Here is a 144,179-nt window from a genome sequence, read left to right on the forward strand (position 1 = left end):
GGGAGGATCTTTTTTTTTTTTTTTTCTTTTTTTTTTTTTTTAATCATTACTGACCTCAGTGGGCAGTACTCACGGATGACATGTTTGTATTATTGGTGCATGGACGAGAAGTGTTGTAGAAAAAGGGGGCTAGGTTGCCGGCCCGCTCGGCCAATCTTGTACCGAGGTGTGGCTCACAGGGGGCGTGGCCACTGTTACAGAGGGGCGGTGCTAAAAGCGGAAGTGTGTCTCGGCTGATCTCTCGCTGTCATTCGGCCACGGTCGGTTCCAGGAGAGAGGGGCAGCCAAGAAGCACATACAGGAATAGGCTGGCTCTGTAGGAAAAAAAAAAGAAGAAAAAAAATTAGTTAGCGAGAAAATATACTGAAATCAAACGAACAATGAAACCAATCGAGTAAGGGTTTCTGGGAAAAGAACCGCGGCCGAATATATCTAACACACTGCCACGTTAACAAAGCTGTGTGATCATTTTTAGTCCAGATTAGAGGCAGCAGATAGAGGAGCTGTGTCATTGAGCAGGCAGGACACGTCAGGAGAAGAGAGAGAGAGAGAGAGAGAGAGAAAAAAAAAAGAGCTGACCGACTGCACTGTTCGAGTCAGATATCAGGAAAAAAAAAAGCTTTTTTTGCCCTGACTTTCTCAAGGACACTACCTTTTTCTCAACCCGAGGGACGGATCTCGACAAAGACTTCGCCGAGGGTCGAAGGTGGTGATCAGAAGGTGATTAGAAATTATTATTATTTTTTTTTTAATTCGCCGGGTTTTCCAGCCAAGCCAGCTAGCATCCGTGGGGCTAACGCTTAGCAGCTAACGTTAGCCCCACGGTTGGGAAAACGTTAGCTCGGTCAGCTAACACGTCGAGTTGATTTAAGAAAAAAAAAAAAACCCCAGCTTTGATTGTCGACTGTCGACACGGTGAAACAAATAAAAACGAAACAATTGCGTGTGGAATTATCCATTTAATGTATTTCAGCCTTAACAAAGCAGTGTTCGACTTTTATATGATCATTTTTTTTGAGGTTGTACTCTCGTTTGACTCCTGACAGCTGTCAAACAAGGTCGAGGTGTTTTCTCCTGAACGCTACGTCGCTTTATCTGTTAATTGTTTTCAACGTTCATTCAACATTTAACGCCACTTTTGTTTTCTTTACGATTATCCTGTTTGTGTTCAGTCGTCTTGTCACTTTGGTTTGCGCGAGGAAAAGCGTCAGTAAAATGTGCATAATGTGTCGGCTGGATGCAGCAGTATATCTGTGTCGGTGTCTGCCAGCAGCTCAGCTGTAGCTTTTACAAGCTGCCGACGTCACGGGGTTATAATTAGATAAAGATGTAACGTTAACTCTGTTGGCTTTTTTTTTTTTCTTTCTACAGCCCAGAGTAATGAGGATTGATAATTCAGTGCAAGAACAAGTTCATTCATATTGTGTAACAATTATATGTCCAGGAATTCTATGAGGCAGTTAAGAAGGGTTAGTTGAAAAAAAACCTCATTATGTCAGAAAAGCAATGCCCATCACCTAGTTGTTTCTAAATCCTTTGATCTGTAGTCTAAAAAGAGGGGCTGAATGCTAACTCAGTGCATGCCATCCTGTGCTCTTCTCTCAATAGGACCAAACGATCACGGGATAGCATTTGTGTGTGGGGGGAGAAAACAAATGGGGGATTACGGGTTTGGAGTCCTAGTTCAAAACAACACTGGCAACAAGTCTGCATTCCCGGTCCGAATCCACCCGCATCTGCAGCCCCCACACCACCACCAAAATGTGTCGCAGAGCCCCGCTGCTTTCATAAACAGCACCACAGCCGCGGGGAATGGCACGACGGGAGGCTCTCCCTGGCTCTTCCCTGCCTCGGCCACCCACAACAGCGCGCAAGACGAAATCCTGGGGGGCTCAGAGAAGCCTAAAGCGCAGCAACAGGAAATGCAAGAAACGCAAGAAAAGCAGCAGTTGTCCCCCGGGAGTCACCAGGAGGGTGGGAGTGGTGTTGGGATCATTTCAGAACTGGAAAAAGCCCGGTCAGAGGAAGTCAAGACAGACAGTGGCGTCTCTGAAGGAAGTAATGGAAAGGAGAAGCAGCTACGTCTTGAGTCTCCTGTCTTGACTGGCTTTGATTACCAGGAGACCTCTGGTCTTGGGGGATCTGGTCAGGTCCAGTCCAGTACAACCTCGTCATCACTTACTGGCTTCAACAACTGGTCAGCTGCCATCCCGCCGGCACCGTCAACTATCATCAATGAGGACGTCAGCTTCTTTAACCCCGCCTCTGCCAACAACGGGCCCCTGCTGTTCCAGAACTTCTCGCACCATGTCAGTCCAGGATTTGGTGGGAACTTCTCCCCCCAGATTGGACCCGCAGCAGCCTTGTCCCAACACCACCCTGCTCCCCCACCACACCCCCACTTCCAACACCCCCACAACCAACACCAGCAGCATCGTCGCTCCCCTGCCTCCCCACATCCTCCGCCGCCCTTCCCGCACAGGAATCCTGCTTTCAGCCAGTTGCCCCATTTGTCCAACAGCCTGAACAAGCCCCCGTCCCCCTGGGGTCCAGCCAGCTACCAGAGCCCCTCTCCCTCCCCTGGCTCCTCCACCTCCTGGAGTCCCGGAGGAGGCTATGGTAGTGGTGGTGGCGGCTGGGGAGGATCTCAGGGCAGAGATTATCGCCGTGGGCTGAACGGTGGGATGACTCCCATCAACTCTATCTCTCCGTTGAAGAAGACCTTCCCCAACAACCACGTGGCATCCCAGAAGTACCCTCGCAATAGTCCCGCGGGCTTCAACCCCAAATCCTGGATGGATGATGGAGTCGGCCGCAGTGATAACATCTTCCCCTTTCAGGTAGGTCTATTTTTGATAATTAATTGTATGATTTATCATTAATTCCAGCTCCCCATCCCTTTTATATAAACTTAACATACTATGTTTTTTTTCCCCTGTGTGCACTCAGTGTGTTCTTGCTTTTTTGAGATTGTCCCGCAGTGGCCGCTTGCTGCCTGAATAATTGAACGTCAGGGTGTCATTTATGTGAGCTGTTAATTTTATTACAGTATGTGGTATCGTTTCTATTTTTAGAAGTGGGGGAAGGGCAAGGATTTACATGTTGCATTTGTCACTACGTTAGCTTAGAAATCAGTCCGGCTCAGTACTTCCACAGCTGTATGTCCCCGATGATGACTAATGTGGCTCTGTCACTGCAACGGTGTGCCTCATATACAAGCTGGGTGGGGGGGGTTTTGGGGAGTGGGGAAGGCATCATGGATGGAGAGAAAAAATGGGAGAGGCTGGTTAGATACGAATGAATAGAAGAGAGGGTGCAATGAGTAAGATCGTGGGGAAGGTATTCAGATTGACAGAGGCTAAGATGTGAATAAAGTAAAAATCGAGATTCATCAATCACAGGCTTTATTTCATACTGGCCAGAAGCAAAGAAGAAAAAATTGAGTTAATACAGTGAATTTATGGCACAGGTCTAATGCCTAATGATTTTTAGGATTACTGATTTGTCACTCAGGTCGTGGCTGCCATAGCCTAGCAACTGGTTTTCTAAATGCCAGCCTATTCAAAGTGTAATTTTCATAGTCAAGACCACTCAAGATAAAGATGACTCAAATAATTGTGTTATCACATGTATAAAACAGCTGAGAGGATTGATTGACAAAGGTAAAGGGAGCACAGAGATAAATGAATTGTATTGATCTGTCTCGTGATTGATTGTTTCGGCTGTTCCAAGGAGGTGGGGGTTAAAAAGAGAAAGGTTGCTATTGACCCTCTTTGGCCAGATGACCGGATGAAAGGTTTCTTTAAATCCTGTACAGTACATATCCTCTGTCTTCTTCATTCGGACAAGGTTCAAAGATTAATTTATGGTCAATTCTGTATCTGTATGTATCTTACTTGGTTGCCACCAGCTATTATATGATCTTGGATGGAAAGTTTTACAATTTGTCTTAATGCTGCGTTAGTTGTTTCAGCTGTCTGTCAAAAGGTGAACAGCGTTAGTAATTGGGTTTAGAGACCACCATGCCCGTCCATGGGGAAAGCCTAAGATGTTTTGTTTACTAATGTATTAATTTCCTCCAGGCATCCAGATTAAATCAAATTTAAATTTAAAAGGTGATGCTTAGAATAACTTTTGAGGTTGTTTTCACATGTAATTGCTGAGTCACAGTGTGAAACTTGCCAAACTGTATGTTGTTCTGACAAGTCTGGACATGTCTTTGGGTAGTTTTGCTGTATAAGCAGTGAAGCTTCTCTCTGAACAGCTGTTTAAAATTAGCTAACAACATTATTATTGTTTGTGGTCATGGGGTCAGGTTTAAATCAGGCCAGTTGTTAATCACTAGGGTCTAATCCTCATCCTTTTTATTGTGGAATTGTAACATGGTAAAAGCAACTTTTCCAAGCAGCTTACTTACCGTAAATAAAAATCGATCACTTCCTGAGCAACACAAAATTATAGAATCTCTCTTTGAACTGCGATCTTACTGACTTCAATATTAAGCTTTAGATGGCATTAATGTAGCTGCAGTATGGTTCTCTTCTGTGTGGTTTAATCAGCTGAAGTAGAATGTCCTGCTTCCCTCTCGATACTGCAAAGGCAAATGGAGGATGGGCACCGAATGGCCTTAGCCCGGGTGTGTGATGTGTTCATATGTGAGTGTGACTGATAATGTAACTATAGTATAGACCATTAAATAGTTGTTGTTTTTTTAGGTCTAGATTGATTAATGTATGCTAATGACCACCCTAAAAAAAAAAGCTGAGCAGTGACTTCCCATGAATTTGTGTGTGAGGTGATCTAAAACAGCTCGATACTAAAAGAGACAGTGGATGAGTTCCCTAACACTCACAGGCATGCAATGCACTAGGATCTAGTGGATCTAGCTGTTACCTGTAACCACAAGCTGATACCTGTATGGCACAGACACGGTGAGATAAAAATGAGAAAAGTTGCATTTCTGCGGATCACGTTCGGCCCGAACCATGGGGGTCTGCTCCAAATGGAGCATCCAGCAGCAGCAGTATTTTGGGATGGGCCTCAGGCCAGGCACACTGCTATTAACTGCTAATACTGTGGTCAGCAAACTAACCTAAAACCCCAAATCTGTACTTTTTAAACCCAGAAAGCTGTAATTTTTCTTCACTCTACTTTTGTCCCCACATCAACCCATCTGAGAGCTATACCAGCTTTTCTATGAGGAGTTTTGGCAGGATCTAGTCAATCCCATCTTGAAATTGGTCAGAGGGGGACATTAGGTGGGAAAAATAACTAGTCATGCTCTCATTTACACGTACATGCAATATATAAATCTACCAGTAAACTCAAGTTTCATGTCTTTGGACTGTGAGATGAAATGGGAGCAGCTTGAGAAAACCCATGCAAATGTTTTTCCTCATTTCGACGTTCCTCACCTGCTGCTGTGTCAGGTGTACTGGGCTGTTTCGGATTGGTAAATTTGGCCAGCAGCCTGCAGGGCCTGAAGGCGAGCGAGCCAGGACAGGATATTGTCTCCGTAAGCTACTTGGGTAACTGTTGGTTACGACTAACCCCTCACTGTTTGTGTAGCTTACAAACACTGCAGCCTTTCAAGTGCTGTTATATGAAGGTGTGTTATTAAAGTTAGTCTTCTGCCTCTGTTCAGCTGTAAGTTGGAAAACTTAGAAGAAAGCATGCAGTGAGTGTCTTTTGTCGAGGCAGTGAGCTCCTAGCCAATAAGCCTGTGGTTTCAGCAATTACCCATGGTCCTTGTGACTTTGGTGTTAAATGAGAGAATTGTTTTTTAGACTAATGAGGGGACTGAGCAGTGCTGGCAAGCGCAAAATTCTGCTGCTCATACAGCCTCATTGTGCCCTTCTTACACCCTTGACAGAAGCTCTGAAAGAGCACTTGTGTGCATGTGTGTGCATGTGTGTGCATGTATGTGCATGTGCACATACCCATGTGTGCATGAGCCCTAATTAGTCCCTGGCCTATGTCTCCTGCACATGTGTCTTAACAAAGGAAGAAGACAAAGCAGAGTCTATGTGGAGGTGTCATATTGTATTTAGCCCAGTTCATTGCTCACAATAAGGGTCTAATCCTGAAGCGATACAAATACTGCCGGAACCCCCTAGCTCTGTCAGTCCTGTTACACCCCAAATTCACACATACACACACAAACTTCATTCAGCCAACTCTTGGTAATAAGCTGTTTTTGACAGTATGGGGTATTTAATGTCATAGCAAGCCTTTGAAATACATTGACCAGGAAGAAACATAATCACAACTATCAAAAGCTCAACCTGCTTCCCTTTCCTGCCCTCCTTTCTTCTCCTTTGACTCTGCCTTACATCACTACTTGCTTTCCCTCTCTCCATCATCTCCTTTTCTTTCATCTGCCATTTCTCTCTTCCCCTCTCTGCTGTGGGCTTCCTCTCTCCCTGTTGTCTCAAGCATGTGATTAGAAGCACAAATCAAATACGGGCGAAAACTGCAAATTTCCCACCATTTATAGCAAGGTGGATTAAGAAAATGATCTCTACCCTGTAAAAACCTGAAAGTTCATAGTGCATTCATGTTTGTGTTCTTTACCTTCACAAAAATCCTTCACCGTCCCCAACGACCATTTGACATGGAAGATTAATGTTTGAATTAATCACTCACAGCACACATGCTGTATTTAATCATTCTTTACTTCACTACACATCATCAGAATCTGATGGAGGCTGCCCTATCTGCTTTGTGGTGCATACGATTATAGCCTATTTAGGCTTTGATGCATATGGTGCAAGAAATATTGGACAGTTTTGCTATTTCAGATCTTTTTTTAACTTAACTACTATCCACAAGATGAAGCCTCTAAAGGGTTGATTTTGTGAATGCTTTTTAGGTTATTTAAATGCCCTATAACACTATTTATCAATCTTGTGCTATGGCTGAGTCGTATTGACTGGAGATATGTAATATAAGCAAGCTGTGCACAGCCTGGCCTTCAATAAAATCAATCTCAGACCTTCTAAACTGAACTCATTTTCTCTGAATGTTCTACTGGGTATTGACAGTGATTTTCGGTCAGGGTGCAGGTGATGTCAGACTTAACTGGAAGAAAGGTCTATCGTGAATGGCAACACACCCCTGTGACACGAGTGTCAACATTCCTGCACCCACTGTCTTCAATGTGAACCAGCATATTGGCACAACTCTTAAAAAAAAAAAAAAAAATCAGCTTGTTTATCACAACTCCCAACTGGTTTAGCACATCCTGGCCACTGTACCTTGACCACTTCTCTTTCAATACAACATGGACAGCGCATGGCATTCTGTGAAATAATGGGTGTATGCTTCACTTCACCTTAAGTCTATGTTATAACTAGAAACACCCACACTAATAATGTTATCATAAAAGTTATCTTGGAGTTTAGGTTTCTTTGGCTGAATCTGCAGGTTACTATCTTCTTTAATCTGACCCCAGGTAAGGCAGTGACTATGAATGAATAGCAGTATATAGATTTTTTCCCCACACATCTAATGTACCGGTATTCAGATTTTGGCTGAAATTTTGGTTTTGTGTACTGTCTCGTGTGCACACATGCTGCCTACTTTTAAAGTGAGTTTTTCATGTTTAGTATGAGTTCATTTCTAGCAAAGTTTGGTTCATGTAGGTCAGCTCTAAACTAATTGTTGAAATAGCAACGAGGCTGGGTAGAGCCCATGATGCTCAATGCAAATAAATCAATAATGCTGGCAATCGACAATCACAGTAAAAAGGGGTGTGTTTAATATTTTAGCTCTAACCACATAAATGTATAGTTTTTGTATTTTTGTCTTCATCCAGGTGCACTAGGCTGCATTTCACCTTGCCTGCAAATAATGGAGTGTGTCAAGCCCTGTGTGCTATCTTTATACCTATGGCCTTGGGTTAGGGTGGGCAAGCTAACAGATACACAGACATGGACTACACAGTAAATTGTGTGTGTCTTGCTTGCTGCGTGTGTGTGTGCGTGTGCGTGTGCACGTGCGCGTGTGTGTGTCCTGCAATCTGTCAGGGATGAGTACTTCTCTGGTCAGCTGGCCAGTTGTTGAGAGAGAGGAGGAAGCACGAATCTGATGATTAATAACCGTCTGCAACTCTCCAGGCTAACGCTTAGCAACAGCAGAGCACCGTCCATTCCTCGTGTCCGCAATAACAAAGTCCATCACAGCCACAAAATGAATCCCTATTCTCCTGAAACAATATGATTAGTTAACACTGTGAAAGTGACTAAAACATAATCGTAGCAAGGAAATGGTATGATAAGGAATTATGACACCCAATGAAAGTATGTCATTTCTGAGCTTCTGGTAAAGAATCATGGTATACTAAATAAATACTATAAACTTTCTTAATGTATCTTCAGAAATCATCAGAAATATCATCAGAAATATTGCACTTATCAATATCATCATCAGAAAGTATCATCATCATCAGTATCATCAGAAATATTGCACTTCTTCTCAACCAGGTCTGGGTACTTTCCTACACTCACTAGTGATGTATGCATCCTGCAGTAACCAGACTTACACTTATTTCTTGTTCACCTGTCTACGAATGTTTGGTTTATTCATCCTGAAGCAAAAGCCAAAGTCCACATAAGATACTGAGGCGGATATGAGAAAATAGTCCACATAGTCTGGCCTACATCCCTGTGTTGATATTTGTTTTGAAGCAGAGCGTGTGCCCTGGGTGTGTTCTTCTTACCATGTAATCTATGTTGTCGTATGTGCTACCCTTCAGTCAGTGTGGGAAATCTACACCAGCCAGAATGTTGGCAAAAATGTTGGCTACAACCGGGAAGTTTGGCTGTTTCATCAGCCAGTGTGGCAGACATCCAACCACACGCTTTGGCTGATCAGATAATAAAAGAAGGTATTGAGTTTTCAAAGCGACTGTAGACACCAGACAGTAGATGGAAAAGTGAGTCGCCAGCCTTTTTGACCCTTGATCATGTGGTTCACTGACTAGCGATGTTGTTCTGAACCCTTTAGCGTTTGACCCCTTTGGAGTTCATTGTATGATATGGCACGCTATTAGCTTTTCTTCCCTAGGAGGTTCTGCCTTCAGATGTCCCTTCATTGGCCATCAGTATTTTTTTGTGAGGGTGTAACCTGGTTTGTGGATGAATGAGAGGTAAGGCATATTTGCATTTGTTGGAAAGACAAAGAGTGACTACAATTTACTTGCAGACATGTTGGGTAATTCTTCTTGTGCAAGGCCTTTCCATTATCAGTCATGTGGAGGGCAGAGCTGATCATGTGTGTTGAAGTCAGGAATCTTTTCAGACTTTTGAGCAGAGTTGAATTGGAGATGAAACCGCTCATTCAATACTGTATTCTTCTAGCAGGACTGTCGATGTTTTTCTTTCTTTCATTTTAGGTCTACGGCTTACCAAGTGTTATGACTTTAACACATGAATAAATAATTCAATAATGTATCGTAAACATGTTTTTTAAAGTCAGCCACAATCAGGCCATTAATTCCCTCTGTCTTTACTGTCTGCCTTAAGTATTCTGTGTTAATGTTTCCTTATCCACGAGACTAGTAGATGTAACTTTAAGCAAGCCAGTTGTCAGAAGTTTGTCATATTTTTGTAATGTTCCTAGTGTGCCTTTTATATATTTTGGGGGTTTGTGTCACATACCAGAGAAATATTTAACCTAAATAATGAGCCTCTGAAATTAATAATTTACAAAAATTACCCATTGGAGTTGTCTGGTAGCATAAAAGGCTAATTTAATAGGCCTCAGCCTTGCTCATTCTGGTTCACCAGCTAACCAGTAGAGAATTGTTGTGAGATGTCGGGGTTATGGTCCATAAGCAGGTTCTTTACTCATTCACTGTAGTGAACACAACGTCCTTTTCACAACTACCATACCTGAACCTGAGCTCATGTAGATACTTTCTGCTGACTACCATATCTTTACCCAGTAAACAACAGCACATGCTTCACTACATCACATTGATAAGTAACCAAGAGGGCCAATTTCCTTAGGTAAATACTTACTGCTGGGCTAATTCCTGATATGTGGCTCTAATTTTGAAAGTTAAAAATGCAAGATGTTGAGTTTCTATTTCAAGATTAAGAACAAATAGGCAATGTCGTTGGGAAAAGAAGCTTTTAGCTTTAAACTTTGTTAATAGAATAAGTTGTGAGGCTGTGAGTCATCACATTGTCTGAAAACTTGGTCTGTCAGCATTCTGTCAAGCTCAATCAACTCTAAGATGATGATTTCAGGTCTAAATCTACGAGCCTCTGAGATGTATGCTGGCATTGATATTACAAGCCTATATTTCTCAGTGAGTTATAAGAGCATAGCTTTCACAGTACCTGTGCAAATACTTAGATTATTGTTTCTACTATTGATGCTTCGGTGTTTCAATGTGTTTTTTTTTTTTCCACTGCTGTACTTTAAAATGAACTAGTGGTTGGCATCAAAGATATGAAGCAGAAAGGAAGAAAAGTTTATTTCAGTCGTGACCAGACAGTTTAAAAAAATCGTGACTGAAAATTTTAGTCATCTTGTGCAGAGTCATTGGCACTGTGAGATCTCTGACACATGAAAGAGGAAAGGCAAACTTTTTGCTTTTAAGGAGGCATGCATTTGAAGAGACAGAGAAGAGGTTGGGGAAAAACCCAAGGAAGAAATGCGGCAGTGTCAAGCACATGATGTTGTGACCTTCATCAGCAACTGATATAATTTATACTCTGGTTCACTTCAGTAGCTTTTGTCTGCTTTAATGTTTATTTTGGATAGAAGGAAGCTTAAGGAGCTTATCAGTTTGTTACCAAGTTGTTGTCAGATGTTGCATATTTGGTTTGGCTGAGGTGGAGTCACAACATAAGCCTTATCAGCAAGGCACTTGGAATATGTGTGTGTTTGTGTATGTGCAAATGGTTTTGATGCCTGCACATATTTTGTGTACTTTGCATGGGTGTGTGTGTGTTAGTGCATACAGACATTTCCAGTATGGTTGGTATGCCAAAGATGCCCTTGTTTGTAGGTGACAAAGCTGTCTCTTAAGAATTGGCTCAGCTTCTGTTTGGTTCTGCTGCTCATCTAATTGTTGACATCCCTCAGCCTCACTGACTGAGGGAGGTTATCTTTATTAAAGGGTACTTCACCCGTGAAATGTGAAATACATTTTGAAGGTGGTGCCTTCTTGGCCGAGAAAAGGCAGAAAGTGTCTTTTTGGCTCATGTGGATGAAAGACACCAAATCGTAGTATGTAATATTTCAGAATCAGAAATACTTTCTTCATCCCAGAGGGAAATTCGATCGTTAAAGTTTCTCCAGAATATACAATATAGCAGAAGAAATATAGTAATAAAAACATTTACAGACATATTTACTTCAACACATAATTTCCATTGCCATTTCCTCAACTGATTCCGAGATTTCTTCCAGAATTGATCTTGTAAATTCCTGGCAGAAAACAGACTCTATGTCTGTGTCCATAGGCAAACAGTGAGAGCACCGACACTACCAGTCCGCCCCAGGGCCCCGGCTCCTCGTCCTCACCGCCAGCAATATAGCACTGAGACGGTTGGTGCCGACAGGCCGGTCTTGTGTCGCGGCGGTCACAAGGACAGCCAAAACACAAGACCGGCCTGTCAGCAGCCACCGTCTCACCGCTATATTTATATTTTTTCGCCATTATCAGCTTTCTCCATAGAGCCTGTTAGCATAGCTTCCAAGCAATATGACGGACGTTTAAGTTTCGATTCTGGGAGTGAGTTCCCACCCACTGATCTGTGATTGCTCTGTAGCTTCAGTGGTCGAAAATATGAGGAACTAGCGTTGTAGTTTCACCCTGCTAACCGCAACAGCTTCCAGTGATGCTGAAATCTTCATTTTGCATTGCTTTTCAGACAAGATTTACCATCTGAAGGGAAACTGAGTGATGCATGACCATTCAAAAATACTACCAGGTTTAAAATGCAGAACAGAAATATGTGCCCAAAAGGGAATACTTTTAAGAAATGGTAATGCAGAATCTGATTTTTTTTTTTTCTGCCACTACTGTTTTCAGAATATATTTGTTCATCACACGAAACTTCTAGGATCTATATGCAAACTTGGACCTATTTGTTGTGTTTGTGAATCCATCTGTTAGGGCAAATGCAAACAATGTCAGTATAAATTAAGGAGACCAATCATGCGTTTTAATCCTCACAATACCCTGGCATTGCATTTGGAAAGGCAAGTTGGAATGTGATATATTTTTTTCACAAAAAAGAAGTGACTTATCAAGTCTTTGAAATAGTATTTTTTCTTGCGTAATTATTAAGAATACAGTTTCCTCTTCAGTGTGTGCTCTTTTGTCAGCTTTGGTGTTGTTGAGATAGATAAATCTAAATTGCTCTTGCTGACTCCTTGGTCCTTCACTCACGTCAACTGCAATGACTTTGAAAGAATTCCAAGAAAGTAAATGTTGCTTCTTCTTTCTCTCCTTTCTCTTTAGGAACGCACCAGATCATTTGACAGCTTCAACATGAACACGCTGGAGAGCTCCCTGATCGACATCATGAGGGCCGAGCAGGACACCCTTAAAGGTGAAAACGCCAGCTGTCCATCGAGAACATGACATACGCAAAACTAGCTGTACAGTCCTTTTCATTGACAATCTGTTAACAGCAGGGATTCTCATCGTGTTTTTAAACACATGTGACAGGGCAGTCATTTCTTGGTCTATTTCCCTTCATAATCAGAAAATTATTAACAATGGTCGCACTTATTATTTGATGAGCGAACGTGGCTAACACAATATTTATTCATGGTTATTTTCAACTTATTTTAAGTTTCAAAATGTAAACTGAAAGCTCTAAATGAATGATTAAGCTTCCAATAAACTTCTGAAACATTCATAATAGATTACATAATGTTTGGCAACTAAGAAACTATTATTATTTAACTTTCTCATAAATTAACAACAAACACAAGTAAGTGATCATTATGTTCATGTTGCAATACCATAGCAAGAAGTAGCATAACTTCTCACACACTCTTCCTCAATTGAACGCCTGAGTTTTTAGCAGAGTTTCACTTCCCCCACAGGTCAGACAACCAGACACTGCGTCTTCTTTCGTTGTTTTGTTGTTAAAACTATGAGAAAGGTTTGCGAGTGTAGCACAGGCAGCGCACAGCTCCCTTCTTCCTCTTCCTTCTCTCTTCTTTCCACTTGTAAGTTGTGTGCCCAAGTGTGGTGCAGTAAGTCTGACCTCTTTTTCTAAGGCGTTTTGAGCAAGAGATGCGGAGAGAAGAATATGAGGCTGATGGAAGCTTAGGCTTTGTATTTAAGAAGAGATTTGTACGAGAGAGAGGGAAGGACTCCTACTGTTGGCGATCATTAGTTTATAATGATTGCAGCTGCAGTGTCCCATTTTGAAGGATGATTACCATTTTCTAAAAACAGTAACAACACAGAGTTCAATGTTCATTTTTTGTCAAACCTTTTGAGAGTGGCTTTGATTTTTGACCACTTTGGTGGATATCGACTGTGTTGCTGTTGAAAGGCATTGTGTTTACGATACAGGTTTTTCAGTTTGTTTGTTTTTTAGCTTCCTGTATTTGAATTAAACAGAGTGAGCATAAATAATAAGGATATAGTCATCTGATAGGTTTTGGTTAAAAAAGGAAAGATTCTGCATCTTAACTTGACGATGTAGAAGCTCATAATTGGCTAAAAAAAAAGAGTCATCAAATGGAAATGTGATTTCAACTGACACTTGTTGTTATCTATAGTGACAAGCAGATATCAGTTATTGGCTGGATGATGATTAGTCAGTGGTATCAGAGAAATGGGTGATTGAATATAACAGGTATCCAGTGTTGTTTACTGTTTAAGAGGTTGTAACTCTTAAGTTTTTATAGACATGGGTGCTAAGCTAACAAAAGGTCTGTGGCCATTATAAGACGTTGGTCTGAAGGGAATAAGTCGTAGAAGGATTCCTCTTAATGATCGTTGTTGAAACAAAATGCTGAAGCTTGATTGGTTTGCAGACTAGTTTAAGTCATCAGCTACATTTGTTATTACATTATAGAAGGCTTCATCTAGACCAGTGGTTCTCAACTGGTGGGTTCTTTAAGAACAAATGAGTGTTGGTGTTAAAATATGTTTAATTGTAATGAAAAATTCAGTATTTCGTTTTTATTTATTATATTTAATTGCGTGTTTTGGCAAACTTCTCTAACATTAGTTATCATTGAAATGTATGCCGTAATTTACCGTTTTTTTCTTGTTTGTTTTTTTATCCTTGGCTGGCGTTAAGCTGCAACATTTGGTTTTATGTTGGTGTGTTGGTGTCAATGTCGGCTGCCTGCAAGTTAGCGAGAAGTGTCCAAAATGTTTTTTCATGTTTTTAAGGATTATTTTTGCACCCTACTTCCAAAGAGAAAGTACATTTACTAACTCCTTTTTGTCAGTCTACGTCAAAGTGCCTTCTCTTACATTTTTTTTGTTTTGTTTAAACGATCCGACTCTACAGTTTGTCTGACCATTTCAGTGATTGTCAGGATCCCACAGTCATCCCAGCAACTGTCTGTCATAACCAAGCAGACATGAAGAGGAGGCACCTTCATGCAACACCAAGTCAAGAATTTGCCATGAATTGTTTAAGCCTGCTGTGTGGGTGGGACTTAATTGCGCTCTGTCTCTGTGGGCCTAGCATAAGAATTTGATAGACTTAGGTTTCTGTATGAGAGTAAATGTTAGTACAAAAGATTTCAAAATGGCAGTGACAACATTTGTCAAGCTTTCCTGCTCTGTATGTCCCCAGACCAAAAAATTCAAATGTTACCGTGGCAAAAATCGAAATCAAACTGCAATTAGGTGCAGCATGTTGAACACACACAACCCGTGGACAAACGTGCACACTCGTACACACACTAGTCTCAGTACTAGAATAACAAGAAGGGTGAAAAGTCTGAGCTCCAGACACTCTACTATCACCTCATATTTATTTCAGCCTCACACCCACTGGGCTCAGCCACATCCAGCTGTGATCTAATGTTCTGCTGTCAAGCTTTAGTAAATCTTCCCTCAATAATAAGAGAGGAGGACTGGAAGGTTACCTCATTAAGCACATTTTGGTGTCTTAGCTCCAGCCATGCTGGCACAGACTCCTGTGACTGTTGGATCCAAGAGCTGGGCACCAGACGAACAAACACGTTTTCTTCTAAATTGTAAATTGAAATCTTCTGCTTTATTACAATTCAAACCATGAAGGGTTTTGAATTTATAATGACATGATATTAAGCAGAAGTGATGTTAACCCCAACTTCCTAAATTATGTAGAAGCTCGGTCCATTTCAGTAACAGTACAGTTATCTTTGCCAAAGAAAGATAGGCATCTGGCGGTGATTCTATTTGCTAAACCATGTTAATCTGCTATCTTTTCAATTCATCTCACACCCCTAAAGATTTGTTCATATACACTTTTGACTGCTTTCACTTGATACATCATATCCTATCGCAAAATTCCTTCTTTTTTAACCTATAGCCGTTGGCCTGCTTTGAAATAATACTCTTATTTATTCTTAGTTGTCACTAATGATCTAGACTTGTGCAGTGCAGTGCCAAGTGTAGCAGTGACTAAAGTGACTCCTCTCTTTTTCCCTTAAAGCAAAGTAAAAATAGAGACATAATTACAGCACATTTTCTTCAAGTACTAACTCTTCTCCAGGCTCACTGCCTCTTGCCCTCTCCTGCTCCCTGTCACACATGTTGATGCATGTACACAAAAAATATAATTACCACAGACAGCTTGCATACACAGGCACGTTTAGATACACATAAGCAGAAAGCACAAATGTCTTACTCCAGCAGAACATATTGGACAAAGTGAGAGCAATGAAGCCGGGGAACAGGCGAGGCAAAATGTCTACTGTAGAAAGTGGCTTTGAATCGCTTCCAGCATTGTCCTGACTGACAGAAAGGATCTCTCTGTTCAGCCACCACACACACACACGCACACGCACACACACACACACACACACCACCACCAATGCCTTGTGTGTCCTTGTGCATGCTTGTGCCTTAACCATTAATGTTCTGTATATGTAGGCAGCCAGCAGCATGCAAATAAGGTTCACAGAGCGGGCACACACAAGCCTGCAGACACACAGGGATGTGGTGTGCTGACGTGCCTGCACACTTGCTCCACAGAGACCATTAAAGACTTTTAAAACCCAACGTGATGGCTTGTGCTCAGATGTACTTTGATTTTGGGTGGTGCACCTATGAGCACACACTGAATGATACCAAGCCAAATTACAGAGCGAGATAAGCTGAATTCTGCAAAGCAGTCCAAGAGTATCGAGCGTCTCTGTTAAGTAACCTGGTTTTGCTTGGAATCTCTGATTTTAGTTTAATTAAATTGAGTGTTTTACCTACAGTTTTAATGCATTTCTTTAAAGTATTAGAATCTACATTACAAAATGCTTTAGCATAGTGTAGTTTTGTAGATTCTGAAAGCCAGGAGTTTTTTTCCATCCTTGTTTCTGTGTTCAGGGAGTCCTAATTCTGTTTTATGCACCACATCAACTAAGAACTGTTGGGCTCAATAGGCGAGGTGTTGGGGAGGGGCTAGCACAATACCATGTGATCGAGGCATCGGAATGCACCAATCACAGGGCGGTCCTTACCCATACAACAATGGTTGTACTATTTCAACTCTTTCATCTCATTATCCTTCTGCAGCAAGCGGGTTTGCATAACTTTGAAGCTTGTTTGGCATCATAACATGCATTTGTGTGAGGGTGTGTTGTGCGTGCAAGGCGGGCTTGGCAAATGGCTCAATGTAAAATGTATGATACGAGGCTCAGAGAAAGACAGAGGGAGGCACACATACGGAAATGGAGGTCGATGAGAGGGGGAGAGATGGTTGGAGTCCCACAGATGTACTCTCTAATAAGATTGATGTGGCAGAAATACTCGGTATGCTCATATCTGTTTTTATCTATTTGTTCTGATACACCCTCTGTTTAGTATGATCTTCTGCCCAAAGCCCAGTACAGTTTCAAACCAAAGGCTGGTCCTTTTTGTCTGGAATGTGTCCGACATTAACCACAGAATTGTTGATATAAAGTGAATCTCTACACATGAAGTGATAATTAAGGATATCATGGTCACATCCTTTGACAGAATGACAAACTGATAGTGTTTGTACCATTCCTTTTAAAGTGTGTGTTTATCTAGACATCTGAATGTATTTGTGGTTTACATTTCTGTGCTTGTCTGAACGTTTTCTGTTAAATCTCAAAATGGGCGTCTAACACCAAAATGAAGATTAAACAGCGATCAGCAAGTTCATCTGAAACACCATGGGGGGGGCGGGGGAAGGATTTTTTCCAAGGGTGATTTCATTCCTACCAAAGCTTGGGATGTTATTTAAAATAATAAAGTAAACAAAATAACATTGGACACATTTTTTCATCCTTACTATATTTGTAATAAGACAGGTGTTACTTGCAATACATGTAAAACTTTTGGATTCTTGTTCATGTATGTGGTCAACATTTAGAAATATGCAGCCCTCATAATATAAAATGCTTATGTTCTGTGTCTCCCCTGTGCAGGTCGCTTGGGGTTCCCACATCAAGGTGGTGACAACCCTCTGCCCCTCAATGGTACGTATAGCAACCTACGCTTTGTGTCTATTTAATCTGTTTTTGACGAGCTGCCACGAAGTACTGCAGGTGGTCAAAGTTGGGCCACACAAGATAACCATGAGTGTTTAGTGACTTGAAATCCTTGTGCACCATTGCTTGTCAGGACTTGACTTCAACCAAAACATTTTGCATCCCTCAGTACCCCCCTCTGTTTTTGTAACTTAAAATATAGCTGCCATGTCAACTCTGCCCCTTTTTGAATGTAGTTTTCAACCAACAAGAAGTTCTGTTGACCACCATTCATCTAGTGTCTTAAACAAACAGGAATATAGAGAGGGGTGTTAAGGGGATGAGTGGATGTATAGAGGATATGGTGGTTTTTGACACCAGAAAGTTAGCGTAGTTCATATAAGCTAAACCTAGATCAACACAACTTTCTTGTGTTAAATTGTTCATTTTTTTTTGTTGATTTAGCTCCTTCCTTCCTCGATCCTCGTCAGTCTATGCGGGAAAACACGGCGCGAGGCGTCGCACTGCGTTGATCGCAGGCACTTAGGACACTCCAATAAGAAACAATAGAATCAAGCTGATTTTGTCGCTGACACTGTTAGGACAAGCTGTTAGCCTAATAGACAGCCATGGAAGTATCCTGAAATATACTCCTTTAATCATCCTTTTGTGGAAAATACCATGAATAAATACTGTAAATTTTCGCTGTATTTTCTGTGACTTACCGTATTTTCCGTACAATAAGGCGCACCGGATTATAAGGCGCACCTTCAATGAATGGCCTATTTTAGAACTGTTTTCATATATAGGGCGCTCCGGATTATAAGGCGCATAGAATAGAACGTGTTTACAACTGAACAAGGCTGGGAGATATTGTGAATATATAAATATAAATACGTATAAAACTATGTTTTAGTGCATTCACAATAACTCAACGTTGTTCAAACGTTAATGTGCATATTCACAATATCTCCCAGCCTTGTTCAGTTGTAAACACGTAAAAGAAACACAGTCTGATACCGCTAATTCAAACGTTAGTGCATAACTCAACATTGTTGAGTTACGTATAACACGTAAAGCTCACTTTTTCAGTTCATTCCCCGTCCACGAATCCCTCGAATTCTTCTTCTTCAGTGTCCGAATTGAACAGTTGGGCGAGTACGGCATCCAACATGCCCGGCTCCCTCTCGTCATTATCCGAGTCAGTGTCGCTGAGCGCCGTGTACAACCAGTATGGATCAACCAATTAACCAATTGATCCATATATAAGGCGCTCCGGATTATAAGGCGCACTGTCGTTTTTTGAGAAAATTAAAGGCTTTTAAGTGCGCCTTATAGTGCGGAAAATACGGTAATCGATAATGATATGAGAGATACTTTGGTACTTCACTGAAGAAAAGAGTGTTACGTAAATTGCAATGGATGAGTGAACCTGGCACATCCTTTTCACATGCTGCAGTTTTCACAACAGCAGTTTAATATTCAGCAACCTCTCCTTGGCTTCGCATACTGTCATTCTTGTTATCAGTGTGTAAGTGTTTTGTTGTGGTCTAGGACCAGGATGTAGAACAGGAGAGGCCAGCAGTTTATTTACAAGATCGCTAGGTCACATGGTTAGATCACATGGTCAGGATCTGTCATCAAGCCCTGAGACAGATGGTGCCAGCGGATAGGCAGGATTCAGAGGTTGCACACCACCTCTCTCTCTCTCTCTCTCTCTCTCTCTCTCTCCCACTCTCTCTCATAAGCGTACACAGATTGCATTCCTCATTCTCCTGATCTCTCTCGCTCACTCTCATTTTCTCTCACCCCCACACGGCTTTTTATCAGCTTGTTTCTCCGTCTCTTCCAATCTATTTTTCCCTCTCTCTCTCTCTCTCACACACACACACACACACACACACACACACACACACACACATCTTTTTATAGCACTCTGCTCTCTTCCAATCTGCTTTCCTGTTTTCCTCTCTCTCTTCTATCTTTCTAGCTCTCTCTGACCCCCCCCCCCCCCCCCCCCTCAGAGTTAATGTCCATCTGGGTTGGAAAGTCCACTGAGGGAGCTGAGGATTATTGCTTGTGTGTTCTGGCCGCTTCTTCATCCCCTCTCCGTGCTCTTACAATGTTAGATGGGTTGATGCTTCAATCTCTCCACTGTGCCGTTCTCATTTTTACCTCGCCTCTGAGCAAAGAAACGTTATTTCCCATAGAGCACATTCAACAAAATCAGTAAAAAGAGCTTTTTCTTATGTTCACATGTTCATGACAGTGAACTGCATTGAGGGCTGTTAGATAGACATTAGAAATATTTTAAGGCAGAAATTAGATTCTAATCATTCCCAACCTACAACTAGCCAATCTGCTCATGGGATGCATTCAAACTTTTTTAAATGAATGATTTAAATTGAATTAAATAAAAATGAATTGAACTAAAAAAAATTTAAGCAGCATCGAAACATACATAAGGTTAAATTTGTGCTCTTAGATTCTATGCTATCTGTTTTTAAGAACATGCTGAGGTGCTTTTATAAAGTGAATTGTAACCTCTATTAGTTCCTGGATATACTTTCTATGGTTGCCATGGTCACACGGGAAGAAGACGGAAGAAACCTAGAGAAGTTTGAAAGTTATCAACTTGTGAAACAGAACCAGAAAGCTTTGCACACATCCTCCTTATTGGTGGCAATGCTGCGTCTGTTGGCCACGGGACTGTTTCTGTGTTTACCCTGGCTAACAATGGAGGTTGCAACGGTAACAGCTCGCTGACATGGATACAACTTGTTTTTTTAGTCTAAAGCATGACTGGGGAGAGCAAAACGCATGTTGTGAAATGGCTGGCCGTTCCCAGAGACACTTACTGCTCTGTTATTGCTTCTGGCACTTTCATTTGGTTTATGATGTAAGGAGGATTTTTTTTCTCCCCTCCTTGTTGTCACACTGGTGCTTCCTCAACAACAAATGTAACACAACCACTGCCACTGGGAGTGCTTCGATTATAGTATTATTTAGGGTGAATTGAATTATTTCTCTGTCAGTGAGACCAAACTGAAAGGGCTATAAACAAGTTTGAGCGTTATAAGTAGACTATCTTATTATCTTATCATCCTTGATAAGCCATGGTGTGCCTCAAGGTTCAGTCCTTGGACACTTTGATATGATTCTGGGCCATAATCAGGCAATCGTATTCTCAGTCAAACTGATTAAGGTGGAGAAGTTGCGCAACTGTTTAGCCTATGCACAGAGCTTTGAAAAATAGATTATCCCGATAAAGGTATTTAGTGCGGAAAATCAGCATTTCATCAGAATGATTATAATACACAGTTGACAGATAAAGTAGAGGGTGGGGTAGAAGAAAATGGATCATCTCTCTATTGCCATAAACCACCTGGCACCTATAGTGTATTATGCTCCTTTTATAATCACTCTCTTCTTTGGTTTGTGCTTATTCCACATGCAGCCAGGAATTATAGCAGGAGACGAGGTAAAAATATAATCCCGGATATATGATGTCACTTTTCCAGCATAAAGTAAACTATGTAGGGCTGTTCATGTTTTGTGATGTAAAGCCATGCCGTCGTGATTTGGAGTTGTGAGGCGTTGGTTGTTTAATTGAATGCACACATACGTTTTTGAATGATTCTTCAGTTCGTGTCCGTACAGTGACATGTTTGTCTGCATGATCGTTTTGAGTGTTTAGCCTGGCTAAAAGCTCTTACAAGTGATGTAACGCATCTCTCATTTTTTTTTAAATTATTTGTTTCTCTTGTATTGCTTGACCCTCGCTTGTTTTTTTTCTTCTTCTCATTTTCACACACAGATTGTGACATTGTCAGGTCACACAATAGTTGTTGGTGTTACTTTTAGCTGAAAGTTAACAAGCAAAAAAAAAAAGAAAGTGTAGTTTGTGTTTTACACTCACTGCAACAGAAGAAAGGACACATGTCGAGGCACATGGCCGGAACGACACACACATGCTAACCCCCACACATAAAGACACACACACACACACACACACACACACACACACACACACACACACACACACACACACACACACGGAGCACATGCTGTAAGCTCAGGCTTACTCCCTTGCATAAATCTTTATAAAGCAGCTCAGGGCAGGTTTGTAAGGGAGCATGAGTAGGCCAGAGAAGGCTTAACCTCTACAACACACTTGCACAAAGATGTACAGTCCACTGTGAAACTATTTACCTGCATGCTTTTTCAGTCTTCCGTATACATTGTTGAGTCTGTTCTTATGTGTTTGTCCAAGTCCTTTATACATTACTGTGCTATCTTCTATCATCCTGCACCAACTCTTGGTTACATAACTAAAATTAACTCATAACCACTTAATTTTTTTATAATGTTATAATCTCTTCACCTTATTTAAAATAAACAGTAAAAGGTGCCTGCTAACATGGCTTTAAATTTTAATGCATTCAAAGTAATGTGCATGAGATGATAGTCACTCACCTGAAGGATGTGGAAAGTGTTTTTAGATGTTTTGGCTTCCGCCCATCACCGGGTGAATAATTCAATGCTGTGAAAAGTGCTAATGTGCAGTTTTTGTTACTGCACTGGTGCTGTAACTATGACAACGGTGACCCCAACTCAACCTTTACTGCTGGTTCTCTCCTCTTGAGATTAACCTTTCCTGCCGTCCTCCTCTTACCTTTGTCACAGGTCACTCCTCTCTCTTCCCCATGGAGGATGGTTTCCCTGACGATGAGCGCAGCGATCAGGGCCTCGCAGGCCTCGGCTCTCCACACTGCTTCCCACACCAGAACGGTGAGCGTGTCGAACGCTACTCACGCAAGGTCTTTGTGGGAGGCCTGCCCCCGGACATAGATGAAGGTAAAACCGTTTACTCACATCAAATGACTTAAATTGTGTTGCCTATTTAGCCCTTTAATTGATTGAAACTTTCAAGATGTGTGACCTTATTGAAAGGACGCATACCCTAGGACACATTAAGAGAGTTACACCTGCAACACAAGCCTAAGGACCGCCACTGAGTGTGTATTGTGTCTGCTTAATTTCAGACGAGATTACAGCCAGTTTCCGGCGGTTTGGACACCTGTTTGTGGACTGGCCTCACAAAGCAGAGAGCAAGTCCTATTTTCCACCCAAAGGTATGTCAAATCATGTTTTCTCATAATTGTTTGCTGGTCTGCTAAGGATAATGAATTGCCCTTTTAAAAATGTTATGTCATTACCAATTCCTGAACCAATTTATCACATCAAAAGATACGTTTCACTCTGATGTCTCTGTCTTTCTCAGAGAAATGTCAAATATGGTTTTAGTTGTTGCCTTGTATTGGTGCACTTTTAATGTAAGAGTGTCTGTGCAGTCTGCTTTACAGACTTTTTGTGGAGAATTTTAAAACCATGCCTGGCTTGTTTATGTGTTTCTCCATCTATTTGTAAAAGCGTGTGCCCTCCTGCTGTGAAATGCAGAATGTTGTAATGAAACATACAGTCACAGTGGTCATCACACTAAATTTCAACACGGCTCTTTTGTCAGCAGTATGTGTCCCCAGCAGCATGAATAACCCTTCTGTTTTTTATGTAGGCTACGCCTTCCTGCTGTTCCAGGATGAGAGCTCAGTGCAGGCTTTGATCGATGCCTGTATTGAGGAGGACGGCAAGCTGTACCTCTGCGTGTCCAGCCCCACCATCAAAGACAAGCCGGTCAGCAGGAACACTACACACACACACACACACACACACACACACACACACACACACACACACACACACACACACACACACACACCAATATGCTCCCACAAAAAAAGCTTGTTTTAAATTGTGCATGGTGCAATTTTATTTCTGAAACCTGTTGGTTTTTTTTTGTGGGTGACAGGTTCAGATCCGCCCATGGAACCTGAACGACAGCGATTTTGTGATGGACGGTTCTCAGCCTCTGGACCCGAGGAAAACCATCTTTGTTGGAGGAGTCCCTCGTCCGCTCCGTGCAGGTATATTTTATTTCTATGTTAAGCGGGAGGATTAACAACAGGGTCTTTTTAAATAACAGCACTAACATTTGAAATACATACTGTTTTCTGTCATTAATCCAAGGCCTTAAATTGTTTCTGTGCTCCTTTCATCGTATTTATTTTTACATATGGCGGTATTATAAATAACAAGAGACACTAAGCAGCCATCTTTTAGGTCTCATTTCTTCAAAATCTTTGAAGTGACAGCATTAAACAAAAAAAAAAAAAACGTATTTCTGGAAGACACAGCAATGTGATCTGCTCTAGCTTGCTAGTGTGATGAGCTCAAAGCTACACTGTGCTGGTGAAATCTGCTTTGACCTGCCCTGGCCTTGTCAGGAACAAGCCTCCATGGCGCTCTGTCTTCTTGTGTCCCATATTAAATTCCTTTTTATCTTGATCTCAGTGTTATGTTTACTGCATCTGTGGTGTCTGTGTTTAGTGCTCTTAATGTAATCAACAAGGTCACAAGTCCCTGTGGTGCATTAACTGTTTTATCAGCCTCTGTAACATTTGGATGTAAAATAACAGGTCTTGAACTTGTGTTTTAATTTGACATTTTTTATGTCTTGCTTTCAAAGCTGCATTGTAAATGTGCAGGGTTATCTCACCTTCATTTGCATCTTTGTTAATGCCTGTTAAGAAAACCACAATAAACCGTATATCAAGTTTTTGGTATAACGTCTGCTGACCCTACTCTCAGATTGACCCTATCAAACTCTGTGAACTTTAATTCATCAGTGAGTACAGCTTTAAGCTCCCAGATCAACAACCCTCATCATCTTGGTGTTCATTGGCTACATGGGCACAAGTTCATGTTTTAAGCTTGTTTCTTCTCTCATGCAATCAAATGTTTTCTTCCCTGTGTTCAGGTCTTTTACTTCTGTTCTTAAAACTTGTTATTTCTTAATATTTCCTTCACCTATGTGTTATTTTTTCCCCTTTTGCAGTGGAGCTGGCAATGATCATGGACCGCTTGTACGGCGGGGTTTGCTACGCTGGCATCGACACAGACCCTGAGCTGAAGTACCCCAAGGGAGCGGGGCGGGTCGCCTTCTCTAATCAGCAGAGCTACATTGCTGCTATCAGCGCTCGCTTTGTACAGCTGCAGCATGGAGAAATCGATAAACGGGTGAGTAGGGAGAGAAAGAGAACTCAGTGTTTTTTCGACCTCCCCTCTGGGTCCCCTTTTTTCTTCATTTGTCTCCACTTGCCTCACTTCCTGTTCTGTTTCCCTCACACTCTCCTCCCCTTTCCCCCCCATTTCGGAGTTGTGCTGAAATAAGGAGGTGTTATTAGGTTAAATTAATGAGTGCAAAATGTAGCACTGTATTCAGATATTTTGTGTTTAGAGGTTGAGGATGTGTGGGAGGGAAGCACAATTCAACTCTTTGTTCATCCACATAGAATATCAGTCATTATAGCAACATTTGTCCTCATCCAAGCTTCATTTGGAGGATTTCTTACTTATTAACATTGACTGTAACCACAATTTAGACTTAAAAACACTCGTATCAAAAAGACAGTAACGCTTAGATAAAAAGAAAAACAGCAAGCACTTCCATTTGTCATCTTTCGTTTATTGAATTCTTATTTGACCTTTAATTCTACAGAGCAGAGTACTTTGGAGGAGTCAATGGAAACAATAAAAGCAGACAGGGTCAGTTATGGACAACACGGTTAAGGTTACAGAGAGGTTTTTTTTGGATCAGTAGAAGTGATCCACTTTTTGGGGTTTTGTGCTATTCATCTATATAACATTAGCCCACAATGAATTCTAAATCTCTCTTGTTACCATAGTTTATATTCCTACAATCACTCTTGACACTTTTGTCGTTTGTCTACACTTTGTAGCTGAAGCTATCCATGATTTATTGACTGTTGTCAGCAGCTAAGGAATTACAGTTGAACTGCTAAAAGTGGCCTGTAATAGTCTCACTTGATTCATATTTGCAACTTAAAAACGAGTGAAAAAGTAAATCAAGTGAAGAGACACCATCATATTATAAATTGCTGTAATAATAGTACGCTACTTTCTCATTTGCATAATTGGGGTGCATATTTGTGGACTAAGAGTGCCTACGTGACATTCACTTGCTGATAGCACAATCCCTCATACTGAGCAGTTGGAAAAGCCAGTAAATGGAGTTCAGTACAATCAGAAAAGGGAGTTTGAAATCTACAAACTTGAAGTAACATGCAAATCTTCAGCTAACAGCTCATTGTGGCTGTCCCTTCCCCTTCCCCCACACCCTGCAGTGTGCAAAACTTAAAAGATATCTTTATGTATGCCGTGTCAATCATTTTCATGGTCAGTGCAAACTTCTGTGATAAATACATTGCATTTACTGTGGCTGCAATAGGAGCCATTCCATGTTTGACAAGTTGAATTATTAAATGTGAAACAAAAGCTCGACTGAATAAAGCTCTGATTTGGTGTTTGAGGAGTGAACAATAAAGAGAGGCTGATATCCTGGATAGAATGAAGAAACGGTAACATTAAACAAGATTAACAATCTCTGCCACTAAAAGAAGAAACTAAAGGTACAGCTTAATAACTGTAGACCATAAAGTGTATGAAAGAAGGATGTGATTCCTGCAACTTCACTAAATTATACTCGGTAGAAACTCAAAACTAGTAGGGAACAGCAGTGAACAGAATGAGAAATGATAAAGTAATGACCATACTAGATTAAAATCATCCCCCCCTCTGATTACAGGTGGAAGTGAAGCCATACGTGCTGGATGACCAGCTGTGCGATGAGTGCCAGGGAACTCGCTGCGGGGGGAAGTTTGCGCCGTTCTTCTGCGCCAACGTCACCTGTCTGCAGTACTACTGCGAGTACTGCTGGGCTGCCATCCACTCCCGCGCTGGACGAGAGTTCCACAAACCCCTGGTGAAGGAGGGCGGCGACAGACCCCGTCACATCTCTTTCCGCTGGAACTAAAAGGGCCTGTGGAGAGGGAGAGGCAACAGGGGAGCAGGAGGGGCAGGTAGTGCAGGAGTCGCAAATCATTGTACAAATAATTGCACTTTTCTGTTGCTGGTTCCTTTTTGCTCTAATTTCACTGAACCTTTTTCTTATTTTTTTTTAAGTTAATATATATCTATATTTTGAAGAAAGAAAAGAAAACTGGAATTATATCCAAATATGTCCAGCAAGGAAAAAAGACGTGTAACATAATTTAATGTGTTTTGATTTTTGAAATATTTTTATTAGTTCTCAAAAGATACATATATAGGAAAGTTTGAGGTGTGATGTGATACTCTGCTATTCAATTGGCATGTTCTAAAGTATGTATTTAATTTTATACAAGATGCCCCAGAAGACACACTTCATTTGATATTTGATTGGCTTCTTTTGTAGCAGAGCTATTGCTTTTTTTTTTTTTTTCTATCGAGTCTCCAGAGCCAATGCTGCTGAAACAGTATCTCGTTGGCTCTTTGTATTGAAGAGGTGTGATTACATTTTTATTATTTTAACAAGAGGCTCAAGAGCAAATGTGAATTGAAAAAGGTGTTGCTAAAGAAGAGTGCACTTATTTCCAGTCGAAAGAGTGCAGATCCAGTGTATGAGACCCTTAGTAGTTTACCAAAGCTGAATCTCCATTTACTCTGAGGAACAGAGAGGGCCCGCTGCAGAGAGAAACCAATCCTTTTCCTCCCCGATCAAAATGTTTGAACTTCTCTCTTTTATGATTTCCCAGATCATACAAATGTTTTGATATTACTTGAAAATCACAACAAATTTCTTTAGCAACACACATTTGGGTTTTGATCTCCATTTTGACATGCAAAAACTAATACCTCAAACTCAGCTGCTAATGTGCCGAATACAGTTTAAAAAAAGAGAGAGAGAGAAAGAAAGAAAGAAAGAAAGAAAACATTATCACCCGCTGGTGTTCTCCTTTCCTTAGAGCTCTAATCAAAGGGAAGTGATGCAACAAGCCGAGTGTGATGTGACTGGCACAGTTTTGTACTCACTTGCTTCATCACCTCCTTATTTTTGTAGTCAAACCCAGGGTTGTTCCAGGGTCAGAGAGAAGTGTACTAGGGGAATGTATCGCGTCAGGAGGCTATATGAGAGAGAGACAGGCTAACTGCTACAGAGATAAATCCAGCCCCCAGATCCCCCTCTCCTAATGTCTGCCTGCAACCTTCTGATGCTAAGCTAGCAGCTAACAGAGGGCAGGGCCTCATTCATGGATCAAAACCTGCCCGCAGTGGGTCTTTGATCCAGATCTTTCAGGACGGAGGTGAAGGTTAACTCCTCGAGAGAAGGCTGGTCAACGCCGCCTTTTTTATTGCAGTTTTTTTTTTTTTTTTTGGAACGGGAGCTATCACCAAACAGGAGATGCCTGTCTTTGATAGTTTGTTTTATTTTCCAATGCATTTGTGCAATTCTCCCAAGTCTTGAATGAAAAAAAAAAAAAAAAAAAAAGTTCTACTTCGCATCCGAGAGTCAGCTACATTTAACGAAAGGAGCAATTAAAGTTTGTCTGCTTTCTCGAATTGTCAGCACACATTTGAGTCATGCAGGGATCTGCCCTTTTGGCGAACCCCCTTCTATCTTTTTCTCCTGCCAAGCTTATCCAACTCAGCATCCAGTGTTTTTGAAGCATAAATGAAGATAGTCTCTGCAGTGTGCTCTACTACTACACACTTGTTACCCACATGCAGTTCGCTCTTTATAGCAGTCGGTTGTGCCCGGTGGTGTTTGGGAACCAAAGATGGCTGTGCAGTAGTGGGTCATACTGTAGCTCATTTCTTTTTTTCTTTTTCTTTTTTTTTTTAGGTTTTTACTCTTGTTTTCCTTTTCTCATTTCTTCAAGGACATTTTTTATATATATATTTTTTAAAATCTGTCACTTCTACCCAGTTTTGCTTAACTGTCAAGCCCAGCAAACCAAAGATTGGCCTTGAACACACTATTTATATAAACATATAGAGATTTGACAGTGCAGTCAAAACCCATTAGAAAAACCAGTGGAAGAACATCAGGGCCTGCAGGAATACACACACACACACACACACACACACACACTCACAAGCGCACACACACGCGCACACACACACACACACACACACACACACACTCACAAGCGCACACACACACCACACACACACAAGGCCTCACACTCTCCATAGCTCAAAAAGGAAGTGCGCTGGTAGCCACTAGTTCTTTATATCTCAGATAGGTCTGCGTGTTTAGGAAGAATTAAACATGAAGTGCACATTCACAGCAAAATTGAATCTAATCCTCACATTTGTTTGACATTTTCAGTCACTCAGTGGTAATCTACTAGCTGAGCATTTAAACATGTCAGGGAGTTAGTACAGAAACTTGATAATACACACTAGTGAGAAACGTATCCTCATATCGGCGGGTGTCGTTGCACCAGTTTTTGCACCCTGGTCATTAGTTTTGTGGGTGCGTTGGGTGAGCATTTTAGAAGTTAAAACACTTTGTGAAGAATTTGCTGTTAAATGAGATGATAAAAAAAAAAAGATTATTTTATACATGGCCTGCTGATTTTTTGGTACAGTGTTTTCTAGCTAAATTATTTTGTCATGCACATGTAAACATTTATTATGCACTACTTTTCTAAATATTTTTTCTTTTTCCAACAGTCATTTTAGGCACATTTTTCACAAATGGGGAAACTCCTTTTTGCAATACCTCAATTTTTCACATTGTGAAAGGTAGCTTTTGTACTTTTGTTACTGAGAGATCTGCATATATGGAAATGTTCATTTTAAGAAAAAAGTTGAGTGATTTCAATATATATTATTTTCAATTATGCTTTTTATACATTTCAGTGCTGAGGAAACTTTACAACTAAGTGTGCACTTGTGTTGATGCGACTTCAGATCTGCAGAGGAGAGGCCAAAGTGTATCGCTCTCTTGGTCTTGGCTTCTCGTACACTAGATGTTTCCAGTCAATCTGGTTAATAACAGCATGGCGAGAATAATAAATGAAAAAAAAAAAACAAGTTGTAATTTGAAATCGATGTTAATGTCTCTAAACATGGCTATACTAGTTGGGAAATGGTAACTTCTGTCTTGGTTTCCTCTCCATAGATGGAGTATAACTTATTATAAGGAGAATGCAAAATTTGGTTCACGCATACTGCTGAATCTCTTATCACAAGAATGGATGTTTGGTGTTTAGATATTTTAATATTTGAAAAAAAAAAAGTATATATATATTCTTGAACTTGCCAACTAGCACCTATTGTAATCCTTAGCATGCATGACATAAAAAGAGAAAATGACAAGTACATGAATTAGCTATTAAAAATTAATTGTTGTGGTGTGCACCAAATGTTTCTAAACTATTAACTTGTTAAGGACAAGCCTCCCCAAAACCCACTCTCACCTCAACCCCCCTCCCAACACCTCCCCCGTCCCCCACGTGTTGATGTCCTCGCTTCCCCCATTTGCAGACCTCTGCAGGATGCACATGACAGAGAGCTAAGACGAGAAACAAGACAGAACGTAACTTTAAATCGATTCGGCAGTGCAGGACTTTGAGCATCCTTCTAAACACTGTTTTTAAAAAGACTTGAGAACTCATCCCGCTGTCTGTCGAAGGTGATCTTATATAGACCTATCTGGAGGAAGGGGAGCTTAAAGACTTGAATGTGGTAAATGTTGCAAGTTAACTTCAAGTTGTTATGTGCAATACTTCTTTTGAACCTTTTTCCAGATAAAGACTCTTTGCAATGTAATTCTTTATTGCCATTTTTAATTGCAGACATTTAATTAAAGAAGATGTTAATATGTTTTTCACAGTCATTTTCTACTGTTATTGTAATCCTTTTCATGCTGGTGTTTGTAAAAAAGAAAAGAAATCAAACTATTTGTACTAATATAAATAATTGAAGTTATTTTTAAAACATTAAAGGTTTTGTGCTCATTTGCTTATTTTGTTTATTTTAAGCTACTGTGATTGATTGCATTGTAATTATTAGGTCAACAATGTATTTAGCTGTTTATTGGTATATTTTTAATTGGAATGTATAATTGATTTTTATAATTTTGATCAGATTTTTGTTATATTTTTGAGGTGAAGCTTTTAATATGTTAAAGTGTCTAGTTTTTACTAATTGCTATATTGTGCTCCACAATATATGGTTCACATTTTCTGAAGGAAAATAAATATTTAAATATTTGTCTGTTAATGATGTTACTTAATGGCAAGATTTCAATAGTTTTTAACTGTGTATGGGAAGGTTGTTGTATTTATTAATAGCATTTTTTACTTAAGATATCACCTTAATTTTTATTGTCATTTCACTTTATAAGTTCCTATTTTTGTATTTTCCTTTCTAATTAAGTTATGTAATACGGATATGTCCATATTTCTAGGAGTTGGTCTGTAGAAGTGCTAGTGAACGAAAAAGAAAAATCTAATGTTATTTAATTGTTTGCAGCCAACTATTTATAACAGTATGCATAATTTTTAAATATTTGTAATGTGAAATGTTGAATGAAATAAATCTTAACTGTGATGAACTTTTGTGCTCTGTGTGCTTATTATGTTTAATGTTTCGTCTTTAAAGCTCTTACAGGATAATCATAGTAACTTGTCACATCTCTGCCTTGTAGTTGAAGCATGTGTGAGTTGTTGTTTACCTTCCAAGACAACGGGTTAAACATAAATGTGTGGCTTTTTAACCGCTTTAATAGGTTACGAATGAATTCCTAACAGTTTGAAAAGTGGTGATTTGACATCTTGTGAAACCACTGAAGGTCATCACTACTAAAAAACTAAAAGCTGCAGATCTCAGGTTTGGAGCTCTCTGGTTTTGTGGCCGTTACTACGAAGCAGGTTCAACATACCCAGGGTATCTTTCAGTTATCTGGCTTCACTTACCCTGACATTAAGAGATCACACTAAACGATCACAAAGCTGGATATCAACTAAATCAACCCAGAGTTTCTACGAGCGTGTTCACATACAGTAAAGGTGGCTGTTTTAGCTTCACATAACCAATTATGAGCAAGTCTGCTGTCAGTAAGTTGTCATATTTCACAAACTTAGAATATACTTTAGCCCATTCAAAATATCATGAAGTCTAAAACAGGAAGTATACCCACCTGAAGGCAAACCTCTCCCATAACCTGGTAGCTACAGGTAAAACAAATGCTATTCTCTACTTATTTGGCTTATTCTTTAGTTTGAATTTTTTTGCTGTAAATAATGAAGTCTTTGATTTCCCAGAAGATCCTACCACGTGGAAGACAGAATGGCGAAGTGAAAAAGAGAAAAGGAAACTAATCTAACATTTTGTGTCCATACAAGAGAGGAAAGAAGCAGCAACGTTTTGGCTAAGAAGGTTCTTTGGATCATCTTCTCAGTTTGATCCCCTGCTCCTCCACTCCACATGCTGGAGAGTCCTTGTTCTTGGGCTCAATGATGAAGCTGAAGTGCTCCAACTATTTTGTTAGTGATTATTTATATGGTCAGAAATTTAAACCACTTCCCAGTTGCCCAACATGTTCGGGTCATATCGCTGTTTAAAAGGAGCCCGTGTAACCTATGAAAACACATCAAAACTCTTTCCCTTCTTGGTCCACTGACAGATTCCTACTAAACAAGTAATGATAAACTCTGAGTTTAATTTAGGCTCATGCCCAAATCACATGTTCATAATTTACTTTGGGGATCCACAAAAACTGGACATGCTATCTTAGAATCAAAACAAAGAGGGCTGACTCAGTCATGAGTTGTTTTCCAAAAGCTAATTATACTGGCTGATAGCTCAGATACACCACCAGCTGGTTGTATTTTGCCCTGTACAGATTAAAAGTCTGATCATTGCTCATTCAAATATCAGTCAGTTTTGTTGGTAAAGATGCATTCTATTAATCAGCCAAGCTTTTAATTCATGTATGTTCTTACCCACCTGATATAAAGCTCCGGGCTTATGACACATTTTGCAAATGGACAAATAAAGAAGATCAGTGCTGGACTAAGAGAGGACTGATCTTTCCTCTCAACACTTTTGCTTAGACAAATTACCACAAGGTAGAACGAGTTGCAACAGAACGCCACCTTCGGCTCAACCTATCTAAGCCTGAGCACCTTGTCATCCCTCCCAGTTCCTCTATGCAACCACAGATCGATATCCAGCTTGGACCAGCCACACTCATACCCACACAGTCTGCCTTGGAACCTAGGAGTCATGGTTGATGACCAGCTAACATTTAAGGTTTACAAGGTCGTCTCAATTTGCCCTATACAACATCAAGAGGAACAGAGCCTACCTGTCAGAGCATGCTCCACAGCTCCTGGTACAGCCTCTTGTCGTATCACTCATGGCACACAGTAATACACATGTGCCAGTACAACCTGAAACTGCAATGACTATTTGACCACTTATAACTTCCCAGAAACAACTGAGGCCAAATAAACAGATCTCTGTTTCCCCTCAAAAACAAATATCTCAACTTATTTCTGAGTTGTGTTCACGCTCAGATAGTCTGTGAATTGATGTGCTGTTTTTTTTCACAGACTTGCATACCCCTTTAAATATCAGCTGTTTTTTTTTTTTTTAACCTCAGACTGTGTGTTGGTCATCAAACCACCAGATGGCGATGTAGGACAAAACAAAACAAAACAGATTGGATTTGCCTAGGTTCATGCTGCTTTCAATGCTACCGGGAATATTGTTTGTTTAATCTATTATCCCAAAGTTATAGGCCTTTTCCTTTATATTTTCAGCTGGGAAAGTGTCAATTTTCCTTTTATTTCATTTGATTGCTACGCCTATTGCATTTAAGAAAAATAATTTTGTGTCATTAACTTTATTTTTTGGGGAATGACAAAAACATTCACTTCATTACTTTAGCTGGGCTATCATTCATATATCGAGATAAACAGGGATAAAAAAAAAGAAGTATTTTACAAATTGCCTGTACTTAAAAAAACCCCCAAAAAACAATAGGGTAGCCTATTATTAACATAATAAATAAACAACATATAGGCTACGTCCAACCTCCTTGCGTGAGTAAACGTGAAGCCCTTAAAAGCATCATTAATTCGGCTTCCACTTTGGCAAAACAAACGAGACTCCCAAAAAGAACAAAAAAAATAAAATATATCCCCCTAGCGGCAGCTCCAGCGGCTGGTTGAAGCAGCAGCAGCAGCAGAAGCAGTAGAAGCAGCAGCAGCAGAAGAAGAAGAAGAGGCTCTGTGTTTGTTTGGATTAGGGGGTTGGGCTGCCTGCTGGTAGGAAACCGCCGCCAGACATCCAGTTCGTCCCCGGCGGTGCAGCGTTGCTTTCCCGCAGCCTCAGCAGCATCGACTCCGCAGCGCAGCCTCCAGCCTCACCTGCTCCTCATCTGCGCCTTTCCTCCGCCTCAGTCCAGACACAAACACTGCAGCACGCAGGGAGACGGACGGACAAGGACGACCGGCTGTAAGTTACTGCTTTTTTGGGTTATATGTTAGTTATTACAGAGAGAGGTGGAGGTTTTGCTATTGGTGGATGTTAGATTTTCTCTGTGGTTTCCTGAAAAGAAATAGTCCGAGATACGTTTAGGTTGTAAAGAAAATGTGCCGTTTTGGAATTTTTGATTCTCTTCAATCGCATGCTCCCGATTTAATTATCATGGATCGAACAAAAATCCCAGTCATTTGCTTACGTTTATCCACATTCGTTGCGTAGGCTACTTTATTAAAGCTACATTTAAGTTAAATCACCATTCATATTACATTTTGAGTTAAATTAGAATCATCCTCATCAAAAAGCCATTTGCTGCCAGTTTTCTTTGACCTGAAAAGGCTGTGAGGTAAAAGTCATCTCCCCCCCCCCCCCCCCCCCAACACCTCCTCTTCCATTCAGGAGCAGTCTTCAGGGAAATAAGGGAATATATTGAAGGTCGGTGAAAGATGGTGAAACTGGGGAGTAATCTTCAGGACAAAGGGGCCAAACCTGTGAGCGTGGAGGACGGCTTTCAGAATGTGCCCCTCATCACTCCTCTGGATGTTGGCAGCCTGCAGGGCCAAGCACCTGAAAAGGTGAGCAGCCCCCACAGCCTCAGTGATGTGTGTTTGTGTGAGATTTCTTTTTTTCCAGCTTGTTTGTGCATCTGTCTGTTTTTCTTAATCTCCTTCTGTTTGTATTTACTCTGTGTTGTTGACCTACCATGTCCCCAAACCCTCTTATGCTGAACACCCCACCTCATACAACCCCCCCCTCCCCCACACACCCACACATTTGAATTCATTCACAATTCATTCATCTCAGCTGTCACCCGGCCATGTCCTTTGTTTTTCTATCTGAGATTAGGAGACAGATTTGGTGCCAGACAGACTGTCATTTATCATTTGAACATCCCAGAGTAACTGCACCGCAGCTTGTTAATCCAGTTACCATGGCGGCAGTGCATGGCGGTGTTTCCATGTAGGTTTGGACAGAGAGCTGCACTGATTACACATTATGAAAATCAATGGTATTAGACAATAGTTAGGCTCATTAATGCTCATTCTGAAAGCATCTTATTATGGATGTACTGTGTGACAGTGTTTTGTTCATTTCAAGGTTACTGTGTAATGATTTAATTCAGCGGCTTTATGTGTTTCATATTGCTGCTCTGCATTTACTTATTATAGATGAATGGATTTGATTCATCATCAAGTCCTCATCAGTGGGTTAGCTTGCATTATATTTAGTAACACAAGGGTTATAGCACTTTAGAATTCAAACCAGTGGAATGTCAGATATATAGAGCTTTAAACTAGAGTCTGTTTGGACAATCAAATCAGATTAGCAGGAACACAGTTTAATAGATACTTAATAGAAAAAACAAATAAGAACCAGGTTTCCTCTGGGGAATTTACACACTTACAAATCTCTCTCTATCCTCAGAAATTGAGTTCATTTTACTTCTGAGATTTGGTATCAGTAAAAAAAAAAAAAAAAAAGCCAAATCATTAAATCTTTATTTAAAAAGCACCAACACAACAACATGTCTCTAATGAAACTTCAGTTAAAGAGCAGGTCTAGATTGTACTGTGTGTTACATTCTTTACAGAGACCCAGAGCTAATCAACAATTAGCAAGCACTTGGCAACAGTGGCAGTGGCCAATTTGGGACAAGGAGGTGGAAGTTGAAATGGAGAATAAAAAAATGTTGCTGTCAGGAAAAACTTTGGACTTTAATCGGAAAATAGTCAGACCGAAGGGGTCGTGAACAAAGCCATTGTAAAATTGGTTTTGATTCGTCTTTGAATCAGTTACTGAATAGACAGAACTGATTTTTGATAAAAAGTCTGATACTGATTCAGCAATTTATGAAATGTTTCAAGCATGAATGTCAAACATCATTTGATTTCTCTGTTTGGTAAACATGAAGGTAAGGCTTGCCATATTGGAGAATTAGATTATTCAATGTCTTCCTCAGAAACAAAAGAGAAGGCAGACACAGCTTTTTTGTCTGTTTAGTAATTGAAGGTTACAACATGCTGCTGGGTAGCTTAGAGCCAAGAATGAATCAGTGAGCTCTCTATCAGTAACAAAATCCACCTACAAATGCCTTTAAAGCTCACTAATTAGCAGAATATTCTTTTTAAACGGACATCAGGAATCACTGGCTTCAGCCAAGAAAGAGCCCAGCAATTACACATCAATAAAACTGAAACTTGTCACTTTTACATTTAGGTTGATTTTAGATTGAAGCATAAAATCTAAAGAGTTTGCTTAAAATATGCTGAAGTGTAGATATCATAATCTTTAAATGTTTACAAGCTCCAGCTTTCAGTCTTTATGTTACTGTTAGTGAAACTTAGCTTTCCTTCTGGCTCCAGCAGAACATTTTACAGTAAAGTCATAAGTGGTAGTAGACGTGGTGGTCATAAACTGTAAGTGGTAGCAGTGGTTCAGAAAATAAGTCATAGTTTTACAAGTATGGAAACTATACCCAAAATATCTGTTCTTTAAATCTCTTTAAGTTTTAGACAGTTGCTGGCACCAAAAAAGCCCACCAGGCTCCAGAAGCTTGGGCTTTTTTTTTTCTTCAAATGTTTCCTTGACAAGTACTTTTCTGATTCAAAATAAGCATGAGTCAAAACTTCAATCCTTTTCAAAAACGCCACCAAAACAGCTTTTCTTCTTATAAAAAATAGTGAAATGATTCAGTGATAAACAGAAACAGCACACGTAAACAATGTGAAGATGATGGTCGATGGGGCCTTCATGTGACATATTTTTTTATACAGTAAATGAAGCAAAGGTGATAGAATTATGACCTAAGTCACATGTTGCGTACACTGTAAAAAATGTTCAACCTAACCCTCAGTATGTATTCTGCTGATGGAGGCACAATCTCTTTCCATTTCATATACCTGCTAACTGGGGAGGCTTGTCATTCACTTCATCCCCCCCCCCACACCCAGAAGGCTTATACTGTTGTACAGGCATGTGAACCTGTGTGTGTGTTTGATTGACGAGTCAGTTCTGTCAGCAGCCATCAGGTCATAACATGACTTTTATGGAGCTGTCAGTTATTTTACACTGATTAAATCACTCCCACGAGACTGGAGAACATGTCTACATTTACTGTGCTCAAAGCTGCCATCGTGTGAAGATTATGCCACACATCTACACACACCTCTACACACACCTCTACACATCACCATGGCAGTGTACTGTGTGATTGATGTCCAATGGGGATATAGCTTGATTACCTGAATAGGTATAGTAACAGAGACAGAGAATAACCTGGGTGAAGCATGATTTCCTGCGATATACTTTTAAAAAAAATATTTTTGTCTGTGACATTTAAAGAAAAAGAGGTCAGTCATCTCAGCAGGCTGTTTTGTTGACTATCAGTGAATTTTTAGATGCCTCAGGAGACGCAGGCAGAAAGATTGCTGTTTCTTGTTGCTTTCTGAATCACACCCTGACAGCCAATGAATGCAGATTCTGTATGCATGCTCGCTTTCTCCCAGGACTGACAAATTGTCGGTTCGGCTTGTGCATAATCCGGTTGAAGTTGTCCATTCTTAAAGGCATTAGTGGGGAAAATGTCTCTTTTAGAAATCGTTATGCAAATGCAGATGGATCCATTTGTTTTTACACGGGACAGAGTGGGAGTTGTAAAGGTCAATTTGCTGCTAAATCTTGAAACATGTCTCCTGCTGTGAGTGTGAGGATTTGTCTCTCTGGAAAGTGATGTGTGAACAACACAGAGGTCAACAGAAATAAGACTGAAATCTGTGACTAGATGTCAGAGTCAGCGAGGCGTTAATGAATGCTATCACACACAATCATTACATCTGTAGACGACAAGATCAGCAAAAAGGTAGGAGGCACCGCTTTGTCCACAGGGGGCACCAAAATCAACATTAACTGTAGGATCCTCACTTGGAGATGTTTTCATGGCCAACTTGTTAGAAACCAAATATAAAAAAAAAATTAATATAATATAATAACATAATCAGATAATAATTTTCTTTACAAAACCTTTAACATTAGTGAACATTAACCAACTTGAAGCAAGTTGCTAACTGGCTCCGTGCTCTAGCTGGTGTAGACCAAGTCGCCTCTGCTCTGCTACATCTGAAAACATCGCTTTGATGGCAAAGAATAAACACTGGATTATAAGGCCTGACAGAAGAAAACAACGAGTTTAACTTGGAGCTACATATTTTCTGTGTCTTTATATATGTACATTGTTTATATTTTAATATCATCCAAAGCAACTCTGGGGTCAAAGACACTGAAGGAAGCCAAACCCATGGAGTTCTGTCCCTAAACCTTTATACAGTGTACATCAGTGTTATCTTTTAGGATGAAAATCTTCTTTAATCTCTCTGAATTTAAGTTTGTTGTTTTCGTCAGCTCCGCATAGATGCTGTTCATTGATGATCAGCTTTGAACTGGCTTTGAGAATCTGATCTGAGACCAGTTCTGTCCTTTAGAGCTAAAGCGAGGTTTATAGGGTGATGTGACATGACTTGTACCCCAGATCAGCAGCTTTACAGACACACAACCCCGGCTGTTTTTCCCTGATCCCACCCAATGACTGAGTGACCTCCCCAGCTACAGGGTTACCAAGGAATATCTGCAGGGGCGGGATGAAGTTCACACACATAGAGACACACACGCACACACAAACACATAATAATGCTGCTGTGGGCTGCAGAGGCTGAGGCATTAGAGAGGGTATTAGATTTGATTCCATCTGGGCAGGGACGAGTCACAGCCACCACCAGGTCACCAATATCTTGATTGGATTGCTGCAAGTTTGAAAAAAAAAAACCCCAACAACAACAAGACGCCGAGGAGAGTGGAGAAACATAGAGATTGTTAGAGTGATAGATCATTTCTTTTAGTTCTTTCTCTCCCTGACATCAAAGCTCGGGTACAAAGACCTGCTTCAAAGGCTGTGACATTCCCTGTTTGACACATCTCCTTAAACACGCGTGTCCTTTTCTTGTTTCTCTCCAAGTGTTTCCTTTTGGAGCGGCTTTTAAGTCTCATTTAATCTTAATAACTGTGTGTTGTTCTTGTCCTCATGAATTTGAAAGGGCTTGCTTTGAGTAGGATGAAGAAGAAAGATTTTGTATGTGTTGTTGCGACAATGCAATGTAATTGCTCATTACAAGATGAAACATCATCTATGTTTAATTTGGCAAATGATCATAAATTATAGCAGACCTATTTGTAGATGTATCTGGCTGGTTTTGCTTTGAGCCAGTAAGAGTAACTGTGACTCCTGAAGTAAACAGCAGTTACCCAACTAATCATCCATACTTTATTCTACGTGTCAAACTGGGAAAAGTGCTCATTAGAGCTTCTGAAACCTAATGTCACTTCTTTACATTTCTTCTCTTGTACAACAGCTCAAAACCTGAAGATCCTTTATACACCTTTATAAATGACAAAGAAACACACCATATCTGCACAGTGGAAAGCTGGAATAGACAGATATTACAAACATTTGCTTGAAAAATGACTGAAATAATGAATCAGCTATGAAACAGTTAGCAATTATTGACTAATGGACTAATGGACTAATCCTTGTGGATCTAATTGGTACTATTTTAAGAGTCAGAGCTTTATCATATCTATAAATGTAAAAATAATAAATTAATAAAATGATATACATCAGTCAGTCAATTGTTTGGTCTGTAAAATGTCTTAAAATGATAAAGAATAAACATTTCAACAAACTCCAAGGGGACACTTCAATTTTCTGTCTTTGTTAGAACAACAGCTTCAAAACCCCAAATAATTCTGTCAACTATCACAAACAGACAGAAAATTATTGGCATTTTCACTGATTATTGGCCCCAAACTGATTATTAAAAAGAACTTTCTGAACTGTTGCTCCTGTAGTTTATATTATACGATTACTGTGCAATCCAACATCACTGCAGGCCTGACTCTTGTTCCTGCCTGCTGGTTGAACCATGTTTCAGTCCTGCTCCTCAGGACTTTGAATTCAGCTGGTTTATATTCTGTCTGTGTAGAAAGATATTGATTTACACCTCCAATGTGGAGGGAATGTTAATAACAGAGCTGTACTTACCTGAATCAAGAAAGAACCAGCCGTGCTTGTCCAGACAGACCGCAATTACTTTTCCTGGACCGAGCCGTGTGATTGATGTTTAGTTAATGGTAAAAAAAAAAGCTTTTTACTATAGTCAATATCCATACAATAATAATGAATCAAATTACCATTGCGTATTTGAAATATGTCCCTGGTTTTGACAAAATCCCATTCCGAATTATAACCCAACTCTTCTGTAGCTCTACTGTACCTTTAAGCACTTTAGCTCATTGTTTTTGTTGCCAATTTTACAGGCAACTTGTGTGCAATAATCAGCAAAGTTTTAAAAGTCTTCTGAACGCTAAAGGCTTGACCTGATGGCAGACGGAGAGAGAAGCTAAAGCAGCTTAAAAATCGAAAGAGTCAGATGTTTGCCTTTTATTTTGAGTTGGTGGAGACCAAAAACAGAGCTTAAAGGAGTATTGTGATTTGGACTTGTGTGGCCACAATCACGACTCAAAAATAAAGTAAATGGTGCTTTGTGGTGCTTATATAAAAACAAGTGTGCTCATGAGCATTCTGCTGTCCCAGAGGGGGGGAAAAACAATATATGATTAGGAGTGAATTATAACAATAATACTTGTGTTTAACTGAATATAATTTTAGAATCAGATATTTTAGTTTATGTCTTTTCAGCAGAGGTGTCTAATTTATAGCAACCAAATCCACATTCATGAGCTCAAGTTTCACCAACAGAGCTGCCACATTGATGGCTCCCCCCTGGTTTTTTATATGAATTTTATTCACAGTTTTATTCCACTGTGGAATCAAACATGTCAAATCTGTTGGCTTCTGCCTTACACGCTGAGTTTTTCACCAAAAACGGACTCTCCTGCTGCAGCTCAGTCTTTTAGCGTGAAGTATGAAACCACAATCTGAGTGATAACAGGTCTGGGGAATAACTGGGGAAGGCAGAGAGAAAAGAAAGGTTTGGAAAGTATTTCCACAGGGAATACCAAGTCTACGCGAACACTATGATTGGAGACAAAACGATGGAGAATATGCTGGCTGAATTAGATGAGCTAAAATGGACTTTTCTAAAGCACACCTTTCTTTACTTCAATTTCTCATTTAAATGATCATGTATTCATTTAAATACGATACTATACACTTTATTGTCCCCATGGGGAAATTTATCTTGGACTCGTAGTGATGCCAAACATTCAGCTGCTTCCACTCGAATCAATAAATAACAGCAATAGAAAAACCACATCGGCACATAAACAAACAGGCACATATCAATACAGAGCAACACAACATTTATTCCACATTACCCATATCCCACAAATTCTGCAAAAACACAGCATGAGAGATAAAAAAAACAAAACAAAAATATGACTATGAAAACTTAAACATCTCTTTAAAAAGTCATTAAATCCCTTTTTTTAAGCCCTGTAAGTTTCAAAAAGCTGGGGTGTCATGTTGTTTGTGTGTCATTTCTCTACACAGAAGTAAACTGTGGAGCTCTATTACACATCCAAAATTGACTCTCTGATAGTCATGAAAGTATTTAAAGGTCAAAGTGACTCAAGAAGTTTGCATAAAATAAATATGTCTAATTGAATATCTGTAAATAGATTCTCTCAGGAAATTGCACCAGCGGCTGTGCTTCTGTCTGTGCCAGAATAATTTACCTCCCACTGATGTACAAGTCCCTGTCAGTCTGAGAGTCGCATTAAAAGGTCACAGTGAGTGGAGGAGTGTACATGAAATGAAGTCTACAGCCATGATGTGAGGCTGTTATTCTCACTGTTGAAGAAAAACACATTAATTAAAGTATAAAAGCTGTATAGTTGATTTAAAGTTTTTCATAGCATCAAAAATGTATGAAAGCATCGCCATCATAACCAGACCTCCATCCAAGTGAAGGAGTAAGAACACATTGCTTGTTTACATAAACACAAGTTTTCTTATATATTACGATGAATTCAGACTTCTGCAATGAGTTGGTTGTGAATGCTCAAATAGAGATGCTGATGAAAATGCAATGAATTGCCTTGCCTTCATTTTTTATCTGTATTTGCATCCATACAACTAACAAATTCATCTCTATAAATACGTGTTGAAGAATCTGTATGAATTTCAACCCTATAGGTTCTTAGCTGCTTTTTACCGTCTTAAGTTACAGGATGTAACACCAGGCCTTTGTCAGGATATCTTTAGAAACTGAGTCAAGGGTTGTCTCCACACAATATTGTGATCAATTTTCAATAATATCTAATAAATAAAAGCACAACTTGGCATCAGTGAAGTCATTTACTTAAAAAAGAATGGCAGTTTTTGTCTTGTGGCTATTCACAATGATGAAGCCAACACTTTGATTGGGGTGCATCTCAAGTACAAATCAGGGAACAAATGTGAAATGAGATTAAAATAGTGTTTTTAGCACTGTTCACAATTATATGCAACAAAAACTGCTTTAAGCAATGCATCAACTAAATTAATAAATAACACCAAAAGCAGATGATCCAAAGAGTTACTCTTAAACACAAAATCTTATCTCGCTGGTGATGGAGTTTCAGAGGATTAAGAATGTGGTATGGTTCAAATTTCTGTTCTTGGAGGATATTTTTGGGAGTCATGAATGTCTTTACATAATTTCATGGTAAAAATCCAGTATTTGTTTAATCAGTCTGAACCAAAAGTTGTCAGGGGGCGTACTGTAATTGCGATTCTTAAAGCTACACAATTAGTGTGACTAGAAACAAACAGAATCGGATCATATAAGTACACATAGCCTAAATCCATTGGGGGAAATCACAAAGGCAAATATGGGGCTTGCTGTGTGGAATAAGATATGGGCAAGTTTTAGTTTTGATCCTATTCCACCCTGTTATGTGAAATGAGCAGCTGTAACCTTTATATGTTTTAACACCAAGCTTTATACCCTCTTGGGGTTAAATTGTATATATATATATATATATATATATATATGAATGTTTTCCAAGAGAGTATTTGGTCCTGTCTTATCAGAGATGGTTTCATCCAAATTAATAGATTTCTATGAGCTGCTTTCAGTTTAAGGTCTGTGTTAATGAGGTAATGTTGATTGATGGCTACTTTATGAAGTAATATGAAATTAAGGATCACAAAGTACAGGCAGGGAAAGAGTAATGAAGCAGCATAACACGCCACTATGTTTAAACCCAAAGGCTCTTATTGTGAAATGAGTCAGAGAATGGGTGAGTTGATGCAAAAATTGAGACATTAGTTATTATGACTATGACAAGCCTAATGCCTGGTGTTTCTCTCATCCTCCTCAGGGTTCTAATCAAATCCACTGTAGTCAGAACACCTACTGCAGCCTTCAAATGTTAGATAAGAGCTCTGTAGAGCGGGCTGCAGTTCAGCCATTCACAACGTGCAGCGGCCCTGTGTGCACAGCAGTTTCTGGCTTTGTCTCAAAGTGACGGAGAGCCGCTCAGAAGCTGCACAATTAGCCACAAGGACACAGAGACATTGTTCTCGCTCTCTCCCTCCACCTCTCCTCTGCCTCGCCATTTGTACAACTCTCTCTGGAGCCGCCCCCGTCCTCTGGGGAAATTGAATATACAGAGAATACACAAAGCAGCAGGGATTCTTTCTCTGTTCAGTCCATGCAGCGATAAGGGTGAAAGCAGCTCTGTAAGAGCAGCTCTTTTGTATAGTTAAGGCTGCAGTGAAAGAGGAGATGATGCTTAAGTTGGGGAGACAAGTTAATACAGGTTTTTAGGATTTAGGGTTAGGACTTTTAAATGTGGATTGTGTAAAGGTTGAGAAGATTATCCAGATAATTAATTGAAGGTAGGTAGATATGGACAAAATTCATGATGAATTACATGCTGAAAATAGAGAATAGCTAGTTTAGGGATTTGACTCTGTTACTGAACTAGGGTGTACATTGAAGAATGGTTTTTAATGAAAACACATCTATTGCACCAAAATTCCAGCAGATTTTCTGGATTGGCTTAACACACTTTTAGCTCTATTTTTTTTTATAGCTTTCATCTCTTTTCTAGTCTTCTGACTACTCAAAGAAGTGCTTTTACACCACAGGCCCTCCTGCCCACTCACACACTAATGGCAGAGGCTGCGATGTACGGTGTCCATCAGTATTAACTAATCCGTTAATACACATCTACACACCGCAGACAAAGCAACGGGAGCAACTTGGGGTTAAGTGTCTCACCAAAGGACACATCGGATATGTGGCTGCAGGAGCTGGGGATTGAACTTCCGATCTTCTGGTTGAGAGACGACTTATGTTACCACTGACCCACAGCATTGAAAATATCGCAATTTCATCATTTTTGGATGATAAACACTTAAAAAAATATTATTAGGCATCAGCCCAAAGTGAACATTTGTTTTATGATCTAGCAGGCCGATAAGATGAAACTTAGATTGTGTATACCCAACACAAGCTGTTGATTATCTACTGTAACTTCTTTCACAACCTTTAAAATGTAAGATTAAAATATGTTTATATGTAACCTTCGAGCTTCATTTGTATGATGATGTCTGCTTCTGGCTGTTGGTCATCACAATAAAGAATGATAACAATGTGTATTCTGCAAAAGAAGAGAACTCATGTCTCGGAAGTTGGTGGGGGGAAAACATTTAAATATATCGTTATTGTCTTTGGTAATAGGGACAAAATTAGTTGGTATATATCTGCCAATTGGATCTTAGCAAAATACGATATTATGCATTTCCTGATAAAGTTAGTTGCTGAGAAAGAAATACGGTTAAGATTTGAACATGAACTGTTTATTGTAAAAATCCAGTTAGGTAAGATAAATAAGAACATCCTCATTAAATCCAAGGGCTGCTTAAAGACTTCAACACTTGATCAGAAAACACATTTTTTTTTTCTTCTAAAATGACGTAGGTGGTGTGTAGAAATAAGACACGATTTGAAGAGAAAAAAAAACAATAGTGGATTTGTATAAAAGGTAGCCTCAACTGGAGTCTTCAAATGAACAGAAAATCCCAACCACTTTCCCAATCTAGCAGCTCCTTCACAACACACAGAAAAGTTGGAAAGTAGATAAACCTTTAGAGTTTTGGTGTCTCTCTCTCTCTCTCTCTCTCTCTCTGGGTCCCTCTGAGCCCTCTAAACCTGTTAGCTTGAGGAGTGTTAGACTGACAGTACTGGGGCAGAGCTGTAACTGCCCTTTCTCTTTTTTTACATGTAGCTTCCGGCACAAAGAACAGTGTTTTCCCTTCAGATTTTGGGGTCTTGGGTTCTGTGCACCAGACATCACTAGCAAACAGTGAAGCTCTAACAGATGCCTGGCACCAGTGTTTTCTTTAGAAGATCTATTATATCTGAGATCAGCCTATTCTTTACTGTTGTCCAGATTTAGTACAGAAACCTATGCTTTCATCTCTCCCTCTGTCCTTGCTGACACCTTTGTGTTTGGGCTGTGAACTCATCTCAGCCTCTCTTTTGAAAACTTCTTTGTCACGGCATTTCTGCTTTATCATACTTTCTGTGGAAAAAACGTCTGACCTCCTGATGGGTTTTCAGAGTCTGTTCTTTTGTCCCTTTTCAGGCTCGGTAGCTCTTATGGGGGTAAACTTTTCTTTTAACTCATATACCTCAAATAAACTCCAGACTACTGTTTTTAAATGAATAAAATGTCTAACTGACGAGGATATACAAGAAAATAACACTGTATGTAGTTTTGATTATGGCCTGTGAGCTTTTACCTGAGCATGACTATTTAAACTGGACATCATATTCTTTAAAAGAACGTGTACTTGTTCATTTTGATACAAGAAGGGAGGCGGTAAACACTCTTACCCCCTTGCAGGTATTAAATTATGGACGCAAAAACCTTTTTCAATAGGTTAATATCAATAGGTCTATTTTTTCATTTTCCATTTTTTTCCTGCTTTTTTTGGCACCTTGGAATTGTTTCCCAACTGCAGTGGTTATATCACGTGTTTATCATTTACATGATTCTGCATCTTGTTTTCTGCTTCCTCAACATCATTGTCTGTTATTGTAAACTGTGTCAAGACCTCTGAGGGTCCATCATTTGATATGACCAACCTTTTCTACAATATATTTCTACAATAACATCCGCCTCCACTTTTGTTTTTGTTTTTGTTTTCAGTTATCCCCAAGGATTAAACGGCTTAACTGTAACCTGTTTGTCTCCTCCCCAGGTGGTGGTGAAAACTCGCACGGAGTACCAGACAGAGAAGAAGAGGCTGAAGGTGCCAAAGGTGGAGGAGTTCACCATCAGCTTCACTGACGGTGTGTCTGAGAGACTGAAGGTAAGCATCTGAAACCTTGTTTTGAATGAAAACTAGGGATGTTGGCCTTCTGATCTGATAATCAGGATCCAGACTGGCCCTGATTCTAAGTAGAATGGGGATTAGCTTTGACGTTAATACAGTTTCTTTGTCAATGTCACCATTAAAAAAAGCATGTTTTCACTTTAAATTCATTAATCAGGGTTTTTGGTTTGGTCCCTATTGGCTCATTTCCTGGATTCTGTTTTGGAGGGGAAAAGTTGGATCAATCATACTGTAACTGATGTATGTGTGGGTTGAGATTAAATTTGTCATCATGACTCTAATTAGAAACAGGATATTTATCCATATTACATTTTCCCCATAGCTGACTCTTTAGTTTAGAATAAACTCAAATATTCTGCTCTGCATGCTGAGTGAGGAGGCAGAGATGTACCTAAGCAGAACTGCTGAAGAACAAAATAATAATGTAAACATGTCATGCAGACACGGCAGCTCTATCTGTCTTGTTTTATCTCTACATTTCTTAAACATACGCTCAAGCAGATGGTTTCAGGTGTACTCGAGGTCAGTACATAAGTCCAATTTTAGAATAAACACCACTCCAACATTTAGAGGACAAGTTCAGCAAAGAGTAAATTTAGCCCTGCTTCATCTGCAGGGGGCACTGACATCCACACCACCCAGAAAAGGACCTTTAAATTATTTCAACACTGTTTTATTTGTCATATAATTGAAGCAAAGCGCTGAGTGTTTCTTCCAAATGACTTCCCTGGCAAACACAAAGACAGGTGACGTCAGCTGTGTGTGTGAATCACTGAGGTACCTGTCCAAAAACATCAGCATCACTAAGTCTGTCCAATTCTGCTGTTAGTATGGGCGACCAAATCGAGCTTGCGTTGTCATGGCAGCAAAGAAAAATGTCTCTCCTGAAAAAAGAGTGAGATAGAAGAGAGAAAGTAGCAGAACAGAGGTGTGAGCGTAAATAAGATGTGTAACACATAGTCTGAAATGTCCTCCAAAGTAAGGAGGAGCAGAATAAGATATCAGGCAGCAGAAGAGGCTCTGAAATCTGTCTGGATGAGACCTTGTATTTACACGCAAACGCCCACTCACACACACACACACACAAACACGCTATAATAACTGGAGCTGTGTCAGAACACGCAGCCAGGGCTAAATTAAAAAAAAAAATGTTGAAAAGCATTGCTATCGGTATCTAGGAAATGGCAGCATCCATGGACAATCATGTTATAAATCATCCATTAAGAGATTGTATTTTAAATTCCTGTGGTTTCTTATTGTTTGAAAATACAGTCAAAAAGCCTCCAGCCCTTCTGTGATGTATTTGAAATTATACAGGTTAAACATGAAAAGCAGATGGAGAATTCCACCAAGGGGTATGCAATTCACTTTCTTTAAAACGACATTATCATAAAAGCTGGTGTCATAATGTGGTTCATCATCTGTAAATTCAATTGAGAAAATATGTTTTAAGACGCACTGATTGGGAAATCAGGCCCAACACGAACAAAAATGTATTTAGTCCCTTTCCAAAAGTGAAATAAAAAACGTTCAATATAAAATAAATAACTGAACTGTTTTGAGTCGGTCATTCCTTCTATGAGCACATAGTCTTAAAACATGTTCTATAAAAGCCTTTTTAGCCTCTTACACAACTACAGTACAGTAGCTGTACCTACTCAATTAGAATAGGTTTTCAGTACTAACACAGCTAAATAAAAACATCACTTTTGTATAGGTTCTTGATTGTACAGCCTTACCTGTTAAGTCACCGGGACATGTCTTTAAAACTGAATGTAATTATTATTCTTTACTCCTACATAACCAACATTTTTTCACATTTTTTTGCTAGCAGCACCAGTTCCCTCTGATGTAATGCTAGGTATGCTAGTAAGCAATTAGCAAGAGCAAAACTGATGCCACACCATAGTTCGCCAAATGTCATTTAACTTACGTGTTTATGTTTTACTATTCTAATAAATTGAATAACTTAACACAACGTGACCACGAGAAGTCGGCATTGAAACCAAACTTTGAATAGATAAGTGTTTATTCCTGACAGATAATTGTTTTTTTTTTTTAAATAGACTGAGTTGTACATGCTTGCTAGGCTGTGCTAATTTAAAAGCACACACTTCTGAATGAACTTCCAGCTGTCAAGTGGCATTTTGGGTAGTATTCTAAGAGAAATCATTAAAATACTCTACGCAGACACTTCAGGAGAGGAGACTTCTAGTAGTATGACACTTGTATTACTGAAAAAAACATCAGGGAAAATTGACAAACTGTGCATATTGAAACTCAGCAGTGCAATGCAAACTTGTTGGAGATTGTTGCCCATCAGAAATGTTGCCGCAGATTTTGCCGTCATCTTAAGCATGCACATTGCGTCAGCTTCTGTTAGGCAGAAATGCGTTTCAGTGTGTGATTTTGTGCATTGTTGGTTGGTTTTTGAATCTCAACTGAACTGCTTGCCTCTTTGCTTGACTGGCAGAGCTGATTCTGCAGGCGCACAGGCATAGCCACACACACACACACACACACACACACACACACACACACACACACACACACACACACACACACACACACACACACGCACACAGTGTGGTGTGCAGTGCAGTACAGTGCAAACATTTTGGGATGAAAGCTTGCACATTTCTTTTCTCTTCTAAGCTTCGCAGATTGTGTTGATGGATGAAGAGCTCAGAGTGTAAAATGCTCTCTAATCTGCCCTCCCTCACCGCCTTGCTCCTGCTTCATGCTTTCCTCAAATTCTTTCCTTCCCTGCCGATGCTCCTTTTCCTTCCTTGCATGTTTTTGCTCACTGCTTTCATATATATATGTATGTATATATTTAATTTAAACAGTTTTTCTTTGAAAGGCAATGCAGCTTGTTTCATTAAAGATATGCATTTAGTGAATAGGACACAGAACATTTTTTATGCAAGAAAAGCACACTGAAATAGCACCAAAGGGCAAAAGAAAAACAGTTTTTCGTTTTACCTACAAGCAAAGAATCACATATCACAAACTGTTATAATTAGGTGAAAATAGGCCATAAAATTGGAAATATGACAATGAATTCCTTCTCCCTGCTGCCCCTCATTACCCCTCTAGTCCCTAACCCGCAAACAACATGTTGCTTTGTCTTTCTGAGGATGCATTGTTGTTAATTTGGTTCCTGTTTTGACGTAATGTTGATGAAGTGATGAAAAATACGATCGCGAGTCCGTATATTGTGTTTTATTTTGAAATTGACCGGATGTTCTGTGCGTTTCCTTGTCTGACTTCCTGTCCGGGCTGTCATATTCTGTCCAGCTTGACGCGTGCCTGCAGCGTACTCCGGCGAAAATAGACTCGCTGCGTATTTGAAACGGAGCAGAGCGCAGTGCCGTCGGTGGCTCGCGCCGGAGACGGACCGCAGCGCGCCCTGTGTGAACACAATGATTGACGAGAGTGGAGGCTAAGTACAACGTAGTGCGCTGCGCTGACGGACTGCGGCGCGCACGGATTATGTGTGATTTGGGCTTAACCTTCCATCTCTTGTCACAGATTCCTCCCATTAGAGCAGGTTCATATGTCATTGCTTCCCTTGTCCTCTCCCCAAGGTTACATGCACACAGAGAAACCAGGTTATTCATATCCCTGTATACATAATAAATACTACTACCCCACTTTCTGATTACTGCATCTTATTTGGGCAAGCCCCTCGACTTGTGTTGGGAAGCCAGTGTCCTTTAGCCTGTTTTTTTATTCAGTTGTTTCATCACTGCAAGACAAAAGTCAGTTTCTTCATCACTACAGAAGTAAAAGGCTCTCATTGCTGATACGTCACTCACCTGCGCAGGCAGTCAGCTCTCCCCTCACTTCTCCTCTTCTTCTGTCCCTCTGCTCCTGCCCTACCTCCCTCCCTCCCTCCCTCCCTCGCTTGCTTTCTCTATCTTTCTGATGACTCCCGGCAGACCTGAGATCCAGCGTTTTCCCTACGCTGTTTTGTTCCATGACAGAACAGAGCACATGTTTCCCTCCCTCATTAACTAACTAACTAAAAGCTCCCGAGTTGAACCTGGAGACGTCTCCAGATGGAGTTTAGTCTGTTGACATAAATAATGTTGGACGAACTTCTTCTCCAGTTTGCATTAGGGCCGGTGAATTCATGCTAAATTATTTCATAATCAAGATGATTAAGGCTAAAAATAAATCAAGTTTAGTTCAGATCATCACATAAGTTTATTTTTCCTGAAAAGCTAATTAAATGAGTTGTCATGAGTTCAATATCAACATCTTTACTGCTTCAAGACAAGACAATTGCAGAATTTGTATTAGGAAGGAGAAAGGTGTTGCATTGAGGTATTTGCAGTGTTTTTGATTTGAATTCAGCTCACGACCTTTGCTGCAAAAGATCTCCTTTTTTCCCCTTCAAATTTTGCTGCAACGCTCAGCTGCAGACAGTCTTCTTGAAGAAAAAACACACGAAGAGCATCTCTGAAAATGGAAACTTGAAGAAGGGAAGATTGGATAGGTCAGGTCCCTGAGGGCAGGGGTCGAAGCTGCAGATGTACAGGTTGATGAAAGAGACTATTCATTTGTGTTGTCCTGCTGGGTTCCTGGCTTGATCACTATCCAGAAAGGAGTACTTGGCCTCTTCTCGCCTGGCTTGCACACACACTTCAAACCCATGTGCACTCACACACACTCTTACAGGACTGACAATGACCGCATGACTGCACTGTGACTGCCAAGCCTAAGTTAGAAGGCCTGTGCAGGTAGCTGCAGGAGAGGCGGCCGTGGTCCAAAACAATTACACCATTATTACCTCTACTTCGCCTTCACATAAAAGCTTTGCTGCAATCTGCCGCCTCCACAGAAGGCCTTCACTGTTTGTCAGGTAGGAGATAATTACTGCTGCGGTAGGAAACCTTGCACAGCCTCCTCTTTCACGCATTGTTTGTGCTTGCTTTGTGCGGATGACTAATAGTACGCTGATTGTAGGGAGCGTTCATAGCCGTCGTCTGGGCTCAGTTAAACACCCACACAGATGCAAAATCACACACAAACACACAGAGGCATCCAAGTGAGCAATGGGGGAACAATTGATTTACCTTCAGCACTAGTATTGTACTGTGAACTCTGGATGCTGTTGAAGGCGGGAGAACATCTGAGGGAGGGCAGGGAGAGGGCGGATGCTTTTTTTTTTTTTTTTTTTTTTTTTTTACTTATGTGGGAGCAACTAAAGTCCTCCACTGCTGCACTTGGAGTACAGCAGGTGTTATGGAAATACAGTGTGTTTTTTGTATGAACTCCTGCTTTTGCCTTCTTGTTAAGAATCTCCAAACAATTTTATTTTAAGTATCTTGGTTTTTAGAGACTTACCACAGTGAATTCAGAAGTTTTGTTTACTGCTGCAAGGAGACACTGATAACATTCAATGGGAGTTAAGTACTCTTGCGATAATGTTAAGGCTCCAGTAAGGGACGATAAAAATGGGTGGAAACGTGAACAATTTCATACCCAGCCATGTATGTTATGATTCTATCATTTTCCAACTAGAAATAAACACAACGAATCCCTTGTGAAGTCGGTTAGTTGAGTGGAGTGTCACCACAATCGTTAAATCTCATAGAACCATGAATACAGTCATAATACAGAAGGATTGACTACACGTATTTAATACCTGAAAGTAATTCAAAATAAAGACAAAGTAGATAAAATTGTCACCTTCCTCTATTAGGTCAACCAGGAAAGAGACTGCAGTATATACACCAGTATATGCCTTTTGCAGATCCTGCAATGACACACTGTTGGAGCTGCATTAAGTGGCTCTACATGCATGCCTCAGGGCTGTCTGGTACCCTCTCACTTTCTTTTCATTTGAGCATTGGAACTCATTTTAAACAAGTCCTGAGCTGATTAAATGTAGTCATCGTCTTGCAGTATCATTATCTGTACCTCAGCAGTTGTGGTTTTGCCCGAAGGCAGCTTGAAAGTAATTGGTTACAGAGGTGAGACTTTTCAGGGTTTCAACTTGGCACCTTTCCCGGCTCCTTATCTCTTTTTTTTTTACCCCACTCCTCATCACATCAGTCCTTCCTTACCTTCTCATTGTCTCATAATCTGTCCAGCTCACATATTTGTTCTACACTTTTGCCTCCTTTCAACCTCATCCTCTTATTTTTTTCCCCCACGTTGTGTCAAGCCTCGCCAAGAACTGGTGGCAGCGTGCTCACACACTCATCAAACTCAGTTCTGAGAAGCGTTTTACATTACTTCTATGACAAACAGTCACACTTCCTGCTATAAGTGTGCCAGCTATTTTTGGCAGATATTCCCAGATTTCTTGTGCAGTATTGGCATCTGATAAAATGAATGGGCCAGATGTGACCCATTGTCTTGGCCAGGACACTCTTGTAAATGAGATTCTTGATCTCAATGAGGTTTTCCTGGTTAAATAGATCGTCAAGCCTCGGAGTGTAAGCAAACTTGAAGTACAAACACTTGGCTTTTACTGTGAGCTCATGAATCAGTTCAGGCTGTGGTGTTCAGCCTAGACCTATATAGGAACAAGATAATACGTTATCAGAGTCAAACACTGACAAAGACGATGCTGTTAACAGGCCGTAAGACTTTGCAAATCAAAACTCGCAAATTTTGATGGTGCTGTTGAGTGTTTCCTCACGCTCCAATGAACCACAAACACTGCCTCTGTTAGGTCAGTCTCAAAGCCAACTCCAGTCTGAGTCATTTGTCTCTGCAAAGAGGTCTCCTGTGTCAGCTGGAACACACACAGTCACACACGATGACAGGCGGGACACACCGACAACTCCCAATCTTCAGAAACACAGAGAACAAAAGCGACAGACATGGCCACTGAGTGAGTGATATTTGGGATGATTTAGAAGAACAGATGGCTCCGTTCTGCTCTACTTCTTGTTTCAGATCTTATATCAAGCCGCGACTCAAGCAAAGCACACTTCAATCATTGTCTGCATATAAATATCAGCATTTATACGTGTACACAATATGTGAAAAAACACAACAAAGACTGACTCCAAGTCCTTTTTTTAAATCTCAAAGGAAGAGAAAACCCCCTGATTTTGATTCCAGAAAAAAAAATTAAACCCATCAAAGATTGACCGTTCTGTCATTTTTACACAACGATGAAGAGACAGCTGTATCAAAGACTCTAGTGCTGCTCTTTATTACTCAGCGGTCAGGGCTTTCCAACACTAAAAAGGATTTCTGAGCCTGATCGATGCACTCTGACAGCATTTAATCTCTTGGCACACGTGTTCACATGCAGGCTGACTTGTTGAACGTTCATTCATCATCATTTTGTGTTCAAATCCAGCACAGGAAAAAGAAAGGCAAAAGATCTGCCTTTGTTTTAGTCACAACACCATCCATTTTACCAGTTGCTTCTTACACACAGACAGACACAGACACACACACACACACACACACACACACACACACACACACACACACACACACACACACACACACACACACACACACACACACACACACACACACAACACTGGTTGGTTGGTTGGAAACTGTCTGTGAGCCTAATTATCACTCGTGTCTTGTATTTCTACAGCCAGCGGGATATTTCAAAATCTGAGAGCATATTTTTAAAAAAAATTAAGGGGAAAATGAGGCCATTGCCCAAGGAAATACTAATTAGTGTCTGGTGCTGATAAAGCAATTTCAAATGATTTCTCAACATTGCAAGATGGGTCTTTTTCAGAAGATATATTCAGACTGTTGCTTAGCTGAGTTGTGTGCTTTCCAGTTTTTTATTTGAAGTGGTTAAGAAGCATAAAAGTGTTGTTGAGCAAAAGATGCAGAAACAATGAGAATATGTAAAAGGTAAATCCATAAATGTAAGTGTTTGTTACATGTGTAGAACATGTTAAACACTGTATTGTTATTGCCTTTGAGGCTGCTCTCCTAAAAACTTTGACTACTACCACTAAACAACATGTGCATCTATTCAAGTGAAAGGTCCCTTTAGTGGATGAAGGATTTCTTAATCTTGTCAGTAAGGACCAATAACAATGTTGTGACGTATACCTTCCTTATTAGAAAGAGAATTACTCTCAGAGGCAGGTGGTGATTGCTGATGTTTGTATCAACAAACTTGAGTACATTTGCTACTTTCTGTAGCACCTTCTTTTTGTCTCTGTCTTGGTGTGAAAGTCATTATGTACATACAGAGTGCGACCTAAAACATGTTTCTCATAGAGAACACTCTGCATTTCTAAAATGTTAATAGTGAGGAGATTTTGTAAAATGTTTCTTCTGGCTTATTCTTGATCTGCTTAATAAGGTCAGCATCTGTAATATTTATGCAAACCTTATTCTGCTGTATTTCTGTTTAAGGTTAACCAAACCTGAATCAGATCCTTGTCAGATCTGAATACAGTTCAATGTTGTTGCTGGATTAGTCACCGTTTAAAAAAAAAAAAATGAAATGAAAGGAGAAGGACAGGATGTCCTTTGCATGATGTGTTTGGCAAAACTTTTAATGAATAAAACCATATCAGACTCCAAAAAGCAAATTCTTGCTGCATCTTCGCTGTCAAAAGGAGCATGTTCCACTCAATACGTGCTCCGGCTGCCACATCATAAATGGAGACATACGCCTGAGAAAAATCCAGGCTTTGATGTTTTCATGTTGAAAAAGATAAAATGAAAAGCGAAAGTGAGTGGTCACTTTGCTCTCTGTCCTCAGCCAGAGTCCTTCACTGTGCTGCTGTTGTTCTGACAGTCTGAGCCAGGGGAGCAATTAGAGTCAGACAGCCTGCAGATGACTAGCCTGACCCTCCCCTCCTCCCTTTTCCAATCTTTCCTCTCCCTTTCACATCTGTCCTTGTCATCCATCCACCTATATCCACCAAAGAAGTTACTAACACTGTGCTCAGTGCATATATCATCAGTATCGCAGTATCATTTATTGTCTTACTGTTGTACTTATTAATGTTCATTCATCTCCACATCTCTGAACTTTAAAGGTTAACTTCGGTACTTGACCCTCCTTATTTCAAACCTGTGAAATTGTTTAAACAAAGTCATCACCCCAACAATGATTAAAGCATCAGACAGAATCTCCCACATCATCAATTTCACCCCTAAAGCTATTTTCTTCAAGACAAATCCTCGTACTTTCCTCTTCCCACTTAATCATCCCCTCTCCAAATCTACCCCTGAACTCACTCTAGAAAAATAAAATTCTGTCTGTCAGTGTTTGCTTGTTCAGCAGAATTGTCAAAGCAACACTTCGTTATAGGACATTTTCATTCAAAACCCGAGGCCAGTCTAAGTTTTTTCCCTTTTGGCAGATAGGAACACAAATGAAATAGCATAAATTCTAATTTTAAAGAAAACAATTAAAAATGTTTGTGATACAGTGATTTGGAAAGGACAAAAGTATAGGACCTAATTTAAATAATAAAACCTTAACTGCTGTTGCTTATTTTTTCTGTGTCTGTAGAATAGGATTTTAAACACGTTTTAAAAGACCAGGATCTAAATGTAACTACAGAAGTCATGATCCAGATTGCAACCAACTCCCCTTCAAAGGTGTAGGAGAAAGCTACAGTAACCGTAGTACTGAAAAACAGATTCTAGTAGGACTGACACACTTCAGTCGGTTGGTCGATTAGTTGCTTGTTGACCTCTCGTTCGACCAAAATCCCATTGATTGGACAATCACACGTGTTACTTTCAAAGGGAAGATGAGTTTATTCCATTAGGACTATTAGCAGGGGTGGAAGGGAGACCAGCTATTTGAGCAAACAAAGCTCCAAAGGCCTCCGTTCTCATCATGACAGCTTCCTTCAACTCAGTTGTCAACCAGCAGGTTCTTAGGTTGCCGCAAGACAGGCACAGATGGTATTCTGGCCACAACTCCTAGCAGCCACTTCCACAGTGCAGGCTTTGAACAGGGACCACTCGGACTCCATGTCCCCAACCTTCCCCAGGATGCACGAGAAATTCTTTTAGAAGGTGGCAGTTGAAGATGTCATGGACAGGGCCCTCAGCCAGACGTTTCCAGTTCACCCTAACGACTGTAAGCGTTAAGGGTTTACCCCGTCGGTCTGGCAGCCTCCCCCGCCATCTTCTCCAACTCACCACCAAATAGTGTTAAGTTGACATCTCTGCTCGTCTCTTCACCCAAGTGTCCAAGACTTACAGCCAACGGTCTTCAATGGACCCAAACCGACATGTCTGTCCCTGCAGGTGGTGGGCCCAGGGCAGATATCAAACAGTATCAATATTAATTTTAGTTAAACAAAACAATTTCCTGCATATCCCTATTTTGATTCCAAGTCTTCTTGTATTCTGCTCAAACCTTTTTTCCCCCTTAATCTTTCCTTATATCTTATTATTACTCCACGCACATATGCATATTGAAATGTCAAAGTTAATAAGAAGTTTCTTACATTAAAACTAGCTGTGTGTTAAAACATCATTTACATGTAGATCAAGAAGGTGTTGTTTTCAGTATGAGGGGAAACAATCTCGGTGAAGTCTAAAACTAAATGTAGCTCTGGTAAAATAAGAAAGTATAAACAAAGAATCCACAAACACAGACATGCAAACACACAGGGTTGTCTACATGGTGAACATACAAGCAGGAACATAAAAAGTGCCCAGGAGACTGAGAGCTGGGGAAACATTAGAGTAATGAACCTTGTCTTTTGGTGTAAACAACTCTTTGGAGATGTGCTTAGTCTTGTGCCTGTATCTGTGTGTGTGTGTGTGTGTGTGTGTGTGTGTGTGTGTGTGTGTGTGTGTGTGTGGTTGTGTCTGTGCTTGTGTGTGTGTTTGTGTGTGTTTTAGGGGTAGGCCATCATTAATTATATCTCCTCTCTAGCAATGTCTCCATCTCACAGTGCAGGAGCTGATTAGCAAATGAAACCAGATGTTTAGTTTCTCCTCAGAGACAAATTACTGATTCATAATGAGTGTGTGTGTTTGTGTGTGCGCTCGGGTGTTCACGTTATTGACCATGTTTTCAGATCTAATGCCATTATCCATTGGTGTATTTCCCCAGAGCGCATGTTTTACAGCTCTTGTATTTTATATATTTGTTCATTATTACCTCCCTGAATAAGAGGGTTTGCAGAGTTGAATCATTCTCTTCTCTATGCATTTCATGACCCTTCCTGTTCCTTCCATTAAAAGCTCCGTGCTCATTGTCTCTGTGTGAGCATGTTCTCTCCTTAGAAACGTCTCTTAACCATTGTGACAGCGTTGCTCTAATAAAAGCTTTGAAGTTTTGTCACCATAGAGACCTTTCTTAATTGGGATGCATTAGCATAATTAGCATCTATCCCCTGCTGCACATGCACTGACTCATTCGCTACTGAACTAGTGGAGTCAGTGTGCATGTGAGAGAAAGACTTGTAATGTTGTTCAATGACAAATGACAAATATAATAATTTATGAACACAATTTTACATTTAAAACTCTAACCTTTATCTGTTCTCATTTGTGTTTGTTAATAGGTTTTAACATGTTGGTGATACTAAATGTAGCTTTATTCCCCTCATACAATTGTATATATTTTCAAAGCATATATGATGACTTACAATAGTGTCATCCCCTCCACCATTAGACTGTACCACCCCCACCCTCCTCCCCAAATGCACCATACCATCCTCCACCACCCCCAAACATTTCTTGGATCTTCAGTTAAAGTAATAGTGAATGAATTAAAAACATTTCTGGTATTATAAATATAAATGTACCCATTTATATATATGTTTCTATACACACTTAATGTAGCTTTACTGAATTAGATATTCCCCTCACTGCAGCAAAGTGACCTTTTCCACTAAACTATAGCTCTATTTAAAAACATCCTCTAAAATACAAAGGAGAGCGTGTGCTGTTTAAGTATCCAGTAAGGTCATATATTTCATAATGTTTGGAAAATACTGACTAATGTTGGTCCTTCAAATGCTCCTGTAGGAGCTTGCAGGCAGATCTGCTCTCATTTGCAGATCTCAGCTCACCTAAGATCAGAGGAACATCTCTTGTTTTGTCAGGTCGGCATTTTAACAGTTTGTGTTTCCATTTTGTGACGTGACGCTTCTCGACAGCAGAGTGTTTGTATTTTCTTTCCCCTCTTCTGAAGCTGTGCTTGTCTGAACCGGATAGCCAGTACCTGAGAGCTTAAATCCCGGTGCGCAGTCTCCTTGACATCCCTCTGCCTTGTCTGAGAAACTCTGCTCAGAGGCAGTGTGTTCCCTGCAGACTAATGCTGTGAGACTTCTCTTTGTTACCCTGAAAACAAAAGAGATCTTTACACTGAGATGCTTTGGGTGAAAAAAAGTACTGTTGCATTTTAGAGGCAAAAATTCGACACTGTTCTTTACTAAAATGATGTAAAAGCTAGTAGCAAGCTCATTAAATACAACGCGTTTAAAACAAATTAAACCAGTTATCCCTGACCATGTTGGTTGTAAACAGTCAACAGCACCACCAGACTAAAAGCCCAAGGACGCATTTAAGATCTATATCAGTTGCAACCAATTATCTTCTTAACTGTCTAAGCTTTTCATGATGGTCTTTTTGTTCTCTTATTTAGAACTATTTGAACTATTTATCACAACAGACCCCGCAGGTTTGGATGAATTTCTGGCATGTTTGATATTTTGTCCATACACTCGCACATTGAGAGCAGATCCACAAGCTAATCCCCCGACTTCAGACCTTTTTCTTTTCTTATAACACATACTCAAACTGTCAGACAGCGTTTGTGTTAATGTGTCTCTGCATTCTATCACGAAAGATATGAATTACAGAAATGTTGGCAGGCAATAACGTTGGACTACATATGTACAGGGAACATTAGTGGTGGTTTAGCTTGCTAGTTAGCTTGTGTTTGTTGGTGTGTGATGCTGAGAGTGTGTAGGTGTTTTTCCACATTGTTCGTATTTGGGCCCGGCATATTAAAAGGAAACTTGAACAGTTAAAACAGCCTGTCTAGAACCAGCGCAAGTGAGGACTGTATTGCTCAAGGACACACAGGGATCAAACCTGTGACCTTCAGTTTTCGTTTATCGTTACCCTCACAGGTTTGCTGTCACCCACCTCATTAAGTTCATCATTACAAAAGTGCCTTAAGAGGATAAGGGTTGATTTCATTTACATTTTTATGTAGCAGGCTGATCCCTGAGATGTGATGAACAGGACCTGGTGTCTCTATTAGACACCTGAACATGACTCATTTCCATCTCCACTCCAGGCTAGATTGCTTGGTTTAAGGTATTAGTAATAATAAGCTGCAGCAGAAAGAAAAGAGGAGTATTTTTTTTCTATTATGCAGTTATTTTCATCCTGCGTCATAGTTGAGTGTCACTTCAACATTTATTTTCATTATCTGCTCCTTTTACTCTTTAGAATGTATGAAAATAGCATGTAATGACTACAATCGGGGCCCCAGTGGTATGATGATGTGTTTGAATTACTTGTTTTGTTGTACAAAACCCTGCAAATGTGCAATTTTCCGCTGCAAACCTCAACCTGAGAGAGGGGAGCCAAAGATTGTTTGCCATTTTCTTGACAAATATTTTTTCACGGAACACATTTCTCTCAAGGGAAAAGCAGAATTTAGCTTAGTCTTAAGATGCTGTCATTTATGGCTGCTGGTATTGTGCATGCTGGCTCACTGTCACTGTCATGGCTTACTGGGACATTTGAATAAAGTCAGTGTTATTGTTATTGGTAACACATGAAAAGTCAAATGTTGGCTTTGGAAAAAGATCTAGGATTTGAAGAGGACATCCTATACCCCTTTTCACCTTTTCAAACAGTCCCCTGTGGTCTAAATGAAACATCTGTGCTGTGATTTGGTCAAAATATAACATGAATCAAGCACCAGAGGAGGTTTGTGACCCTGTATAAACCAGCGCTCTCTGACCGCTCCGTTTTGGTGTGTGTCTCTTTAAATACAATGAGCCCCCACTGAGTTTTCCCAGTAGACATCTCTCCTTTGCTATAGCCAGAACAAAAATGGTGGACACAAAAGTTTTGCTCTAGGCTGGGGATGGATAGGATAGGATAGTATAGGATAGGGTAGGATAGGATAGTACTTTATTGATCCCCAGGGGGGAAATCAGGGCGTTGCAGCAGCACAGACAAGTAAGGTCATACAAAATACAAATTAAACAGAATAGATTAGATATGATAAATACAAATAGGGGGTATATACAAGTACAAAATGAATGATGAAGTTAACTATGCAGGGAATTGAGACAGTATGTGCAGAGAATGGCAAGATAAAGTGACAAGTGATGATTAAAGTGATGATGGTGTGATAAAATAGCAGCAAGTAATGTAAACAGCAGAGAAGAGAGGCAGTGTTGTACCACTGTAATGCAGAGTGCAGTTATATAATATAATATAGTATAATGTAATATAATATAGTGCAAAATGAACAATATAGTCTAATATAATGAAATGTAATATCAAATAATCAATATAGACTAATATAATATGTATGTATATGTAAGAATGTACAGTATATATATATATATATTGATGCTTAATAATACAGTATAATAATACAATAATAAAATGTTAGTAATGATAATAATAATAATAATGAAGCAGGTCATGTGGGTATTGTTTTATGGGGGTGAAGTTTTGTGTCAAGGACGGACTGTTATTGTTGTCATAGGCTGCTGTTGTACAGTCTTATGGCAGTGGGCACGAAGGAGCGCCTGAAGCACTCTGTTTTGCACCTGGGGGGGAATGAGGCGTTGGCTGAAGGAGCTGCCCATCTGCCACAGCTCACCATGTAGAGGGTGAGAGGAGTTATCCAGGATGGATAAGATTTTGTCCTTCATCCTCCTCTCAGCCACTGTCTCCAAAGTGTCCAGATCAAGACTACACACTACAGAGCGGGCCTTCCTCACCAGCTTGTTCAGCCTGTTTGCCTCACCTGTCTTGATGCCACCCCACCAGCACACCACAGCAAAGAAGAGGGCGCTGGCCACCACAGACTGGTAGAAGGTCTTCAGGAGTCTGTTGCAGACACTGAATGATCTGAATCTCCTCAGGAAGAACAGCCTGCTCTGTCCTTTCCTGAAGAGGGCGTCAGAGTTGTGAGACCAGTCCAGTTTATTGTTGATGTGGACCCCAAGGTACTTGTATGAGTCCACCCTCTCCACTTCCTCCCCCTGGATGATGACTGGGGCAGGGGGCCTCTTCTTCTTCCGGTAGTCCACTACCACCTCCTTTGTTTTGCTGATGTTGAGCTTCAGGTGGTTGCTTTTGCACCATGTGACGAAGCTCTTTAACAGTCCTCTGTACTCCTTCTCGTCGTCATCAGTGATGCACCCAACAATGGAGGAGTCTTCGGAAAACTTTTGGAGGTGACAGGAGCTGGAGTTCAACCTGAAGTCTGACGTGAAGAGAGTGAAGAGAAAAGGCGCCAGAACAGTTCCTTGAGGTTCTCCAGTGTTGCTCGTCACCACATCAGAGACACAGCCGTCGACTCTGACATACTGTGGCCGGCCCGTGAGGTAGTTCAAAATCCAAGCTGTGGTGTCAGGGTGCAGCTGCATATCCAGCAGTTTGTCCCTCAGGAGGCAGGGCTGGAAGGTATTGAAAGCACTGGAGAAGTCAAAGAACATGACTCTCATAATGCTTCCCTGCTTCTCCAAGTGTGACAGGGAAAGTGATGGAGGTGTGGATGGAGGGATGGAGTTTTTGTCCATGTTGTAAGATTTATGCAGACCACAAAAAAAAGGACTGGATGGGTTTATTTCACATTTTGCGGGTCGGTAGACACTCAGGTTACCCAAATATCAGAAACACTGTATAAGTGGATTTTTCATAATATGTCTCCTTTAAATGATTAATTAAATATTCCTTTGTACATCTAATACGTGATTGTTTGTTGGACCCCCGCTGAATAGGAAACTGTGTTTCCTATACTTTGAGTTTTTTTGTCTCTTCTAACCGGTTGTTATTAATGTGGTTGCTGTTTTTGATTAGAAGTATAATTGGTGGGCACACTATTTTAAGGATAACATATCTTGTCATTTACCCACACGTAACCTGAATTTTAGTCCTATTGAAATTGGTCATCTCTTTTTTATGTGTCCTGCCCAAAAAGGTAGCAGAACAATTACATTTTTGCAGATATAAATACAACATAAAACAATTGATTACAAAACAAAAATACTAATTCTGGATCTGTATCCAGCTCAGTATGGAAAGTTATGATTTAAAGTGTATAGCTGAAGAATATATGCAGGTATTATCCCGCTAGTGTGCCTTCCCCACTTGTCCTGTCCTTCACTAAAAGTCAGTGTAGTGGACATTTAATGTTGAAGCCTTTCCTGCACTCTTAACCAGTGACCTTCAGACGTTTTCTTTTTTTAAATGTATTATTTTAGGGCAGGTTTTCTCTCCGCACCAGCTCCTCCTGTCACCAAGTTCATTAATTTCATTAATCAACAAACCCCCCTAAAGGCGTAAGAGATTGTTACAGCTAAGATAAAGTGTATGTTATATTCAACCTTTTCTCATTTGATATTAATAGCTCTTTTTAACGCATGTAGTTCAACATGGCAGCAGCAGAGTTTTCTGAAGAGAACATATCGGAACAGAAAGTAATCCATGAAAAGCTGGGGGACTGAACTTTCTTTGTGCTTTTATTGTGAAAGTGTCAGAGGGCTAATAGTAAAGGGAATGAAAATAGTTGTTTTTGCTTTCTTCTGTGGTTTATTGATTGATGCAACAGTCGATATCACATTGTGTTTGCAGCCCGCCAGCTCGCATGCCTCTCTGTCTATCTGTCTGCCTGAACTACCAGGAGAAGGAAGATGATCCTCCATATGCCCTGTGACTTCTTATGCTCACTATCTTTCTGCTTTTATTGTCTTCTCCTTTATTTCTCACTTTGCCCTCTCTGTCACTCTGCGTTATCTGTTTTTTATCAGCGTCATTTTTCTCCTCTCCTGTCATATATACACACACACACCCTTGTCCCCTTACCTACACACTTACATATTCTCCTCTTCTACCTCAAGTGAATGGGAGGAGGTGTCTGCTCCTCCGTATGGCTTGTCAAGCTCCAGCAGTGAACGCGTGGGTGATGTGTTGTATTCTAACAAGGTGCGGTGTTTAAAAAAAAAAGGAGAGAAATTGAATGTCGAATTGGGGTGAAATAGGCTGTGAAGACACACATTCATACAGGAAAACAGCTTTTGAACTTTGACGCAGAGCACAACAATTATTAATTAAAGGCATGTCTATCCTGTGGAAAATATCAGCTGTATAAATCAAAAGCTACAGGGTCAGAGTTTGACATTACTAACAGCTGGATTGTGGTATGAAAGATGCAGGTAAATCTTAATGATAAGTAGACTGCGTTATCTGCAGTCTGAGATGAAGAGCTGGTGAACAGAGGAACAATCCTACTGGATTTTTTATAATCTCCTTTGATTGTCTGCCCCAATGATAAACAACTGTCTACAGCTGCTGTCTCACTGAAAGCGTTCAGTGATGTACAAAAAAAACAAAGAGCAGAAAAAGAATTCATATAGATATATGAAGAACATTGATAATAACCTACATTGATACTAAACTACATTTTTGTTAATTTCAGGGAATTTAAATGTGTTAGATATCAAAACTCAATTCCTTATAAATCCAAGCCAAATGATGAAAGGCTGAAGATATTTAGATTTATATCAACGTCACTGGAATGAAAGGTTTATTTAATGTTTCAAGTCTATTTGTTTTTCATGAAAATTTACATTTTTCAAGGTCTCATTTCATCTATTACATTTGACATGACTTCAATCATATATAGGCCTACTGTATATTGTCTTCATAATTTTATACTGTGGTATCTTAAACAGCGATGCTGCACAGAGAGGCGCTTCTGTCAGGTTCACTTTCATAAAGGCAAACAATGTTTTGGATTAAAACCTTGTCAAATGCTTCCGTAAATCAATCCTTTTTCACAGTATGAAAAAAAGTGTTTTCTCTCAGTTCCAGATGGAATTCCTCACAGTTCAGCAAGTCTTAACTGATGCAGCCAATACATGTAAAATAGATGTGTCTTTTTCTTTAAATTATAGCCATGCCAAGACCCCTGTCTATACTCTGTGTCACACACACGGTACTGGTGAGAGTGGTATTGAATGACATAAAAATATATATTTGTCTGATTTATTCTGTGGTATTTAGTTATATTCTGGTTATTTGCTCATGCTTAATGTGTCTGCACCCTTGGTACAGATTCAGTTGACATCATGAGTATAAGAGCATTATCTTGTCATTGAGAAAAATTGCATCTGCCTAGCTTTGGTAGATGTAAGTATGCATCACATCCACTTCATGGAGGAAGCTATAGAATTCTCCCTGACGACCTTCTTAGGTTTACAGTGGAGATCAGCCAGATTATGAATAATGAAGAAAGGTCAGGATAGATTTTTAATGGCTTTATAAACCACATGGTCACGCCTGCATCTGCAGGGATTGTGGAGTGATTGTTTCTTTTACAGAGGGCGGGTTATGTTATTGCTTTGACTGACTTTGCTGTGTTGCATCTACAACAAAAGTGTTATTGAACGTTGACATATGCTTTACGGTCCATGCTGGGGTTAATACCACCAATCTGTGCACAGGCCTCATTTAAAGCATCATTAAAGAGTCGTCAGATAATCTTTGCAAGGACTGTTTCAGAAACCAGTAAACAGCTCTAATACTGGCTGTATCAAGGCTTAGTTTGACTAGAATTACAGTTACAACTACATATTTATAAAACAAATATGTACTTGCTCAATCATGTTTTGTACATAAACATTTTGTGTCTGTGATGCAAATACATTTGATATTTTATGTAAATATCTCAAAACATTTTTTCCCCTAGTACAGATTCTGATACCTACACTTTAGCATTGACTAAAAATTTATGTTAATTATAGTGCAATTCACTTTGCATATTAGTAATAATTTCAGGAGAAGTATACTTCTACTAACCCTGTATGGGTTAGTAGTTTTACTGATACTGCCATTTTTGTTGCTGTATTTTCTGTTTTCCACTTTCAAACATTATTTGCTGGATAATAAATACAACTCAAAGTCAATTATTTTTCTTTTGGATTGTAGCATTTTTTGACTTACTAGAGTAGCTGATATCTAATACCCTATACTGCATTTTTGGTATCACAGACATTGCCAATGCTAGTATTGGTATCAGAACTACTCTGATGATGATACATATAACCCGCCAGTTTCAGGTGGACAGATAAGGGGAATAGATAGGTGAGAAGTACTTGTTTTAAGTCAAGCATAGTTAATTCCATCATGTTGTATAGGGCACATTTTGGTCCCAAAGGTGTTGTTGAACAGTGTAACCATACAGTTATTTTGTCATGTCATAACCATGGTCTCCTTAAACTCTTGCCACAGCTAGAGTTCATTTATGGCTTTTGACTCAGGGTTTTCAGTTAAAGTTATTAGGAATGCTACAACATACTGTAAAAATCTGAACAAATATTGAAATGCATGTATTTTATATATATTTTTAAAGGAGCAACTCACTTCAGTCAATCGTGAATTAAGTCTGCGTTTCATGATTCAAAGTGTCACAGGTCTCCACATGCATTAAACAGACATTGCTCTCTGCTTGATATGAGAGCAGCTTTACAGTAATCCCTCTTCTTAATAAGCCGTTTCATGTGCATCACTATTCAAAAAAAGGATCAGGGAGGGAGTAAATCTGTCATCCTGCGTCTGTTTCTGCTCCAAGAGGCGGGTCGCCCTGACTTCAAATGCTTCCATTCAATGGTTCGCAGGGGTTATGTGGGCGATGTAATTTACAAAGGGTGTCAGTGGTGACCAAGGTTGAGAGCCGTGTCCCCCAGTTGACACCAAGTAAACAGTCACTTAGCTAGTCCCTGTCCATCCCTGCGATGCTGATGGAGACTAATGATCACAACCATGTCTAATTGCTGTGACGGATCAAACAGAGAGCAGTGACTTGGAAAACGCTTTCAAGCTGGTCTACAACTGGAGGCAAAAAAAAAATCAGAAATATTCAATATCCAATACAAAAGATTTTGTTTTATTTAACTCACAGAGTGGAATATGTCAGACTTTGTTGGCATTTTTTTTTTTGATGGGAATTCGTGGGTATTTTTTGTGGCAAACAGAGGAGCAGATTTGCACTTGAGCTGATATACAAGCCAGGCTCAGACATGCACCACACGGATTCTTACAGCAGTATTTATGACTAGGCAGACAATTGCATTTTTTAGCACAACTATCCTTTGCACTTGATTTCCATAATTCCAATTAGACACTTACTCAGAGGTGCGCAATCCGTTTGAAAAGTAGAAGGTAGAAGGAAGCAAATCCTTTTATATGTTAATCTACTTTTACTACAACATTGTCAATGTCTGTCAGTAAAATGAATATTTCACACCTCAAACTTCACGAGCATTTTTACTCGCACCGGTGTTCATAAAAATGTGTTAAGTTTCAGAATTTTAGATTGGCTCTGCTTTTGGCTTTTGTCAAGCATTGTTCTCCCTGCAGATGCATCTTCGACTTGTTAAAGTGTTTTTGGATCATTTTGCAAAGTCCCATGTTGTGAAAACTGACCAGAACATTTTGGTTTGTTCTAGTTCTAATTTAGTTGAGAACACCGACGAGAGAAATGATTTGCTCACTCAGACACCTACTGAACAATTTCCATGAATCTGTTCATCACCTCTATCTCATTTACTACGAGCAAAGATAGTTCTTTTTTTTCCCTGTTTCTCAGTGAACAGCTGGAAACATTCACAAAGGACATGGAGGAACACTCAGATGAGTGTGTTGACAATTAAGTTTGGAGCCAAGAAAGACGATAATTGACTTATGAGGCTGATTTAAAAACAAGCTATACAATAATAGAACATTCATTACATTTTCCCCACATTCCACATATTAAAAAAAAAAAAATGTATCAACAATGAACAAAAACCTCTGGGAATCCTTTTTATTTTCATTAATGCGGATATTCAAATTGGTAAAAACAATGCAATAATGAATTATTAACCTTAAGTCACTGAGTGAGATTGCTCTTGTTGCACTGTATGACATGCATTGAAGGTACTTACAAAACAAAGCTTCTGCATAATAAATAAAACAATGTAATATGGGCGGCTGTGACTCAGTTGGTAGAGTCGTCGCTTCTCAATAGGAAGGTCGAGGGTTCGATCCCCAGCTGAGCAATATGTCTGATGTGTCCTTGGGCAAGACAACCCTGCATTGCTCCCGCTGCTTCGGTGGCGATGTATGAATGGATTAGTGTTGTACTTAATCTCTGATGTACGTCGCTTTGGATAAAAGCATCTGCCAAGTGAATTGTAGAATATCAGTCACTTGAACATTGACACACTATTTACTTTGGCCTGGTCTTATTTTGATACGTCTTGTTTTCATAAAGCCCTCCATTTTAATCTCCTATGACATGATTTAATGCCATCTGTATAAATTATGTTGAGGCAAAACTGTTCCTGGTAAAAAACTGAAACCAGGCCACCTAGAGGGTAGGTGAATATGAACATGTTTTTATACCTTCTGTTGTCCTAAGTTACTGTAAACAAATAAAGAAAAAAAGATCAAAGACTGCGAGAAAACGAGTACATAGCAATTCTTTTAAAGGAATCATCATTGTTTGTTTCCTACCTGTGACTAAATGTCTTGTAATTATCAGTACAAAGTGTCACAAACTGAGTCATTCATCTTGTAGCTGAACAGGAACACCTCACATTGGGGAGCTGTTGACCCTAGCATGCAGCTTCTGATTGCACCATTTATTATCAGGAGTCACACAAACACACACACACACACAAACAAGTGCACATCCTCAATCTCTCTCTAGCCTTCTTAACCTAACCTTGTCTCATACGCTGTATATAAACCACATCCACCCACACACACTCACCTATTAAATCTCCTTCCAGGTGACGATTCTGATCATCCTGGCCCTGGCCTTTCTCGCCTGCATTGTGTTCCTGGTGGTTTATAAAGCCTTCACCTACGACCACGCCTGCCCAGATGGATTCATTTATAAGGTAAGATCCATGACTGACCTGCATGTCAATGTACAGAATTTCAACACACCTACCCTCAGCCTAGGGGAAGTCAGGTGGTGAACAGTGCAGCTGAATGTGTAATGGGTAGGCTGGAATCTTTCTTTGGGCTATGAACCATAAAAAATGTGTTCGAGCTGTCCGTCATTTGTTTCAGGAAACACTTAAGTTGCAATTTCAGATCACTCTCTCTGGCCTTTTAACAGCCTGATGCAACATATATAACAAAGGAAAGACAGAAAAATAGATGCCGAACAAGTTGCAGCTTTGCATGAGTGATCACATAAAGCTTGAATTTATTAAGTTAATTAATGGACTTGTCGCCTCTTTTTTTTCTGCCTATTAGAGCAAAAGTTCCAAATTTGGAGGAAAAGGCTCATTTGCATTTTGACTGAGATAAAGATGGGAAGGCAGAGCACTTTGTCCATTGAATATAGGGTTACAGCTGGGGGCTACTTGGCATAGCCCCCTCTGAACATGGAGAAATAATACAAGGGCTAAGGTGCTTCTGGGCTGCAATTTTCTTAAACATTTTTGAGTCATGTGATTTTTTTTCTACAATAAGGATCATCAACCAAGCCTTCCGCTACCTCTAATGTAATATATTGTCCTTACACAAGTTTTCACATGTAATGCACTAAATCCTTCCATGCCCTTCATTGTCTTCATAAGTTATGTCCCACATATCTGAAGTTAACCTTACGTCATGGATGTAAATGACAGACTGGTTAGACAGGCATTATTAATCATGATTTCAGTGATTTGTGAAAGCCATAGTAATCTAGTATAATTGGATGCTTTTATTCCTTGTCACAAAGCCAAAGAAAGACACCCAAGTGAGGCAGCTCACTATTTGATCAGCCATGCCTGCTATTAGATGAAAATTACCCATATTGCCATTTTTACAATAATTACTGCAAATTAATGTCAGTTATTTCTGACCCATATGGCTGAGAATTAAATGGCTCATTCAACCACCCTCATCCAACAATGTGCTGTCCTGATGTGTACAGTATTTCTTGGGTTGTAAGGGTTAGCAGTTTGTGTATGCGGACAGCCTCTCTTCTTCTCTCTGGTACTTATAGTTTCCCCCTGCATTGCACTTTTAAGTTTCACAGGAGTTTGAGAGGTCACCTTGGACGTCTGTGTCTTAGGACAAATCTGTCTTTGAGGTGGAATAAATCTACTTTCAGGCCCAAAGCCTCTGCAGGGGCTCTGACTGCAGGCTGCAGGGGTATTATTAGAAGTGTCACATGTACGTTCACCTGCTGTAGAAGTGTCAATTGAGAAATGTGCATAGGCTAGCGAGCGCTCAGTCACACATTAGGGCTCACCGACATTAAAGTATACTCAAGCATATTCCAGTGAAACACAGATTGAAACTATACTCTATATCATGGACTGTGAGCTCCCTCAGCTCTATGTCTACATATATCTATTTTATTAGCATCATGTTTAATCTCTATTCTCTCTATGATGCAACATGTTAGTTTACAGTCTTCAGTTTGTAAGACCTTTATTGTCACTCGGTTGAAGATTAAATGCTTTCCCCCAATGTTCCTTTCAATGTTTATTTCCTAGATTTTTTAAAGCCAGGAATTGGTATAAAGAGCCTCTCTCCTACATTCTATTATACATTGAACAGTTCATGTTGAAGATCATATCTGAATATTATTAAGTAATGTAAATACCTAATTATATTTCACAAGTCAACTTGGGCAGCCCCCATGCTCCAAAAGTGCCATGGTAACATGGTAAAGTCCCCTCGTCATGCCTTTTCAGTGTAGACTGTGATACAGTAACACAAAGGTTTTCCTACAGAGTAGGTTGGTTAAATGTGTAATTGGACACTGTCCATTATTGTTACAGAGATGTAGAAGTTCAAATCTGAGGCACAGAATTGAGTCCAAAAATCTTAACCAAGTTAAGGGACTATTATTCGTTAATACAGTAAGAAAACGTGTGCCATAATGCAACCACATGACGCCATTGATGTCCTTCACAACAGTGTGAATTAGCTTATGTATACTGTAGCAGTCCAGTTATATATTAGAACATGCTAAACTGTTTTATTTCCAAGAGAAGAGGGAAAAAAAATGTGTCAGTTTGACTTTTATCCTGCTAACTGGTATACTCTACATATCCCTAGAGGGCCTTGACAGCAAGAACCGTAATATTATACAAGATAAATATGGGATTATGTTTTGCACAGACACATCTTGTTGAAAAGTATGAAACCACAGATTTGAAACTGCACTTCTGGAAATTAGTAATCCCAAGTGCAGGGGTCAGAAAAAAATGGCATTTGGATATTTTTTGCTTAATCATCAAGCCTCATTGTAATGGTTAATTGGATTTTATCCAGTTCCACCTTTGCGAGCACCATTACCTGTGAATGAATTGAACAGTACTCCTAACCCCAGTGTTCTTTTTCTTCCTCACAGCACAAACGGTGTATCCCAGCCTCTCTTGAGGCCTACTACGCTGCCCAGGATGCCAACTCGAGGGGCCGTTTTTACACAGTGATCAGCCACTACAGCATGGCCAAGCAGACCACCTCGCACTCTGTCTCCCCCTGGCTGCCTGGAGGAGCAGGGGGGCAGCAGCGTGACGCTAAACCCCCGGCTGGCGAGGGTCACTGAGTTAGCTGAGCGCTTAATGGGTGTTGTACACAACTACAAACACATGCAGACAGAAAACAGAGACAGGAAAATATCAATGCTTACACACACGCACACACACACACACACATTCACACATATGTAGGTAATAATTTTTGAAATAGACAAAAGAGACACAAAACCAGTATATAATGCAGATATAGAGAGAAAACATGCATGCAGACAAATCCACACAAAGAACATGCTAGGTTATTGTCTGATTTACATCGACTTCCCATTTTTGTGCTCAATCTATTATCAAGGGAAACCATTGAACCTTTGCTCTCTTGTGATTATCATTGTCTGCTGATACACACACACACACACACGCACACGCACACGCACACACACACACACACACACACACACGCACACACACACACACACACACACAAAGTCTGCTCTCTCATTACCATGCCTATTCCCCACCTCTAGTTTATGATTTATTTATTGACTGTCAGGTTATATTTATTTTTTAACTGTAATGTATTGATGATTTTTATTTCATTATCTGACTCATCTGTAAAAAGACACAACTGAGTGCTGAAATTCAAGCATCTTCATGGTGAGAACCTCTGGGATATCCACTCTTTTGTTTTTCTAGTGCATATACTGTAGTTACTGTATATTTATCTACAGCCCGCTTGCTTTCTTGCTTAGTTCAGTCACCTCTGTCACACACACACACATACACAGCCTACTGGAAACAAAAAACTAAACATGATCTGGTTTTGCCGTAACACATTTTCAAACACAACATCTCACCTTTACTGTCCAAGGAAGCTTCTACGCCCATTTCCAAATCCGGAGGTGATTGAATGAATTTTTCCATCATGGCTGTTTGATAGCTTTCATAACATGACATGTGCTGTGCTCTACATTTGAAATCCCATAGTGAACTGTACATACAATTGTGCGTTCAAGCTAGTTTTGTGTTTTTGCTCTTGTAGTAGCTTTTATTAGAAGGTTATCCTTGCTTTTTTTCACAAAACCTACAGTTTACTTACATACTGCTTCAGCTGCCAGTCCTGTTGCTCCATTAAAAACAACATTGCAGATGGAAAAGGAAATACCAGTGCATAAGACCATATCTTGCCAAAACTGTTTGTTTTCAGCTGTGTTTTAATATGTTTATCGATGGGCTTAAACTGCAGCCAATCTTTTTTTTTCCCATCTACTGTTATTTTTCAATTTACAATGTTGGATCTGTTGTCAAGAGCGCCTTTATGGGGTATTGTGATGTTGTTAGTTGATATGTAGCGATACTTGATGTAATTTGTGCATCCTTGTTCCTCTCTTCTCTTGGTTTGAATTCAAAATAAAACAAGCTGTGACCTGTGCGTGTCTTCCTGTGTTCTTACTGCTGCGTGTCTTTAGCCTCCACACACCACCTAATGTGTCCTTGAGGCAGTGACCGTGACCGCTTCTCATACAGCACGTTCTACTTTTCAGATGTTCGTACTCCTACTCAAATTCATACTACATTCAATATGTATTCTTCTGTGAATTTACAGAAGGTTACAGAGCTGCATGGGAGCAGATTTGTCGGCTGTAATGATGAGCACCTGTGATTGACAGCAGAAACTACCTGTATCTGTAATGACTATTGGGTACAATATGTATCTACCCAATCCACTGTGATTGGCAGGAAAGGCCTCTGTATTTTATGTGCAGTACTGTGACTTAGTGAGTGATAAGAATAGCTGGCTTTCCTAATTAGAGGCTTGTATTTTAATGAATCTGTCAGCTCTCGGATGTGATTCCAAGAGTGAGGCTGAGAAACAGCCGCTGAATGAAGAAACAGAAGTAGAGAACAACAAGGAGAAAAAATTAAAATATCATTTGTGATACACTGGAAAATAGAAACAAATGTACTGTCCAGGTTTTAAAGCATTCTGTAAGTAAGTACATTAAATTAGCACAAGAAAAATATGTTTTAAAGGTCTCAGCCTTTAATTTTCCGACTGGCTAAAATACCATGACAACATCAACATTTCACAAAACACAGCTTTGTTTCATCATTTTATCAATATGTTCACTGAAGCATTGAAAGGGTGAAGAAAGCGATGCTTGTAGCAACAGTTATATACAGTTATTTTTCATACATAAATCACAAATGAATCGCTTTCAGTGACACCATAAAGGGAACAGTCTTTAAGATTCCTGTAAGAAGAAGAAAAAATAAGACTACACAAATGCACTTAGGTTATGCAAAGAGGACTTGGAATGTAAAGCTCTGGCTCCTGATGTAGTTGATGGATACCTGAGGGAAGGCGGGCCAGTGGAGAGCTTTGTTGCTCTCACAAATGAGAGTTGGACTTGTATGCAGCTGAAGTCCAGCGACAACTGTTTTTTTTTGTGTGTTTATGGCTGTGAAACAGTGCTCACTTCACAATGAATATGAGAAAATAGCTGTGTGAATGTGTTACAAATCTTGAAACTCAAGCACAACATGAACTATTTTTTTAATTCTCACTTATTCTCAGATGAAACACCTTCAAGGTCATGGGCCTAAACAGCTTTATTTGAACATTCAAACCTCCAGTGTAGCTAGCAGAACTGCTGAGCTGCCAACGTAATAACTCTCAGGTACTAAATGGCTTCTGAACTGTCACAGAAACTCACAACAGTAAACACTTAAAATGGATACTTAAATGCTGATCATAAAAGACATTTTCCTGATGTTTGCTGTTTCATTTACTCCCATGTGAATATAAAACAAAATGGACTCAAACAGAATTGGACAGATGGTTGCTTATGCAGTGCTTGCACAACGCTAACACAGAGCTGACATGTTGTGAAGTGAGGGGTTAGGTGCAGAGAAGCAGCTGGTGGCGTCACACGGGCAAGAGAAGGTAAGTAGTTGTCTTTTCCTTCAAAAACACCAACAAAGGTCAGCAGCAAAAAAGACAAAGTTTGCTTTTTAAATAAGCCGTGACTTAACTAAAGGCAGACATGTTTAAAGTATAATAAAAGATATAAAAGGTGACAGAAAACCTTGCCTCCGATGTGTCACCTTAACAATGACTGACAGTTTACCTTGTATGATCTTTTCAGCTCCCTATTATGAGCTCAAGTGCTTGATTCAAGGTCCATTTTGCACTGCAGAAGCACACAATCTTCACCAAGCTTATTACACCATTCATTATGAAAGACCTTATGGCCCTGATTACTTTCGAGGGACAATTGGCAATCAGATATGGGATGAACTGTGGCTTAATCCTCTCTCTGGCACTCTAATTATGACAGCAAATAGCTTCCAGTACTATAATTCACACTTAATTTCTGACAGAGCAGGATATTAGATATTGATGTGAATGAGGACTGATTGTTGCAGACAGGTCGTTGTTGGTGTTTTTCTCAAAGTAGAGAGGAATGTTTGAGAAACATTTGGCTTTTGTTTGCACAGGGATTTGTTTAAAATATGGCAGATCTCAGAATATCTACACAGAACTGGGCGAAGCTGCTCTTGGGCCTCTTCTAGTAGACATAGATTAGACATAAATACATATGAATTTGCTAAGGGAATATATATGAACAAATACTCAAGCTGAAGTGAATAGTTAACATAAGTATTTGTCAATGCCAAATGCATTGTGCTGACTTGTGTTTTTTCCTCTGTACTCCCTGTTTTTCAGCCTGTCTTTCTATTACACCCACATGCAGACACACAAACACATATGAGAGGTTCACATGCGCTCAAACATGTATACACATGGCCATCTGTGTCACTCGTGCTCTACACTTCCATCTCTACCCTCAGCCATTCCCCCTGCTGTGATTGTTGTCCCTCGGAGGTGTAGGAGAGAAAAACAGAAGGAAGACGAGGAGAGAGAAGCAGTGGAGGGCGACAGACGCAAAGTGGAATTACAAGAAGGGGAGAGGAACCGTGTTAAGCACTTTGAATTGCCTTGTTGTTGAAATGTGCTATATAAATAAACTTGCCTTGCCTTGCCATAATGATCGAGAGGCAGAGATGAGAGTTTTGGTAAAAATAGTATGAGGCAGATGTGCACAAAGGCAGGTGTACTGTCACTATTGTCTTGTCACTTGCAGCATGGTAATGTAATTGGCTGTGTTAGTAAAGGATAATTATTTTAACCCCAACCAGGATCTCTGTCTTAATCTTGCAAATAGTTTTGGTGCATAAATCTTACCTATGCGTGTTTCACAACATTGATCACGTCTCATGACTGTCCCTGTCTCTCCAGGGCATAAATTGTATGACAACAACTACTTATGTCATGTTATGAATCACATACCATCAACGTTTTCTGTCTCTTACAGAGAATTGAGAGCAGTAGAGAAATGAAGGATGCAGTTATAAGCAGAAAAGAGAAAATAGAAAATAGTTTGTTTTTTTCAAGTGTGAAGACAAGTAGGGACATGTCCCGCTTAACTAGCATCTCTCCTCCTCACCTTGTACAAAAGTGAAACCCTGTGACCCTGTGACAGGTGCTGGCATATCGTGCTGGTGACATCATTCAGAGCCAGAGTTGTGCTTACAAGATTTGCTGCAGTTTTGACGTCCTGCCCCATTCACAAACTAAAACACTCATTTAGGTAACTGATTTATTTATTTATTTTACCTGTAATTTAGCAGGAAAATAATCTCATTGAGATACAAGATCTATTTTTCAAGGACAAGACAGCAGCATTAAACTTTCAGACAGAACATAGATCCAAAGGCTCTAATTTAAGGTGACTCTGCAGCTCAGACCAACACGGCAAAGGTCCCTGAGGCCTGTACACTCACAGCACATCAGATTCTTGTGTCAGTTTGATGTGGAAACGCTCCGTTATAAACTTTTAATGAGTCTTGTCTTGAGATTTGTAGAGTTTTTCGTGCGATTCCCCCTCTGCTCTGCTTATCCAATGCAAACAGCTCTACAGGAGCCTCATTTGTCAACGCATTTCCCCCATTTTTTGAGCAACAATTACAACTTCAATTCTCAGAAAGAAGAAAAATTTGCACTTAAAATAATATAATAATAACTATGATGACAGGATGTTTGAGAAAAATGTATTTGATGTGTATATTCATTTTATAATTTGACCCACGTCTCATCTGTACACATTGAGGAGGCGGTGCTTGTGGCCTATTCTGCAGTCAGTCAGTAGGGGGAGCTCCAAGAGTTTTGGCTAAAACTGCTACCAAGAAACTCAAGGAATCAGAAAGACATTTGGAAAAATGTTTTAAGGATATTAAACTGTCCAAGACAAATATTAAGGTAATTCCTTCAATTTATCACAACACTCAACGGCTTTCCAAATGGACCCTCTCTCTCATTTTGAGTCAAGGCAACAGCAACAGGCTTAAATAGTGAGCCAATGATGGCCACAGAATATATAGTATGTTTAAAAGCACTCTGCTAAAATGTAAGTCTAGTTTGTTAAAAAATAAATCAGCATATAAATGTTGAAATGTTAATGCATCAAAGTGTGTGTGACCCTGTGAGAGTATATGTGTGTGTCCCTGTGAGAGTGTGTGTGTGTATGTGTCCCTGTGTGAGAGAGAGAGAGTGTGTGTGTGTGTGTGTGTGTGTGTGTGTGTGTGTGTGTGTGTGTGTTTTCCGGCCTAGTTTCTCCCGCTCATGCATTTAAGGACGATGTCAGTTTGGTCCACAGACCTCTATTGCTGCTGGGGCACTCCTGCTGAGTTTGGTGCATTTAAAATTCAAAATAGTGAGCACACTTCAATTATTTAGACAAAATGTCTGGGTCAAGGGATGTAAGTCATGTCTCCCTCTCAGGGAGCGGCTGCAGAGCATAATAATCTGCCTTTCTGCGGTATTTTTTATTTCACAAGGCAGAAGTATTTCTCAACCGTGTGTTTTGCCCTGGGTAGTTATTTATATTTCAGGAAAGAAAACTCATTAGGTCAGGGGTGTGCAATTAATTTGTCATGCCTACTTTGTTATTCTAACTACCTTTAATCTCTAGACACTCACAGACATGCACTCAGTAACTGAAAGCAGTGTTATGCTTGGAAGCAGATTAACATATGCACACAGACTGAAGTGAATATGTGTGAAGATTTGTGCATGAACCCATATTTAAAAGAAGACACACACACACACACATCTTTGTGTAGTCCATGTGGTTTGTGTGTGACACAGTGCTCCCTGCACATCACCGCTCCCTGAGAAACTGGGGCAATGGGATAATCCCTGGTCAGATGTCAGACATATTTAGGAACGGGTGCCAAGACACTATATGCTGCAGACAGCAAAACTGTGTTCTGTGAGAGCACAGATTAGCAAGTGATGATGTTACATACCAGCTTGGATGTATTTCATGTGCACTTGCTGGCCACAATTGTGTTAATTTTAATGGTTGTGTGACTCAGTGTCTTCCAAAGAGGCTTTGCCTGCCAACACAGAGGAGGATACTGTTAAATACACTTCTTTCATAGCATCAATGACTTTTGTTTCCAATATTCGAAACATAGCAACTGGGCTGACACATTCAATGGGGATCAACTGGGATGACACATGTACACTTCCACACAAAGTTACCATATTAGTTTAAAGAATCTCATTACTGTTTTAAATCCTTAAAACCTTAAAAACAAAATGACTAGAACTGGGTCCTCAAAACAAGAGCTGAAACAGAATGTTAAAGATCAAATATGTTTTCTAATCCTTAAACGTTGTCATATAGTTATCAAAACCTAATTGAGTCTCATTGTTTTTATTTTAAGGTTTTGCATAACTTAAAGAAAAAGTCATACAGGTGGTATATTGCGTTACTTCTGAAATAATCTCAACATGTTTTCAGTGGAGCAGACTGGGAACATGTTTTAAATACAGGGGGATAGATTAACATTTCTGCAGGATGGAGCAGTTCACATTTTAGTCGTTTTCAAGAAGAACAAGATTACCTGCAGTTAAATGAGCAGAACATGTAATCCTCTTTAAGACATATAGGCACACAAAGCAGTACAAAGCAAGATATTCACTTTTCAGGGAAGAAGGAAAAATGGTTTTGAATGTGTTAAAGAGTAAAGGTTTTGCCATGTTTTCTTGATAAATGCCTTCATAATAACACAGCTGTTCAAGTTGTAGTTAGTTGGCTAATTGATGTGGCAACTTATTCACACACTAAAGGAAATATTACCTCAATTAATTATAAATCATAAACTGCATTTAATAATATGTATAACAAATTGTGTGCTGGCTTCAACTCACTAGATTTATATGAATAAAATTTACTGGTTCATTCAACAGTCAGAAAAATCCTCACCATCTTCTAAAATCATGATTAGATGAGGCATTTATGTGACATAGCCTCAACATCACAGTTTTCTTGAGATATTAATAATGACACGTCTTCAGTTACATCATGACTCCTGCCCCGGTCCTGGCCCTGCACTCATTAAAAGTCAGACATAGCTGGGTTCGTTTTTAAGTTAATATTCACAACTTTCCTCATCTATCTACCTACCGTCCTCTCCTCTTTTCACTTCACTTCCCTCGCTAATTATTCTGTCATTCACAAGAATACCTCATCACCATCACCTGACATTGAAACCTAATTGAAGGTTAAAAAGCAGAGTTTATCACTGTACCTGTTACACACTGATCTGCATGCTGCTCACCTCACGCAGTCTATTAGCTTTTTTTTTTTTAAAGAAACTCTCTCTTCATGTACTGTAGATTATGCATTTAATTAAATACAAGATATCTACCTTACCGATTTCTATTGACATTGCAGGCAACATCAAGGATGGCATTAGTGGAGAGGCGATTCCAGAATGAATTTTTGTGAGTGAGAGTGAGTCAGAAATAAAAAAAAGAGTTAGCTCAGAGGAAGGGAGGAAAATTACAGAGTGAGAAGACACTCTACACTTAGCCAAAGAGAGGACAATCTGAACTCTTAATGAAGAAAGTTTCCTCCAGCATGTGAAGCTACTTTGTATTTTTATTTCAACTAAGAGAAGAAACAAAGACCGCAGAGGAGGTGATGTGAAAGTGGAAATTTGTTTCAGTGGGGGCTGGAGTCTCTTGATGTGTAGATATGTGTATGATAAGAAATTAGTATACTGAATTTGCAGTCAGGCTATGGTGTGGGGTATGAAAGTATTGTTGAACTTACAACACTGACTCCCTACAACCAAACAAATGAACCCTTCCTCGATAGGACTCAACATGTAACAAGCATGGCAAAACCTGTAGTGAGAGGAATGTGGGTCTTCATGCGTAGATAGCAAAAGCAATATTCATCGCTCTTATGGTGCAGCGCCATTCTTCTCGGGCAAAAACATGGAAGAGCAAGAGTAGCAGACAGAGACAGAATGACAATTTCAGATTATTTGCTAGAATCGTCATGTGTAACTTCCTAGTCGTACAGAACCAGGGCTGTGTGGATAAAAAAAAAAATCTGGTTAACTGGTGAATTTAGAGAAGAAATATGATGATGGATCATATCTACACAATACACCTATAAGATGACACACAACTATCAATTTTGGATAGAACTCTTATAACACTGTCGAGCTCGAAAAGTTTAGTAAAAGGAATAAAACGATTGCAAAGCAACTGAAGACATTTGGGGCTTTCTTAATCTGGAAATGGTGAGCAATGCACAGTCTCAGGGAGAAATGAAATGTTTTCCTCATAAAATATGAAATGGTTTGCTACTGGTTTAGAGGTTTGCTTTCTGTCTTATAATGTGTGTTTGGAACTTTGACTACAGCAGCAGGTGCAAATATAAACCCAGCAACACGGTGTTAGGCAATCATTTCTGTTGATATCAAGGTTTTTTTTCTACATTTTGTCATGAATGAACCAAAATCTGGTGCCTACTTTATCCACAATGCACCTCTATCACACAATTGAGATATGCAAATGTCCTCTTCTCTTGCCCTTATACTAGCCTTAAGCAGAGTAAAGTGAGAGAGCAGCCTGAAGGGGTTTGGTGAACAGATTCTTTTTTTCTGACCCCATAATTTTTCATCTTTAAGATTGGGTTTAAATCCTACCTGTTTTAACTCGAGTGACATCACTTGAGGCAATTTATCAGACCTAACAAAGCTTTGTCTGAGCCAAACAAGTCTATAAAATATTTTCAAATAAAATGTCTTCCTTAGGACCAGTAAACAGACTGTTATGCCCTGCTTCATGTTATATTTGAATTTTAATAATAAAAAAAAAAAATCTGTCTTTTTAAGATTTCATGTCCAGCCTGTAGGATACCTTGGGGCCGACCCTGAACACATGGGAGGGATTACATATCTCAACTGACCTATGATCACCTCAGGATTCCCCAGGAGGAGTTGAAAATGTTGCTGAGAGAGAGTTTGATCTTTGGACTATCTTGCTAACTCTGAAACTATTTTGACCTGTTACTGGAAAAGTGAACGAAAATTCATGGGTTGATGAAAACAAGAAACAACTTAGAGACAACATTGAGTCTTACAGTACAAGACTACGGCTCTGAAGTAAAATGTCTACTTGTATTGTTTGGTTCATTGCTCACCTTTTTAATGTTGCCTGTCATTCCTTATTGTGTGTTCATGTTTGTTGTTTTTTATTGTTCCTCCTTGAGGTCATCAGGTTGTTGTTTTATTTGTATGAAAGTGCTGTAATTTACTGTTATACGTGAACATACTGTGTGTTTTATGTACATTTTTAGGACATTATTTATTTAAGCTGGTGTTTAATTGTTAATGAATTGATGATAATAAACATTAGTTCTCTCTATAATTAACATCATGTCAGAGAAATGTATTGTGTGAAAAAACTAACACTTAAATGAACATTTTCTGTGATTGAAGTGTGGAAAAAAGTAAAAAGATTATTAATTCAGTTCAATTTCCCATTAATACAAAGGCAAGACTCATGGTGACAAAGAGTGGAGGTGCTTCATTATAGCGCTGCAGGCTTTGATGCCATGAAATTCAGAATCAGATTCAGGACGACTTTATTTATCCCAGAAGGGCAATTGAGTTTTACAGCCTACTGAGTCTAATTAAAAGAAATCAAGACATCATGAAGGAAACAATCACAGTCACAGCAGCTTCGGACAATTCACATGCCAGTAACAACAGATTAGCAGACAAACAGGTCGTCAAATGAGAAGCCAGATACAAAAACACACACACACACAAAAAAAATTCAACACCAGACATGGATTCAATAAATAGATAAAGAAATGAACAACACTTACCTAAGTGTACAGGAACTGACCATGAATCAAATTAAACGTGACAAAAAAAGAAAATGAACGTCGGTGTTTAGACCTAAAATAAAGACAACCATAACAATTAATGACATAACACATTATTTTCCTTTTCATTCTCGGCCTATAAGCAGAGGGGATGAACTGAACTAACATAAACCAGATCAAAAAAACAAGAAGGTTTTTTTTCACTCTATAAAAAACATAACCTGTATGTTTTCAGATACAAAGATGTAATACCGCAGCAGTGGATGAATTACACTCTGAACAGTGCTGGCGTGTCTGGCACTGCTTTTGTCCTTTTTCTCTTGAATACATTAAATATTTTGTGGCATTTAAGCACATCTGCATTAAAGAACTTTTTGAGCACTTTTTTTTTGCTCTATTTGCTTAATCTGTTAAATTGTAATTTACTGAGTGGAAAAACACACTCACTTAAGAGTCACTTCAGCACAGAGCTGGGATTCGCCAGTGTAAATGATTATCTGAATAAAGTGCGTGTCGTGTGTCACATGGTGACCTTACAAACAATGATTTACACCATGCTGTGAATGTGTGATAGCAGCTTATGTTGAATCAAAAACCATATGTGATCAAACAGATCTACTTTACGTCTTCCCTATTAATGTATTAGATTTGAGAATGAACCGGGCGGGTACATGAGAGATAGCACATAAGATATACATCCAGAGAAGGGCTTCTCTATTTCTGCTTTTTTTTCTCTCTTTGGCGATCCGTCAGATTTCATCTCGTTGTGTGACAGGTTTGCTCCATCGTATCAAGATCTTGACTCTGACAGCCATAGAGACATGCAGAGGATACGGACATGTTCTGATTTACACACAAAACATGAACCTCTCTGTCTGGCTACCTCCATGTCTACTCCTACAAACACACACACACACACACACACACACACACACACACACACACACACACACACACACACACACACACACACACACTCAAACCCACACACGTAGAAACCACACACGGTCTCCCTGACCCTTGGGCTGACATGACCAGCTTGATGCATGCAACACTTCAAACTAGTTGAGGGGCTTTTATTTTGTGTTGATTTGGCGCCCCCTTTAGAAATAAGCAGTCTTATGTGTATGGTATAACAATAATGACCCTCTCTATCTCATTTACTGTAAGGGAAAATTCCACATTCACTCTGAAGATTTTCCTTGGGGAATCATAAACAGTACGTGTGCTGTAAATCTACTTGTCTGACCATGACCCTGTGTCATAACAGGTATTAAATATATCTACATTGAAATAATCAGTTTTACTCCTGATGGTCTTGTTTGGTCGTTTTAGTCATATAATGGCATCAGTATTGATTTAAGTGATTTATATAATCATGTATTTACCTCTCAATGTTGAATGTCCTTCTCAGCTAAAACATTGGATGCCTGAGGAAGGAGAATACTCAACATCCTTCCCTTCGTCACTCTTTGAATGATAATTTTTCTACTATTCTGCAATCAATTAGGTAGTTAAATGTGACTGTACTTTGTTCATCACATAGACTACTTCACAAGTCCTGTTACTTGAAATGTCACATACACTCTCTCAGAGGTCAGGACATTTTAGGAAGCTTAAACTTCATATGGCTTCTCCTTAAAAAGTGGAAAATATACTTGGCCAGGTCTTCAGTCACACAAACAATGATGCCTGTGTTTAATTGAATGGTAAAAACTTCTTTAGTTATCAAATGAGGGTTGCATATTTGAGTCTGAACATAATATACTTCCACCCTTATAAACATATGTGTACTTTCTCTGTGTCCTTAACTTGCATCTAAAAATCTCTGGTCCTCTGTGTATGTCCTGATGCAACACATACAAAGACACACGCACACAAAGGACTCTGGTGTCTGCCTGACATCCTGAGGCTGACATCGCTGGCGGATTCTGAACTGGACGGGTGCATCAGAGGAGAAACTGCTCAACAAACAATTGTCCTCTGACATGTCGGACACAAAGGGATGGATACTAGCGAAGTCTCTGCCCATACATTTATTTCTCACTTTACTTTTTTTTCAACATTTTGCTTTCATTTGTGAAGAAACCAGCCTCAAATCACAAATGAAGCTAAACCCATGAGATGTAGTGGTAACTTTGAGATACAGTAAAAAAAAAAAAAAAAAAATGTCTTTGAAACAGGTAATGAGCCTGAATAAACAATGCTCCTTGTTATTGCGCCCATCTGCTATACACAAAAGCAATTATTGCTAAGGATGAAATGACTCATCTGTCTGCTGTTTATTCAGCAGTCCCTCTTACAACTTGTTTATCTGTGACATGATATCGCACAGCATGTAATGTTCGTGAATGCCAAAATAAGCCGAATTTTTCAAAGCTATATGTTTACATGCTGGAAATGTTGTGCCTTTAAACTTGTCTTAGCAAATAATAACTAATCAGGTCTAACAGACACTGTCGAAATAAAACTTATTCCTCACTACCTATCCATGATGGCAGACAATTCTCCTTCTTATTCATACAAGGCTTATGAGCTTCCTCTGACTTATTCAGCAGCTTAAACATAAAGTAAATGACCTACCTCCAGGGCTGTCAGCTTGAGTTGTAGAAAGATAAAACATCTAATATCAGTGGAAAAACAGTCTTCGCCTCTAAACAGCTGTCACTGTTCTGAGTTCTTTTTAAAACTCTTTTTTTTTTTACACAGGAATTATTTTAACACTTTAACCCTCCCCTAAGAGCGTCCTCAGAAGAAAGTCTAGACAGGTCATTGAAATGCAAAATTTTAAACCACAGGTGGCAATGATGAAGGAATACAAATCAGATGAAGCTCAAAGTGCCGCGGAAGTGAATAAATTCAAGAGGCAAGCAGAAAGCATCTGCAGTACAAGTTCAAACCAGCCTTCAGCTGCACAGCCAGACTTTTGACCTTGCTATATGACACGAACAGGTGGGGAATCTACTTTTAATGTTGTGTTGCATTATAATTTCAGTTACACAAAGAAAGGTACATGTGCCCTGAAATACTGAACATCTTGGACACAGTGGAGCTTACAAACTGTGCCTCAGTTCAAAATACACGTGAATCAAAAACAGTGCCCGTCAAAGTGACAAGTATGGTGCTTTTACATTGAACAGTTACCAGAAGTTCTGAATGAGACCAAGCATGGTGGGTTAGAGCTTTATCCCTTTCTCTGTGTTTAACCACAATGCAGAGTCTAATGCCTTTATGAAGTGTTCCTGTCATTGAGTCTTCCTTTTGGGATACTCTGGTCCAGGATATAGGGATCTGAAGCTCATTGGGTTTGTAGATTTGGTGGAAATTCTGTTTTCATTTGATGTTATTCTTTTAAGCGCCTGCTTACTGTGACAACTGCATCATATTCTACTGATGCTGTGGATAGTGGTCAACACGTCCAAGTGTGAGACTGGTATAATTTGATTCAAACTTGGGGAGGCAGAGTGGGATTTTCCTGCACAACTTCACCAACTTACAAGGTGCATGAAGAGTGAAAGGCTTGATGAGGTCAAAACCAGTATGAAGATCAACTTTAGACCGACGCGTTTCGGCTTGTGGCCTTCATCAGGATCATGCAAACTACAAGTGTTGCTGGAGCAGTTCGACCAATTCAAACTTGGGGAACATGTATTTAGGGTTCTGGTTTAGCTCAGTTGGCAGGCGCCTCATAAAGTGGCAGTAGCTCAGTCTGTGGGTGGCAATATCTCAGTCTGTAGGGATTTGTGTTGGGAACTGGAGGGTCGCTGGTTCAAGTCCTGGTGCGGACCAAATATGGAAGTTGGTCTGGTAGCTGGAGAGGTGCCAGATCACCTCCTGAGCACTGCCAAGGTGCCCCTGAGCAAGGCACCGAACCCCCCTCCCCACAGCCGCTCCGTCATTCTGGCTTCTCTCCATTAGTGCATGTCCATAGGATCCTGTTTTTGAATGTGTGTGTATATTTCAGCCTATGTGTGTGTTCATGACTAACAGAGTGTAAAAACTGAAATTGATCAATAAATATAAATCTTAATCTTAAAGGCAACAAGTGGCAACAATTCTCGTTACACCGAAATTCCCCTCATCCAAAGTGATCACTCTTGCTTTGAAAAAGAAAAGATGGTGAAGGCCTCTATTACTGCGATGTAATATTAAGAAGAAATTGTGACAATGAATCTATTTGAGGAAGAATTAAAATATATGTTTTGTAACCTGCCTTCAAACCAAAACTCACTGACCCATCTAAGCTGTTGCGTACCATGCAGCACATTATAGCTGCAGCACTTTTAGGAAATCTGAGTTAATCGCCAAGAAAATGAATAACACTCTCGGCATATTTCCAGACAATACATTAGAGTATGATTAGCATGTTAGTCTGTGCACCACAGAGCAAATGAGAGCTTTTTAAAAAATCCCTCTAATCTGTTTACCGCTCTGTTGGAGTCAAATTCAGGCAAGAAAATATGTTATCGGAAGAATTCTCTCTCACATCATCCTTATGTTTGGAGGCGACTACAAGCTCTTTTTTAGAAATGGTAATTACTCTGCTGATAAACCTAATCTCCCTTGAACAACCAAACCGAATGTGAGGATGAAATATCAAAGGACTTTGGCTTAGAGCTATGGATTGTGGTACACAGTTAGCAAATAAAAACAACTCTCTTTGTTATTTTGGCTATGAAACACATTTAACAGTGTGTGGTTCTTCTGATTATGCTTCAATGGTTAGCCTCACCTGTTTTCAAATGGATAATATCTTTGAACAATAACGCCCATTAAATAAAATGTGATCAATCAAATCATTTTTATTGCTTATTCAGTAATATAGGTAAGCATGAAAACATGAAAACCTTACAAGTGGAAGAAATATGTATAAACCAATCACAAGTGTATTTATTTCCTCCCTTGTTTTGAATGATTTGACCTTAAAAGTGAAAAAGGAGTTTATTAGATTTTTTCAATACTTCACTGAACAGGTGTACTGAATTAGCTCCAATACTTCCATTGAGTCCCATGGGATGAACAGTACAAAGCCCACAGCATTAACTAATTCAAATGTAAACCGTGTGGTAAAGGGACATCTCTCTCTCTTTACTATATGATATAAGATATGATATAAAAATGCTTTTTTTTCCCATTCTCTTTATATATAAAGAGATATATAGATTTCTGTCAGTGAACTTCTGATTCAGACCTTTTCGATTCATGTTCTGTTATTCCTGCTCTGGATGCCTCTTACTAATGTCAAAACACCATGAACAACGGTTATGAATAATGGCTTGTTGATTATCATATGAAAGCCAGTTTTTGAAGTATGAGTGGCATCAGAGAAACTGCTGAAAACCATACGCCAATGCAAATGCACAGTGAAAAACCCATATACTCACAAATAAATGGAAAAAATATATACACTCAGGTGAAAGAGGTGAATGGCGGATAGACAGCTGATGTGAAAAATGCTCCATTAGGAGAAGTACTAAAAGTGCAGGTAACACGGATGCTGGACAACATACAGGAGAAAGATGAATGCATTGAAAAGCCATTGAACAACAGCACAATGCTGCAGCATCTCCTCCCTGGTGTTTGCAAAGTGCATGGCTCTTGTACAACAATCTGAAAACCTCTGGGAGGAGAAGCCCATAGATACCAATTAGGAAGCATTATGTTGTGTCTCTGAGCGAGTAGATCATTACACTGCATCACTCACTACATGCAAAGAGAAAAAATGGTTTATTGGGGATTAATGCTATGGGTTTGAAACTTTCCACCTTCGGACAGCACAGCTGAAAAATGTGTTATATGTGAAGGAAGTATGACACACTTGGAATTCCTTTTTTCATTTTAAAAACAGGCTGTGTCTTTTTTTTACTGGTGGTATGCTGTAAGTAAATAAAAACTGAGTTCTGGTTTGATTGAAAAGAAGGGATCAGCAGAGGTGGGCGGCATGACTCTGCATACTCCCTACATCACCAACTATCACTGTAAGCTGAGAACTCAATTAGCGTACCAACAGCTAGCAGGTTTGCGAACTCCACATGGTGAAAACAGACGCTAGAAAGAGCTACACAGCTGCACAGAAACTGTGCATTGTGGACGCAGTAGAAATCCTCGTATAGGTAGACAGTAGACATTTTTCTCCTCTGGGAGACCACCAAAAACAAACTGCGGATTAATTAACCAGTGCGACTTATGTTCTGGATATTACAGTAAATCCAGACACTCTCGCCTTTTCTATTCCTCATCGATATGGTTTTGCTCTCTGTGTGAATGCTGTGATGTCCATAAAGAATACCAAGCCAAGAAATTCACTGAAAGCTGTAACAGACTTCTCCTGAGTGTGATTCTGTTTGACTAAAACAAAGTAAGATGGTACAAGAAAAGGAGGTATGTCGATGTGCAAAGTTGAATTGTTTACACATAAAGACTCAAACACCCGTATTTCAATAAATATTTCAAACATAATCATCCACGTTATATGTATGCCTAAATCAAATAAACTGGGATATAGTACATTTGAATCTTTAAAAACAAGAGTAAAGGAACTTTTTTATTGACTCAGTCTGGTGTGAAGACGCATAAGACCGATGTTTATGCAGTGATCAAATATGAACCAGCACTATAGACGTTTAGTGAAATGCCTGACATAGCAGAAGTTATTGCTCCAAGCTGTTTTTACTAAAAACATCTGAGTTACCCCTCAGGCTAGAATAAGATACAAGTTTTGAAAAGTCGATCCAATAGAACTAGACCCTGTTGATCAGTCAAATATGTGTGTGTGTGTGTGTGTGTGTGTGTGCGTGTGTGTGCTTGTGTGTAAGAGTGAAAATATGCAAGCAGGTATGATCTTCTCAGAGCACATTGAGCTAATGTTATTGACTACATGTCAGGAATGAACCAACTGAACCTCTCAAGGGCCCTCCATCACTGATGAGCATCTTTCTGAGATTCAGAGAAAGTTTGGAGAGAGACATTTTCACATTCAGCAGGAATAACTCAGACTAAGTGAAGTACAGAGGTTTAATGCATCAGATCATTTTGGTGAGCAGACAGAAACATCTTTCAGGATAGTTAACCAGTCTTTCATCTACTCTCAGATGAAAAACCTTAGGGAAGCAAGCCTGACAAGATTTGGAGTATCTGCATGCAGAAGTAAGACTAATACCAGAAATGTAACATCTTGGGAGTTGGCTTCTCCACACGCAACATCAAAATAGAATGGATCAGACAGTGTGTTTATCTGCTCTAAGCTGCAGTATAGCATGAGTGACTTACTGCTTATAGCTGGAATGTAACTGAGCATTACTTTAACAGGCTTTCACATGGTAAGTGTTTCTATTATAACATATTTGAATACACTGTATGGGTCCACCTTTGGATTTTTTGCACCAGAAGTTTCTTCAGAGCTCTAACAGAACTACTGATCATTCAAAAGCTCGGATTACATTAAGTGACTGGAAAACATTCACCTGAAAATAAATAGTATAGGACGTCACCTCTTTATTTTCCTTATCAGATTTAGAAACTATCTCAACCTTGGCTTCAAGGAAATTAGTCAAATGTAAAGGGCTCCTGCATCACGTGGTGTTAAGAGAAAACACAATGTAAACAATACTTATGGAGAATCAATTAGGATCCGAAGTTGTTGGAGACACAAGTTCTCCATTTGAACAGGGTGCACATAAGCAGTTCATCAAATAGTCACATAATGTATCTACAGATTGCTGTGCATGGAAAGGAATTTTCAGATTTTCAGTGATATAACAACATCCAAAATAACTTCCAACAGAGAGAAAGGCGTCTCGTCCATGTTCCTACATGTTGTTTTAATTAACACAGCACAGCGCTTTTACTTTTAGCTTATAGTGAACCGAAAAGCAGGTTTCCCTTTTCTTTACAGGACATGTACAGCAGCGTTAATAAATATGAACTTCCTCAGTTCAACATTGTAATTAATTATATTAATAGAGTGCATTATCTGTTGCTTGGGGCTAACCTCCATTCTTTTTTACTTCAATATTTCCATGTTGAATTTAGGTGATTCGTGGCTAATGACTTTGGAGAGTAGATTGTGAAAACTTACTTTTTTTTTTTTTTTTTTACTCCAGATGAGTTTCTGTGTTTAAGAAGAACTTGTCTGCTTGTGTAAGAGCAAGATAAATACCAACCACATCCATAAAGAAGGAACTTCTAGAATAGATCAGTAATGCAGACTGAAGAAGTCTGATGGGAAAACTAAAAGACATTTTATGTGTTTGACTTGTGCCAGCTTTGAATGTGTATGATGAGCATAGAATGAGATAAAAGACGGACACATGGCCTAAAGTCTGTCACCAAAAACCTTCCAAACTGTTCTGACAAACATGGAGCCTATAGAGAGAGACCAGAAGAGTCTGCCTTAAAGCCTGTACAGTTTAGAGTATTACAGGCACGTAGAGAACTTTTCAGAATTGAGCCTGACAGCATTTCATCAGCGAGGCATTGATCACAGTATCTTTTGAAGCCTTGCCCGTGAATGTGAGACAGATGGCAGTTAAGCTGTCACTGCACTCTGTTGGCCACAGTATATGTTGATCATATTGGTGTTTTGAGGGAAATATCTCAGGCTTTTGAATATATACAAACTATCTACAAACTGCAAGACAGTTGGCAGAGAAGCTTTGATCACTTTGATAACTTTTTTAAAGCCATCCTCAAGTTAAATATGTGTCCAGGTACGCTTAAAACTACAAATGTTAATCTAGCTTCCTTTTTCTTAATGCTCGGTGCTAATTTGCAAATATGAACATGCTATAAAGCTGAACTAAACTAAAAAGCTTTGATCCGATAGCTTGCACATTGTTAGCAGGCTAGCATGTCATTGTGAGTATGTTCACGTACTGATGTTAGCTGTTAGCATTCTGAAAGACACGGCCAGAACATTTTTTATTTTACTTTTATAGCTTTTTCCTTTATCTGTGATATTATATCTGATGCCATTTTTTGTGTGTGACATAACTGCTTATTTGTAACTGACTAGCTGAACAACTTGATTATTTAACCGCTTAACTTTATTGAAAGATACAACAGAAAATAAATTCAAACAAGCATCGATGTTAATTTAATGCACCAAAAAAAGATCTGCTGCTCACAACATCAAGATTAGGAGAAACTGAAAGTTCAACATTTCATTTCAACAGCTTCACAATGGCCTTTGGTTCACTTTGTTACCTCTAATCTCGTAAAGACATCCAAGGTCATTAAACAATGGAATCGGCAGGTCTATTTCATTAGATGAATTCAGCATAATTATCTAAAGCTGCAGATGTAAATTGCATAATTAGGGTGAACTGATGAAAACCTTCTGGCCTCTAGTCTGGGTCTGATAATAAGATCTATTTTTCCCCACACAGACACACACACACTCACACACACACACACACACTCACACACACACACACACGCATACACACAAACACACAAACACACAAACACACACACACACACACACACACACACACACCCGCACACACGAACAGGAGCAATGAAAAGGGCTGATAACAGGAAGTAATAATTATTGGTTTGGGCCATCATTCCATCTCCAGCTCTTTGCAATTTAAATTTTTATCCGAGTTCTCTGTTCTCTGTGAATACCTGGAAATGAAAGCCATGCATTTGTTGAGGTAGTATGACATTAAAGTTTTCTAAACTAACTGCAGATCCAAAGCAGATCCGAAGCTCATCATCAGCAAACAGAGGTTATGGAAGTCGAAGGAGGCTTTACACATGACAATTAGATGTTTTTAAAACTCCTGTAAGCCGTTTTTAGCTGATTATTAAACAGATTGAAATTAATAAGGATTAATTCATTGTGACCTACGAAATTAACAACTACCATCAGTGACAAAATGTGTCATTTTGATAGTGGGTAAAGTGTTTTCAATGCTATACCCACTACTGCTGGCTAGATGTCACTCAAAGTGAGAAATAGTATTTGTTTGTTTCACAATGAGCGATATGATTATTAAAATAGTAAAAGACATCATGGTGAGATTTTTCATGCTTCGTACACATGCACAGGACCAGATCATCAAAGAGACCTACCACATTGACCACAGGAGGCGCCAAAATCAACACAAAATGAAAGTTCCTCACAGTAGCTTGAATAAATGATTAACCTCTAAGCCTTAACTCAAAGCATGAGTTTGTGTCATTGTGATTTTATTCTAAAAAAATAATTATCACATTTTTTCTGTTCCAAATAAAAAAACAGACATAGTTAATAAAAAAGTGCAAATTGCGCACCTTCCAGAGAGAGAGGGAAGGGAGGGACGTGCTATGAGGAAGATATAACAAGACATATAAAGTGTGATTGTGATGAAGGAAATGTCCACACAATAAACTCAATCACATGAGACAACTTTTCATTCAGGGTTGTAATAAACCTCATAAACAGTGCTCTCTGGATAAATCCCTGCAGTGTGAGTCACCCTATAATGCTGGAAGCAACCTTAACTGTTGAGGACTTGCCAAGATTGTCAAGAAATGCCCCCTGTGCAAAAGAGCCTGTAAACATAATAAATACAAACACCTTCTTAGAAACACATCTTTCCACAAATTGTCTGCTGAAAGGCCCAAAAAAGGACAACAGGATCCTGTACATTTATTTTCTTATATTTTGAATGTATAATTTGATTATTTTAGTTTTGTTCCTCAGCTACAGCAGGTCAACAGCTCGTACACATTTTGTTTGTGAGTGTGTGCGACTCTGTGCTTGTGTGTCCGAAAACTAGCTAGTGTTTTTTCATGGCTGCCTACTGTAGGAGCAATTTGTGCATAAGGCTATTTGAAGCCAATTATAATCTGTGAACCATGCAGTGCCCCTGACTCAGCTGCAACTCACCCAAATTATTCAGCAGCTTCACTGTGGCTGTGAGCTACAGAACAAGCACTCCCTCTCTTATGAGCATCAGAGCCGCACGCTTATGCTGCTGAACAGTTGAATTTACTACAGTGCATTCTGTACAATTAGTTTATTTGATACACACAGCTTAAACCAATAAAGTGTGATGCAACATGTCTGCAATAATATGGAAACAAACTGTTAATATCTCAGAGTTTAGGCTGGGTTAAAACTTTAAAGCAGCAAACATGATTTAAGATAAATTAATCCTTTATTGATCCCCAGAGGGGAAACTCAAGCGTTGCAGCAGTACAAAGTAATGAATGGTCATTTTAAAGGCTTTTAATATCATTTTGAAGATTAAGGTGTGTATTTCCTACTCTGTTCCTTTTAAATGAGGTCTGTAAAACATTTTTTTAATTAAAAATACCCAACATCAAACTGTATTTGACCTTGTAATAAAAGAAAAACAACACAATTAAGCAATAGCCCGGCTAGAACTATGAACACTAAATAATTGATAAGCATTTATGCATAAGCAGGTCGTAAAAACTTTGAACATTTTACTTTATGAAGGCAGGATTACACTGCTATAGTGTTGGTTCACCTAACAAACTGACATTCGTGTATACATAGTACACACAAAGTATACTAAGTATCTCTACATATGAAATACCTTGAATCTTACAACATCCTAATGGTCATCTCTATCTGAGTTCATGTGTTGACTCTGCCACTCTCCCTAAACATACGACCTCTCAATGTCAGGCTGAGCTGGAGGCTTCATATTTGATTTTCCTTTTAATTAAGAAAAAGCTAAACACAGTGCATTGTGAATCCATAAAAATGATTTTCTACAAGAGGACTTTGTCTTCTGTGTTTGAGGTAATCCCTATTGTCGGGGAAATGAGACAGGAAAATGACCCTGAACGATACTTACACAAATCTATTCATGAAAGGTATTTGTGCATTCTCTCACAATATCACATTGGGATTTAAGACTGTATAAAGAAACATGACTGTCTGAAGTATGCCACACTGGTATATGAATTGAAAACTAGATTCATAATGTGCATCTATGCTGTTGTTATTTTTGTTTGCATCTACTGTATGTTTGTCAGTGAAGCTCAAACACTCAACTTTGTGAAATGAAACTTTAAATACAAAAGTACACACCAAGGTAAGGCATGAGTATCCCATTTTGACAGCAGTTGATTTCAGTAGTTTTTCCTGCTTGTGTATTTTCATAAAAACAAATAGATGTTTATGCACTGTTTCACTGGCGACCCCTCAGAGACACCCATAGGTGCTATTTCCGCTGTACAAGCGTGGGTGTGATAATTAGAGCTGCAGAACAAAGGCTGCTATTGAACACGAACTACAGCCTCGAATTGCCTGTCAAATTCCTGCTATTTCTTACTGTTGCTGTATAAAAAAAACAACTTACAGGACGCCCACTTTCTTTTCTTCACTTGCTGTTCTTGCCTTCACTTCTACCAAGTATCTCTCTTTCTCTGTCTAGTCTCACTCAGTAATTGCCACTCTACTGGAGCCTGATGTTTAAAACAACAGGGCTTATCTTGAACTCCATGCAGCAGGGATGGCCAGCAGAACTACAAACAAACATGGAAGAATTTTACAAAAGGGAGGGAGCAGCCTTGTTTTCTGATTTTGCACGAAAAACTGAAAATTACTCAACACATTTAGGGTGTTTACATCTAAATGCTTTACATTGTACAGAATGTGCATTGTAATTCTCTGTACTTGCATTTTTAGATTTAGTGTACATTGGAGCTCTTTTACATTGCCATTACATTAAAGAATCATCATAGTTTATTTTTAGGTCTTTTTTTAAATATAGCAAAATTACTTACAACTATATTGTAGACTATCCATATGTAAGCTTGCACTTCAATCAAATAAGACTGAAACACGATCATTAAAAATTAACATAACAGCTTAAGACCTGTTGCACAATTTTTGAAGATTGTCAAGTTTTTTTTAAATGCAATCACAAAACATCATGTTTTCAGTCATTAGTCAGTCAAAGTCATTATAATGCTGCCCTTAAATGTTATGTCAAATATCATCAACTTTTTAGTAACACAACCATAACCTGGAAGTGGGAGGAGTGCAGGGAGAGAGAGAGAGAGAGAGAGAGAGAGAGAGAGAGAGAGAGAGAGAGAGAGAGAGAGAGAGAGAGAGAGAGAAACAGGGGCTGAACATGGCAAACCTTTAAAATTTCATAAGGCAATGAAAGAACAGACAATTTTTGAGCTTGAAATTGTCATGTTTGTTTTCTAATTTTTCAGTAATCCAGTATACTTCTAAAATATAATGAATGTGTATAAAATAATGTGAATATGGACATCAGTGAGAAGTGTGGATTTTTTTACAACATGTCGTTACATGTGGCATTATGCATTAGCAGTTGTTTGTGTTATGAGTTGTTAAAGTGGCCTGTATATTGAACTGTGGCCGTAGAAAAGCACAGAATGATAGTATACTGCGCAACATACGTATTTTTGTTCAATTTATGGATTGCTATAGTTTGCTTTGGACAGTAAGAATACAGAAAGTCTTCGGAAGAATAGACACAAAGGTACATGGACGGAGCGATATAGAGATAATAGAGCTACTGTCTGTGGCAGAAAGCTTTGTACTGTCAGATGGCAGCTGGTACAAATGATGACTTGAAACACTCCTTTGTACGTATAGCTGCATCAGCTCTGCAACAACACAGGGTGGGAGGCTTCATCCAAGATAAATTAATCATTCGCCCCCCTGCCGACGCCTCCAGGGTGTCGACGCTCAGCCCTGTGACTCTGCCAGCCTCAAGAGGACAGGGTCAGTGATCAGAATGCTTCATGGTCTGCGCTGTCTGAGGAGGCGTTGGGGAATGTGAAGCATTTTGGAAGGTGTGCGGCACAATGTCAGATTTTGAAGCAGCTGATATACTCTGCTGCCTTACAGTCCAGCTAATAAATGATATATCATACACGGATCCACTTCAGTCTGAGAAATTATTTCCAGCTACTGGGCAAGTGAACAAAACTTTTTTAAAAACATAAATTTAACTTAAAAGTGCTAATTAAGGGTCAAATTCTCAAAAAAAGATATCACAATCCAATGACTAAGGTGTTGCACCACGAATAATTGTGCTAATGGCACCCTTTACTTCACATACATGTTCATTTATCTTGATTTGTGGTGACACTTTGTTTATATTCACACTGTTATTTATGTCAAATATGAGCTCGGGTTTCACACACAAGACCTGTGTTCAACGCTACATGTTTTAATGCACAAAAACAAAAAAACACAAAACAGTGAATCCATCTGATTCAGTGTGCTCATAAACACCTCTGTTGCTGCAAGTCATTACACATTTATAAGAAAACACAAGTTAACCGAGCTGTGAATCATCAGTAATGAGAACTGTGAGCTAACGGCGTAATTGAAAATAAATTGACCTGAATACATTGCCTGCCATCAAGCGTGAAGCACAGAAATTTTCAAATATGAGATAAATAAGTTTATAGTGGTCCTGTCCTCCACCAGTCTCCGATATTTGTGACGTGAAGTTTTATATATATATATATATATATATATAGAGAGAGAGAGATAGCAAATAGAGAGAGAGGAATAAGGGGTCAGAGATAAACAGAGAGACAGAGATATGTATAGAGATAGAAGGAAGAGGATACACAGGAATATATAGAGGTGAGAGATGGGGGGGTAATGGATAGAGAAAGAGAGATAAGATATGAGGAAATAAAGACGAATAGACAGATAGACAGAGATAAGGATTGAGAGAGATTAACAGAGATAAGAAGAAAGATAGAGATAGACAGAGCTGACATTGGTGTCTCACAGACATCTCCTTTACATGACTCACTGAGAGCAGACATGGAAGACGGCGTGTTTATTCACAGCCACAATTGATGGATTGAGTTTGACAGTTTGCACATGTCTTACCAATCATTGAATTTGGTTAGAAGTTAAGAGAACCAGAATCTCTCCTGGGCTTTACAGAGCTTTAAGGTGAATTTCAGCTCATATAGCTTGCCTGCAACTTTACTCTTGATAAGTTTACCATGTCATCCGAAATTAACCATTATATGTCAGTTTTGTTTTCGCAACTTGTTTCTTCCGCTCCAAAAAGACAAAAGAAAGAGTAATTGGAAGTTAAGCAGCTATAAATAAGGCATTGTTTTTTCAAATACATATGTTAGTTTTTCTTCTCTATGATGTACATTTAATCCAATGAGGCATTTTTTTTGTGATTTTACTTAGACTTAAGCAAATACTTTCATTTAGTGTCTCACTCATTATAGGGAGGACTTTCTAATGATAGCTGTATTCTATAGTCTGGGGGTTGTGGTTTTGTGCATGCTGGGTCATGGTGTTTTTAAAGAGGGGGATGTTTACACTTGTTCACAGTGTATGACTGAATGGGTCTTACTACTTTCTGTATCTCTACATGTCAGGGGGGCTTCACTGGAAAATAGGTCACTGAATTTCTTTCTATACTTCAGCTGGCTTTACTTTATTCTAATGAATTGGACCTGAAGGTTTCCTGAGATTGCACTACATTTTGGAGAAAAAAACGTCCGGTCACATTACTCACAGTTCACAGTGGCATTAGTCTTCCTCCTCCGAAAATAAACTCACCAGACTCGACACCCGAATTGCACGGACAATTCTTCCAAAAATTGACTACTTATTCACTCTCTCGCGCGAGACCTGAGAGGGAGGGAATCCCTCATTCCCGCTTTCCTACCGTCAAAAGCCATAAAAAGAGCAGAAATGAACAGTAAAATCCAAAAGCAAATATTGATATTTTATTGCAGATTTTGTGTGTACATTTTGGTCATGAAGGTGCCCAGAGGGTACATAAAAAGACTAATGCAATCAAATCAACTTTGTTGCTGTCTTTCACAAATCCAAGACTCTAATCATCATTCAGCTAATAACCTTGCTTTTAAAGGGTTACAATCCTGAAAATAATTGAATGTTTGGTAGTTCTGAGCAAGTCAGAAGTGTGTTTAAATTCACAACGGAAAATATAAATACATTTGAGGAAGGCACAAGGGTTAATGTTCCAGTAGTGGTGTTGTTTTACCTTGATATACTGAAGAAGCTCATCACGAGGCAGGATACTGCTCTCCACTGTGGCAGCGATCAGCTCTGGAGCCGGCTCTTTGTCCAACATGAAGAACTCCACACTCCGTACACTTCCCTGTCAACCACCACAAAGCATTATCTCTATCTTAAAATAAAACTTGTAAACTAAAAGTGGTACTAAGGGGAGATAGATATAAGTTTGAATCTTACACACTTGTATATTGTAAAATGGGTTTTTCATAAAAGACACACCTTCTGAAAGTGAAGTCTGCAGTTGTATTTCTTGTGCAGGTCCAGGAGCTGACGGAGGTGGGACACCAGGGACTAGAGATTCTCCACCTTTTTGGAATCATAATTATCCTCCTTAAAAAGAACAAAAGTAAAACATAGGTCAGGGTAGTCTATAGAGCTGCGCAAATCGTTATCCCAATGAAAAGATTTGCAACAATTTTTTTCACTTCCTACACCTAATGGCATGTACAGCTGCAAATCTGTACATGCAACAGATTACAGATTACAAGTTACAGATATCATAAAGTGCCTGGCGCTCATACACCAACAGCGATTGGTTATTTACAACCAGCAAAGACGCCAGTATAAACACAATAAACAACTGAGACAATAAAGACGTAAGGACAGGGAGACGACGTGCCATAACACCTGGCGCCATCCTCACCATAAAGCGCACAACTCTGTTAGTTTAATATAATCCTATAAAAAAGGGAAAAAAAGATCACTCTGGAAGCTGTCTCACTAATGATGATTGTAAAACCATTTTTAGTACAGTGCATTACGAAATGAAATTTAAATAAATGTGAATCAGAAAATATCTTTCTTCCCATAATAACACATCAATACATTTTTTATTACAGTTTACAATAAGGCTGAGATAGACAGATAGACAGGCAAACAGTCAGTCCCTTACCTCTAAATCCAGCTCAAATGTGACGGCAAACTTTTCAGCCTCTTAAAACGTGTTTGTGAAGAAGTTTGCTAAGTCTGGGAATCAAAGAGTCAAGAAGTCAACTAAGTCAAAATAATTATGAAAATATTTTACAAAATGGAAGAAACACAGAAATGCATCCAACTAAAGTTAAGTACCTGTTCTCAGCAAAGCCTCAGTGAAGCATTTGACGACGACACAAGAAATAGGCTCTCTTCGATTATTGTTGAGAACAAAAAAACAAAAGAAAAACAAAGACCACTTAGTATGTTAAAACTTTTATCACATTCTTGATTCTGGATATTGAGCAGGCAAGTTAAGTAAGATCTGCACAATAAGAAGCTCCCGTTTGAGTGACGTTTTGAGTCAACTGAGGAAGAGCATGTTGGCACTATGGTGTCTTGGTGTGCAAAATCAGAAGGACTAAAATATGCTACTGAAAGGAAGAATATGCGATTTTTTGATCCAGCAGATGTCGTACTTGAGCACCAGCATGAAACCAAAACAATCAGCGCTGCATTGTTGTGTTAGAATGCTAATGCTAGCGATCTTTATTAAGCTCGTAGCTTCACACTGCATGTAAATTTACACAAAATGACCGTGATCTAGAAACGCTTACGTGACATTCAAATAAGCAGTGAGTACTGTACGTTCATTTTCATTTCTCTAGTCCCTCAATGAAACAACTTTTATAAGCAAGGGGATGAGACTGCCTGCCGTCCCGGCGATGTAAACACGCTGTAGATACTGCTCGGAAAGCTTGGAAAACATCACAGACAGTGGGACTCAGGTGCCACACTCATTGTAGACAGTCATGAATCACAGAGTTATTTTCAGAGGATATACTTGATTTCTGCTACATTTAAGTGTTAAAAATCACATTCCTTTAAATGTGCAGAAATAATTAGGCCTTACTAATCACGTAAAGGGTTAACTCATGGTAAATCATCATTATTGTGATATTTTTTTTTTTTTTATACTTGGTGGAGGGCTTTTCGCGGCCCACCTGCAGTACCCACACGGCACACCACAACTGTTGAAATTAAGCAGGAAGAAATGTTTTTTTCCTCTCTCCAACAACAAAAGCCATGTACAAGACAAAATCAGCAAAGAGATAAGAAAAAACACCCCAAGTGATGCCACAAAAAAACAAATGTTCCTCACAGGATCTTTAAGACTTGCCAAAAAGATAGAAAAGGAGTTTCAAAAGCTGTAACTAGGAGACTATCTCACATGAAATGGAGCTGATGTGTCAAACTGTACTCATGAGCTGCTCAAGAAGAAGATAAAGGGAGGCATACAGACTCAAAGAGATGAAATAGGAACTCAAATACTGAGACAAAGATTGACTTCAGTTTTATAAGCCTTTGGAAAACCCCTTCGAGTGATCCATAAAATGTTTATTCCTTCCTGCAAGCAGTGTCCAAAGGATTTTTCATGGTACATTGGCCCTCTGTACACAACATCATATCAAGCTATCCTCTGTATCAGCCTTTGGAGCATTGTTAACATTTGAATGCACAAAGACTCAACAGTTTCCTGTGCCTGAAGATGAATGTGCATTAAAATTTGATCACATTCATTTTTACAAGTGGCATGAGAAGTTTAAATCCTGAACACACACGCACACACACATGCACACACACACCACACACACACACACACACACACACACACACACACACACACACACACACACACACACACACACACACACACACACACATGCACACACACACACACACACACACACACACACACACACACACACACACACACACACACACACAAACACACACACACTTAAGTAAGTTACTTTATTCATTTCATCACAAATTGTGAACTGTAAATGATGCTATACTTTGTTAGTATTTGGTGTAATGTTTGTTGTGTGAACACTGCAATAGCATAAACAGCAGCAGGAGTAATTCTAGAAACGACATTTCCTGTCTTGTTAAACACATTGGAAACTACAGGAAAGATGTTCTGAAGACTTTAAGCGTTCACTATTCACTCACATACAGAAAAGTAAAATGTAAAAGGGTAGTCATTTTCATGAATAATTAATATGACGTTGACAGAATTGCACGGAACTAAATGTTAAATCAACATTTCATCATCCCACATTTTACTTAAAGTTGGGTACAAGCTTAAAAAGTCAACCCAAAGTCCAACTATTTCAGTTTTGGACTAAAACTCAATTAAAAGAAATCTGAACGTGATGTGAAAAATCAAGTAATAATGGACACTAAGATGGAAAATGTTCATCTGTACATAATAATGTACAATTATTTTAGGTAGGTTTGGATGGATGCTTACAAAGATCTCCAAAGTTCCATCAGTGAATTGCAGCTGGCAACTAATTGCAAGTGGGAGCCTTTCTCCTCAGGGGGTAAAGCACATGTTCTGTCAATTCAATGAGACATTCGACAACATTTTTAGCTCTCTGCACCAAAACCAGTTTCATCAGGTTTAAAGAAAGCTAAAAACACCATTTGGAGGATCCAACTCAGAACACTTGTATTCCAAAGTCTGTAAGTCTAATAGGAAATTAAAAGTTACATCTAGAGAAAAAAAGATGAAAGTGGTTAGAGTTGGATGGTGAGTGAGAGAAGGGGGAACAAGTGGAGGGTAAAAAGGTCCTGAGTTCCAAGTGGTCAAGGTCTCAAGATCTGACTGCCACAAAGGAGAGAATGGAAAAGGATAGAGGAGATGTAGTCCCCTTGAGGTTCAATCTGCACCTTCCCGGGAGAGGAAGGGAACATGCAGGAGAAGAACAGTAGGACTGCAAGAAAGCCAACATTCTTATGTAACCATATGTTTGGAAGTTTAACTAATATACCAATTAAGGAGTCAAGGCAGCAATGAAAGCTAAGACATATTACCCAATGTGTTAATCTGTGAAATGTGTTTGCCTTGCTTCAAACACAACTTGACTTTCAGAATGTTGCACTCCCTGTAGAAGCTAAAACCTCTCAATCCGCCAATAATGAGAAGTCTCTCCACTCTGGGTGTGGAGTTGCTGACACAAAGCTTCAGAGTGATACATGGCTTATGAGTGTGTGACTAATAGAAATAGAGGGATAATCCCTCTCACTGCTTGGGTCTGCAACCGACTGGCTTTGGTAAAGAGGAGAGGGGCTGATACCTCGCCTTTTTAATCCCCAAAAAAGATAGACGGAGAGAGGAAACGGTAAGAAAGGAGGAGGGAGGGAAAGGAATCATGAGGTAAACATAATAAAAAAACAAGAAACAAAATCAGACAGCCAATACATGTTGTTATCACCATGGTTACGGAGAGGAAGAAAATGGCCGAAGCCTCAAGAATGAGTCACCAGCTAATCAGAGAAAACATGATAATGATATTGTGAGAAGAAACTCCCAGGGAAGAGAACAGTTGGCTGTTGAGGAAGCGGATTTATGTGGGGGTGATGCAACAATAAAAAACACCTACCGAGGCGTAAATGTGACTGCAAGTGATTTCCTTTTCATTGAAATGTGACTGGTTCTGCGGTTCAGACAGAATTTCACACCACCTGATTCGGGTAAAGCCATTCATCAAAAACCCTGATGGCTTCTCCCAGTGAGGAAACATTTGAATAAGCCATGTTGAGATCAAATCTGGACAGTAGTCATGTTTCATATCATTGATAATGTTGGCTTTATTTGAATTAAATTAGTACTAACTGCTGCTATTGTTTTTATTTCAGTTATTTAGATCGTTTGTAACTCATGTCTTAAAAAACTTCGATTGTTTTTCCCCTCTATTGCAGTGGGGTCTGTATAGTGACTGAGAAAACATACCATTTATATGTTATAAAAAAGTATTCTGCCGTTGGTTACATAATTTTGTTGTGCACCAAAAAATGTCATTGGATAGTAACTAACAAACCATCATCTAAATCCCATTAATCTGCTGCATGTTAACAGTTAAAACACATGTTGGTTACTGTGTAGTTTTTAAGTTTGTAGATTTGAACAATTTGATAGGCTTTTAATGACAGTGAATCCAGATACTTTGAATGACTGTAATTTGGATAAAAATTAGAGGCAGTGAGAAAAAAGCTTTATATTGTCAGCCACTAAAACCTGTTTACATTTTATACTATTAAATATTGGATGATATAATGTTTTGAAGTAGGCGATATTGGGTTTATTATTAGCATATTTTGTCTGGGTTCATCCTGTTGATTCAGTTAATATTCTTTGGCTTTCTAGTTCTTTCCGGTGGAGCAACTCAAACGGAGAGTCGTGACAGCAAGCTGAGGATGTCGGGCAGAACATCTTTGGATCCGTGGCGGTAAATCTGGAGGGATTGAGTTTGCAAACGGAGGCTGGAAACGGAAAGGGATGTACAGATTAATGGATTCAGAGAGCTCTTAAATTTGTGCAGAGGGGAAGAAAGGGAAGCTCCTTTGATCAGAGCTGCTTCTAATCCCATAGACATTTCAGTAATTAAGCTAAACTAAGATAATCTCTCTGCGACAGGGACATTAAAAAGGCTTCCATTTTCATTCCCCTCATGCTGGGTCTGTAAAACATCTCCTTCTTTAGAGAGGAACTCTTCCCATTAATATCTCTGCATACACGCAAAAGTGTTTTAAATTCCTCTGATTAATCACACCTGTAATCAGGCAGAAGTTGGCTGGAGCTATGCTAGAAATTAAGGTTCTGAAATACCGTGAGGTGAAATCATAAAATGGAAATGTTCATAGAGAGTGCAAAGAGTGATATACTGTATATCTCTAACTGTGCAGCCGTTAGATCCATGTCTATGCATTTGTTACTGTGAAAAAAACTCTAATTCAAAAACATCAACTCTGTTTAAAGGGATACTTCACCCGTTGAAACATGAATCTGTATTGACATTGGGTCATATATGTAATAGAAATGTGAACTAAATTTTGAAGTTGGTGCCTTCTTGGCCAAGAAAAGGCAGAAAGTGTCTTTTTGGCTCATGTGGATGAAAGACACCAAATCCCAGAATATTGTGCCACTCCCACTAAGGTCAGGTTTAGAGACATATTTAGCCTACTTCAACACAAGGCTGTTTCCTCAACTGAGTCTGAGATTTCTTCCAGAAGGAATTGGTATCTTGTAAATTCCTGGCAGAAAACAGACACTATGTCTGTGTCCATAGGCAAACAGTGAGAGCACCGACACTACCAGTCTGCCCCAGCTCGAGCCGCCACAGCTCCTCGTCCTCACCACCACGGCTCCTCGTCCTCACCGCCACCGATAGGCAGGCCTTGTGTCTCGGCTGCTGAGCTTGCAGGAGCCGGCGGTGGCCAGCAATATAGCCGTGAGACGGTTGCTGCCAAGACACAAGACCGGCTTGTCGGCAGCAGCCATCTCGCCGCTATATTTATATTTTTTCGCCATTATCAGCTTTCTCCATAGAGCCTGTTAGCATAGCTTCCAAGCAATATGGCGGACGTTAAGTTTCGATTCTGGGAGTGAGTTCCCACCCACTGATCTGTGATTGCTCTGTAGCTTCAGTGGTCCAAAATATGAGGAACTAGCGTTGTAGTTTCACCCTGCTAACCGCAACAGCTTCCAGTGATGCAAAATTATGATTTTTGCGTCACTGGAAGCTCCTTTTCAGACTTAGAAATACAACAATTGTCGTTGCACAAGTTGTAAGTAATAAATGATGGATCAAACTGGTATACTTCAGACAAAACCTTCCTCCCTCTTGTTACATTATTTAAACAATGTCAATATATAACGTCCACTTGAAACAGCATTACTGTAGCAACTGCATTAGTGATCATCTTCAAAATGATTCCCACACTATATAGTCCACGTTTATTTAAAATGAAATGTGTCACTTGCCGTACCCGTCTCATCTTTAAAATTGACAAAAAACTGAGCACAAAGAATCCAAACAAAGAAAGGGCACACAGGTGGAAATTTATAACTCAAAGGAGGAAGAGTGTGCTGTCAGAAATACTCTGAAACCTCATCCATCTCAGCTTAAATGCTTCAAATCAAGATTATTTACCTGCAAACTGCATCCTGCTTTGATAACTATTGAACCATTGGATTGGGTCTTATCACTGTTTGTGTGTGATCTAGCAGCTTTGATTAACATTTGGGGCTTCTTTTTAATCAGTATCTTTACTGATGCTAAATTGCTTGTGTTGCCTGGCAATTCGTAAATCATAGACAATAAAACAGGCAATGAGTTTTCTCAAATCCTCACCCCATGATGGATCAAACCAACACTGACAAAGACTAAGTGTGCTACAAATACACACATTTGATACATGTCTGTGTTGTTTTCATGTTGTTCAGGAGTTAGAGCTCACCTTCACATCACATTGTACATCAAGTAGTGTTCATATTGTGCTAAGGCCTGCCTCCTGCTGTGCTGCAATCTCTCCAAATAAATGGAGGACTATTACTGGCTGGGAACACACAGAGACGACAACAATGTTGTCATCAAGAACCATCATTGTCTCATTTATAAAGTGGAATGAATTGCTTTATGGCTGCTAAACACATACTTAAATCTGACCTATTAATCTATACTTTCTGTTTACGATAACATTCAAACGGTGACCTGACAGAATTTCTTAAAAATCTCCATCTTTCAATTTAAATCTTTCATTTACTGCCATTAAAAAAGACAATATGTTACTCAACAGTGACAAAATATTAAGGATTACAGACACATAGTAATACTCATCATCATCAGGTATTATCACTGACAGCCGTCTCCTCGTTCAGTTCAACAGTTCTGTTAAAAGCAGCTCAAGATATTATGTATTTTATGAAGGCAATTTGTAGTAGAAAGGTTACAATTAAATGACAGAAAAGGATTAATAATGCAGTGGAGAAATATAAAGTAAGTGAAGCACAGCCTAGATGGAAAACAATAATGACTACAAATTTAAGTTGGATTGTTTTTTGTTTCTCCAGTTTCGAGATTACATCTTTTATGTGCATGCTCACTGACTGTCAAAGCTTACTGGGAAGACTGAACAGAAGAGTCTTGGTTAGTATGATCACTGCTCTTTCTTATACTATATAGTCTTTCTTATACTGTATACTATGTGTCGGAGAAAATTTTGAAAAGGGCACCTAAGGTATTGTATAGTATTTTAGTGTCCTTATTTGAGTATAAAGTACATTCAAAATGTCACATTGCATCATACTTTTTAAGTATTTAAGGGGGAAAACCAAAACAAAAAATATACCACATGACTTCTGGACATTTAACAAGCTGCCAATTAGCTGGATGTCATCAAATTAACTGAGAAATATCCTCGATGTAATGAAGGCACATCTCCAAACGACAGCTGACAGTTTTGATGTACACTTATGTGCATCACAACTTTGGGTCCTTGAAAAACAAGCTCAGGCAATTTGGCCCAAACGCTTTGCCTTGAAAATAAGTGTTGGACACTCACGCTTCACTACACGTATCAATTTCCCTTCAGGCTGAGTTGGTCTATTCAGCATGTAAAAGATGTGCACAATAAGGACAATTTGTATGTTTACATTGCAGTTTAATCAGTGAAATGTACTGTTAAGCAGGAAAGGACTTTAATGATATTACAGAACCTAGAACTGTGTTCCCTGCAGTTGTGTTAGACTGGACCAAAAATGAGTCGATTTAAATGCTAATATGTATCTACTTGAATGGCAGCTAATGCATCTTTAACTCACAAATAACCAGAGCACTGTTGTCAATTTGATGACAGAGTTGTGATGCAGGTGGAGGAGATTAATAACAGCCTTCAATATCACAAAATGTTGTTTTTTTTTAATGAAAACGTGTAAAAATACTACGAAGCAAATCAGCTCCATCTTTTTGTCTATCAGGTCTCAATTCAGTCATGATAGAAATTCACATTGTTTACTAATAAAAATCTCAGTATTACTTTGTACATAAGAATTTATTAACGAAGATTGTACCCACTCAATCATTCGTTCAATATCTCCACTGGATTACACTTGATACTAGCAGAGGCAATCAGCGCAGCAATAAAGAGAAAATGAAAATCAATAATTGTTCTGTTCTGAAGCGTCCACTCTCAAATAACACTTTAATCCACTATTGCTTAATGTTTTTCTTTGTTCCATGTTTTTGTTTCTTTCACCTGCTCTACTCGACAAAGATTTTTTAAAGAGAGAGGTGTGTGTGTGTGTGTGTGTGTGTGTGTGTGTGTGTGTGTTTGTAGTTGTGTCTACTTTGGATAGTATTCCAGGATGTCCAAGCAGGGGAGCGTGAAGAGTGCTCAGTAATTAATCTTACAGTAGGTTGGTTAGGTCACACTGTGTTGACACATGTGCACAGCTGCCTGTCCAGTTAAGCACGTGTCTGTGTGTGAGTATGTGTCTGATCTTTATCTGCAGGAGTTATCAGTGCACGCACACACACACACACACACACACACATACACACACACACACACACACACACACACACACACACACACACACACACACACACACACACAGGTCCTGCAGCCAGAGTAGATGGAGTTAACTCTGGAGTACGTGGTCAGAGTGTGAATAACTCTGGACTGTACAGGCCCACACTCTACTGCAATGGATGACAACCTCTGCAACAGAAGCACAAACACTAAGTACGAGCTGTTAGGTAACAGGTTTATTTAGACATTATTCTTTCAGCCCTTCTATAAATGCCTCACAAGACTTTTTCAATTTTGATAAACAAATATTTCTATATCTCAGCAGAGCCCAAAATGATGTCAATGCAGTAGACTTTCATGCAGCCTGTTTTCTTTTCAGCAAACCTCCAATTCATACCAAATTGAAAGACTCTTGACATCAGAAAGAAAAACAAACAAACGACAAAAATCATACATAATTGACACAACCATGCAATTTACACAAACCCTTGATTCTTCATTCATATGAATTTCATATCCCGAGCCCTGCAGGTCTGTGTGAAGTGAGGCAGAGGAACCAGTCCTATTGATTACTCCAGACTTCAAAAGACTACAGGCTCCAAAAACACTTTTCTTTGGACTAGGTTAGTTTATTAACTGAGCTGCTCCCTTGAATAAGAGGAGATCTTATTGTTTGGGGTATTTCTTTGTGTAATTTAGCATAGAGACTGTGAAAACAAAATAAATAATAATAAAAAAAATATTGCTTGAGAGGTTACATCAATTCCTAATTTAAGATGTTTTGTGTGTTTCATTTAAAGAATAGTTCGCATTTATAGTGTTTCTGAGCACTCGTCTGTCTTTTTATCTTCAGAGGAGGCACAGTGACATCTGCTGGATGTTTAAGGTAAATACATCAGATATCTGTGCGCTCTATTTCTGTGTGCACTTACATGTGTGTTTTGTTTACCATGTAAAAAACAAACAAGGTAGCTATGTAGTCTGGACTTTACATTAATAAAACTATAGACATGATGATGTTTGAGTGATAAGGGGACATATCACTGTTGCCATTAGTAACACTGATAGGAAACTTTCTAACAGACTGCAATCATATCCTTTTTTTTTTTGCTTTGTGCAAGGCCGGTGGAGATATCATACTAAATAAAGATGTGTTTCCCTGGTATCTTGTGCTAACATTCTTGTTTCTCAGAGCCTCAGAGGTTAACTACACATCCCTCCAGCTTCACCGTGAAGTTCATGTATCTTTAAGTCACATTTATCCTCCTCCTGATTGGATTGTTTGGTGTCATAACCTACAAGAAAAAAAGGCAAAGTGAGGCAATAAAACGTTCTTCACAGAGTAATGAAACATAAAAACGACGTTACACTCAAAAAGAGAAGGGGTAAAATATTTTTTAAATCGTTTTAATTCATTGAAATAGCAAAAGTGCATTGATGGAAATAAATAGTTATATAAGCCTTCAGCCATTAGAGGGTAGACAGTGTAAAAAAAGGAAGATTTTGCTGAGGCTTGGTGGTCAGGGTCGGGGCTGGTCTTACATCATAGGAGATTTTTCCAGTTCTTTCAATCATCATATCAAAATTGCTTCCCGATGCTTCACCTGTCCTTGTCATGTTCCCCTCACTAAATGTGTGTTATTAGTCCAGACCTTTTCTTTCTGAAGATTTATGACTCTGGTTTGCCTGAAGGAAGCACACAGTGACCGCAACTGAACCCGCCTTGATAATCCCTGATAATCATTTACAGCATTGTTGGATTTTCATTGTATTTTTCTTTATCTAAATATGCATCCAAAGTGATGAGACACATTCTACATACTGCTGAAGAAAGTAGATTTATGGATGCACGGGAACAGAACACTGCAGCTCCCGTTTGTGCGTTCACATCATCACCCGTACTAGAAGGTCCCCAGTTTATAGTCTTAGATGTCATAATGACGTGCCTGTCTGTTAAGCATTTCATTTGTTACAATAAAACATTCAATGAAGCAAAAATAATTGGAACATTGTGACAAAAGAGTCTCTTCTTGATGCTTATTTAATTCCTGGAAAAGAGGCGACGTGTCACAGTTTTGTCTGAGTGTTCCTTGAAAGGATTACATATTGTGTGTTTTTCACAGAAAGCAGCTGTCCTGGGAAGATGAAGTTCCAGGAGTCACGGTTAAAGAAGTTATGAAAAAAAAAAAAAACAAGAGTACAATTGTTCAGCGATTAATAAAGAAAAGCTTAGAGAACACTGTGAAAAATGTGTCTTGACAGTTTATTTGTCTGCCCCATGGACTGGATTACTTTTATAAGGCACAGTTATGTACGATTTCACATTTCACATTTCACACAGAGTACAGGAAACATTCTAGGGAAAATCAATCTGAATGTAGAAAACATAATTTAGAAGTTATGTGCCCTGCACATTATGACATTTCTACATGAACGTCATAATTACTTAGAAGTTCTGCAAAGTACCTTCACATAGGGGCACTGCTAGCGTCGTGGTTAGTGCTTACACTCTATGTATAGATGATTTAGTCCTCGGGTGGCCCAGGTTTGAGTCTGACTTGTTGCTCCTTTACCGTATTTCGTTCCCAACTCTCTCTCGCCCCGATGTCCGCCCCTTTCCACTGTCCTATCTCTACAATAAAGGCACAAAAAGCCAAAAGATAAATATTTAAAAAACACGTTCACATAAACAGTTAGAGTCAGTAAAACATCAGGATACTAATCAGGTTTTTTGTTTTTGTGTTCAACTCATATTAAATGCAGAAATCTGCTGGTCTACAGTGTAGTTTCAAACTGCATTAAATATCGAGGAACACTTAATATCTTTAGAATTCAAAACCCTGAGCTAGGTCTTAGATTAAATGTTGGACAAGCCTTCCATCTGATAAGACATTATACCTTGTTTCACCTAAACTTACTCATGCACATTTGATGATTTTTGACCCTACTTAATCCATCTAGATTTATGTTTCTTGATGTTGATGATCATCATCCACCATCTGTGTCCAAGGCCAAGATGAGCATTACTGGCAATGACTGTGTGTGATTATAATTGTCATTACAGGCATTTCAATATTCATTTTCTTCTTGCATTCCTGTAACAATCGAGCAAAAAAGTCTCATCTAACCAGAACCTCCTGTAAGAGCTAATAACAGACAGAGAATCTGATCTTGTCACAAGAGGGGGCTATGGCATAAGACAATTTTCTGCCCTACTTGCATCCAAAGGCCAAAAGTTTTGTGACACAAAGAAACAGATTCAACAGATCAGTGTTACTTCAACAGGGCTGTGTGTACAACAGGATTAGATGTGAAGAGTACAAGTATCTCTGAATTACCCAGGCTGTATTAGAGGAAGAGATTAAGGAAGAAGTAAATATGATTTAGCACTCCAAATAATTAGGTTTATATTTAATAAGCTGTATTCATTGACATGAATTAAAAAGCAATAGAACACACATCCCCTTCGACTCCTCAGTTTACATTTTATTGGACTGCATTTTCACCTGCCTTAGATTGTCTGATTTACTAGATAGTAGACTGTCAACATAGTTTCATGGTCCTGTGAGGAGTTTATATCTGATAATGAATCAACTGAAATGAATACAAAAGCCTCTTTTTGAGCTACAAAAGCAACAGAGAAGCATGACGACTGACTATTTCTACAGTCATTCTTAATGTCTGACAGCACTCTGCAGAAACAACCCATGTATACATTTTCCACAGCTAAAAATTCATGTACAGGACAAGATCAGCAAAGAGATGAGAGGAGCTGCTTTGTATTTAAAGCTTGTATTAAAGTTTGTAGACAATCAACGGTAATAAAAAGACAAAACTTGCAACGTATCCAAGCGATAGTACAACGCAAAACATTGCAGAAGTGTTGCTAAAAAAAGCATCATCTTTCATCTGTACACTGATCGTATAAGACTAATGTGTCAGTGTGAATGAACAATAAGAAAACAGTCGATGATATAAGTGACTGTAGAAGAGCCCCAACTCAAAGTGTTCTTATCAGCCTTAGACAGTTTTTTACTTCCTCTGTGAAACGAGAAGGACCCTGAATGGGCAAGAACCTCAACAAACACCAGAAAACACACTGCATCAGCTGTCTGCGAATCACAACCAATCACAACAGTGACTGAAGGAGAAGTCAAAACCATCCACCCATGCGTAAATGGGTGCCTCAAGAACAGTTGAGAAGGACAAGTCAAACATTTTTACAACCTTCCCCCGGTTTTTACTGCATGCAGAGATGCAGCTGAAATTCCCATTAAGAGCCAATAAAGGAGATGTTCAAACATAGTGTGGGGTAAATTCTAAAACTCTGTACAGCATATAAAGTATTTTACAATCTATTGATTTATCATTTAACAATGGGTATTCCCCATGGGATGATAGCATAATCATAAAGATGTTATTCATGAATAATGACTTTCTGCATGGGGAACGGCTGGTGTAAGACACCGGTCAGTTAGAAAACATCAATAGATGTTCAAGAGCAACACAAACCTGCTGTAACAGACGCAGTTCAACCTGCACTATACAAGGAGCTCCGCAGCCGTGAATAATACTTTGTTCTGCTGCAACGACAACAATAAATGAGCAAACTTTCAAAATGTCTACCCACAATAATAAAATGTTCATTTTGAACAATTTGAGGTAAGACACTAAATTGTTTGCATCTGAAAAGAGAACAAACAGCAGGAAAAACAACTTGAAATATGTGGAAAACAGTCAATTTCCATTCCTGTAACCTTACCGCATGCCACACAAAAACACACACACACACTGAAACACACACTTCTACACACATGAACCCATCCCTGCATACATCTCTAGAGACAGTTTTAATGGGGACGGCAAGCAGGTTAAGTGACAGGCTTGCAGAAAAACACAAAACAGGTTCTCCCATTTGAAACTGAGCCACAACATTTATGAGTGAATCCATCATAATGGAGACAGGTAGAGTTTCCTTGTTGTGTCAGAGGCTCTAAATAAGACAATGAGCCCAAACTGTCCTGCTGCTGGCAGCAGCTGTGAAGAGTAGGAACATGAGGACTGTCCCTGTCTTTCTGATTCAACAACCCATCTCTGGGTAATCGCAGGGAGAAATCGGATCTCCTCCACTTAGTGCATTTAGCTCAGAAAGATAGTGCAATATGATGACGGATAGGCAAAGATGCATTTCAACACAGGTTTGATTATCATAAAGAATCTATTGAATAAAACATGATATGACAAGAGTGGAAATGTTAGAATATCTTCTTCCTCTCACAGATAGCTTGCGTAGATTATTGTGTGACTGGAAGTCATCATCAGATACCAGTGTGTTAAACAGTGTGAAAAATAAAGGTTGAAAAGCACTCTTCAATGGAATTTAGCTGACTCTGACTAACATGCAGTCTCTGCCGGTACCACACTCTTGTTGTGTGTTATTGCCACACGATGAAATTACCAAAAATCTGATGGTTTTGGGGGGTTTAATTGGTTTTGTTTTCAAATAGCTGCACTAAGAGGAAGTTTTTCCTTGCCCCTGTAACTTTGGCTAAAGTGCTAAGTAAGGTCTTTTATCTACTTTTTGTAAAGTGTCTTGACATATCCCTTGTTGATTGACGGCCATACTGGAGGATTTTCTATTTACAACATTTTAGGCAATGTCCAGGCCACTAACTGTTATATTCGTACCCTATACCAGTATCGTTCCCCATATCTGTTTAAAAAAAACTCTAGACAAGAAATCACAACATACTGGTTTATGTTTGATTATCCGGTAACAATCAGTTCTTCCTTAAAAAGCTTTAATTTACTCATCTTTCTTTCGTTCTATTTTAACCTTACATGCACGACTTTAACGTTCAATCGATTTCCCAAGACATTCAACATAAATTACAGAGACGTAAATCTGTTTGACTGCAACCTTTGTAGTACAACGACTTTCTTATTACAGCCAACAACAGTTGGATTCACAGTTTAAGCTTGTGTGTAAACACTTTTAGTTCTGGCTGAAACTAGAACTACTAAACCTCTTTTTAATCAGGGCTGTGGTCCCTCTTGTACTAAAGCTGAAGTCATGAGAGAACTTTTTAAATTGTGGCGTATCTGTGGCTTCACACCAGCCTGCTACATTTCCTCTCTATGCGTGTTCATGTGAAGATGTATTTACTATAGGGTTAATGGGGATTGAAGGATTGAGGCCCTGGTTGGCCATTTAGTTTGAGGTCTTAAGAAATCACCAGATTGAGACTACATGAAGAGCGTGTGATACTTTCAGGCACTAAACTGCGGAGAAAAACACAATAATACAAGACATTTTTTTAAGATTTATTTTTCGGCTTTTTATGCAGATAGGAGAGTGGATTCAGCAGTAATTTAGGGACAGAGTGGGGAATTACATGCGGTGATGGGAGCCACAGGTCAGATTCGAACCTGGGCTGCACGCTTCAGGGACTACAGCACGTTTACATGGCCTCTGTACATCTCGTACCCTTACCACTAACTAACGAAACCTATCCACTCGGCCATCGGCGCGGTGAATATAAGTAAATATCAAAGAAACAAGTATTCTTGAGTTCTTCTTAAGTTTTTCTTAGGATGTTTACAGTTTTGAAATGGAGTCTCATTCATCGGCGTGCAACAAGTTACGCAATTTAAGATTTCATTGCCAACGAAACAACAAAAAGAAAAGAAGAAACGTTGGCTTGGCTCAGCAAGGTGCTGTATGCTACATGAATGCTACATTCTGAGCGTGCATGGACATTTTCTGCTGCTCTGATGTTGTACTTTTAAAAACCAGATTTGATTAAATGTGTTTATATGATAATATTAACTATAGTAGTTTCTAAAGTAACTTTGCAAAACATGTATAAACATGCTGCTTTCAGGCCTAATAATGTCATTAAATTCTTGACACTTTTAATCTTGAGTTCTAATTACATTTATAAGATGTCTACTGTTTTGAGAATGGAGTCTCCTTCATCATACGTCAACTCATTAAGACTTGATTTCAAAGCAAACAACTTATTAAAAAGAGAAATGTTGTTTCTACATGCCCATACCAAATTTGTTTTGGGGTGAAATGAAGACATCCAAATATTCTCCAGCTTGGCTCATTGAAAGTGATTTATTTCATCCTTGTCAGGACTATGAAACCCATAACACACATAATTAGCTCCTGGTTAGGACCAGTGCATGGATTGTTTGCGCCTCTCTCTGACACATGACCTCTCCGAATGCTACAACCGTCACATTGACATAAAATATTAAGTGCTACAACATAAAAAGAGCCAAACCGCAGGCTTTGAAGAGTAATCCTCGTTTCCCCCAGAGGTTCCCTGTGTGAAATAGGATCGGCTTTTTAAGTCCTAATAAGTTCTTAATTTAGTGGAAACACACACAAAAGGGCACGCACATACACACACACCCACAGGGTCAAAGCAGCTCCCCATCATGCTTGAGTTATTTCCCCTCTAAATTTTGTTGTGTGTGTGTGTGGTGTGTGTGTGTGTGTGTGTGTGTGTGTGTGTGTGTGTGTGTGTGTTTCTATGTTTTTGTGTGTTTCAGGCGCAACACTACACTGTCCCATGAAGCTTCAGAATTTAAAACACATGGGTATAAAAAAGTTGTTCATCATCTGAACAAGTTGATTGAACAGAGATAGATTTGGACTTATTAACAAACTTTTGCTAAATTATACAAAAGTCAGTTCTGACCCAGTAATCTGATTGGTCAAGAGGGATTCCAGCAGTGCTTCTTTTTTGTTTAATCTCTGTGACTTTTCACTAAAAGTATCCCTCTGCCTCACCCAGGTGTACTGAATACAGTCACTTACCTCAGAAACTGAACCACAGCAGAGCTGATAGTCAGTACACCATAACTCTGTGACATATTGCTTGATTATCCTCCACCTTCTCTTTGCTTCTGTTTGATTTGCCAAAGTTTTACTAAAAGCCGCCAGACGTTTAGTTAATTAGAGCACCATGCAAACAGAGGGTCTCCATCAGTAATTCATGTTCTCCAATTAAACACCAATAAAGCTGCTCTGCTTGATCTCTTATGTCCAGTCAGCAGAAACATTTGACACAACCTCAGATAGAGGAGTATCACTCACCAAGGCCCCATTGTAAATAAATGCCTATCAAATATAATCAAATCAAGAACATATTCACCCTATTGTGATGCGTCTTTTGAATGGTCATGTTCATCAAATATTACTTTTGAAAGTGAAGCAAAAACTCTTCATTATATTGTCAAAACATATTTGTAGAAAATTGAACTTGATAGAAATTATTTTCAGTTTCATCAGATGTATGATTTTTTTAGATGCATGTGGACACTCTGTATGAACCATGTGTAAGATAAAACATTTTCTCATGGTCTCTCCAAATGTTAGCAAGACATCTAAAGAATAGTCCTGTTAGCTGCAACATTAAAGCACATACGAACCCACTGCAAGACAAGAATGAGAATGGACTGTTCAAACAAAACTTTAGGAAATGCTAACTCTAGGAAAATTGTTTAATCAAGCCTTATGCCATACAAGGCTGAAGACACAATGAAGAAACAATCAATAGCGTATTACTTCAGACTCTGCTGGTCTGAAAAGTGAAAGCCTTGTGAAAGTGCCAAAAACTTGCCTTCTCCATATGGTGATTTGGATTACTTAACCAGATAAAGTCACCAATCTAGTTACTTTTGACTCATAAATAAAAAGGCTGCAACAAAATTCAAGGCCTCAAAACAGTAGTCCACAAACCAGAGTGTTCCCCTCACTCTATGGTTGAGTAGAGATGAAAATATCTCGAGTGATAGTTGCATCAGTTTCTGAAAGACGCTAATTTGAACATGGCTTCTTTTTCTATTAACTCGCTGTCAAAAGAGTTTGTGTAAGTCAGTATTTGGTAGTTTTGTATGGATGAATGAATGTTTCCAATTACAAAGTGTATACAGCCAAACACAAAGAGACTCCAGCGCGACTGTCTGGCATTCCTCATCTATTGACAGCTGACAGCTTTAATCCGACATGACGTGTGGATTTCGCTCTTCTGCCGTGTAATTGACATGCTGTTGCTTTTCAGCCTTTTTCCATTCGTCTTCTGCTCCTTGAATCAGAACGCTGCTGCCTCATTCTCACACTAACAATACAGGTCACATGGTGTGGCCTGGGAAATTGATTCTGTTGTTTTTTTCAACGCAGAAGTTGTCTTAAAGGTGTGTTTGTATGGCTGAAAGTAAATCCACTTCTCAGAGTGTACAACAGGAAACACTATTCTGTCAGTGATCAAACAGTAAAGCTGTAGGTTACATTGCAGCCGAACAAACACAGGCTTCAGCAAGAATTCACAGAGTTTGTCCTCAAAAGTTGAAAACTGATCCTCTGGAGGAGCAAAAGGATACAAATTACATATTTTGTTTAAAGAAGACTATTTTATTCAACAACAAAAAAAGTGCAGTCAGTCATAACCTCCATGACAAATACATCTACTTTGATTTAGGCCTGCACAAGAAGGAAAGTTGTTCAGTAGTGCATATACACTATAACTAACAATGACTTAGTCTTTCTGTTTTTAATGTTTTACACAAGTTTGCAACAGGCTTCTCCTGAAGCCAGACTCAATTAAAAATGCAGTATTTTATTCATCACATTTGCACTAATTGATCTTAAGGTAGCGACTGTAGCATCTAGAAGAAGAAGAAATAGAAGATATACTTTATTAATCCCGCAAGGGGAGTATCAGTTTTACACTTACACACACAAAGGCTGAAATACACACACATGCACAAACAGGATTCTATGGACATGCACTAATGGAGAAATGTCAGAGTCAGGGGGCTGCCCACAGAGAGTGCACCTGAGCTGCTGGGGGGTGGGGGGTTCCTTGCATTGCTCAAGGACACCTCTCCAGCTACCAGACCAATTTCCAGACTTGTTCCACACCGGGACTTGAACCAGAGACGCTCCGGTTCCCAATTTAAGTCCCAAACAGACTTAGCCATTGCTGCCTGTAGCTTGAGCTTCGGGCAGCAATGGCTTCGGGAAAAAAATTACCCATACACTCAAGCCTCCATACAGTTAACATGCTGAGTGAGAAGGCATTCCTTGTTATTATGAAATAATTTGTACTTCTTTATTGCACTTGATTAAGACTTCTGCGATATGTTAATGGAAAATGCTCATGGTATCGAGGGAATTGCCATTTGTGCAATTCTACTGTAACAATCGTTTCAAAATAGAAGCCAATCTGTGTTTCCTTAGTTGCCTCTGATGTTTGTGTTGCCCCTGTGTTTGACGCAACCTAGTACATCTCTGGGATAGCATCAACAGAGAGAACATGTGACGGAAACAAGTTTATGTGAAACAGGCTCTGTGTTGAAATGCCTTCTTTTTCTTTCCATTTCTTCTTGTCTTTTATTTCTTTGGCTAAATGCAAATCGTGAGAAGAACTTCCTGTTGAAAAATAATTGTCACTAAGCTAAGTTGTGAATGCTGTATTGTCACTAATTGACACTTTGGAAATACCTCACCGAGGACAAAAGGCAGGACGTAAAAAGAGCATTATAAGTGGTCAAAGGCCGTGTAATTATGTGGTGTTAGTGAGCCTGGACAGATGTCAGGCCTGAATAATGAAGGGTGTTACAGTCTCACCTGCTGGCCTTTGTGTCAGTGTCATGAAACGAAATCTCACTCTTACTGCTCATCATAACAGCTCAGTCCTGATGTGTTATCTTGTTGAATGGCATCAGTTGATATAGTTTACTTTATTATTTCCATATAAGAAACAAAAAAACATATTGATAACTTTGATTTTTTTTTTATCTGGTACCATTTTTAAGCAGAAAATGTGTGAACATTTGATTCAAAACACATGATTGCTTACATTATTCTACAGGTTATATACTGTATTTTAATGTAGAATGACAAAGTGTAGTATAAATAGCATACATGCTGCTGTGTTATATATAATTCACCTGGTAGAAAGAAAGGAACTTTATACATTTATTGAATGTCTGATGTACATGAAATACATAAGGAGGACTCTGACTTTTTATTTTATCCACCCAATGGCTTTCATTTTACTTAAATGGAAAACCTACATTAGTCTTTGCAAAGGGCATAACATATAAATCCTTCATTGAATTTCTTAGTCACCATAATCCAGTGGTGCCTTCAATCAGTGGTCCTCAACTGGTGGGTTGGGAAAAAGTGGGTTGCAAATAAGTGCCTGGGAAAAAAAAAATGCTGGACTTAAAAAGTCCATGGTGTGCTTTTTAAACATGTTGGCTTTGTTATCTCTGGTCTGTCACTTTTTTTTTTGAAACAGCCGAGGTCCAAACTGCACCTTTTTTCACTAAAGACAGAATGTGCAAGATTTTACTCATAAATACTGCTAACATTAGCCTGCTTACAGAACAATGCAGGACAGGGGCGATTGCAGCTCGAGCCCGGAACAATTTTGTCCACTGCTTGCACTTAATGGTGCTTAATTATGGTGCGTTTTAATTGATAACTCCGTCATTGGAATGCTAGGGGGGAGGGGTTGTAGGTGTTCCGCTGGAGGAGAGCAGAGACTTCAGAATACAGCAGTTTGTTTTGGTTTAACTAAATCTGATTGGCTTAAAAATAACAGGAATTTGAGTTTTGTGATTTTTCATGGAGGAGTTGGTGGTGGGACCTGAGGCTAAACTATGATGAGGCTGAACCACTGCAACAAGCCATAGGGCGTTCCAGGATGGCTTATCATTTAGAACATGTTTATGTTGTGATCCTAATGAAAATGGGTCAAGTGGACACAAACTAAACCACCTAAAGGCATACCTGAGCCATTGGATCCCACTCAGGCCTCTCAATTGATGCCTTCGCTGGTTTAACTATATTTTTTGGTCTATAAAAAATACATTGATGTAAGATTTTATCCATGATTCTATTCTCTTCTTACTTGTAAGAGTAGAGAGTGAAGGTACTGCCTCTGGATATCAGAACTGCAGGCTCAACATATGTTTTACAAAACAATATGTTGCACAGTAAATATAAGACTTTTCTTTTAATCTGGATTTTTATTAGGAGTTATGTTTGAACCTTAATCTGAGTTTTAATCATTATTTTTTACAATAGCTGTATCTCTGGCATCCCAGCCTTCTACACATATAACCATTTTTATTCTTTTAGGATATTTAATATCACCTTTTTGGAGCAGTCTTACGTTTAACAGATTTGTAATGAGGACCACAGGGAGGAGACCGACTATCAAGTGCCAACAACTTCATAAAACCCTGGAACTCAAAAGTTCCTGGTTGGAAAACAAAAGAGTGAGAGGAGGGGAAAAAAAGCAGATAATCCCTGAACTAACAGCTGCTGAGACGGCAGGCTGAGCCTCAGGTATTTCATGCACTTCACAACTTCAAATTAAGAAGCAATTATATTATCTCCTGGGTCATTACTAATCCCGCTGAGGTAATGGAGCTGCACCTACAGCCTTAATTGCAGGGATTACACCTGAAAAGGCACAATTTCTTTAAACCAATACTGTCAGGAACAAAATCTCAACAGGAAGAAAGGAAACCTTAATACCCCATTTGCTAATGCTGAGAAAACTCTGAGTGAAAGGAAACCACTTATAATCTGTCTTTGTCTTGATGCTTGTCTTTCAAGATTGTTCTCTCTGCTTCACTCTCACACGATTCCTTACTCCTTCTAAATGCATCAACAGTCCTGAAAACACAACACATAAATTTGATTTAAATTATATTGGTCCCTGGAGTTGAAACAACATTGAGGATTTGAGACGAAGATTTAAACCGAGATAAACTGATTCATTACTTTCAACAACATTAGCAGATGCATGTATTCCCGTGACACCGATTGTTTTATGGCCTAAGAAAGCAGAAAGCTTAATTAGGGGATTATTTGTCAGATATGCAGCAATTTGTGTCGAGCTATATCTCAAATCTGTATTTGCATTCTGCTCAAAACTAGGCAAAAATGCCTGTGCGTAGCAAGTAGCCTCAATTTCAAATGCACAGCAGCAAACATTTGAGGCAACTTTAACGATTCCACTGGGGAAAATGTTCAGTCCTGCGCAGGCACAAGCCAATGAATTTCTAATACATCATCATGACCCGGCGGTCACAGCAGCTTGTTAAACCAAAAGAGGGAGAAGATGAGAGAGAGAGAAGTGGAGTGAGGTGAGAGCTGAGGGGGCAGAGGAACATCCCCTTCCCATTAACCAGTATTAGCCCCGACCTTGTTAAAAGCGAAACATTCCCTGTTGTCACCACAATGTCTGCAGGGGGTGGAGAGACAACCAAACCCAATTATCAAGCTTTTCTCTACAATGATAGCCTGTCACGTCAGGGTGACAAGCATTTATGTATGATTACTATTTCTAATAATGTCCACCTCACAGGAGAGGTGATTAAATAAAGCTGTAAAACTGATCACAGAGCTGCGTTTCTGAAGCCAAACTGGCTTATGTTGATGATTTTCTAAATGAAGAAAGCATGCGTAACTTGCAAGATATTGTGTCCAAAAAGTGTATGCAAGGCAGTGACTGACTTTTTTGCCAAAACATGGAAAATGATTGGTGCGTATTGCACAGAATAAAATCTGTTTTTTTGTTAAAATTGTAAAAAATAAATACAGAGTCCTGAGACACAAAGCGTGGGTAGGAGTTGTCGTAATGTGGGACTTATGGTGCCGTGCGTGGGTCAGCATGTTCCCGGACCTTTAAATCACCTGAGTGCTGGTGTAATTACTGCTCTCTGGGACGCCACTCAACCCTCTAATACCCAGGGGGCTCTGCAGCGGCGCCACTTGTTGCGCAAGGCTTCGCAGAGAGCAGGCTGCAGGGAGGGAAGCACTGAGAGAAGCGGGGGAGGCCATTGAGGATGAGGGGGGAGCATGGATGCCCTTTGGCAAGTTCGAGGTTAATCTTCTAAACACTGCCTGACAAAGCAATATTGCTGTGTGCGTGCGTGTGCGTGTGTGTGTGTGTGTGTGTGTGTGTGTGTGTGTGAAAAGGGCAGGGGTGGAAACTAGAGTTATGGGAGAGAGGTTTAGGGTGGCAGAGGAAAATCAGAGGGAGAAGCTCTGAAATGAGGGATTCACATCAGACAGTTTGACCAAGATTTAAAATGGTGTTTTTTCTTCAGTAAAAACAAGCGGTCTTTGGAGGAATCCAGGAAATATTTACTGTTTAGGCAGTGCTACAGGCTCAAGTTCCATACCAACACAGAGATGACATGCCCTTCTTAAATATACTTTAGTTTCCACTAAAGGTAGGTAAAAATAAAGTTTTTGTTTAATTTCCCTTTTGCTAAAAGAAAAAGAATTAATTGAGCAATGTATGGTCAGCTTTTTACATGATCAGCTTCTTCTATTATTCCCAAGTCAGCTTTTATCCATGCCATGACACAGAATCTAACATGTTTATCCACTGATACAGTACATTTACAATCGAAAACAATCTGTGATGTTCACATAACTAATTCTGTTGATTTATTGGCCTTGATATCTGCTGACTGATAAGCAGTGATCGATTCTTACTCGCAGGCGACTGACAGGATGTTAGCGAATTTAGCAATATTGATTAAAGCCCAGACGAGACATTTGGCGCCTTCCACACTAAGTTATCTGCTTTTCATGAGGGGGTTTTTAAGAACAGATTTATCTCTAAGTATCTGTGAGCATTTAAATCAAAAGCATTTGGAAGGGAACAAGCCTTTGAGAACGGATTGTATCCTAAACTGTCAAAACTTTCCCCACTATCACAAACGTCTAGAACTAATGCTCTGGTGTCGTCATATTGAAAAATAAACAAGAAAATCATATCTGGTATGGTTTTTTTTTTTAAGGTGTGGGGACTGTTTTGCTCCAACAATATCAAGAAAGGACCTCATAGCCTCCAGCAGAAATGTAAGGTTGGCTACAAGTCCTCTATAATCGGAACAGCAGAAACTGATAATAGATAAGCATGACTGTCTTTAACCAAGGACTCTACTTATATTTTCACTAACATGCCATCCAGAGTACTTATTATTTTACCAAACACAAGCTCAGGTGTGAAAAATGCAGCCAGGATATAATCAGTGAGGCCAGAGACCTTAATAATAAAACTCAAATCTGTTTTTTCCAGGTGTCTCCGACCATAGTTTGTCAAATTGGAATGTGAATTTCATCTAATACTTGAATTGAGTATAACTTTCTTGTTATTCCCAAATGGATGTTGGAGGGCCACACATGGAAACAAGCCTCTGATCCTCACTGACTTCAGTTGACTTTTTACCACAACAAAAATGGGATAAGCAGATAGTATCGGTTTAATTATTCAAAATAAGGACAGTGCACTTTAATGAAGATAAATGTGTTAATATGCAAGATTGTAGCCATAGGCTGATTCACACCTGTAGTCCCTTCGCAGGTTTGGTGGTACACATGTATACAAAATTACTTATAACCACAATGACAATCAGAAACCAACACAACAAACCAAGCAACAAAATAAACTGAGATCCTGAGGTACTGATGTAAATTGTAAATTGCACATTCCCCCTAGAGCCTTTAAAGTGCTGATATAATCATACATACCCCTATTAGACTGAAACTATACACAAGTGCACATACTTTTGCACTGGGGTTAGATACATAGTTTTATGTATGTTGGCATAATTCAAAATAGGCGGTATTACTTGGTCACAGATCTGGTTTGTTCTGAACCACAGCTTCAGATGACCATTGAAAGGGGCAAAGCTGCAGCATGAGAGTGGTAAGCTGTTCCATAATGTCCTTACTTTGAACGACAAAACATTTTCGACCAACAGTGGATCGTCTGAGGGGAACCTCCCAGTCAACTGTAACAGTTGTGACACAGTTAACATTCAGGTGGTTACAACAGAGTTTTGCATGCTTCTATTTTGGTGACAATAACCCCGCCTCCACCCCCTGACGTAAGCTGTTCTTTCTTGCAGACCAGCACGGAGTTGGTGCTACTCTGGAACAGTTTTCTTCTGGCCCAGAGCCAGCGCTTTGGCTGTCAAATCACAAAGAACTGGTGCAAGAATAGGCACTCAGGCTCTGAACCAGCCCTTGAACTGGTTTTGTGGAAAAGATTTGTGTGAGATTTGAGGAAACAGCAAACCTTCACATAGAGTGGCAAAGAATGGGCAGTACAGTTTGATTATTCAGAAAGCATATCAATACACATTATTGCTATTTTTGTGTCTTGTAAGCATATACACTGTTTCAGTTCAGACAAGCTCATAAACAAACACACAGTGCACCTCTCGCTCTCTTTTTCTAAGTCATTGTGGCCAATAGCTCTCCCTCACAACTATCAATAAACAAGTAAATAATCCAGCCAGATCATCAAAAAAGGAGAGGGTTCCTTAAATGAAAGTTACATGGTAGTGTCCTGAAAAAAAAAAAGATGTTTTGGTCTTCACCATTCATGGACGAAAAACTTAACAGGCAATAAAACTAGACAGGATATTATTTTTGTATCGGGCAACAAATGCAGCATGCTTGTGTGTTAATATATGTCAAATAATTTGAACATGCCCAGAGACAATTGCCTGGACCAATCCAAAATTGGAATCCATGCTCTGTGCGTGCTCTGGCTTAGTATGCATTTGTCCCAAACAGTGACGTCTTTAACTGATATTATAGACACAACTATTCCATTGAAGCCCATCCCTAGAAGCCAACAGTGAATAATTATGTTTGTGTGTTTATTTTTAAACCAGCATAACATGCTCAAATATTTTCTTTGGTAAGAAATAGTCCTTAATTTCCATGGTAAAACATCATAGCTGATCTCTTTAGATGTTGGTCTCTCTCTTGTATGCTTAAACCCCTGAAACTCATTATGCATATTTCATGCATCTTTCTACTTTATTTCTCGTCTCACTTCCCTCAGATTTGACAGGGCTCCCGGTGGTTTGTCGGGGTAATTACCTGTCGACATGGCGGAGAACAAAGCAGTCAGGGAGGGTCCGTAAATACGCCGTCTAGACTTAGTGTCTGGCTCCCGCTCTGTGTGTCCCCCCGTTTATTATTTGACCTGTCGTCTGACCTGACAGGGAGTCAACTTTTAACTTGAAAGGGGACAGACGACATCAGTGTTTTCAAATCATTATACTTCATTCTTTAAAAAGAAATGTTATTTCTGAAACAATGATAGGCCTTTTATTCCCCTTTATCAACAGATATCAGCACCTCAGATGTTCAAGCACAAATAAGGCCCTTTACTTAGAGACAAAAACAGGGCAGTACAGTGAAGAGACAGTTAGTCTGACCCGCTGTAATTGGCCTCCTTTGAAGTGGTGGAGATAGTGCTCGTAATCAGCTTAATTGATTGTAACAAGGCACCAGCAGCAGAGAGGCAGATAGAGACAGAGCACTGTGGGCTGATTTTTTTACTGAATGTTTGGATGTTTGGGGCAGAGTAGTAATTCACCATAATGACAGCTATTACTCTAAAGGCAAACAATGTCACTCACTCGACCAAACTGTGCTGGGCCCAAGCTGGCAGATGTGATCACTGTACTAGAACACAGCCTCAGGGGGAACTACAACAAATAGGGTTTAAGTGCTACTTAAGTACAACTAAATCATGGGTAATTGTCCCATTAGAGAAGGAATAAACTCAAGTGCAACACAAACACCTTTGTAATAAAGTGCAATTAACAACACATGGTGAGCATCTTTCTTTAGTTAAATGTTGGTGAACATCTAGGAGCTGATTTTTTTAAACAAATGGACTGATTGTCACATTGAGTGTGCGATCTCTGTCCTCTTCCCACGCGTCTCTCTCTCTCTCTCTCTCTCTCTCTCTCTCTCTCTCTCTCTGTCTCTGTGTGTGTGTGTGTGCACATCTTTTTCCTCGCTCTTGTCTTATCATCTGGACTTGATCACTCCATTTCCTGGCTGGTATAAAATTCAGAGATAGTTAAAAGAGAGCAGGATAAAGAGTGAGAGGGTAATTGGCTTATCATTCTTAGAAAATGATTGTAGTAAGGTCATTAGCCTGATGAATGCACACTGAAAAAAAAAGACTCTTGCTTTACTCTGCCTGTTTTTTTTGCTTTAACCTCTGCCTTCTGCATCTGGTAATATCAATGACATTATTTAAAGAAATGTTGATAATGGTTTCGTTATTTTCGCCATTTTTCAAGTAATAAATTCAAACGTTTGAATCCTCTAAGATGCAAGTAAAGGATGCCCACTCTTCACTACTACCTTCAGCATTGTAGTCATTTACATCCTGCCAATCAGTCCAGCAGCAGGCCCCTGTTGCTCTATTTCAAAGGGCGCACGCCAAGGTTTGCAACCTTTGACCCATAGGTGGAGAAAGGGTCACAATAAAAGACCCCAGTGATAGTTGTCACTCTGCAGGGTCAGAGCAAAGATCAGAGTGGATGTGTGTCTCCGTTCTCTGGACTCTCCATCACATCCAAGCTCTGTCCTTCATGGTCCCACTGTGAATGGCGTCTTTCCCTCATTAAACAGCAGTGAGTCTGAGGCTCGAGTCTGCTGCAGCAAACACACACTTACACACACACACTGACACACACAAACACACAAACACATGCACACTCAAACAGTAAGACAAGAAGGATTAATGAAAACTAACACGATCCACTGTGGTGTCAGGTCATACACGTCGCTGAACCTTCTATGTAGTGCTCTTTTTCAGTTAGTAAGCCGTGTTGCACAGTAAACCTTTCCGCCAGCTAACCAACAAATGAGTCAGCCGGTAAACCAGCCTGTCCCTCCCTGACTGCTGACCTTTAAAATGATTACGACTGCAGGCTTTGATGTTCCCTTTTCCTTGTCTTGGCTGACTGGCTGATTTGTTTATTCAGTTAAGTGCTTTGTTCTTTATGACTCCATAAAAGAAGCTCTCACTAGACACCAATTTTAACTAAAGGTAGTTAAACCCTTAAAAAAAAGGTTAAATTGCAGTATAGATGAGTGGACTATAAACTGTTGATGACTTTATAAAACAGAATCAAGGACAAAAACTACTTCTGTGGTATCAGGTTGTAAAATGTCATAATGGCGGAGATATACAAAAGATAATGTACAGAACAGGGTGTACATTGTCAGGAATGAATGGAAAACATGGAGGACAGAACAGTTTAACATGCAGCCAATAAGAATTGAGAATCCATTTGCACCAGAACATGGTAAATGTATAGCTATGTTATGATTTGAAGGCTAAAGTCCAAAATAAACTTTATTTTCAAAGCAGTACGCCAGCTGTCAGATCATTCCTTTGCTATTGGATGTGTAATAAGAAGAATATTTTGGGTTCTTTTTTTTGTTGCCATACACTCTCCCTACATTTGTCCCTACAACTCTCTATTTGTTTGTATTTGTCTCAGTGCTCCATGTCGAAGCATATTTCACTGTCATATAACTCGCAGGGTGCGTGTAACACGGCAATAATGACTGGGAAACTTGTGGCTGCGCAACCATGAAATGTTATTTGCTGTAATGAGACAAAAATTTCTTTTAAGGAGATTTGTTCCTGTGGTTCAAGTTGTTTGTTGTGTGGAAGGTGGATTTCCCCAATCTCTGGAACACTTCCCAGAATACTGTGCATGTTCACACGATCAAATGCAACACACACACACACACATATGTGTGCGCACTTGCCCTTCTAGCACCACTTAAAAACAATTATACCATTTCAGTGACTCCTCATGATTACAAGGCTGCTCCTGATTTACACGATGGCTTCGTCATAAATTCTACCTGTCAGAAGTGATTGAGATATTGTGTGTCGAAGGGACTCCACAAGGTTTATGGAGGAACACATAATGCCCCCTGGGTAGTGTGTCTCTCGCTCTTTGCGAAGACTCTGCGTTTGACACGGAAACTGAAGTCATGAGGCCTGTGAGGCTATCTGACTCATGCAAGTCTGACGATGCTCCTAGTCTCTGATCTGTGAGGCACTCCATGGCTAATTTCCAAAGGCACGAATGTCATATCAGCTGAAAAATGAGGCAACTATAGACCCGGGTTTTACTAACTTTCTTACTGGTTTAACATTCAACAGCAAATTGTCTGAATACTCAAGGTTCAGTATTCTTTATTTTTCAACTTCCAACCAAGTACTTTGATTGGAAAAGAGTCATTCCTAATATGGAGTACAAAATTGTGGGATTAGTAAGGATATACACAAAGTAGCAAGAGGAAAATTTGTATGTGATGTGTCGCAAAAAGTCTTCTTCTAGTAAAGACGCAGAACTAGTTTAAAGGACAAAAAGCGATTATTTCCATGGTGTGCGATATTGCTCAAAAAGGGTTTAATACCCTCTTCTCTCTGTGAAGCACTGGTGCTAATGATATAACAGCAAAAATGCCCTCCTATTGGCACTGTTTTATGCTGTGCAGGAAGGTTAAGAGGTCACTAAGTTTGAACGAACAAAACATTCCAAAAGCCTTGAAGGTGTAATATTTAAGTCATGAAATGAAAAGAAGAGCTGGTAATGATGGGTTACTCTGAGGTGAAGCTGTGAAGCTGTGAACGTGTATTAGTGGATAAGTACAGAGGCTACGAAGTGTTCAAAACTCCATCAAAGAGCAGAGAAGAGTTCCTAAAACATAATTGCACCTGGCGATAACCCAAGTAATTATCACCATCAAAGGAATGGTTTGTTTCTTATAATCATACAGAGGCAAGTACTGGTGCATTCATTTTGGCACCGAGTGAATTTCTTGATATGTGGCTGTGTGTGTGTGTGTGTGTGTGTGTGTGTGTGTGTGTGTGTTGTGTTTCATCTCGTTAACCTGCATAACTGTGCTCAACAGAAGTAAGTGCAGGTTCACATGAGTGTTGCCTCACAGAATGTGTTCACACTGTTCTTTATTTATGACATGGTGTTGGGTTTAGTCTTTTATACTTAGATGATTCATGTCATGTATATGTGACACTCATGTCATAAATCTTTGTGGTAACACAACTTTGTCATTGCAATGGTATATAGTTTTTATACTGACTGTAATAATTTCTTGAAAGATTGATTATTCCCTTTTTTCATGTATTTATTAACACTTGTTCATTTGCATTCTACATTGCTGGTATTTGTATTGTTGTTGGGCTTTTATGTTTCATGATAATTCTTGGCGATATAGGTTTTCGTTGAGTGCTATACAAACAAACTTCATAATTATATGAGTGCAATAAACTCAAACTGCTTGGCTTTGTGGTTGTACATTCATCTGTTTGGAATAAAAATGTAGCAATACTTATCAATGTGAATACAGTGAATGTAAAAAATAAACCTTCACACACCCACTTCACAAGACAGGTGTGTAAGAGAGCAATGTGTCCATCAAAATCTGAAGGATAAACTCCTGCACACTGTTTAACTTGCAAGCAAACATTTATTGGCAACGTTTCAGTACTAGACCGTCATCAGGGAAAACTTTGTCAAAATGGGCATGTCATCTTTAATAGGAAGTGGCTATACGCATGCAATACATTGAATGTAACGTTCTAATCAGTCGATCTTTATTCATATTGCCCCATGTCACAACAACAGACAATCATAAGGTCTAGTCTCAACCGTACTCTTTATTTCATTTAGAGACACCCAACTTACCTAGCAAAGAGCAAGTATTCGGCAACAGCAGCCACAAAAGGCTTATTTTTTACAGCAGAAACCTTGAGAGGAACCAGACTCATTGGTGAACAGCCATTGGAAGCAGCCAGAAACAGAAATGACAGAAATATCTTGTACAACCAGAATAGTGCCCTAAGTTATTTTGATCATTAATTGTTTTTTGGCATTGCATGCACTGATCTTCTTAATCAACCTAATATCATTAAGGTAAAGTTAAACCAGCAGAAGGCGGTTGCCAAAGATCTGTCATTCTCAATAAACACAAAGCCCTACCTACAAACACTTATGTTGTGTATTTGTATGTGTGTTTATGTTCTCTATTCAACCCCTGTAGTGGCTTATACTCCACCTTCACATTTCTCAGTAGCCTCATCCCCACTCCTTCCTCTTCTACAGGCTCAAAGTAATCAGCTGACTATCCTGTAACATAGCCCAGGGCTGAGTCGAGCAACAGATTGCCTCCTTCTCTTGTCATTAGCAAAGTGGGCATCAATCTTTCACGTTACAGGAGGCCTCATTGCCTGGCTTCTGAATAGATCTGTCTCCAGTGTTAACAGCTAATTGGCGCTGGCGCCATTGTAGCATTCAAGGTAGTCATTTAGGTGCATTACAGGCGGAGGCTCCGAGGGCCAGGGAGGGTGACTGCAAGAGAAAGAGAGAGAGGGGTGTGTGGGTGTGTGTATGTGACAGCAATAAGATCTTTTTAATCCGTGTGAAAACAATGTGATTACATTGAGTGTGTATGTGTCAGTTAGTCATTTACAACATGTCCCACTGGTTTGACAAGTCACCTGTCTCAATGAAAGTATGTTACTCAAGTGTATGTAGTACTATAAGACATGTCTATGTGTATGCTCTATGTCTGCATATGTGTGGGTATATTGACCTCAGCAGTACTGCTGTATAACTATCTTTTGATTTGAAGATGGATGTGTGCGTCGGCTTAGTCTGATTATTTTTCTAAATATGTAAGTATGTATGTATGTCTGTTCAAACAAACTTAAAATGTAACATGTGTGAAGATACTACTGTATGAAAGTGGAGAATCATTCTGTGCACTGAGCATTCATTTGATTGTTTAATATTTGAGTTGTCACACTTTCATATTGGATATGTACAGACATTAGAAAAATGTTGTTTTTAACACCATGATACTGATCAACCACGTCTGCTAGGCACTGGAGAAATGTTAAGTTTACAACATGACTTCAGGTTTAAAAGAACCAGAACAACACATGCACCGCAGGCATGGAAATACGAAGCAATTCCATTTGCACACATGAACTGCCAGTAATAGGTGGCCTAGGGGAGGACTAACTTTGTCAAATAAATTACAATTTGTTTCCACAGCTCAAAATTGTCTGAAAGATTCTTAGAAAAGTACAATGTACAAAGCCCTGTTTTAGTTACATAGTTTTCAGAAAAGTCACCAAAATCAACTGTTTCAAGTCCTTTTCTCTTCCCCCTTAATTTACTGCCACATCGTTGCTGTGTACAAGTTAAACAGTGCAGCATTAGAGGACAGAACATGAAAGCAGCGTACTTCAGAGTACTGTCACAACTGTGTGACATTACACCGATTTACATGCTACAACTGAACGGCAAAATCTCCTGTCACTGATGTATCCCGTCATATTTTATGTTTGTACATGTTCCTTCAACTTTGTACGCAGTACGTAAGAATAGATGGTAGAATTTACAGCTCTGATGGTGTGAATGAGTGCTTTAATGGGAACGTAAATAGAGTGAGTGCAGCACAGCCTGCTGATTATCCCGACCAAACATTCCACCACTTCAAAGCTGCTGCTGTAATTACAATGCTCTGAGGTGTGCCCGACACACACATCCAGAGGCTTCTGCTTCTCCTCTATCACTCACACATACACACATACACACACACACACACACGCACACGCACACACACACCACACATACACACAGAGTACAGGCACAAACATGCTCAGACAAATTGCTTTCGCTATTATCAGGCTTAAATGATATTATGGAAAAAAGGAAGTGGGATGTGTGGGTAATTTTGCTACACCCAGGAGAGCAGCCCCTCTCATTTCTACCCCTCCTCCTTCCTTCCTGCCTTCCGTCCTTTATTCCTCCTTCTTCTTCTCTTGCAAGTCTTTTTGGATTCATGGTTGTGTCTAATTTACAATACATACAGAGAATATATATTGGCATGCATGTAACAGTATTTTATGTGTATCAGTTTGTTTGCATGTATCGATCAAAGTGAATTTGATGGAAAATAAACAATTTAGGATTAGTTAACACAGGACTGACACAGTTTATAGATTTGTCATCAGTACACGCTCTTGTTGATGCCAGATGGGATATGTTTCAAACACAATTACATGAGGTCTAGCAGTTGCTGTGATTAAAGAATCTGCTATTGAACTGATTCCTGTTGCAACAGAGAGGAATTATCAGCCAAACCAAAAATAATTCTGTTAAGTCCTGTTTCTATTAGACTTAACTCAGATGAGCACAGTGCCTCTATTAAATCCCCTCTTCAAGAGATTTCTCATTGGAAAGTTGGATCTGCGGATGGATTTTAAAATAATCTCACGAGAGAAAGAAAAAGGAAAGGGAGGAGAGGAGAGTAAATACTGAAGAATGAATGAAAAGGATGAAGGGAAAGGTGGATGGACATAAGGTAAGCATGGGAATAAAGAATTAAATAGGGAAGAGACTAAGTCGAAAAGGAGATTCCAAGAAAAATCAATAGAAGTGAACAATAACATGTTGAAGATAAAGATTCAAAATCAACATAACAAGCATGAAGACAGGAGAGGGGAAACATGCCGCTGACACTCAGCCAAGAAAAGGTTCTGAGAATAATGACTGACAGGTTTCCTGCGGGGCATGCGGGCACAGCCAGACACAGAGAGAGAGAGAGAGAGAGAGAGAGAGAGAGAGAGAGAGAGAGAGAGAGAGAGAGAGGTGTGGAGGGTGTGGAGGAGGATGGAGGTTGGGATCCTGAACAGAGCTCTAAAGAAAAAAAAAAAGGCAACAGTTTCTCCCCTGAGGAGTCGCTCCTTTCATCTGGCCGCTCACTGGCGCCTTCACAAACCTCTGATTGTCTGTGAAATAACCCCACTTTAATAAGGCAGCAGCAGCAGCCTCCTGGGAACTGCTTCAGTCTCACATAGGCATGATCCTCAGGCCTGCTGGCTACACATAAATATGCAGAATAAGATGGAGTACTTATAGTGTATATAATCCAACCTCTGGGATGTTGGGTAAAGAGTACAATGTGTTTTTTTATTTTTTTGTATAAACATTGGCTTTAATGTCAGGCAAAAAATTTGATTTTTTTTTCTATGTCTCTCTGAAATCTGAATCAAAACTATTTTCATTGCAAGTTTGAAGTGACATAATCCCCAAATGATCTTCATCTTTTTGGAAGTGGAAGGCTGTAATAGTTTGAGCGCTGTAGGATACATACTGATACACACAGATAGACACACACTCCTCAACATGTTAGGGGTGGGGATCTGGACTTGTAAAGTCGAAGAGCAATTGCTTGTCATTTAGAACATTGACAATGTCCTGGCTGTTAAAAAATTAGAAATTAGGCGACAGATAAGAAAGCTCGTTAAACAAGCATAACCATGGGAAAAACAATCTTCAAATATGTGAAACATCCCTTCAGCTCCAACTGTTTCAACCGTCATTAAAGGATCATTTCTTCAGATAAGCTGCTGGAACAAGTGTGAAATCATCATCAGGAGTCAGGCACTTTCATCTGACATAACATGAAATTGTTCGAGGAAAATTCACAAAGAGCCGCTTCATGAGAGTCACAATGAGTAGCTTCATGTGCAATGTGTGCAGAGAATGAGATTGAATCATAGGACAGGAAGAAGATGAATGAGTCGACATGTAGATGTCTCATCTGTACTTAGGGTCCATTTGTGCCTCAGACGTCGAGCTGAGGGGTTTTAAGGGCTGAATTTGTGTTTGAGTAACTTTCTCTGTACTGTGAATTAAACGGCCTTCACGAAATGCTGCACGGCACAGAGCTGCATTGTGAGTTACGATGGAAAGTCCCAATAAAAATAACAGCTAACAAATCAGCGAGAGATAAAGAAAAGAAGGGATTACATGATAAACATTATTTTATCCCGGGTATAATTCTCCATAATTATCCGCATGGGGCCCGTGTTTACACACACGGTCTCATGAGGTTAGTGTTCGGGCTAATCCATTACTGAAGCTTAACATGTGATAATGCTGCGGCACAGCGATTGTTTTTTGAAGCTTTTTCCCTTAATCCACTTATTAAAGGAAAGAGGCAGCAAGAGATCAAGGGATGTGCTCATGCTTTAATACAATCTTGATTTTTCACCAACCAAAGGAAGTTCTGAAATGTTTCATTTTTTAAGGGACCCTTCAGGAGATTTTACTTGTATTAGTACCGGACCACATCATCTCAGTGAATTCCAAATATTTTCTTACAGAATAAAAAAAGTCATTTTCTGAACAGTCCATTATTTATTATCATGTTGTATATGTAGCATGTGTGGTCACTATCTGGAGCTTGCATAAACAAATGCTGGGGCTGTGTCGGAACTGTCAATAGTACTGTCAATAAGGCCGTTAATGACAGATCTTACTCTGTTGCTTGACTTATTGTACCTCTATTCATCCTTTTTAAGGCACATTGTTATTCTATCTAACCCTTATCTTCCCTACACTTAAAATACACTTGGTGTTTTATGTTTCTTGTATTTCTTTTATATTTGATGTTATTTTGTGTCTCTCTTTAATGTTGGAGCAACCTGGCACAAGAATTTCCTTTGGGATGAATAAAATCTTTTCTTATCTTTACACTTGTTACTGACTTGAGATCATATCATATCATATCATATCAAATATATATGAAGAAGACCAGCAACTACTTAACAGATGATTGGCAAAACTATATAACACAATTAATTAATAAATTAAAAAATGAAAATAAGTTTAACTTGTGACACAAAAAAACAACAACAACACTTAACTCATGCTCATAAGATTACTCAATCCAAAAAATGAATACACACATGGCTGTTCTTGACTTCTGAAGTTATGTCACATTGACATAAAAATCAAATACGTCAAATAATCTAGAAAGGAGTAGCCTACGTTTTGTTGGTTGTAGTGCACTCGTTCATAAAAAAATACAAGGAACTCCCGTTTACGACCGGCCTTGAAGGCAGCTTGTTTTCACTCGTAAACATTTTGGGAGGCAGTGATTGGTCAAAGTTGAGCCGCGTTTACGTGATGCGTGTACTTACTCCCACATACTAATTGACAGCTCCACAACATCGCGCGCGCTGCAGCCGGCCTCACCTGGCTGCCCCTCTGACTGCTCCGCGTGTCCAAATGTCTCGAGCGGGAGAGATGACTTCTCAGGAGACTTCCAACGACTTGGGCTGCAGTTCTTCCGAGGAGGACAGTAATCGCACGGATTTGGCGGAGGAGAAGGCGACGTCTCCGGTGGTGCGTCGGCATCATCCGTTCAGCGTGGAGGCGATCATGTCCGGGAGGAAGACGGAGGGTCGCGTCGGGGAGTCCACCTGGTGTAAAACGGAGGTGTCGGTGTCTCCTCTCGGTTTGAACTCTCTGTATGTGTGCCGGGAGAAGTGCAGCCTTCCAGGGGAGAGTAGGAAAAGCTTCCCTGCTGCGCCTTCATCCCCGGTTAAATCCGAGGCGTCAGAGTCAGAGGAGTGCGCGCCCTGGGTCACCAGCAGCGCGTTTGCACAACAGCCTCGTAAGTTTGTCTTGCATCCTGGGACATGTAGTATCTGGAGCTCCCACTTTTTTCGTTTTCATTTTGAACAATAGGCTGCATCCTTTTAGTAGTTTGGATGAATATGTGAAAACTGTTTTCATTGGTTTGACTAAAACTTTCTCTTCACTGGTAGACTATATGATCTCTTTAAGGTGTGCTGAAATTATATTTCCAGTTTGTTATATCTATTAAAATAAGAGATATAAGTAAGAACTGTGCAAAGTGGATTCTCAAGCTTTATAGTATATTTGGGGATAAGTGTGTGAAAATGTACTTCTAATCCAGTCAATATTCACAAGAGAAAAAGCGAAGTCTTGGGTTCAGAACCTAATGCCACACAAATTTAGCCTTTTTTCTTAAAGTAAACCAATCAGAACATATAGCCTAAAACACAGACAGTCCTCAATAAGATATTCTCCAAAAGTCACTGTAATAATGATTTAATTAAGCATGTCGTTCAAGGCTTTAAGAGGTTGATCCATTAAGTAAATCTAATCCAAGTCCTTAACTCTTCATTACTTTCCCTCCCAGGTCATGTAAGTCCAGCCTGTCCTCTGAGGAAACACAAGACCAACCGAAAGCCTCGCACGCCCTTCAGCACATCGCAGCTGCTGGCCCTGGAGAGAAAGTTTAGGCAGAAGCAGTACCTGTCCATCGCCGAGCGGGCTGAGTTCTCCTCGTCTCTGACCCTGACGGAGACCCAGGTCAAGATCTGGTTCCAGAACCGCCGCGCGAAAGCCAAAAGGCTGCAAGAGGCCGAGCTGGAGAAACTCAAGATGGCCGCCGATGCCAAGACGGCAGCAGTGGCGGCTGCTGCTGCTGGAGGTTTACACCCTGGGTTTACGTTACCGCTGTCACTGGGGGCCATGACATTGTACGGACAGTCTTATTCTGCCTACCACCACCATCACAGACCCATACTGCCTATCTCACCTCTGGGCCTGTACGCTGCTCCTCTGGGCTACAGCATGTACCACTTATCATAGACATGGATATATCACAGACTGTGTTTAAATGTGTTTCAGAGGATTCCAAAAATAATGGACACCAAGGACTGTGTCTGAATGACAATCTAAAAAAGCAATGATTTATCTACTGCACAAGGAGTGTTTGAATCGACCTCAAGCACTACAAATTCAAATTGTATTTTTTCCATCTGCGAGGATAAAAAAAAAAAAAAAAAGTTGCCCCTTTGGACTACTTGTTTACATATTATGTCTGTAAGAGAAGAAATACCACCATCCAGCTGTTTAGAATGCTCACTTGTTTACTTCTGCAATAATTAAGCTGGAGGCGATGACTTGCACTGCACACAATGATAGAACTTTTCACTTAAGCCTTTTCCTTCATTCTTCATTCAGTGCCTTAAGTTGGGCCTTAATATCAAAGTACTTTGTGCGCATTGTATGGATGATGAGTGTTTCAGACACACAAATAAAACATATCCCTGCAGCCGTCTTTAAATCCTACAGAAGTGCCTGTCTTAAAAAACCTCTTAGATTCAGTTTCAGCTTTGTTTCCTCTTAATGAGGTTTCATAACTGTACGCAGTTTATGAGGATCTTCATCCTCTATCTATCACAGCAATAACAAAACATTTTATCACCTTACCACACATTTATTGCCACATATTTATTCTCTTCTCTGGACTATAATTATGCTGGAAATGTATGAATGTCACGTGTATTTATAAGAATTTGGTACTTAAGTTCTGACCAAAATTGTATTTATATTGTTCCTACCTGACGGTCCCTTTGAGAGGGCCGACACTGTGCTATGCAGTTTATATATATATATATATATATACATATATATATATTTTCCACTATTGTTATACCATTAAAATGAGTCAATGTTTTGTTTTGAATAAATGACTTTTGATTTTAAGTTGCAAGAATAAAAGTAGCAATATGCAAACATGTGCAGTGCTATGTTGACTTAAGCTCTCTTTTTTTAAAAGTCAGGTTTGAAGTATTTCGGCCATGAAACCAGCTGTGATGCATTTTTCCCCTTTATGTGCGTGCATGTGTGTGTTTGTGTGGTTCTACTCCATGTCTGTGTTTCTCATTAGACAGCGGTCACTTCAAGGCAATGTTTTGACAAACCATAAATGATACCCATAAATTATCCAACTTCACAGATAGTTCCCGGTATAACTCAGCCATCATATACCACACAGCTCAAACTCTTTCTTTTTTTAAAGCAGGAAGACACTTTTACAGTGTTTGGTTTGCTCAGAAACACAGTGTGTTAAATCTTTGTCAATAATTACTTTGCTTTTTTTATGACCATTATTGAGGTACTAGAGTTTTGTGAGAACCAAACACATCGTTTATCTCTAAAAGGTGGTGGGTTGGTTAGAGATAAAAAAAAAAAAAAGAAAAGATGTGTGAGTTATCTGTCAAATCTGTATATGGCTTTAAGAATTAACCAGCAACATATAGGCCTACTACTTATTTCGCAGGAAACTAGTCACTTATACTAGCTTGCTTAGACATTAAAAAACATTCCTGACTCATTAAACTGACTAAGCATTGTTGATTAGCTTTGAATTAGCCAAATCCTATCAGACTTTTCCAATCGCGCACCACTCTTAACAGAACTGCCAGCTGAGTTGAGTTACTAAAGAGGTGTCTGTGCTATGTTGCAATTATGAAACCAGCTTACAACTTCCGTGTGACTTTGATGTAATGAGGAAATGGTTTGTGGGCAGCAGCTTATTTACGAGGTTCCCCTTTAATCAGAACAAGAGGGACAGGCCCAGAGAGCTGGCAGGCAAAGCGAGTCGCTCACAGAGACAAGCAATCAGCCTAATGAAGTGCAGATTGGCAGGAGTGGCTTCGTGTAACTTGTGAAACATCAAGTTTGTGCTACTTACTGGGGGGTGGATGGATTGAAGGGGGAGGGGTGTATTTCAGTGATGGAGGGTTCATAACTCTGTCTTTTATTTGGAGGGTTGTCACTTGCACCACAGCTCGGTTTTTGTCATTGTTAGCTGCTGTTCATCTGACAGTGATTCGGGATGTTTGTGGTTTACATGATATTTAAAGACAACATGTGACTGAGCCGGTCTGTGTGCTGGTCATGTGCTTGTCTTTTACCTCCTCTAGTGGCTGTTAAGAGTAAAGCATCATGGGAAAATCTTCCCCTTCTCCGATATTCTTTTGTTGTTCTGAGAAGCAACATGCCAGTAAAATCAGTTTGACTCTTTTAGACTGATAAGAAATTCTTGGAAATAAAACACAAGTCAATGATTTGCTTTCTCGTAAAAATAGAGTCCTTCTTTGCACTTTACAGCTTTTCTACAAAAAATAGTTTCAATTAGGGTTTTTACAGATTATGTCTTTGGTTGCTTTCCTGCCTTTCCCATAGAAATTAATTCATATCATTCTTTATTTTACTACCTCAATATTTTTTATCCTGTCTCTCTATTGTCCTAACCCAGGTCCCTACAGACTGAGCTACTCCCGCCCCAAGGTAGTTCTCGGGTTAGCCATTGGTGAAACTAACATAATGAAACAATTACTCAGGCGCTGTATACTCAGTTACAAACGCGAGGTACTTCTATCTCGGTGGAGTATCTTGACCTTTTTGACCTTTTGGGGCAGCTGGTTCTTCCACAGTTACTTAGTTTCCCAAAAGACATGATCCCCATTCAAATGTAAAGTTAAGGAGTGCAGTTTCAGTGTACTTTTTAATAAAAACACACAAAATACAGTATGTGAATCCAATAAAAAAGTCACATGTGACTCAGGGAAGCAACTGAATGAGGCTAGTCTCCTTGACGGGATGGCTCTTAATCAAAAAGATGCTTCTACAAAAAATTCACCGCAGAGGAATCTGGTCTAAGTTAGGGCTCTGTCAGAAGTAAGTTAAAAAAAACCTGTAGGAGGCATTCTTTAGCAGTGCATATTGGCTCTGAACTGTAGGGCCAGTTTAGCTACAAAACCATTTAGTTCAGCTCACTGCTGTCAATTAATGGAGGAGAAGCAAAACACTTGGCCACAATGCTGCTGATGGATTTTGTCAGCATTAGCTAAACATTAGAGCCAGCAGCTCATAGTTGGCTGGGCAGCGCTGATTGCCTGAGAGATGCAAATTAGTGTTATTCAGTGTATTCTCAGTAGTCAGGTGTTCATTTTCTTCTGTATGTCACAGAGTAGAATCGATATTAGCATTCTCTGCTGCTGATTTGTTCTCCTTTAAACTTGTTTACAGACTCCAATGAAGCCGGGGGAAGAACTGATCAGAGACAGAGGGATCCCCACGGTGTATTCTAACACAGACGAGGACAGGCTGCAAAATATTAGGGTGTGTTATTAAGTGTGTTGTGTATGCGTGTGTGTGTGTGTGTGTGTGTGTGTGTGTGTGTGTGTGTGTGTGTGCTTGGGGGGTCTATTTGGGATTTCCCTTGAGAGTTACACATAAGCAGAAGTGAGGATATTGCCTGGAGCAGGCCAGTGGACCGCGAGGAGGGAAGAACCTCTGAAGATAACACTGAACATACAAAAATTCCAATACACAAATCATGGTACATGGATGTTGATTTTGACAGTTTTAAACCAGATGTTTGTCTCGGTCTTTCTACTTCTTCAAGAGCTTTACACTACATGTACATTCTCCCTTTAACACACACATTCACAGTGAGGGTCCAGGCTGCTATGCAAAATACCTAGATCCTCTTCAGAATAACACTCACACACCCATGGCTATGCCTTCAGGAGCAACTCTGGGTTCATTATAATGGCCATGCAACCTGGACAATTACGCTTGTCTTTTGATCAGTGGATAGCCTACTCTGCTGCTGAGCCAAGACTCACAAATATACTGCATGTTTAATTCTGACCGTACATCTAAATACAAGCTCTAACTTAACATTACACTTCACATTAATTGAGAATACACATATAGACAAGCCACTTTTTCTTAATCTTTGGAACATACTGTTTATGTCCATGATGCATCTCAACAGACTGCAGAGATTTCACAAGTTAAAGTAACCTATTAAACAGTGTTTACACAGAGTACACTGACCAACACTGTAATGAGGCTTCTACAAAGGAAGGATGTACACATAAACAGCATATATTCAACATGCTGCGTTCACAGTAACGCTTCATCTCTCAGCTATATTGTCAAATCAAACCTCACAGAGGCTTCAGAAAACATTGTTGAATGTCCATTTATAGCACTTATACTGTTTCCTGACGTCATGAATGAGCTGTTCATGCAGATGTTATGCGTGGCGTAGCCACTGTGACCGCTCAGACAGTCTTTGCTACACTTGGCATCACAAAGCTGAGAGACCTATGTGGATTTCTAGGTTTGACTATCTCTGAGTGAATGTCCTGCCATAAAACTTTGAGTGTCTGTGGTGAAGTGGTTTGAGTTTTAAAATCTGAAGCCGGATACATAACTGGTAGAAGCAATAGTGGGGAGAAATGCACATGACTAATAAATGTAATAAAGAAAGTCATTCACAGTCTAAGAAATGTTGTGAGAGTCCCTGTTAATTAGAGGATGGCACTGAATGAATAACTGAAAGTGTCTGAAAATGTTTGGTTTTCATTATTCATTTTAGAGGACAGAAGGTGGTCAAACTATATGACAATCATTTACAATGGAGGGCTGCAGATACATTAAGAGATAAAAACGGGTGTATTGGACTCATAGGCAACATTTCTTACCAATACTAATATATATTGGTACTTACCAATGCCAATACTACCAATACAAAATCAAAGTCTTTACTTTTTGCAAAAGGGAAAAAACGGCTAAAAAGCTGGGGTGAAGGAAGTTGGAAAAGTTCAAGGTCATCTGAGATGTGGATTTTATCGATCCACCAACCAACTAAATTTGTCCAAATTACTCTCAGCGTCAGAGACCAAGCAAGAATAAAAGACCAAGTCACTGAAATGTCTCAATCAATTCAGCTGTTTAACAAAGAAGCTATCCAATCCAATTTATCCAATTAAAATCTTAATTTAAACCCTGCAGATCCTTGAGATCTAACTCATTAACAACGGTGCCAGGAGAGATACAAAAGTCAAAGTAAAACAAACCCAAAAGGACAACACAAAACACAGACAACACTGGAAATAGCTCAACTTACCAACAACATCAAAATCAGAATCAACTTAATTGGCCAGGTATGCTTACACACACAAGGAATTTGACTTCAGTAAACTCTCTATGTACAAAAAATACAACTAAATTTCAACAATAAACAAAAATAAGCAGAGACTAATATGTATTAGACCGTGTTGGAAAACCTTTATAGAGGCATTTAACAGTGCATTACACATTTAGGGTGAAAACACCTGTTAAGTATGTTACCAGCAAATGAAGAGACATATACAATGGGAAACACGGAGAGAACCTAACGAGCAGTGAGGTTGCAGTACCCTTTATCGTCCAGTAGGTGTCACTAAAGCAGTAAAGTTTGGCTGCAGCAGCCTCAGTGTGCATCAATGAACAAACACCATGCCAGCAGAGGCCATCCAAAAGCATGCTGTTTTAATTTGTTGGCTGTTCTTAAAATAGAGCAGACTGACACTACATTAAATTTTACATGCAAGTCGGCTAAAAGGGACACTTGGCCTTGCTTTACAAGAGTTCATTAAGACTACTACCAATGCAGATGACGCTCCTTATAAAACACAAAGCACACTGGCATATTTATAGTCTCACATATTGTTCCGGCACCTGTTTACACAGCTGACTGCCTCCTTACAAATGTTTGAAGGAATGCTTTTTGCAACTTGAGGTTTATCTTAGGTTGTCTGTGTGTGGCTGTGTGTGTGACAGGAAGGACTAAAGTGATTAAGTTTGGGTACCTCTACCTGTGTGACTCTGACACCCTGCAACCTTTTAACCTTCACTTCTCTATCGGAGAAGACAGAGGAGTTGAGTTGTCGTAGATTCAATTTGCCATATGCGCTTCTACATTTTTACACTACTAACACACACTTTCAGCAGCAGCAGCAGCAGCAGCAGCAGCAGCAGCGTGGCACCATTTCTACATCACAAATTAATGTCACAAAGATGCAGACTGACATAACAGTGCAAAGAATGAGCTAGTCCCACACGCGTACACACACAGACACACAGACACACACACACATCCACAGACACACACACACACACACACACACACGTCCTAATGTTGTCACTGTGCTGCCAACTCATCTTCTCCTCCTCTGCTTCACTCTTGTTAAAAGTCGCAGCACTAATTCAAACTGATTAGCTTTTGGCAGACACCTTTAAAGGAGCGAAATAAAAAACGCAACACAAACGAAAAAATTATTATTTAGCAAGACAGAAAATGATAATTTCTTCAAATACTGCTAAAATAGGGATTCTTGGTTTTATTTATATCTGGAACCTGTTTTCTTTCATTTTGTTTTTAATGACAGCAGGTGAGACGTTTACATGGCAACAAAGGTAACAAGACCATGGATAAGACATATTATTTCTATATAGATATTTAGCAAGGCTGCAACCAGGCTCGTGTCGTATTAAGGCGTATATGCAGGCGGTTTAAAGAGCCTTGCTTACATTTTCCATAGCGAAATTACAAAAACTGAGAAGGGGTCTGATTTATTTTCAGGTAATATTACAAATGTATGCACAGAACAGAACTTGGAAACAAAGAAGAACTACAGCCAGTACTTTTACTAAATCTCCTACATTTGATCACGATATAGGGCTTTTGCTTTCCTGCTTCACCGTCTAAACATAAATGATTACAACAATTTGCCTCTGGGCTGTAGAGTCACGTATGACTTCCTGCATTTCCTGTAATCCTAGAGCTGTTTGGCTCAGGTTTTGTAAATGGGTTGAAGGGATCCTCAGTGAGAATTTTCTGCTTTTCCTTCAAAACAATGGTAAACCCTTTACATTCCTTACACTGAATAAGGTTGTATATAACAGGTTCAATGCCATGAATGCCATCGCTGATGAAGCCATATGATGTGTGAGAACATATCTGCAGGGATACACACTATTTATAGACTCACATGTGATGATTTCATGTGATTGCTTCCTGGGTTTCTCCTTCTCGCTTTCTCATTAGGAAGCATCAAGCCCTCAAATCTAATCAGAGGTCAGTCGGGTGTGGGCATAAGTGGAAAGTGCTGTGCCTTTGTGTTTGTATGTGCGATGGCAACACAACAGCTAAATTGGACAGAGCAGATATCTGTGTATCTTCACTGGTTAGTGTGTGATAAACAGTAAAAAAAAAATCTCATACACTGCTCTTTCTTGATCCATTTGTGGATAAATTACCATTTATTTAGCCTCATGATGTGCTTAATAAATATAGTTCTTCTGGGGACAAGAGGCAGCAAGACATCAAATATGTCTGCAAATTTTGATGAACAAAAAGGAATCATTACGGCTTCTTGGTGCAAGTTGTTTTCGACTTCAAACCAAGTCAATGTAATTTTGTTATTGAACTCTATGAACATGACCCTTATTTGATCTTAAGATTCATTGAATGTGAAATCTCTCCACTCAAACTCTACCTCCACCAACACCACCACTTAAAAACTTGGTTTAAGTGGCAGCTCCTTAAGTATATTTTCAGGCTGTGTAATGAGAAATGCTTTTGTCAGGATGATCGTGCTCGCAGATGAAAGAGATAAGAAAGGTCAGACACTTCAAACCTAACCTCATACTTTTGATAAATATTTCCTCCTTACTGGACACATTTAACCATCTGCATATTTGAAGCACAATAGGCAGGGCATTGATGTGGAGAGAGAGGGCTCATGTTTTTTGTTACCTCTTTTCTTACAGCCTCACAATACAAAAGCACTTGCTTCAGAGTAGGAATAATCACACCAATGACTCGTAGTGTGTGTGCTTATGCAAAACCACACAGACTGTGTAAAAGGTGAACAACATTTTGAACTCCACTTACTAATGTACTGCACTAATGCAGTGCAGGCCATAAGATCTGCCTTCTCCATGTAAACAGAATGGACATGGAGTGAAAAAAAATACTAAGGCTATGTGAGATTTGTTGTACTCTTCTTTGTATTCAGCTGCTCTTCACGTGTCCCGTCAGACCATCAGCTACACAGCCACAACACAAACGGACCATTCAAATTCACAGGGCTGGGAATACCAACGTTTGAAAAGTGAGTTATGGGTCTAATTAAGACGCACAAGGTTTTCAACATTTCCAATGATGTCTTATTGTCCTGTCAGAGAAAGCGGCATTAAAATATGTTTCTCTAGTTTAAGTTGATTATTCTTCTGAGAAAGAGGGAGAGAGAGAGAGCTTATATGGACCATAGACTATACGGACAGGCGAGAGTGAGGGACCTTTCCATTAAAGCAACAATATGTGGTTTGGTGCACGTTAGCGCCCACTGAAGGGCTGAAAAGGTATTACCAAATATACATTTTCGAAGCGTCTTCAGCCCTTTCTTTGTTTGTAAAGCATGTGTATGTATATTTAAGTGTTACCATCTATGGGTCCATCTAAATGGCTACATTGGAGAAGGTAATTCATCATGCTATTTGAGGTAGATTTAAAAAGTTTCAAAAGCTACGTTATGACGCTAACAACAAGGAAAGCGACGATTTTTTGGCAGCTCTCTCTCATCATGTTAGGTATTCTTTAGCCCCACTGTCTTACGCCTTTTTTTTTTGTAGGCAAAAGGCTAAAGTGATTCTGGTGAGAACTGTCTGCTTCAGCACCAGGAGCTGTCCACTGTCTGCAGCGCTGCTCGCACACTGTTCCGTGGCGGGAATGTTTGTGTCTGTCACTGATTGTCACAGTGTTGTTGTTTAAAAAAATGATACAATAAATAAAAGTCACCCTTAAAATAATCTTGCTGGCCAGATATTTTTGCCTATTGGACCAGTTATCGTCCCCTGATTCACAATCAAATTAGCTTAATAGAAAAAAAGGGGTGATATAACAATTGAGCCACCCTTGGTCTCTACAGGAGGAATTCTTTCAACACGACAGCCCTAGTCATGGTCCCAAT

The 144,179-nt window shown here is 39.4% G+C and overlaps 3 protein-coding genes and 1 long non-coding RNA gene across 5 annotated transcripts; 3 read left to right on the forward strand and 1 right to left on the reverse strand.

The window, feature by feature from the left end:
- The first annotated feature begins 217 nt into the window (after positions 1–217).
- Positions 218–31,162, forward strand: cpeb4b (cytoplasmic polyadenylation element binding protein 4b). 2 transcript variants are annotated; one of them, XM_020651109.3, is made up of 11 exons: positions 218–720; positions 1,609–2,840; positions 12,482–12,572; positions 17,596–17,646; positions 21,095–21,118; positions 22,324–22,494; positions 22,683–22,772; positions 23,213–23,331; positions 23,507–23,621; positions 24,593–24,774; positions 26,363–31,162. In XM_020651109.3, exons 2-11 carry the CDS (start codon positions 1,656–1,658, stop codon positions 26,588–26,590), a joined length of 2,256 nt encoding a protein of 751 aa, XP_020506765.2. In that variant the 5' UTR covers positions 218–720; positions 1,609–1,655; the 3' UTR covers positions 26,591–31,162. The 2 variants fall into 2 exon arrangements, with proteins under 2 accessions (XP_020506765.2, XP_020506766.2); XM_020651110.3 differs by lacking the exon at positions 21,095–21,118 and having other exon boundaries at positions 219–720.
- A 2,614-nt stretch (positions 31,163–33,776) lies between these two features.
- nsg2 (neuronal vesicle trafficking associated 2) lies at positions 33,777–72,604 on the forward strand. Its single transcript, XM_020651108.2, has 5 exons — positions 33,777–34,071; positions 34,498–34,673; positions 46,367–46,477; positions 68,476–68,586; positions 71,049–72,604. The coding sequence occupies exons 2-5, from the start codon at positions 34,545–34,547 to the stop codon at positions 71,244–71,246; spliced, it is 549 nt and encodes a 182-aa protein (XP_020506764.1). The 5' UTR covers positions 33,777–34,071; positions 34,498–34,544; the 3' UTR covers positions 71,247–72,604.
- A 24,330-nt stretch (positions 72,605–96,934) lies between these two features.
- Positions 96,935–133,743, reverse strand: LOC114921159 (uncharacterized). Its single transcript, XR_003809457.2, has 5 exons — positions 133,683–133,743; positions 98,539–98,594; positions 98,363–98,436; positions 97,690–97,800; positions 96,935–97,552 (listed from the first exon to the last, which is right to left on the reverse strand). It is a non-coding gene; the product is annotated as an uncharacterized lncRNA (long non-coding RNA).
- msx2b (muscle segment homeobox 2b) lies at positions 133,720–136,109 on the forward strand. Its single transcript, XM_020651138.3, has 2 exons — positions 133,720–134,158; positions 134,711–136,109. The coding sequence occupies exons 1-2, from the start codon at positions 133,771–133,773 to the stop codon at positions 135,163–135,165; spliced, it is 843 nt and encodes a 280-aa protein (XP_020506794.1). The 5' UTR covers positions 133,720–133,770; the 3' UTR covers positions 135,166–136,109.
- Positions 136,110–144,179: the final 8,070 nt, after the last annotated feature.

This window comes from Labrus bergylta, chromosome 14 (assembly GCF_963930695.1).
Source record: "Labrus bergylta chromosome 14, fLabBer1.1, whole genome shotgun sequence".
Classification (NCBI taxonomy): Eukaryota; Metazoa; Chordata; class Actinopteri; order Labriformes; family Labridae; genus Labrus; species Labrus bergylta.

Coding starts and splice junctions, on each gene's coding strand:
- msx2b (XM_020651138.3), top strand. CDS start 133,771: ATGTCTCGAGCGGGAGAGATGACTTCTCAGGAGACTTCCAACGACTTG. Junction 134,159..134,710: donor CGCGTTTGCACAACAGCCTC/GTAAGTTTGTCT, acceptor TTTCCCTCCCAG/GTCATGTAAGTCCAGCCTGT.
- nsg2 (XM_020651108.2), top strand. CDS start 34,545: ATGGTGAAACTGGGGAGTAATCTTCAGGACAAAGGGGCCAAACCTGTG. Junction 34,674..46,366: donor AGGGCCAAGCACCTGAAAAG/GTGAGCAGCCCC, acceptor TCTCCTCCCCAG/GTGGTGGTGAAAACTCGCAC. Junction 68,587..71,048: donor CAGATGGATTCATTTATAAG/GTAAGATCCATG, acceptor TCTTCCTCACAG/CACAAACGGTGTATCCCAGC.
- cpeb4b (XM_020651109.3), top strand. CDS start 1,656: ATGGGGGATTACGGGTTTGGAGTCCTAGTTCAAAACAACACTGGCAAC. Junction 2,841..12,481: donor ATAACATCTTCCCCTTTCAG/GTAGGTCTATTT, acceptor CTTTCTCTTTAG/GAACGCACCAGATCATTTGA. Junction 24,775..26,362: donor ATGGAGAAATCGATAAACGG/GTGAGTAGGGAG, acceptor CTCTGATTACAG/GTGGAAGTGAAGCCATACGT.